The sequence below is a fragment of the Hypanus sabinus genome, chromosome 6, assembly GCF_030144855.1.
Source record: "Hypanus sabinus isolate sHypSab1 chromosome 6, sHypSab1.hap1, whole genome shotgun sequence".
Lineage (NCBI taxonomy): Eukaryota > Metazoa > Chordata > Chondrichthyes > Myliobatiformes > Dasyatidae > Hypanus > Hypanus sabinus.
In genome coordinates this window covers 101,426,707-101,570,885 of record NC_082711.1, presented here as the reverse complement: position 1 = coordinate 101,570,885, position 144,179 = coordinate 101,426,707, and the positions used below count along the sequence as shown (strand labels likewise).

The 144,179-nt window shown below is 41.0% G+C and overlaps 2 protein-coding genes across 2 annotated transcripts; both read right to left on the bottom strand.

Annotated features, from left to right (window-relative positions):
• Positions 1-8,313: 8,313 nt before the first annotated feature.
• LOC132395048 (uncharacterized) lies at positions 8,314-11,731 on the bottom strand. The gene is made up of 2 exons (XM_059971361.1): positions 8,682-11,731; positions 8,314-8,403 (listed from the first exon to the last, which is right to left on the bottom strand). Exon 1 carries the CDS (start codon positions 11,577-11,579, stop codon positions 9,006-9,008), a length of 2,574 nt encoding a protein of 857 aa, XP_059827344.1. The 5' UTR covers positions 11,580-11,731; the 3' UTR covers positions 8,314-8,403; positions 8,682-9,005.
• Positions 11,732-34,909: 23,178 nt separating this feature from the next.
• Positions 34,910-134,573, bottom strand: itgb8 (integrin, beta 8). Its single transcript, XM_059972674.1, has 14 exons — positions 133,922-134,573; positions 133,603-133,688; positions 128,693-128,858; positions 118,680-118,926; positions 118,383-118,548; positions 116,466-116,624; positions 113,815-113,910; positions 111,794-111,883; positions 85,834-85,968; positions 77,367-77,787; positions 52,408-52,630; positions 45,216-45,313; positions 44,589-44,708; positions 34,910-36,833 (listed from the first exon to the last, which is right to left on the bottom strand). The coding sequence occupies exons 1-14, from the start codon at positions 134,043-134,045 to the stop codon at positions 36,622-36,624; spliced, it is 2,343 nt and encodes a 780-aa protein (XP_059828657.1). The 5' UTR covers positions 134,046-134,573; the 3' UTR covers positions 34,910-36,621.
• Positions 134,574-144,179: the final 9,606 nt, after the last annotated feature.

Below are 144,179 nucleotides of genomic sequence, written 5' to 3'. Positions count from 1 at the left end.
CAGAGAAAAGCCACAATGGTCAGGTCTCTGACACTGAGTCTCTGTGAATCAGAAGTGAAGTTTGAGAAGAGGCGAGCTGTGGTGATAGGGGATTCATTATTTAGGGGAACAAAAATTAGATTCCCTGATGACATGTTGCCTCCTGGGTGCCAGGGTCTGGGATGTCTCAGATCAAGTCCTTAGCATTCTTAAGTGGGAGTGTGAACAGCCAGAGGTTGTAGTCCATGCAGGCAACAATAACATAGGTTGGAAGGATGACAAAATTATGCAAAATGAGTTCAGGGAGTTAGGTGCTAAGTTAAAGGGCAGGACCTCCACAGTTGTGATTTCAGGATTACTACTCATGCCAGGTACTAGTGATGCCAGAAATAGGAAGATTATACAGTTTAACAGGTGGCAAAGAAGTTGGTGTAGGAGGGAAGGCAGAAGAATTTTGGATCATTGGGTTCTCTTCCAGGGAAAGTGCAACCTGTACAGAAGAGATGGTTTGTACCTGATCTGGAAGGAGACTTGTATCATAGTGGGAAGATTTGCTAGTGCTGAACTGTGGAGTTTAAACTAGGGTTGTAATCTTTGTATATTTCAATGTAAGAAATAGCATAGGAAAGGCAGATGAGCTCAGGGCATGGATCAACACCTGGAACTATCATATTGTAGCCATTAGTGAGACTTGATTGCAGGAGGAGCAGGACTGACAGCTCAATATTCTGGGGATCCATTGTTTTAGACATGACAGAGAGGTAGGGATTAAAGAAGGAGGGTTGGTGTTACTAGTCAAGGAAAATGACATGACAGTACTCAGTAGGAACACACTGGAGAACTTGGAGAACTCGTCTACTGCAGCATTATGGAGGGAAGCTGAGAAACATGAAAAGTCTGACAATATTAATGGGACTACATATCTTATGGACCACCCAACAGTCCAATGGATTTAGAGGAACAAATATGTAGAGAGATCATAGACTCTTTCAAGAAACATAAGGTTGTTATAGTTGGTGATGTTACCTTTCCTCATATTGACTGGGACTCCCATTCTGTAAAAGGACTAGATAGGATAGAGTTTCCCAAATGTATTCAGGGTAGTTTGATTAATCTGTACACAGAAATCCCAATGCGGGAGTGTGCAATACGTGATCTCTTATTAGGGAATAAGATAGGGCAGGTTACAAAAGTTTGTTTAGGGGAGCACGTTGCATCTAGTGATTATAATGCCATTAGTTTCAAGGTAATAATGGAAAAGGACAGGACTGGTCATTGGGCTGAGATTCTGCATTGGAGAAAGGCCAATTTTAATGGTATCAGAGATGATCTGGCAAGTGTGGATTGGGCCAGCCTGTTTTCTGGCAAAGATGGATTTCAAAGTGAAACTTTGAGAGTGCAAACCCTATGCATCTGTCAGAATAAAAGTCAAGTATAACAGGCTTAGGGAACCTTGGTTTTCAAAAGGTACCTTGGTCTTGGAAAAGAAATAAAATATAGCAGGAGTAGGTAGGTAGGAACAAATGAAGTACTTGATGAGTATAAGAAATGCAAGAGAATATTTAAATAAATCAGGAGGGATAAAAGAAAATGTGAGTTTCTCTAGCAGATATGGTAAAGGAGAATCCTTAGGGCCTCTACAGATATGTTGAGAGCAAAAGGATTCCAAGGGGCAAAATTGGTCCACTGGCAGATTAGGATGGTAATCTATGTATGGAGCCAAAAGAGATGGGGGAGATCTTAAATGGATTTTTTTGCATCAGTATTTACTTGGGAGACAAACACGGGGTTTATAGAAGTCAGACAAAGTGGCAGCGAGTTCATGGACCCTATGCAGATTACAAAGGAAGAGGTGTTTGCTGTCTTGAGCAAAATAAAGTGGACAGATCTCAAGAGCCTGACAAGGTGTTCCCTTGAACTCAATGGGAGGCAAATGCGGAAATTGCAGGGGCCCTTAGCAGAGATATTTAAATCATCCTTAGCAACAGGTGAGGTACAAAAGGACTGGAGGATAACTAATGCTGTTCCATTGTTTAAGAAAGGCTCTAAGAATAAACCAAGAAATTATTGGCCGATGAGTCTGATATCAGTAGTGGGAAAGCTACTGGAAGATATTCTAAGTGACTGGATGTGTGATTATTTGGATAGACAGGGGCTGATTACGGGTAGTCAGCATGATTTCTGTTCATTGTAGGTTGTGTCAAACCATTCTTTTAGAGTTTTTCGAGCAAGTTACCAGGAAATTGATTAAAGCAAGGAAGTGGATGTTGTCTACATGGGCTTCTGCAAGGAATTTGACAAGGTCCCACATGGGAGGTTTGTCAGGGAGGTTCAGTCACTTGGCATTTAAGATGAGGTAGTAAATTGGATTAGACATTGGCTTTGTGGGAGAAACCAATGAGTGGTAGTAGAAGGTGTCCTCGCTGACTGGAGGCCTGTGACTAATGGAGTGCTGCAGGGACTGGGTGCTGGGTCCATTTTTTCTTGTCATCTATATCAATGAACTAAGAAGCATTAATTGAGAACACATTTTCTCTGACAAGTTCACATCGGACACATGGAGGGCACTTAAAGATCAATTGCACAGAGTACAGAAAAGGTATGCTTCTGTTAGAAGGAAGCACTGGGATGGAAAAATAAGAGAACTTTGGATGTCCGGAGAGGTGATGAATTTAGACGAGAAGAAAAAGGATAAGTATGTAAAGATTCTTAACTTAGGATCAAGAAAAACACAAGGGGAGCATAAAGAAGCCAGAAAAGAACAAAAGAAGGGAATTAGGAAATCCATGAGGTGCCATAAAAAGTCCTCGGCAAGTAGGCTTAAGGTGAATCTCAAGGCATTCTGTACATACATCAAGAGCAAGAGGATAACTGGGGAAAGGGTGGGTCCACTCAAGGATAAAGGGGGAAAGATTTCTTGGATGTTGTGAATATGAGTGAGGTACTTAATGAGTACTTTGCTTCAGTATTTACAAAGGAAAAGGATATGGAGGATCAGGAGATCAGTACTGAATGTATAACTATGTTAGAACTTTTAGAGTTGTAGGAGGAGGAAGTGTTGGGCTTCCTAATGAGAATTAAGGTAGATAAGTTACCAGGGCCTGATGGGATTTACCCCAGGTTATTGAACAAGGCAAGAGACGAGATTGTTGGGCCCTTGCAGTAGCTTCTAGCCACGGGTGAGGCCCTGGTGGAATGGCAAATGGCTAATGTTGTACCTCTACATAAGAAGGGAACGAGGGGATACTCTGGTAATCCCAATGAGTCTCACATCAGCTGTTTGGAAATTACTGGAGAAAATTCTTAGAGCTAGGATACATGAGCATTTGGAAACCCATGGCCTAATTAGGGAGAGCTTTGTGTGTGCCATGTCATGTCTTACCAACTTGTTTGAGTTTTTTGACAAGGTGAAGAGAGAGATTGATGACGGAAGGGCAGTGGATGTTGTCTACTTGATTTTAGTAAGGCATTTGAAGTTCCTCATTGGAGGCTAATCCATAAGATTAAGATGCACAGGATCTGCAGCAAATTGGATGTTGGATTCAGAACTGGCCTGTGTATAGAAGACAGAGTGTAGTGTTTGAAGGACTTATTTGAGCTGGAGGTCTGTAATTAGTGCTGTTCCACAGGAACATCATAGTTACCCATTAATGGGTAACAATCTAATCTTGTTGTTGTCACCAAGATTGGGGCATAGTGGAGAGTGAGGGAAGACTAACGAGGCTTGCTGCAGGGTCTGGACCAGCTGGAAAAATGGGCTGAAAAATGGCAGATGGAACTTAATGCAGACAAGGGTGAGGTTTTTCACATTGGAGGTTCAACACAGGGGAGGTCTTATACAGTGAGCATTTGGACAATGAGAAAAGTGTAGAACAAAGTGATCTGGGAATTCAATTTATCAATAAAATAAATAGGGTCACAGTTAGATAGTTTCATAAAGACTGCTTTTGGCACATTGGCCTTCAAAGATGAAAGTACTGAGTACCAGAATTGGGGTGTTACGTTGAAGTTGTATAAGACATTGGTGAGGCCTAATTTGGAACCTTATGTGCAGCTTTGGTCACCTACTTACAGAGAAGATATCGGTAAGATTGAAAGAGTACATAGAAAATTTACAAGGATGTTTCCAGGACTGGGGGACCTAAGTTATATGGAAAGAGTCAATAGGTTAGAATTTTATTCCTAGAGTGTAGAAGATTAAGGGGAGATTTGATAGAGATATGCAGGATTATGAGGGGCATTGTAAATGATAGGGTAAATGCAAGCGGGCATGATAGAATACAACTTGAGGTCATGAGTTAGGGGTGAAAAGTAAAATGTTTAAGGGGAAATTGATGGGAATCATCTTCAGTCAGAGGGTAGTGAATGTGTGGATCAACCTGCCAGTGCAAGTGGTGAATATGGGTTTGATTTCAACATTGAAAAGAAACTTGCATAGGTATATAGATGGGAGGCATAAGGAGGGCTTTGTGCAGGTCAATGGGAGTAGGCAGTTTAAATGGTTCAGCATGGACTAGATGGGCTGAAGGGCCTGTTACGCTGTAGTTTTCTATGACTCTGTTATTGCTGCTGTTGATGATTACACATTACAGAATAAAAGAAATTTACTTGCATGTTATCCATTCATACCTATCCAAAACTGAAATTAATGTAAAACTCTGACATACACTCAGTGGCTATGGTATTAGGTACACCAGTACACCTCATTAATGCAAATAACTAATCAGCCAATCACGTGGCAACAACTCAATGCATAAAAGTATGAAGATGTTGCAAAGAGCTTCAGTTGTTGTTCAGAACCAACTTTAGAAAAGGGAAGAAATGTGATCTATGTGATTTAGAAAATGGAATGATTGCTGGAGCTAGACAGGTTGGTTTGAGACTCCCAGAAACTGATGATCTGGGGTCTTCATACTTAAAGCTCTAGGGTTTGCAGAGGATGGTATGAAAAACAAATAAAAAAAATCCAGTGAGTGGCAGTTCTGTTGACAAAAGATGCCTTGTTAATCAAAGTGATCAGAGGACAATGGTCAGACTGGTTGAAGCTGACAGGAATGCAACAATATCTGAAATAATCATGTGCTAAAACAGTGGTGTGCAGAAAAACATCTCTGGCTGCACTACACAGCAAACCTTAAAGCAGGTAGGCAACAACAGTGGAAGACATTGTGTTCCACTTCTATACATACTGAAGTGGCCACTGATTGTGTAAAATTATATAAAACTGGTAATTATTTGTTTTAACTTTACTTATTAGTTGATTGATGATTTCAAAATTCAAAGATCGAAGTGAACTTATTATGTCACCATGTATTACCCTGATATTCATGTTCTTGCAGGCATTCACAGTAGAAAAAAATACAACAGAATTAAAAAAGATCTACATGCAAAGACTGACAACCAAAGTTCAAAAAGAGACAAATATTGCAAATATAAAAAAATAAGTAAATAATCGTGAAACCATGACTTGCAGATTCATTGAAAGTGTATGCAACAGATCCTAGTAACTGATTTTAGATGTAATGCCTACATAATGTTTTGACATAACATCTGATTTTAACATGATATGACACAGAGCTCAGATTGATGGTTATCCTTTCAATCTGCCAGAACAGGTGTATTCGATATTTGTAACTAATATCTTAAGGTACATTTTTCAACTTGAACAGCTTAGCCTGAAAACCTTGTGATAGTCTCCAATTACATAATTTTACACAACAGTATGTTGAAAATCTTCATTTCATTCAGGAGTAGGAAAATGCATTGCAAAAGTCTACTGTCAACCAAGAGTTATGCTTTGTCATATGATTGTCAAATCATTCGTGTGTAATTGCTGCTGTAGCTATGTTTCCCACTTACCTTTGCTAACATACCATATGTTCTGTTCTAGTTGTTGAAATGACAATATTTCCCTGCAATCAGTCAGTTCTATTCTTAGGGTTGTGAGTAATGATTCATTATGGGAACCAGTTCCTTCCATTTGCTGATATCATGAAAGTAATTGTAGGAATATTAAGAAACAAAACCATTGTTGATTGTATATGACTAGATTTTGTAAGAGGAATCAATCAAAAGGAAGGGGAATCCACTTCAGTGTACTAGACTGAATTGATGAGATTAAGAATTGCAAGTTCATTGATGGGCTTAATGATGCACTGAGAGATCCATTAGTTTCTGGAATCTGACGAGCAAACATTCAAAAATGCTCCTAACTGAAGCACAACTTACATTTTAAAGAGCAGTTGAAATAACTGTGTCAATGGAAACAGCAAACAGAGATGAAATTGAGTTGTGGCCAGGAAAGACAGTAAGTGTAAGCAAAATTGTTATGTCTGAGATGTCTCAGGGTCTGAGATATCTCAGATCGGGTGCAGGTTATTCTCCAGAGGGAGGGCAAGAATCCAGATGTTGTGGTCCATGTAGGGACCAATGACGTGGGTAGGATGAGTGAGGGGGTCCTGCATAGGGAGTTCAGGGAGTTAGGTGTGAAGCTGAAGAGCAGGACCTCCAGGGTAACAATCTCAGGATTGCTACCTGTGCCACGTGCGAGTGAGGCAAGGAACAGAAAGATTATACAGATTAATACGTGGCTGAGAGGATGGTGTGGGAGGGAGGGCTTCAGGTTTTTAGATAACTGGGCTTTTTTCCAGGGAAGGTGGAATCTGTTCCGAAGGGATGGTTTACACCTGAACTGGAGCGGTACTAACATTCTTGCAGGGAAGTTTGCTAGTGCTTCTTGGGAGAGTTTAAACTAAATTTGCAAGGGGCAGGGATCCAGAATGTGAGAGAGGATAGCGAGAAGAAGAATAAAGGACAGGTGGGGTCTACATGGTTCCGGAATATTAATATTAGTAGAGAAAGGTGATAAGGAGGACACATGTACAGTGGGATGGTCTGACGGAACATGGAGTTAAATGTGCAGAAAGAATAAGTAAATTTAGAAAAGACAACAAAATTCTAGGGGCGTATAGCCCGATGGGAGTTCAGGGAGCTGGGTTAAGCACAATAGGCAGAGATTCAAACAGAGAGAGGAGAAATGGGCTAAAAATTCTATATCTGAATGCACGGTGTCAGAAATAAGGCGGATGAGCTTGAAGCTCAGGTGTGAATGGGTAACTATGATGTTGTTGGGATAACGGAGACATGGCTGCAGGGAGATCAGACCTGGGAAATGAATATACAAGGGTATACGTGCTATCGTAGGGACAGAAATGTGGGCAGAGGTGGTGGGGTGACCCTATTGGTGAGGAATGAGATTCAGTCCTTTGCAAGGGGGGACATAGGATCAGGAGAAGTGGAGTCTGTGTGGATAGAATTGAGGAACAGTAAGGGCAAAAGGACCCTAATGGGTGTTGTCTACAGGCCACCAAACGATAGCATGGATATTGGGTGCAAGTTGAATAGGGAGTTAACATTGGCATGTGGCAAAGGTAATGTCGCAGTAGTTATGGGGGATTTCAACATGCAAGTGAACTGGGAGAATCAGGTTGGTGCTGGACCCCAGGATAGGGAGTTTGTAGAGTACCTAATGGATGCATTCTTGGAACAGCTTGTACGAGAGCCAACCAGGGACAAGACTACTCTGGATTTAGTGTTATGTAATGATCAGGATTTGATAAGCGATCTTGATGTAAAGGAGCCATTAGGAGGTAGTGATCATAATATGATAAGTTTTTATCTGCAATTTGAGAAGGATAAGGGCAGATCAGAGCTCTCGGTGTTGCAGTTGAACAAAGGAGAGTATGGAGCCAAGAGGGAGGAGCTGGCCAAAGTTAACTGGATGGATATCCTAGCAGAAAAGACAGTGGAACAGCAATGGCAGGTATTCTTGGGAATAATGCACAAGGTGCAAAATCAGTTCATCACCCGGAGAAGGAAGGATTTAAAGGGCAGAAAGGGGCCACAGTGGTTGACAAAGGAAGTCAGAGATTGCATAGCATTAAAAGAAAGGAAGTATGACAGAGCTAAGGTGAGTGGGAGGACAGATGATTGGGAAAATTTTAAGGAACAACAGAACTTAACTAAAAAGGCAATACGGGGAGAAAAAATGAGGTACGAATGCAAGCTAGCCAGGAATATAAAGGAGGATAGCAAAAGCTTTTTTAGGTATGTGAAGAGAAAGAAGATAGTTAAGAACAATGTTGGACCCTTGAAGAATGTATTGGGTGAAATTGTTATGGGAAACAGAGAAATGGCAGAAGAACTTAATAAGTACTTTAGATCTGTCTTCACTAAGGAAGACACAAGCAATCTCCCAGATGTATGGATGGGCCAAGGACATAGAGTAACAGAGGATGTAACGTTCTCCTTCGGGTGTAACGAAACGCCGAATTTAACGTCCGGATAAACCACAGTTAATAAGAACCAGATTGCAGTAAGATTAACCATTTACTGTTCACTCTTCACATTAACATATGGTGAAAACTGTTGATAAAACAATACAAGATTGATACAGTATTTGTTCCTTCCTTAATATCACATTTCAAGTGTAAATACTTGCAAAGGTGACTATAACTACATTACACTAAGGTGCAGTATACAGGGAGAGGTTACCTGCTCCATTGACTACTTTAAATACACTTCCATGCAAACTATCCGCGACTCTTTAACTAACGAAAGCATAAACATTATCTACCGTCGTTACCTCTAACAGGATCAGCATTAATATCTTAGTTCAATATATCGATTATCTATTAACTTACAGCGTTGCTCTCACTGTGATTTCTCATGCCTGCAAAACTGCTTGTGCTCAGGTGAGCCTCGTGGAAAGCCCCCACCCTCGCGCTAATTTCAAACCGGTGTTTTCCCACAAGACGCGGCGAAACCGGATGTGACGTCATCGCATGCCGATATATTTTACATGCAATGAATACACTTTAAACACTTATAATTCTAACTAGAAAATACTATTGAATGAATTACTAAGCGAAAATATTATAAACTAAATAACTGTCGTAAAGACAGCACACTCCCCGCTTGACCTTCGTAAGGTCACAATGAGCAGAGTACAAAACTTAGTCTCTTAATCAGTCATTGGGTAGAAGTAGAATAACTTCTGTAACTGGCCTTTGGTAAATTTTCACATCGCCTTGGTTGGTAGTCTTCAATTCGATCTTCCTGACATGTCCATCCCCGCTAGGGAATGTAGCAGTGATTCTGGCCGTTGGCCAGCTGTTGCGGGTGGCTTGCTTGTCCCTGAGCAGGACTAAGTCTCCAACTTGAAGATTCCTACGGGGTTCTGTCCACTTTCGTCTCTGTTGCAACGAGTGTAGATATTTCTGTCTCCAGCGGGACCAGAACTGATTTGCCAGAGCCTGGACTTGTCTCCATTGCTTTGTGTACAGATCCCTGTCTGAAAAGTCTCCTGGTGGAGGAGGTGCCCCTGCCTTCTGTGTAAGGAGCATTGATGGCGAAAGTATAAAGGGGTTTTCTGGGTCAGAAGACACAGGTAGGAATGATTGTGCGTTTATAATGGCTGTGACCTCTGCCATTAGGGTGCACAGTACCTCGTGGGCCAATCGGGTGCGTTGCTGTATCTCAGGTTTCCTTTTCCAGGTTTTCCGTAAGGACGTGAACCGTTTGACTGCCTGCTCTTTGTTATCTGGTGAGCGCTGGCATGGTTCTCTGATAGGCAATGGGGCAACCCCATTATTTGCTTCATCTCTGAAGACCTTGGTGTCTTTGGTTTTTAAAGAAATGGTATCTTGAGCTGATTGTGCAAGTTTGTTGTCATACTTCGTTAGAGCGAAGACTGACTGGCCCAGCGACTCGTCGCTTGCCTCGCGCTTGTTAACGCCTTGTTGTGCTTCCTTGATGCACGGGACACTCGGGCAGGGTTGAAAGATCGAATGGCGGCCACTCTCTAGCACATTGGTCTTGAGTGTGCCGACCGTCGGTTTGTGTACGTCACCGAGACACACCTCTCCTATCACCACCCAGCCCAGATCCAGACGTTGCGCGAAGGGGGCGTTGAGTGGTCCATTGATCTGCTGCCTAACCTTGTGTACCTGGATAACATCTCTTCCTAATAGCAGGAGTATTTCCGCTTTCGGATCCAGTTCTGGGATGTGTTTGGCGATGTGGTGGAGATGCGGCTGGTGTAGCACCGCACTTGGTGTCGGGATCCCAGCGCGGTTATTCATGATTTCATTGCACTCTAAGAGCGGAGGGAGACAGATGACGACTTTACCATCCAGGGACTCGATCTGGATGCCTTCTGCCTTCCTTCCTTGGGTTTTCATGTTGCCTGAGCAAGTTTTGAGGTAGTATGGGAACCGCTCACTCTCAATGTTGAACAATTTAAAGAACTCTGGACTGACTAGTGAACGATTGCTCTGATCGTCCAGAATCACATAGGCTTTGATGGCCTTGTCTTTGGCTCCTTTAGGGTACACCTTAGTGAGGCAGATCTTGGAGCAAGAACGACTTGACTGAGCTTGACCGCAAACTTCTGTACAGTTCGTGCTGACAGCTATTGACCTAGAGTGAGCCTCTCCCTCCCCGCCGTCCTGTTGTGGGGGTGAAGGAGCGCTCTCGGTTTGTGGTGACAGGTCGGGATGCATGGCCTCGACGTGATCTGGGCTGCCACATTCCGGACACTTCACGGCGATCGTACACTCTCTGGCGAGGTGAGAGGTTGAGGAACAGCATCTAAAACATATTCTTTCCTCCTTGAGAAGAGCCGTCCTCTCTTCAAGGGGTTTTTCCCTAAACATTCTGCACGCTTTCAGGGGGTGAGGTTTGTTATGCAATGGACAATACTTGCCAGGGTCGTTGTTAGTCGTAAGGGCTTCGGTCTTGAGCACTGACACGGGTTTATCAATGTTGAAAACATTCGAAACGGATCTGCCTGGCTTGGTGTAAATCGAACTGCTTCCTGGACCTACAAGGCTAGGGTCGTTTCGCCTCTTCGCCTCCTTGCACACAAACCTAGTGAGGAGCTCAAAGGGAGGAAATCGACCATCGTGGTCTTCCTTGTACTCTGAGGCAACAGTCAGCCACTTGTCCTGCAGCCCAAATGGAAGTTTGTCCACAATTGGTCTAATCCCGGATGGAGTATCTAGGAATACTAAACCAGCTGAATAGCCATCTTCTTTGGCGCCTCGGATCTCCATGAGTAAATCTCCGAATTCTCTTAACTTAAAGTGATCTTTGGCTGACACCTTAGGAAAGTTTTCCAGACGTCGATATAGCGCCCCTTCAATAATGTCGGGGGACCCATATCTCTCCCAAAGTCTCTCCCACGCTTCGCTTAAGGCTAGCTCAGGTTTGTTGATGTACACTGAACGCATGCGTCTCACCTGGTCGCGTGATTCTTTCCCCAGCCATTTCGCCATAAGGTCCAACCTTTGGGTTGCACTGAGCTGGACCCCGTCAATCACGTTGGTGAATGTGGAGAGCCAAGCACGGTAATTTTCGGGTTTATCGTCAAACTGGTACAGTCCCGAAGTGACGAGATCCCGTCGTGCTAAATACTGCAGCGTGGGATCGGCTGCAAGCGGCATGCGGGCTGGAGAAGTACGTTGGCGCCCATATGACTGAGAACGCACGTTTCTCATGGAATTTGCCATCCTGGATTCAACCTCCGCGTCTCTTCGCATCGAACTTTGTAACTTTGGTGTCAAAGTATATCGGTTGTCAGCTCTTTCATTCTTGACTTCATCGCGGGGCCGCGAGGGTAAATTCTCTTCCTCGTAGCTGGGGAAGTTATCGAATAGGTATGGAGAGGGGAAACGAGCCTGCCTGTCTGCTTGATATTGTACATAGTCGCTCGTGCGTTCCAGTCTGGTCCTTTCCAAAGCAGAGCTTGTTTCGGTCAGATCACGCGACCCTTCAGCTTCTTCTATGTACTCTGCTTTCACCCTGGCAGCTTCTCCTTCTCCTTCTAGCTGCAGCACATGCAACTCTGTCGATATTTTTGTCATTTCCAACTGGGTTTCGGCCTCTTCGGCTTCTCTGGCGGCCCTTTCTTTCTGGATTTCGGCTTCTCTGGCAGCCTCTTCTCTTTGTTTGGCGGCCCTTTCTTTCTGGATTTCGGCTTCTCTGGCAGCCTCTTCTCTTTGTCTGGCGGCCCTTTCGGCTTCTTTGGTGGCCAGTTTCATTTTCAAAACTGCCTCTTGTTTGGCGTAATGCAGTCGCACCTTGGCGGCTTCTGCCTTGGCTCTTGCCTGTGTGGACTTACTTGATGTCGTTCTACTGCCCTTGTCGCTGGGCGCCATCGACTTGATCCCGGATCGAGCTGACATTGCAGCACTTGGAACACCTGATAACGCCTGGGTGGGCTTACTTGATGTCGGTTTACTGCCCTTGTCGCTGGGCGGCGTCGACTTGATGCTGGATTGAGCTGACATTGCAGCACTTGAAACACCTGATAATGCCGCTTTTTCACTGTAACGTTCTCCTTCGGGTGTAACGAAACGCCGAATTTAACGTCCGGATAAACCACAGTTAATAAGAACCAGATCGCAGTAAGATTAACCATTTACTGTTCACTCTTCACATTAACATATGGTGAAAACTGTTGATAAAACAATACAAGATTGATACAGTATTTGTTCCTTCCTTAATATCACATTTCAAGTGTAAATACTTGCAAAGGTGACTATAACTACATTACACTAAGGTGCAGTATACAGGGAGAGGTTACCTGCTCCATTGACTACTTTAAATACACTTCCATGCAAACTATCCGCGACTCTTTAACTAACGAAAGCATAAACATTATCTACCGTCGTTACCTCTAACAGGATCAGCATTAATATCTTAGTTCAATATATCGATTATCTATTAACTTACAGCGTTGCTCTCACTGTGATTTCTCATGCCTGCAAAACTGCTTGTGCTCAGGTGAGCCTCGTGGAAAGCCCCCACCCTCGCGCTAATTTCAAACCGGTGTTTTCCCACAAGACGCGGCGAAACCGGATGTGACGTCATCACATGCCGATATATTTTACATGCAATGAATACACTTTAAACACTTATAATTCTAACTAGAAAATACTATTGAATGAATTACTAAGCGAAAATATTATAAACTAAATAACTGTCGTAAAGACAGCACAGAGGAAATGAAACAGATTGACATTAGGAAGGAAACGGTGATGAGTAGACTGATGGGACTGAAGGCTGACAAATCCCCAGGTCCAGATGGTCTGTATCCTAGGGTACTAAAGGAGGTGGCCCTGGAAATTGTGGATGCATTGGTAATCATTTTCCAATGTTCCTTAGATTCAGGATCATTTCCTGAGGATTGGAGAATGGCTAATGTTATACCACTTTTTAAGAAAGGATGGAGGGAGAAAACAAAGAACTATCGACCTGTCAGCCTGACATTGGTGGTGGGGAGTCCTTTATTAAAGATGAAATAGTGGCATATCTAGATAGCAGTGATAGGATTGGGCCGAGCCAGCATGGATTTACCAAGGGTAAATCATGCTTGACTAATCTATTGGAGTTTTTCGAGGATGTAACCAGGAAGTTAGACAAGGGAGATCCAGTGGATGTAGTGTACCTTGATTTTCAGAAGGCATTTGATAAGGTCCCACATCAGAGATTGGTGGGCAAAATCAGAGCTCATGGCATTGGGGGGAAGATATTGACATGGATAGAAAACTGGTTGGCAGATAGAAAGCAATGGGTAACGGTGAATGGGTGTTTCTCGGAATGGCAGGTGGTGACTAGTGGGGTGCCACAGGGCTAGGTATTGGGACCACGGCTGTTTACGATTTACGTCAATGACTTAGATGAAGGCATTGAGAATAACATCAGCAAGTTTGCTGATGATACTAAGCTGGGTGGCAGTGTGACATGTGATGAGGATGTTAGAATTCAGGGTGACTTGGATAGGCTGGGTGAGTGGGCAGATACTTGGCAGATGACATTTAATGTGAATAAGTGTGAGGTTATCCACTTTGGGAGTAAGAACAGGAAGGCAGATTATTATCTGAATGGTGTAGAGTTAGGTAAGGGAGAAATACAAAGAGTTTTGGGAGTCCTTGTTCATCAGTCACTGAAGGTGCAAGTGCAGCAGGCAGTGAAGAAGGCTAATGGAATGTTGGCCTTTATTACAAAGGGAATTGAGTACAAGAGCAAGGAAATCCTCTTGCATTTGTACAGGGCCCTGGTGAGACCACACCTGGAGTATTGTGTGCAGTTTTGGTCTCCAGGGTTAAGGAAGGACATCCTGGCTGTAGAGGAAGTGCAGCGTAGATTCACAAGGTTAATTCCTGGGATGTCCGGACTGTCTTACGCAGAGTGGTTAGAGAGACTGGGCTTGTACACACTGGAATTAAGGAGATTGAGAGGGGATCTGATTGCAACATATAAGATTATTAAGGGATTGGACTAGATAGAGGCAGGAAATATGTTCCAGATGCTGGGAGAGTCCAGTACCAAAGGGCATGGTTTGAGAATAAGGGGTATGTCATTTAGGACAGAGTTAAGGAAAAACTTCTTCTCCCTGAGAGTTGTGGGGGTCTGGAATGCACTGCCTTGGAAGGCAGTAGAGACCAATTCTCTGGATGCTTTCAAGAAGGAGCTAGATAGGTATCTTATGGATAGGTGAATCAAGGGATATGGGGACAAGGCAGGAACCAGGTATTGATAGTAGGTGATCAGCCATGATCTCTAAATGGCGGTGCAGGCTCGAAGGGCTGAATGGTCTACTTCTGTACCGATTGTCTATTGTCTATTGTCTATAGATGGAGGCAAGCTGGTTGGACAAATTGTGTTACTGTTGTAGCAAGGGCTCACATACACCAGGCCAATGCAGTTTTAAAGGCAAAACTAGCAGATAATGCAGCAAAGTAGAAGATATACCTACAAAGAGCATGGTGGACAGACAAAAATAAATGGATTACAGAGAGAAGAGAAAAAGATAAGAAGTCCAGTTGCAGTTTCAAAAAGAGCACTAATCTGCATGCTGTTGATGAAAAATCTAATAATATTCAAAGTGATACAGGACTGAATAGCCTTAAGATTTACAATGTGAAACCTAACAAAAGACAAGCAATCAGGCTTACACTAGAAGTGAATAGCAAATTAATAGAAATGGAATTGAAGACTTGCTCGACTATTTTGGTCATTCTACAAAATGAGTTTGAAAAGCATTTCAAAGATACTGAACTGAAGCCTGCAGATACCAGCTAAGAACTTATACTTTAAAAGATAACTCTTGTGGGAATGACATTTGTAACAGGGAAATACAACCAACAAGCCACATTGGATTTGTACATGGTAAAAACAGGACGGCCAGTATTGTGGGCCATGAGTGGCTGAGACAACTACAGCTTGATTGGAAATCTATCCACCATTTGTATGCCACATTCCCTGCAATAGTGTTAACTGGAAGTGAATTAAGAAAGATACTGGATGATGGTACAACTATCTCTATGCTGTATGTCAGGAACCATTGTCCAAATGATGTAAGTGCCATCCTCTGTGCCTCTGGTTGGAAAGCACTTCAAGGATTATTGAAAGTGACAAAAGCAACTTCAGTGAAGTAATAAGCATTCAACTTTTGAGAATATAAAGAACTAGAATCTACTCTGCTTGCATTAGTGTTATTACATAGGCTTAATGTGTGAGGCAAAAAGCTGCTTGCAAAAGTACATGTTAAAGACCAAAGCCCAGTTGGATAAATGGATGGCCAAAAAGAAAGGAGTCAAGGGAGATATGAAAACGGAAGATTCATCAAATAATATTATGGATGAGGAAGTCAACAGGAGGGATCTGATCATAAAGGGAGCAATAGAAGGATTAATAAGAGAATACTCCAGTTTTTTAAATGCACCTTCCCGAGATCACGATGCACAAACTAGAAAGAAGAAAGATGAAAAAAAAGAGGAGGATGACATAAGTACTATAGAAGTGGAAGAGGATAAACAAGACCTGATTTCTCAAGATATTTGCAAATTCAGGTACTCACAAGGAACTCAAAGACAAAGGAAGATGAGAAAAAAAGACAATTTGAAAAGAAGAGATGAAGAGAAAGAATGTGAGTGAGAAAGAGAAAGGCATGAAGGAGAGAAGCAAGGTGAGAAGGAAAAAGAGTCAGATAAAGGGAGAGAAAGAAGGTAGAGCTGGGAGAGAAGCAAAGATCAAAGTAAATCCAAAGAGAAAAGATGAAAAATGGAGATTAAAGGTGGCCACAGCTGTCAGAATCACTTCCTACAGTCTCAGAGTCAATTCCTACAACCACCACAGAGGAGGCCCCAGAATCTGAGACTGTTTCACAGCCACGTCCCTCCTACCAAGCAGAGTGACTAACCCACCCCTCTGTCCCCATCAAGAAAGACATTATCCCATAAGATTAAGAAATCCTTCTTGGTGATTAAATTTTTTGCCCTGAATGGGACAACTTAAAATTTACTATGCTGTAGATGCCTATACAGAAATTGTATTATATTGTTTACTGTGTACTTAAGTTGAGATGCATTCTATACTGAATTGGAGTTTCTAGCAAAGCAGGGAAGAGTGTTGTGCATTTACTATTTCAGTAGTATTTAAGTAATATTGTAAATATCTTGTGGACTAAGCATTCTTTATTTGTTGAAATAATTCTTTACAGCAGTTATATGTAAAAATACATGAACTGCATACATCATGATGCTACTATGTGATATGTACTGTTACATACCCTGTGAGTATCTTGGACTGTCTTATGACCATGATGTAACTGAGTATCTGGTGAGCATGATGTAATGGTCTTGTGATGGTGGGGTGATTTAATTTCCCACCAGTTTGAGGTCACGTGATGACCTGTTCCAACAGGTATAAATGGGAAAGCCTGCTGTGACACAGGAGGTTTTTTGTGTTGAGACATCATATAAGTTGTCAGTTACTCCATTGTGTTGCGTATTTGGTTTCATGACGTAGTTTCATTTTAAAGCAGAGTTTTACTTTTTACTGTAAGTTGTGCTGGTAGTTTTGAAAATCACTGCCAGTTATGTTTGATGTATCTTCAATTTAATTTTAAAGTCTAAGTATTGGAGAATGAAGATTTACCGAAGTACGAAAAACCCAAAGGATCAAGAAAAGTTGGTGTCGTCTGCGGATTACCACAGGATCAATCTTATTGAATCTTCATTCAAGGAATTAGTACCCTGCATCCGAGATAGCCCCTGCATTATGAAAGCAGAAAGGGTAGGTTGCAGTGTTATTCGCCAAAGAAAAAGGTCAGTTCATTTAAGCCATTTTAATTTCTTTTGTCATAAATCCTTCGGGCAAGGCATATTTCGGCTGAGATCAGCAGTAACATCATATCGTTGAGGAATTCATTACTTCAGGAAAGTCTCTCCTAATTGACCGTGTAAATCATTTGGACTTTCGCATTTACCATTTTTAAGAACTGTGTTTGCATTTATCACTTTAAGAACTGTTTGTGTTGCCGTATAGCAGTTAACTTCCGGTTAAGTTAGTTGTTTGTTTACTTTTCATTTGTGTTGAGCTGAGTTTAAATAAATGTCTCTTTGTTTATAAAAACCTGTCTCAATTCTCTATTCATTGTCGCCGGATCATAACAATTAGGGGCTCTCCGGATCTGTTCTGTTTTTGTGCTTAAATGCTTGTTTAATTATTAGTCCGTTTTGGAAAAGGGGACTACCGGATTCTTTTGTTTGATTGGTTTGTGAGTGGTATTCAGCAACAATGAATATTGACAACTTTCTGGCATCACCAGACGTGGAGGTATTAGTGAAGGCGAAGAAGAGTGATGTATCTGAGGTTGCTTGCATGTTGGGATTTAAAGCTATTTCGATGGCTACAACAAAGCCTGCAATTCAGAGGAAAATCATGGAATACTACATAGAATCGTGTGTTTTTGATGAAACAGTGTTAGATAGATTCCCTGTAAGTAAAGCAGCGATCCAGTTACACCTGGAACAGGAAGCGTTAGAAAAGCTTAGAATAGAAGCTGAGTTAAGACAGTAACAATTGGAAGCTAACTTGGAGCTATGTCGGTTAGAAGTTGAAAATAAAAAGAGGGAATTTGAACTTGTGATGGTGGAATTAAAGTCCAAGAATCAGTCCTCTGGTTCTAGAAAAATGTTTGTTGTCAGTCAGGAAATTAAATTGGTCCCTCCATTTAGTGAAACAGAAGTAGAGAAATATTTTCAACATTTTGAAACTGTTGCTCTGATTTCTGAGTGGCCAGTGATGTTACAGTGTGTGATTAAAGGCAAGGCACAAGTTTATACAGCTTTAACTGCTGAACAAGCACTTGATTATGATATTATGAAGCAGCATATACTGAAGGTGTATGAACTGGTTCCAGAAGCTTGCAAAGAAAGATTCAGAAATTTGAAGAAATCTGTGGAAAAGGCTTACGTGGAATTAGCCTACGATAAAGCTGTGTGTTTTGAGAGATGAGTTTACTCTCAAAATATGAAAGAGGAGTATAATAAATTGAAAGAGTTGATTTTAATGGAGGAATCTAAGAGGAGCATTCCTGTTGAAGTAAGGGCATACTTAAATGAGAGGGATACTGCTAAATTGCAGGAGTCTGCTAAATTAGCTGATGAGTTGCTTTAATCCACAAAGAATAAATTTCCTCAGGGCAGATCTTTTAAGAGGAAAAATAGCACAGAGAGTCAAAGTAAACCAGAAATTAAATCAGAAGTTTGTGAGAAAGGTAAGGATGAAGGAAAACCTGTGAAGGAAAGACAGTTTTGTCCCATTTGTAATTATTGTAAGAACCCCGGTCACGTAATAGCTAACTGTTTCCGATTGAAGAAGAAGAAGGAAGCTGTCCCAGATGCTTGCGTGCAATGCATTGAAACACCTGTAAATCCACAGGGTTCGATAAATACAAATGAAGATTTGTTGGAGTCTGACCAAGTTAAGAGGGGATATGATCATTTTATCACTGAAGGATTTGTATTCTTGAAAGAGGGATCCGCTTCAGTGCCAATCAAAATCCTTAGGGATACTGGAGCTTCTCAATCACTGATGTTAGACAGTGTGTTAAAGTTTAATGATGAGTCTGACACTGGTGTGGTAAACTATATATGAGGTGTTGGGAGTGCCCTTATGCCTGCACATTTGCATAGAGTAAGTTTAAGGTCAGGGTTAGTTACAGGACTGGTTAAAGTAGGACTACAATCTAGCTTACCCGTAAATGATGTTTTTCTATTGTTAGGCAATGACTTATCAGACGGACAAGTTTTTCCTAAAGTGAATTTGAAAATAAAGTCAGGGGAACCACGGATGAATTCTAACACAGATTCCTCCTGTGTTGTAACTCGAGCTATGGCTAAAAAGCTTGATGTGCAGAATGAGGTTGTTACCCACGACTGTTCAACTCAGGATTCGAATTTTGAAGATGTGTCAGAAACTTTCTTACCTTCATTGTTTGAACAAGATTCTTGGAGTAAGTCTGACCCTGAAGATTTGTCTCTGTCTCAGAAGGAGATGATAGCAGAGCAGAGTAGAGAGCCTGCGATTATCGAATTAAAGGAACAAGCTCTTCCAGATAGTGAAATTTATAAGGTGACAGTAGGAAATTATTTTGAGAAAGGAGTATTAATGAGGAAGTGGAGACCATCTACAATTCCTGCAAGTGATGAATGGAAGGTTGTTCACCAGGTAGTAGTTCCTAAAGTTTATCGAAACAAGATTTTAAATTTAGCCCATAGTGTGCCCTTGGGTGTACATCAGCGGGTGAAGAAAACTGTGAACAAGGTTTTTAAGCATTTCTACTGGCCTGGTTTGAGAAAAGATGTGGCAACGTTTTGTAGAATGTGTCATTCTTGCCAAATTGTGGGTAAACCTAATTAAGTTACTCCAGTGGCCCCACTGCAACCTATTCCCGCATTCGATGAACCATTTTCTAAAATTATTATAGATTGTGTAGGCCCATTACCAAAAACAAAAACTGGCCATCAATACCTGCTGACCATCATGTGCATTGCATCTAAGTTTCCAAAGGCAGTACCACTTAGGAATATAATGACTAAAACTGTAATAGAAGCCCTTATAAAATTCTTTACTTATTTTGGTTTGCCTAAGGAAATACAATTTGACCAAGGTAGTAATTTTATGTCTGGATTGTTTCAACAGATAGTTTATAAACTGGGAGCTAAGCAGATTACTTCATCTGAATCGCAAGGAGTCTTGGAGAGGTTTCATTCTACCTTCAAGACTATGATTAGGACATATTGTATGGAAAAAGAAAATGATTGTGATGAGGGCATACTCTTACTTCTATTTGCAGTATGGGAGTCAGTACAGGAATTATTAGGTTTTAGTCCATTTGTACTTGTATTTGGACATAAAGTTAGAGGACCTTTGGCTTTATTAAAAGAACAATGGAGTAATAAAGAGGTACACACTAATTTACTGGATTATGTTCTAAAATTTAAGGACAGATTACATAAAGCTTGTAGCTTAGCCAGGGAAAAAATAAAATTGGCTCAGGAGAAAATGAAAACCTGGTATGATAAAGAAGCTAGGATGAGGACATTTAAACCTGGAGATAAGGTGTTGGTTCTTTTCCCAGTGCAAATGAATCCTTTACAAGCTAAATTTCGTGGTCCTTATGAAATTATGTCTAAAGTTAATGATGTGGATTATGTGATTAAAAACTCCAGAGAGAAGAAGGCCAACACAACTTTGCAATATGAATATGATAAAACCATACTATGAGAAACAGTCTGCTACTATGACTATTGTGGTCAATAATAATGAGTCTGATCTCACTAGGAACTTAATGGATGATTCATCTGGAATTCATTCTAAACCCAGCATTGTTTCTGCCAGATTACTAAACTCAACAATTCTGGAAAATATTGATGATAAATTAGCTCATTTACAGCCAGACTAGAAGCAGCAGATGAAGCAATTAATTTTTAAGTATAAGGATTTATTTCCAGACATTCCTAAAAGAACTACAGCAGCTTCACATGAGGTAGATGTTGGAGATGCCAAGACCATAAAGCAAATCCATATAAGACGAACATGGAAAAATGTGAACTTGCTGAGAAAGAAATTAAGTATATGTTAGAGAATAATATTATTAAGCCTTCTAATTTGAATTGGAGTTCACCTTGTGTTTTGGTGCCCAAGTCAAATGGTAGTATTCAGTTTTGTACTGACTACAGGAAGGTGAACGCTGTAATGAAAGCAGATGCATATCCAATCCCTAGAGTGGATGATGGTGTGGATAAAGTCGGAAAATCAAAGTTCCTTACAAAGATTGATTCTTTAAAAGGGTATTGGTGTGTTCCATTGATGGATAGAGGTAGAGAGAGTTCTGCATTTGTAACCTCATATGGGCTATATGAATATAATGTTCTTCTATTTGGGATGAAGAATGCCCAAGGTACTTTCCAGTAAATGATTAATTCTGTGATTCAGGGGTTAAAAGATACCTAAGCTTATATGAACAATCTAGTTACAGCAAATGATACTTGGGAAGCACATATTGCTGTAATGGAGAAACTATTTAAAAGGTTTTCAAAAGCCAACCTAACTATTAACTTAGCTGAAAGTGAATTTGGTCATGCAACTGTGACTTACCTTAGTTATGTTGTAGGTCCAGGCTTGGTTAAAGAAAACGGTTAAGGAAATAAATCAGACTGCATTTTAGCAGTGGAAGTTTGATGTTACAGGAGTACAATATTTTGATAACTCACATTAAAGGCAAAGATAATGTGATTGCTGATTGTCTATCTAGATGTTCAATGTACAATGTAATTTTTTATGGAGTGATATTTTAACATTAGTAACACTCCTACTGTATAGTAATTTGTAAGTTACTGTATATTGTGTATGTTGTGTTTTTTTTTTGTAAATAGTTAATTGTTAAAATTTTGCTCATGACAGACCAATTTTTTTTTTGGAGGGAGGTGTTACGTACCCCGTAGGTATCTTGTGACTGTCTTATGACCATGATGTAATTGAGTATCTGGTGAGCATGATGCAATGGTCTTGTGATGGTGGGGTGATGTAATTTCCCGCCAGTTTGAGGTCATGTGATGTCCTGTTCCAACAGGTATAAATGGGAAAGCCTGCTGTGACACAGGAGGTTTTTTGTGTTGAGACATCATGTAAGTTGTCAGTTACTCCATTATGTTGCGTATTTGGTTTCATAACGCAGTTTCGTTTTAAAGCGGAGTTTTACTTTCTACAGTAAGTTGTGCCAGTAGTTTTGAAAATCACTGCCAGTTATGTTTGATATTTCAGCTGGAATCAGCAGTAATGCCACGTCATCGAGGAATTCATTACTTCAGGAAATTCTCTCCTAATTGACTGTGTAAATCATTTCAACGTTTGCATTTATTGCTTTAAGAACTGTTTAAGTTGCCGTATAGCAGTTAACTTCTGGTTATGTTAGTCATTTGTTTGCTTTTCATTTGTTGTTGAGCTGAGTTTAAATCAATGTATCTTTGTTTATAAAAACCTGCCTCAATTCTATATTCATTGTTGCCAGAGCACAACAGTACGTGCCTTGCTTAAAGTAATCATGGAATTAGACTCACATTTTAGACCCCCATCTTTTTCTTTCAATTAGTTTAATGTTTTGGGTTACAAAACACAGCAGTTCCCATTCAATGCTTATTGATAGAAAAGCCTAAACACAATATATAGGAATATGGAGAGAGGTCCATATTAGTAATGTGCTTTATGAAGACCATGGACTTTATCCTCCTCAGTATGAAGCCGGCGGTCATCTTCATTTACACTCAGGGAATACATTGTGTTGAAATATCTGGTAGTTGATTTTACCAAATCGATTACTACACCAATAGATTTCAAACCATCTATTTTGACAAATCAATTAAAAGTCTAGAAGCCCACAGCTACCACAGCTAAACATTCTCCCATCTGCCTTCTGGAAGTCCTACATTTCATTCCTCTGTCATATCTTCTGCAAAAATGAGGTTTTCAATACACTTTCCTCTAAGGTCTTCCTTTTTTTCTGAATTGCAGCTTCTCCTTGATCTCCTTGATACAATTAAGAGTGACCTTAATTGTATCCTTCTTCTCTCATTGTCAGAGCAAAGGTAATGTGCCTGGGTTTCACTTTTCACCCCATCAATCTCCACATTCAATCGATCATCTGTACAAACAATTCATTTGTTACCCCCTCATCAGGGGTTTCATTTCCACCAAATGTTCTTACAGCACGTTCCCATGCAAAACACTCAAACAATTCTCAGGTGTCACATTTCTGATTTATTATCTTTCCTTCGATGCTCACAATGAAGTCTCCTCTGCCCTAGAGAAACCAAATGCACATAAAGTGAGTGACTGCTCTACTGATCTACAGGGGCACTATGAGCTTCCCATTACCTGCCATGTTAATTTTCCATCACACTTCCACTTCGACATACAGTATCTATCTGATGCCTCCTGCACTGTGCAATGAGACCCAAAGCAAGCTTCAGCAACAGCATCTTACATCAGACCCCACCGCAATTTTCCAATCTGCACACTGAATTCAACCAGTTCAGGTAACTTCCTTTCTGTTTTAGTGGAGCAGCTCCACTGTGGATCATCTGTCTGTAACATTAGCTCTGTCCACTCACATGGCTTGACATGTCTGACATTTCCTCAGCCCTGCATTTCACAGCTTTCACATTCCTTTCTTTAGCTTCCATCTAACCTCCCCTGTAAACTCTCCACCACGTACCCTCATCCACAACTTATCCCCATGGCATCACCTAATCAGGTAAATTTCCTTTTTCCCATCCAACACTATTCCCCCCACCCCACCTCCACCTCGTATTCTTTCTGCATTTTAAAATTAACATGCTTTCACTCTTCTGTCATTCTGATCACAGCTCCTCAATCTGAAATGATAACTCTGCCTTTCTTTCTGGGGATTCTGCTAAATTGCTGAGTGCATCCAGAATTTTCTGCTTTGGTTTCAGATTTCAAACATCTGTAGGTTTTCAGGCTTCAACAAAAATTTGTGTGGAAAGTTCTGACCACTTCCTTGCAATTATCACAATGATGCAATCATGGGATGCCAGTGGTCAAAGGAATTTCCAAGTTTTAATAGCAGTCTGTGAACATCTTTAGGATTGCAGAGATATTGCTCTGGGAAAATTGCAATCACTCCATGGAATACTAACCTGCTGAACTCTCACATATCTCCTTTATCAGTCAGTTATCCCTTGCAGCTATCTGTCAGCCAGTCAGTCTGAACTTATCGCCATGACACAATAGGTGAAACCTGCCGGCAGATCTTCTTTTTGATCTGCTGGAGTGTGTCCTCTTCGGTCATTTGTGTTCTTCCTCAAAAAAAAAGGATAGAGTGGATGCGGAGAGGATGCTTCCTAGGGTGGGAGAGTCTCAGACCAGAGGGCACAACCTCAGAATAGAGGGGTATCCTTTTATAATGGAGATGAGGAGGAATTTCTTTAGCCAGAGAGCGGTGAAACTGTGGAATTCTGTTGCTACAGGCAGCCGTGAGGGCCAAGCCTTTATATCTATAAATGGCAGAGATTGATAAGATTATTGATTGATCAGGGCATGAAGGATACAAAGGAAAGGCAAGAGAATGGGGCTGACAGGAAAACGGATCAGCTGTGATGAAATGGTGGACCAGACTCGATGGGCCAAATGGCCTAATTCTGCTCCTACTGAATATCTTATGGTCTAAGAGCCAGGAAATACCATCAGGCATGCCACAGTCTCTGAGGTATCTGTATAGCCTGAGGTTAATGTTAAAGTTTTCCAGGTTCACTCCTCTTAACTTTTTGTCAGTCCTCATCAACGGATCAGAGGTGGAGAAGTTCAGCAACTTTAAGTACCTCAGTGTTATCATTTCAGAGCATCTGCCCTGGGTCCAGCATGTAAGTGCCATGAAGAAAGAATAGCAGTGTCTTTACTACCTTGGAAATTTGCAGAGATTCGGCATGACAACCAAAAGTCTGACAAATTTCAACAGATGTGTAGTAGAGAATATATTGACTTGCTTGCACCATGGCCCAGTAGGAAAACACTAATGCCCATGAATGGAAAAACCTACAAAAAATAGTAGATCTGGCATAGTCTATCAGCCGTGATGAAATGGTGGAGCAGGCTCAATGGGCTAAATCGAGTCGATCATCAGTAAAGCACTCCACACCATTAAACACATTTACATTAAGCATTGTCACAGGAAATCATCAAGGACACTCACCAACCAGGCCATGACCTCTTCTTGCTGCTGTTATCAGGAGGTAGGGACAGGTTCCTCAGGAACTACAGCACCGGTTTCAGTAGCTGTACTACCTCCTGCACCATCAGGTTCTTGAACCAGAGGGGAATACTTGATTTGTTGTGCTTTTGTGTGGATTATATCCAATGTCCAATGGGCCTGCCGAATCTACTAGTGCAACATTTTTGTTTTCACTAAGTGGCTTGTTAGGTCATTTCATATAGCGACTAACAGTTGGCTCAATCTCTGTGGCTCCAGAGTCACATACAGCATAGGCTAGGCAGTTAAGGACATTGTGAACCCTTCCTTAAAAGGACATCAGAGAACTGAAGGGTTCTTGTGATAATCTTGCACTTTCATCAATGTACTTGTTCATAATGTTATTTCCTTTCATTCTGAATTAATTTAGCTTACTGTGTTCCAACTTTCTGAGTGGCTGTGGTTAGAGTTGGAACTCCCAGAGTGCAGTACCCTTCTGTGCTCCTGGTATTCTTTCCTGCATTATCAAAATGTTTCAAAGCATCAACTAGCAAATGGACGGCCAGCCAGCAGAAACAAACATCCCTCATACTTAATGATGTTTTGAGGTACTGATGACTACAAAGAGGTGGGTGGGTTCTCTCTTTTCGTCGATGAAAAATTAAGGCAGAGTGCTAACTAAAGAAAGCAGTTTAATACCTGGCTGTACCATGCCAACTGAAAGAATGGTAGCAATACCATCTATTTTTCACATACACACACTAGTACCAATGGTTTCTTTCCTGTTCTGGGATAGCATTCTGTGTATTTCCCATTGGAAATATGTTCACAGGATCCAAAAGGATGGTTGTACCTGAGTCCGAAGGGGACCAACATCCTTAAGGGCAGGTTTGCTAGAGCTGTTGGCGAAGGTTTAAACTAAGTTGACAGGGGGATGGGAACTGGAATGATAGGGCTGAGGTTGGGGCAGTTGGTATACAAGTCGAGGCAGTGTTTAGTGAGACTGTGAAGATAGACAAATAGATGATAGGGCAAAATTACAGTCAGTGGGATGAGGTGGTGTAGTTGGGGGGGGGGAGGGGTGAGGTAAGTTAAAAAACCATCCTGAAAGCAGAAGGAAACTGTTTTATTGGAGAGTACTCCGTCTAATGACTAAGGTAGAAAATCTTGTAACTCAATTAAAATCTAGCAAGTAAGACATCGTGGGCACTAGTAAGATGTGGCTGAAAGAAGATTAGAAGGGGACATTAGCAGGGATTATGGCTAGAGTTTCTGGGGGTCATACAGAAGGCACAGGATAGATATGAAGTAGAAATATTCTGAAGGGAAGATGAGGCAACCATGAATGAGAAGGGAGGTCAAAAACAGCATCAAAGCAAAAAAGAGGTAGACAATATAGCAAATGCTAGTGTGAAGTTAAAGGACTGGGTAGCTGTTAAAAACAAACAGAAGGCGACTAAAAAAATCAGAATAGAAAAGACAAATTATGAAGGCAAGCTAGCCAAAATGATCAAAGAGAATATTAAATGTTCTTTCAGATAAATGAAGAGTAAAGGAGGAGTGAGAGTGGATTTTGATCCTTGGAAAATGATGCTGGAGAGGTAGTAATGGGGACAAAGAAACAGCAGATGAACTTAATAAGTATGTTACATCAATCTTCACTGTGTTAGACACTAGCAGTATGCCTGAAATTTGAGAGTGTCAGAGGGTAGAAGTGCAGTTGCTGTTACTAAGGAGAAGGTGCTTGGGAAGCTGAGAGGTCTGAAGGTGGATAAGTCATCTGGACCAGATGGATTACATCCCAGGGTTCTGACAGCGTGGAATGATTCTGGAGCATTGAAAATTTCCAAATGTGACTCTTTGAGAAAGGAAGGAGGCAGAAGAAAGGAAATTATATCACCAATTTGGATGACAGAATCAATGGCTTTCTGCTGAAGTTTCCAGGCTATACAAAGATAGGTGGCAGGATAGGTAGAGTTGAGGAGGCAGTGAGTTTGTGGAAGGACCTGGACAGATTAGGAGAACGAGCAAAGAAGGGGCAGATGGAATATATTGTAGGGAAGTGTGTGGTCATGCACTTTGGTAAAAGGATTAAAGGTGGTGGAAAAGAAGGCAATGTAATGTTAGCATTCATTTTGAGGGGACTGGAACATAAATGCAAGGATGTGTCACTGAGGCACTCATCAGACCACACTTGGATATTGGGCCCAAAGATTTCCTGGCATTGGAGTGGTGGAGGGGGTGGGGGGTTGTCCAGAGGAGGTTTATGAGAATGAATCTGGAAATGGAACAATTAATGTATGAGGAGTGTTTGATGGCTTTGAGTAATTGCTTGAGTTTAGAAGAATGATGTGGGAGGGGGAGAAATCTCATTGAGTGAAACATTAAATATTCAAAGGCAGAGAGAGTAGATGTGGAGAGGATGTTTCCTATAACGGGTCAGTCTAGGACTAGAAGGCGCAACATCTGTCAGGGTCCAGTCCAGTCCTGAGTCTGCATTCCAGGTCTCGATCCGGTCCGAGGGCTCCAGACTCCGGCTCTTGCAGTTGTCCCTCCCATCACCCGTGAACTAGTTAGGACCCTCCTGGCTCAAGGAGGCACACCTGTGACTCATTGAGCTGCAGCTGCTTATAAGGGGCCTTGGGACTGGGACCAGGTGGGTGGTTGTTTTGTTCTGCTTCCTGTTTCTCCACTGAACTCTTCTCTGCATTCTGTGATCCTGTCCGGGCTCAGATCTACTCCTCATCATGCTTCTCTGCCCCGTACCAGTACAGCCAGGTTGGTCCTCTCCCCCACCTTTCTTCCCATGCGCTGGTCCCGCTTCTCCGCTCGTTTGTGTTGCTCGCGTGGTCGCGCTGTCTGCCGGCCTTTCCCAATTTTCCTGTTATCATGACTGTTGTGTTGGTCACCCTGGACCTATGCCCGTTCCTATCCCTTGCCTCCATCGGGCAGGCCCGGCTGGTCTGCCGCTGCCTGGCGGGGGCTCTGCCCCGTCCTCCTCTTCCGCCCGAACCCTGGGATTGTGCCCCGCACTCACCTAGGGGTTTGCATCGTGCCTGGGCCTCCAGTGTTTCCGCCTGGGAGGCGGCCCTACCCAGGACATATGCGGCCCGCCCAGGGAGGGCTCTCTTCTGCCCTGTCCTGCCCGATCTCTGGGATTGTGCCCCGCACCCGCCTAGGGGTTTGTATCATGCCCAGGCCTCCAGTGTTTCCGCCTGGAGGCGGCCCTACCCGGGATATATGTGGCCTGCCCAGGGAGGGCTCTCTGCCAGCCTATCTAGCCACCTAGACCTGCCTGTCTGCCTGCCTGAACCCCGGGGACCTGTCTGCCTGCCTGAACCCCGGGGACCCGCTCCGCTCTGCCTGCCTGACACTCTATCGACCTGAACCCCAGCTCTACCCTTAAGTGCCATGGCATCCCCATCCTGTCCTTCCCCTAGTACTTCAGTGTCTGCGTCCTGTGTTTGGGTCCATCCGACCACGTTCCTGACAACATCAGAATAGAGGGAAGTGTTGCAATGAGTGGCTGGAGCAACTGGGGAAAGCAGGAGGTGGACACAAGCGCAGGACACGGGCATGGAGAATTGACACAGAGACAGATTTGGACATGACTTGGACTCGGAGCCTGGAACTTGCCTTGACTGAACTGGAACATGGAGCCTGGACCTGGACTCAACTGGAACATGGAGACGAAAACACCAAAGAAAGACAGACAATTCATATCATGGCTTGGAGGAGCAGCAAATGGCAGCAATCCTCAGCTAGAAGAGACAGAATTCACAACTCGGAGTAGCAGCAAATGGCCGGACCTACTTAGCTGGAAACGAGATGACAGAAACCAAACATTGACAGTCCATTTGTATCTAGACATGGAGAAGCTGATGAAGATGGTCCCTTATTCTTGGCGGCTTGGAGTGGCGACAATCAGCCAGCAAATCTCAGCCAAACATGAAAATGGCAGAATTCGCATTTTGGCTCTGAGTAGCGGCAAAGTGGTCGGCAACTCAGCTGGACACGAAAACAACTGAAGTCACTAAGCAGCCACAGGCACTGAAGCAACTTAGAGTCCACGATTCTCGGCTGCCCCAGGACGAGCATAGCCGCACTGGCTACGGTGATGAACCAGCACTGAGTAGATGTAAGCCGGAGTCTTTATGCTGCCAGTTCAAATGAGGGTCAGGTGCCCTAATCAAGGAGCCCAGTGGAACACGGAAATTAACTGAAATGAGTACCGGTAGTTAAAGGACTGGACCAGGACAGGAAGTCCATTTGAAACCACATGATAAGTAATTTCTTTAGCCGGATGTTGGTGAATCTATGGAATTCATTGCCACAGATGACTGTGGAAGCTAGGTTTTGAGTATATTTAAATCAGCAGTTGATAGTTGAGAATGGGACTGAGAGGGATAATAAATCAGTCATGATGGAATGGTGGAACAGGCTCAATGGGCTGAATGGCCTAATTCTGCAGCTATGTCTAATTATCTTGTGGTCTTATGCCCACATAAACAAAATAGCTATTAATGACTGGATTAAGTTTTCTGGTAACTAAACTTACTGATAATACAGAAAGGGAAGAAAAACAGTGATGAGGAGAACAGAATCTGCAAAAGCATATGATAAGTTGAGTGCTTGGGCAAAAATATGGCAGACGGAGTATAATATGAGGAAATGTAGAGACATGAGCTTATCCACTCTGCTAGGAAAAACAGAATATAGCTTTAAGTGGAAAACTGCAGATTCTTGCTTCAAATGAATGTATAAGTGAAATACATTATTAGAATGCAGACTTAAAAAGCAATTATGAAGACAAATGTAATGTTGGTCTTATTTGTAAAGGTGATAGAGATCAAAAGTAACAATGTCTTATCACAATCGTACAGGGCACTGATGAGACTATATGCAATGTACCACACATAGTTTGATTCTCTTCATTTAAATTTAAATATATTTGCATTGGAGGGAAATTGAAGAAAGTTCACCGACTTGATTTCTAGAATTGAAGTACTAAGTAGATATGCCCATATTTATTAGAAGATGAAATATGAAATCTATCAGCTTGCATAGAGTAATGTTTCTCCCCTCAGGAAAATCTGGAACTAGGAAGAAGCGGTTTTCCATTTAATGAAAGGATAAGGAGATTCCACTCGCCAGAGAATTATGGTGCAGAGAGTTCGAGTCTAAGACAGATTTCTAGAAGACAAGGTGTTATGAAGTATGGGGAGCAGATGTAGATTGGAATAAAGAGCAAAATCAGATTGATAGAATTGTATACAGAAAGGTAGTCTTACCTTTTCCTATTACTCTGTTCTCATGGCGTAGCCCAATTTAGCACATCAAGTATTTTTGAGTAATCTTTATGAGCTAAGTTAAACTCTGTAATGTCAGAACAATGATTACAAAGGCGAGGGTGCCAGGGTAATGTAGTGGTAGTGCAACAAGATTACAGCTTGGGGCATTCCATAGTTCGGAGTTCAATTCCAAAGATGTCTGTAAGGAGTTTGGACATTCTCCCCATGAACCATGTGCGTTTCCTTTCGGTGTTCCTGTCTCGCCCCAGAATCCAAAGAAGTATCGGTTAGTAGGTTAATTGGTCATTGTACATTGTCCTGTGATTAGGCCAGGGTTACATAGGTGGATTAAAGGTGGTGCACCGTGTAGGGCTAGCAGGGCCTGTTCTGTGCTTTATCTTTAAATAAATAAACAATATTTTCTGTATATTAAAAGGAAGCATATTTAAAGACATAATTATAATCATGGAAGGTGACTGCCTACTGTTAATTAATAATGTCTCTGATAGTTAGCATGTGTTCTGATAAAGCAGTGAGGTAAGTATTCATCAGGCATTTCATAACTCTGACAGAGATCCTAGGAGTAAAATGGCATAGCAGATCATCATGCGGAAGTTCAATGACCTCAAACAAATGGGAAGCTCCCAGTGTGATTTTTGTCATATGCACAGAGGCAAAGTGCACCAGGATCCTGCTCATACCATACTTCATAAACCATCATAGAAATCCGCCGTATATAAATGGATGACTCGGGCTGTCAAGCTATCATATCTCCTGATAGGCAAATAGAAACATAGACATAGAAAACCTCCAGCACAATAGGCCCTTCGGCCCACAATGCTGTGCCGAACATGTCCTTATCTTAGAAATTACCTAGGGTTACCCATAGCCCTCTATTTTTTCTGAGCCCCATGTACCTGTGCAGGAGTCTCTTAAAAGACCCTATCATATCCGCCTCCACCACCGTCGCCAGCAGCCCATGCCGTGCACTCACCACTCTCTGTGTAAAAAATCTACTTCTGACAGCTCCTCTGCATCTACTCCCCAGCACTTTAAAACAGTGTCCTCTCATGCTAGCCACGTCAGCTCTGGCAAATGGTTAAAACACTTTGGTTTGCTGTGCATGCAACAAATTAAGTTTTACTCAACAGAACATTTGAAGACGTTTACAAAAACCATAATTTTGACAAGTAATAAATATTTTGAAAGAAAAACAATGTTACAGTCTTAATAGTTATTCAGTTTTTATTGTAAAAGTAGTCTCAACTATTTAGTATTGTAAGATATAACAACAGTAATCAAAGAAAATATAAAAAATAACACTACAAATATAATTTTAAAATGCTACAAATTTGTCAATATTCAGTGCTAGGTTTGTTGATTAAGCAACCAGACTGGTTTATTCGAAGTCTGCAATTTGTTGCAATGTTCCAGTTGAGTATAGGTCTACAATGTTATTAAATGAAGTCCTCAACTTCCAATTTTCTCAGCCCCGGTGGCATCACCAGGTATAAATGAACCTGTAACTTTCCTGTGAATTTAGCCTCAAAACTTCAGTAACAAAATAAGCATACAGCATTTTGCTTAGGGCCAGAGTGTTTGGTATTGTGCTCATTTAGTAGAAAAAGGTAGAGGATATGACCTTTAGGGTAGGGAAGGCTAGGGTTAACGAGGAAGAACAGTCATAAGGATGACTTTTCTTAACCCAAAATTTCTGTTGGCAATATGCTTTTAACTTGAGAACTGACCTGAAGTCCTTCAAGAGGATCATGACCTCGTTACAGAGTTTGGAGGCTTGCATACTTCAGTGAGCTGGGGAGCTATTATGGCTGGAGTTAGCACTTTATTCTTTGGCTCTTGGTAGATTCACCCACACCAAACAGGTCAAAGGGCAGAGGCCAGACTAAGAGAGGTCCACCAGTCCTCCAGGATTGGGTTCAGCTCAGGGCTAACAACCCTGACTGGTAAAACAAAACTATTAAGGAAACAGCAATGAATAACCCTTCTACATCTGAGTTTGACAGTGTCCCTGAGTCTCCACCCGGAACTTGCATGATTGACAGTAGTGAAAAATGAGCTACTGACACAATGAAGGAAGCCCTGAACATTGCCAAAGATTGAGGACCTTCATTACTGCTCTAAGCAAGCACCACTGGTGTAACAGGTAGTAGAATTACCTGGAGTAAGCAACCAGTGTTGAACTCGATAATCTATGACTGTATTTGGCAAGAACCTCTTAAGTAATGCCAAAGTAGGCCTCACATGTATTGAAATGCTTAACTAGTTCTGTCAATGAGCAATGTATGAATAATTAAAAGTCACAGATGCTACCATTGCACATGTTGCAGCATTGACAGCATATCAAACACAATGTTCTCAGAAGGGAAATTATGAACTTGGTGATTCTATTAGGAAATCCTTGATTTGCTTCACTCAACTTTAACTACAGAGGCTCTAGGATCACTCTAGAATTGAATTTCTAGGCAAAATCATTCATTTTATGACAGCAAAATGTTTCTAATTGATGTGGTGTGAACGTCTAAGATAATTGGATAGTCTGTTTAAGTAATTGGATTGCATTTGTGCTTTGTAGCTTGGACATGAAAAAGCAGATTACTTCTGTTTTAGAAATAATTTATGACAATGTTGCAAGGTGTTTATTTAGCCCTTATTAACTGATCATACTTCATCCATTTTAGACATTCGATTTCTCTATCAGAGGCTTGCAGGGAATCAATTAAATAGCCATTTGCAGCATTCAATAACTAGTTAGCAGCAATTTTGAAGACAAATGTGTCGTCATTAGGTTAGACCAAGAATAAACCACTTTGATAATAATATGCTTAAACAACATATTAACACACAGTATGTTAACTGTTGTCTTAGATTCCTTAAGAATATAACATTTTACAGACACCAAGTGTAAACCTAAAATAATCTCCTACATAAAGAAATCAAAATAATTTACTAAAACTCAGACATTATATAATCGTTTATTCTACGGATCAGAATTCATAATAAATAAGAAAAGTTTAGTTAATTGTTAGTGCAAGTTTTTGAGTTGGGGATTGACATTCTATTGCTATTTAATCATTTCAGTAATTAATGAGAAATTGTACCAGTTGCTGATTATGTTGTTTTCTAAAGTGCATAGTGTTAACCAATGACTCTAGTAAGCTAAGGAATTACTGTTATGAAATAATTGGTTAAGTGTTATTGCAGGACAAGCTATATCATTCAAATAAAAGTTGACCAGCAGTTCTTTTCAGTTGCTGTTGTACTATTTCAAATATATCAGTGGTATCATTGCACCTTTTAGAAATGTGCAAGCTGGCTAAGAAAATGAAAAGCTTGGGATATTTTTCATCGTTGGAATGGGTTGTGTTGATAGTAGGAAACACCAATATGAAAACTACAGAGCTATAACAAAATACTTTTAATTTAATGCTTTCCTCATTTTTGTTAATGAATGAAATATAATGTTAATGCTCAGGGATATAATTCCACTTGAGCCAACAAATCTGGGGTAATTCTACCACATGCAAAATAAGAACTTACATGAGAATTCAACCTAGATAGTCTTTGAGATGTTTATGAATATTATGTTAATTCAGATTCTAAATGGCTAATTTTTAAAAATGCCCCTTTAATTTAATATGGTAGGAAATGCAACTTGGCTCAAATGCTCCTCTACCATTATGCTCCAGGGTTATAATTAAAAACAATGTAAAAAACAATAACGTGCTAACAATATGCACAGTAATGCTGGAAATAAGTGGTCAGATAGGACAACTCACTTCGGGCAACCCAACAGCGGATATAAACAATTACGCAGTTTCATCTTTAAAAAATCTGCCCTTGCTTTTGACCCTGTAAAACTTGGTTAACCTCACATAAATTATAAAGCTGAATGTTAATTCTACGACTGTCTCACAAAGAGAACATCTCCAGTGCATTAAAAAGTACTTCACAGTTCTACAGCAAAAAACATTACACAAATAAACATGGTTTGTTTATACGTACACACTTGTACATATATCTACATGTAAATCAACAACACTTTTGGTTATTAAATAAATATATTATTCGACTTAAGGCTAATACATTATGTGAGATTCTGCTTATAAGTGGATGATGAAGACAATACAATATGAAATTTTATTTTAAGAGCAATTGTATGGTTTTTTGACTAAAAAGCAGAATCAAATAGGGTGCTTAATCCTCTGCAAACATTCTTCTGCTACTGTCAATAATTAAAATCAGCCCTTCTTTCGATTAAGTTGATGTAAATGGTGAAATATTGGTGACTTTAGGAAGAGATTGGTTACCCATAAAAATTGCACAAGAATAGAGAAACAGATGGTGAACAGGGAACGCACACAAAATGCCTGTGGAACGCAGCAGACCAGGCAGCATCTACAGGGAAAAGCACTGTTGACGTTCCGGGCCGAGACCCTTCGTCAGCAGTCCTGACAAAGGTTCTTGGCCCGAAATGTCGACGGTACCTCTCCCTATAGATGCTGCCTGTCCTGTTGCGTTCCACCAACATTTTGTGTCTGTTGCTTGAATTTCCAGCATCTGCAGATTTCCTCGTGTTTGCCTTGGTGAACAGGGGATGTTTTGATTACAATGAAGAACTTGTGACAGGAAGTAATAATTAGTGCATATCCTAGAAAACCTTGGATCATGCTTAGTTTCAAGGGTTGAGAGAGATTGTTGACTATAATTTTAAGGAACTTCTAAGAAAACATGGGCTTTGAAATCTGAAGTAAAGATGTAAAGAGTAACCTCACCAGTGTTGTGAAGGGTTGCATGGCTAATTTTAGAGCAACCAGCTTATAAATAGGGTCCTACCGTGGAAATTCATTCCCACTTTATTTCAGATAATCAGTATATACTTACTATACTTACTAAAGATACATTAGCAATTTCAAGATATTTAAAAACATAAATAGCAATTGAAAGTAAGTATAGATATTGATGATCGGAAATATAACACTGAGAGTAAATGAAGGTGAAATTGTTAATTAATGATCACAGTATTTACCTTCTTGAGAATTAATTTCACAGATTGTATTTAGAACCAATTCAATATTGGTAATCATTTTGTAAATGTGTACTTTGTAGAAATCACAATAATATTTCTATTATTTCCAGGGATTTGCTTAAAAATATATTGCACAAAAACTGGTTCTAGGAGCCATAGTTCACATAAATTACAGCACATTATCAAATAAAATGTTTTGAAGAAATGCTGCTTTTTTCAGAATTATATGATAGCTCTCTAGTGATCATTACTTAAAATTTAATTCACATTTAATTTCTATTAGTTTGATTCTGAATGAGAGATAATTCATCTGAGGTTGCAGTAAAGGCAGAATATCAATTCATCACATGAATTCTTGAAAATTAAATGCAATTTCATGTCATATCTAGTATTCAGATACATAGAAGCAGATCTTTCAGAAAAAAATCTATTTCACAGCACTGAATTATAACAGAAAACAGAAGCAAGTGAAAGTATTCATTTTTAATGGGAGGTGACTGAGACAGTATTTGTAAATGGTATAAAAAAGGAAAATGAAGAACGTGACTTAAAGTTAAGCTGTAATACTAGAATAAATGAGTATAGGTTGTAAATATAAAGATAGATTGATGCTAGGAAGTTTTGATTATGGGGAGCAATCAAAATCTATGGCTGAAATTTGGCCTAGAGCAGAAAGCAACTGATAATGAATTGGCAACCCACTTTATATCTTTCAAATAGATTTTCCAATTCTGCTGCCTTAATTGCATTAGTAGCCAAGAATAATTTCACTCTATGGCACAGATTTCCTCATTCAATAAAATTGGCAGAAATATTCAAATCTGAATCCAATAAGCAATTAATATTGTAGGTAGTTGAAAATGCTGCCTTTCTGAATGGGTCAGATCAGAGAGAATGTTCATTGTCTTCCACATTCTGATTATTTGAAATCTATTAACCAGTTTGGGATCCTACACTATTCTTTCAAAGTTTCTATTGTAATTTACTGTTCTGAATTACCTGTCATTTGTCAACGTATGCATGAAACTCCTTTGGTTTGTCATGCTTGAAAGATACAGTATTTGAACTAACTATAGATAATGAAGTTCCTTCCTTATAAAGGGAAGTAAATTTACACCTTCAGTAGTTTATATCAGCATATTTTCATCACAATAATTTACCAGAAATTATCTAAACACCTTTTAAACTTTCTGGCTATTTGTACATCTGTAACCTATCAGTTCTACTTTTTGTGGAGGAGATACTTTGCAATTATTTCCAGGGTGAGTTGATTCATTCGAATTCCAGTGCATCATTATCTGCCTAATTACGATCACAATGATTAATCCTGTGATGAATGTACCAGCAGAAAAGATAAGAAATGTTGCAAGAACCTTGTGTCTAGAATAGTATTCTGGAAAACAATAATATTAATCAGAGTCTGGAGACAAATATAAAAACAGAAATGCTTCACATTTAAATTTCACTTCAAATGTTGAGTAATTGCTGAGCGTGGATGTTCAAAAATATTTGAAATGATCAAAATTAATTTACTCTGAACTTGAAATAAGTAATTAATTTTACAGGTAACAGCTTATAAATAAAATGAACTCAGTTTTCAGAACTGTTGTGTTTATAAATTACTATTGTTGTAAATTCCACTCTGAATTCAAAACTATATAATTCAAATAATCTGTTAATTAAAATAAGTTGATAATAAAATTCAGATAACTCAATCTTTTTTGAGCAAACTGTGACATATAGTTAACAGCAGTAGTCAGTACTTCCCTTTCAGTTTGTTAAAGTTGCTTTTATATTCACTAGCATTCATGTAGATGGTGTTGTGTTCGTTATTGAGGGATAGTGCAGAGCACACCAGGATGCCAGCATGCAGGACACTCAGCTGAACTGTATTGATCCCTCCTTGTGCAGAATGTGGGAGTGGTTAACTGAGTGGTATGGGAATTACGCTATCACTACATCTGCTAGGTATGCACTTCTTGTCTATAGAACTGTATTGAAACTATAGTCACTGAAATTGAACGATTCAGTTCACTTCACCTATAGCATGTAACTTATGCTCCTTAAACATAAACAAGAGTTGCCAACATTATAACTACCTATTTTTTTCTTCATTCTTAACAGTCTCTCTCACTTTGTTTTCCTCCTTTTCTCACCAGTTCATTTTTTTAAAGAATGGTCTCCTTTTGTGAAATGCTTTCAACATTAGAACTCTTTAAAAAAAACACTAAATCTAATAGAGTCAGGGTAGACTGCCTTTGCACTCCTCCAAAGTGAGAGGAGTGCCTCTTTAGTCACTTCTCCTAAGCTATTAGGCATTGGTGGGACAGATAGACGACTCGATCCATTATGGGTTCCTGGAAGAGGATGGAGATTCTTGAACAGGTGCATCCACCTCAGGTAAGTGTGTTCCTTTTCATGATGCTCAGGCCACTCTATTTCTTTCACTAACTTTCGTGGACTTTGAAGGCGCACAAGTGCTTGTCTGTTCTGTCTGATTTCACCTTGTGATGTTCTGATCACAAACAGACATGGAGCATGCTGTTGGACTATTGTTTCTTCAGCGGATTGCTTTGAACCCCAACCAGATTCCCCACTCCTGAGCAGTGAGGAAAGATTTTGCTCTGCGTCTGAGATCATGCATGCTCTTCATTTTCTCACACTGTGTTGTCGCAAAAATTTCTCAATTTGTCTAAGTCCAGTCAGTGAGGTTGGAGAAGGGAAGGAACAATAGGCAGGCTTGTTCAGTTCCTGGCCCATTGACAGCTCTGATAGACTGTAGCTATTCACAAGAGGTGTGGAGTGATAAGCTAGCAGTGCCTTGTAGGGGTCTTTTGCCTTCAGTAGGAGACTCTGGACAGTTTTCCCTGCTTTTTCCACTCCTCCATTTGTCTGTGGGAACTGTGGACTGCTTGTCTGGTGTTTGGGCTCACAGTCTCCAGCAGAGGTTTTGAATTTTGTGCAGCTGAATTGTTGACCGTTCTCTGACAAAAGTGTCTCTGGTATTACATGGTGAGTGAATACACCTTTCAGGTGCTGTATAACTGCTGCTGAGGGTGAGGACAGCTTGGACACCTCTACGTTCTGTGAATGGTAATCCACAGTGAGAAGATAATTACATCTTTCCAGTTCAAATATGTCTGAGACTGCAATTTGCAATGGAAAGGCTGGGAATTCTGTGGGACAGAAAGGATCAGCATGGCTTTTGTGCAATTTCTTGTATGCTTCACATTGCTTTACATAATCTCCCAGGTGACCATATGGAATGTCTTGCTCTTAGGCAAAATTGTTTGATGCCTTGATGTCCTTGGTGGATTTGACTGATGAGTTCTCTGTGCATAGAAGCAGGAATGATGTCTGGAACCCTTTAGCAACAGACCATCAGGAAAGGTGAGTGTGTCTACTTCAAACCGGTAAGGTCTGAGTTTGGGAACTCCTTTTGGAACAGCTGGCCATCCATGCTCACGGTATTGCATGACCTTGCTGCAGATTTGGTCCTTTTCTAGCTCAGTGAGAATTTCATCCAGTTCACTCTGTAATGCAGGGAAGTTTTCAAGCACCTGAGCTAAGTAGATATCGGTATCTTCCATGAGGGCGGAATGAGCTACCATCCACTCACTTTTGCATGTCCTCTTTGACAGTGTCTGGTGTTGCGAAAGATTTGCAGGGGGCATGCTCAATGTCATAAAAGTATCACATGAGCCTCATTCTGCAGACATGGAGGTAAGATATCCCAGTGTTTCGAGCTGAGGAGGCTGACAAGTGGCCGGTCTGTTTGGAATAGGAATTTAGTGACTATTAAGTAGCAGGTGAAGCAGTCACAAGCCCACGTGAGAGCTGGCATCAGTGTGCCTTTTTTGATTTGTGTGTAAGAGTAGGCACTGGAGCCAGTGCTTTTGATGCATGTGCCACCAGTTTCCACACAACACTGCAGTATTGCATGAGCACTCCCCCAAGCCCAAAGGATGAGGCAGTTGCTGAGATCTTGGTTGCTTTGTTTGGATCAAACAATGCCAATATTCACAGAGAGATGAGCTCTGCTTTAAGGGATGAAAATTACTTCTCCTCGAGTGCATACTAGGTCTAAATGCTCTCTGAGAGAGGAGGTCTCATTGTGGATTTGTTCTTTCCGTGAAATCTGGAATTAACTTTCCGAGCTGGTATACCATGCCAAGGAAACTGCAGATCTCTGATACATTCGTAGGTTGTTCCGTGTTCCAAACTCCTGCCAATTTGCTGAATCTGGTTGCACTCCTTATGGTGACAGTTGGTGGCCTAAGAACTTCACCTCCAACTTTGAAAGTTTGCTTTTATTTTTGATCAGGGTGATTCCAGCCTGCTTCAGTTTCTCCAAGACAGATTTGTCATGTTCCTCACCTGAGCCTCCAAAGATAAATATATCATCCATGTGACAGACTACTCCTTCCAGTCCCTTCAAAATTTGGTCCATCCTCATCTGAAGGAGTTCATGGGGTGCCAAGAGTGAGTATTGTGCATTATCACGGCATTATTCAATTGTATTAGATCAACGCGGATCCTCACTCTGCCACCTGGCTTGGGAACATGAACAATGCTAACAGAGCAGCCAGTAGGTCCATTCACTCTAGTTACGATGTCAAGTGCTTCCATTCTCTCAATTTCAGCTTTGACTTTGTTTATCGATGGGACTGGTATACACGTTGCTGTGATCAGAGAGTAACGTGTCACTCCTGGCCTCAGTGGGATAAGGTACTCCTCTTTCAGTACACCCAGGCCTGTGAACAACTCCAGATAATTCTCCTGCCACTGAACACTGTTTAGCAAATCCAGCTTTGCAATTCTCAGTGGCATGTCATCCCAGTAGTGGTGAGAAGATATTCTGAACAACATAGGCATCCTCTTTTAAATGTTTCTCATTTTTATGGATGGAAGTAGTAAACATTCCTTTCACACTGAGCTTATGTTTCCCTGGCCCCATGAGCACTTTCTTTGTTGACTTAGCATAATGCCTGTTTCCTTCACCAGTTTTGTGAACAGACATTTGCCCCATGTCCACTTTGAAAGTCACTGCTTCATTCTGCAACTGAAACATGGTACACCAGTCTTGCCTATTTGAATCTATTTGATTCCAAGGGAATCTCCCTCTTGGTCTTTGACCTGAAGAAATATTTCTGAGTGATACTGGCTTTTATAATGGCCAACTCTATGACACTGGTGGGATTTCACTTCTTTTTTCTGGACCGAGCTCTTTGACATGGAATGCAGACTTGCTGCATCTCCTGGAGTTGGACATTTTACCTGCTTCTCTTGTCTGTTTGAGCTGAGCTCTACTGTCACCTCTTTCTGCTCATTTGGACTGCACCATGTGGTACCTTCTTTTTATATAGTTTCTAGCTTTACCTAAGCATCATTTTTGTGCCTGAGTTCTGCCTGACACTGACAGACTTCCTTACTCTGCTTGGACCATAGTCATAGCTTTCTCTACGGTGAGATTTACTTGCAAGTAAAGTCAGTCTGACAATTTGATATTGAATAGCCCAAAAACAATCCTGTCTCGAATGAGATTATCTCAGATTTTCATACAAATAGTTGTCTGACAGGGCATGCAATCCTGTGATTAAGCCACTTACAATTTCATTTGGTTCCAGTTCTCTGGAGTTGAATGTTCGCCTCTCATATAGCACATTTCACTGTCCTGTGAAATATTCTTTGAATTTGTCCTGGACTTTTTTTTTTACTCCTGTTTCTGAGCATCTGTCAGTCCTAAGCTACCCATGATGGCATCTGCTTTGTCAGCCATGTAGCATATCAGTCTGCTTACTTGATGCTCTTTTGAAGCCAGAGTGAGATTGATTGCAACCCTAAATCTCTCAAAGCATCTGGGCCATCTTTCAAAGTCCCCTGGTTTAAGAAATCAAATACATCAGTTGGTGGAGGCGGGGGGGGGGGGGGGAGGGGGAAGAGAACTTTATTGGATAAGTAAATGTAGGTACTGCAGGTATTTGCACCATTTTCCTGTTTACTTGCTTATTTAGTATTTTATTTATTTGGACTACAAAAGTCTTCTTTTCTCTCTCTTAGAGTATGACTGACTTCTCTGCTGTGTCTGTGTCTCTGTGTACACCCCCAGGCTAGTGGCACACAGAGTATGACAATGTATCCACTTTTGTGTGTAGCTTGAAAGTGTTGCCTAGCAACCCTGGCCCTTTCGCAGCTCATGCCCCATGGTGCATAGCATACAGTTAGCGAACTAGCATTGGCAGTTTAGGTTGACAAGTCTCTGGATATTTTTCATAGATACATGCAAACAAGAATAGTCATACTGTAAATTCTTTTTTTGTTGGGGATCTTACTTGATCTGTGGCACCAATTCTGACACCATGTTTCGTTTATGGTTAAATTTTGCCTGCTGGCGCTCCACACATGTTGCAATCATTTCATGCACACCCTCTCTGAAGTCATGCCGAATAAACTTTATTGCAACCAGTTTCTGTGAGGCCTTCCAGCCCGGATACGAGAGGCCAGGTATGGGACCAAAAACAGTCCGCCTCTACTTTACAGGCACAATGGGGCGAGGGTGACTGGTTAAGACATCATACAGGAGAGAAAGCCAGCTTTCCTGAACTTAAAGTCAGCCAACCGCAGTCCATGACTGCTGTTCGCTAAGTCTAGACCTCTGGGTCAGTAACTTGGTCAGCTGCCATGCCGACATAGTCAACGCGTTTGGGTGTGGACTCAATGCCTGGCCATGAGAAGCAATGGGCCACAACAGTACTTTTCCCCGTGATGTGTTGTATATCGGTTTTGAACTTGGATATGTAGGCCACATGGTGTTTTTGCCAGGCAGACCAAGGGTCTGATATTTTGGCCATCACATTCACGAGGGGTTTGTGGTCAATGAACGTTGTGAAATGGTGAACCCTCTGGAAGAAAATGAAAATGGCGGACAGCCAGATAGAAACTGAGAAGCTCACAGTCAAACCTGCTGTACTTCCTTTTGGGGGAACGGGGCTGCTGGCTAAAGAAGGCGAGCGGCTGCCACACAGCTCCAACCAACTGTTCATGCACAGCATCCACAGCATAGTCCAAGGCATCAATGCTAATGGGTTCACCCAGTGCACTGGGGAGTGGGTGCACCAGTAGGGACACATTGGAAAGTGCTTGTTTGGTATCAACAAATGTCCAAATGGGATGATCATGTCCACTGACCAGTCAAGCACCTGACCAGGGGCATTGCCTTTAATCACACTATATAAGGGGGACATGAGTTCAGTAGCTCATGGAATGACATGATGATAGAAATTCACCATGCCTATAAACTCTTGGAGTTTTTTAGTATTATGGGGCAGTGGGAAGCCCATAATAGCAGCTACCTTTGATGGAAGGGGTTTCGTACCTTCTGTGGAGATGTGAAGGCAGAGATCAACGATCGACTACCCAAGCTGGCACTTAGCAGGGTTAATAATCAACCCATGTTGGCCTAAACATTCAAAAAGTGTGCAGAGATGACATACGGGTTTGGATTTGGATGCACTGGTGACAAGTATGTCATCCAGCTAAACAGAAAGAAATCCAAAACCTAAACACAAAAGTGCGCTAAAAATCTTTATGTAACAATGTCATCATGTCAGACCAGCCTCGTAAAGCGAAACTCCAACTCAATGTCGGTGGTTGAGAATTATATACATTTCTCCCAATTGTGTTACCCTACAATACATCCTCTCACCCTGCTTCCTGCAGGGTATCATTTCACTCTTTTGAGTATTATTCATCTCAACTTAATTTGTTCCAGTGATGGAACCTTCCTCTTTGATACCATTCAAATGTCCTCTTTCCTCCTGAAATGGGGCCTCCCCTCCACAATAGCAGATGGAGATCTCAACCACATTTCCTCAATCTCCTACATGACTGTTCACATCCCCTCTGTACGGGGATAGAACAAAGAGTTTCCTGTCTATTCCCATTCCACTTCACCTGCTGTTGCTTTGAAAGCATTATCCTTCACAATTTCTGCTCTCTCCAACATGGTTGCCACCCCTATCCCCTTCTGCATCCCACGCAGGCCGCTCACTTCATGATTTTTCAACCACACCTTCCACTCCTTGTCTTGTGGCACATTGTCAAGCAACCCAAGATGCAATACTATCCATTCACTTTTTCCTATCCCAGGATCCAAGGGCCAGACAATCATTCTTGATGAAGCAGTGACTAACTTGCACGTCTTCAAACCCACTTGGTGTTCACAAGGTGGTTTCCTCTACACCAGAGAGGCTCCAGGTTGAATGATTACTTTTCAGAGCACCAATTCTCGATCAATGGGATGATCCTTAGCTTCCCATTGCAAGTCACTTCAGACTCAATCCCATTTCCATTCCAACATGGCTGCTTGCAACCTCTTCCACTGCCTTAGTGGAGTCACAATTAAATTAGAGGAACAATGTCTTATCTGCATATTTTCAAACTTCCAAAATGAACATGGAATTTCCAGCATTAGGTAAGTTGCTCTCTCATTATTTTCCCTATCATACTTATGCTTCTTTCTTCTCACGTTTCTTACTAATGATCAGTCCTCATGTTCCTTATCACTGGATCTGCCTTAACCGATTGCCATATGCTTTATTTGCCAAACACCTCATGCTTCTCCCAGCTTTGCCTTGAAAACTGTAAACCCTCCCCTCTTCCTCCAGCTTTGTGAAAGGGTCACTGACCAAAACGTTGACTAATTTCCCTTGCCACAGATGGTGGCTGCTTGAATGGTTCAGTCCTTCCAACAATTTTGTTTTTGTTTGAATTGTTGCAAGTTTGATTCCCTGACCTTTGAATATTAAGGAGGACTTAGCCCACTTGAAAATAAGTTGAGTGTGTGCAAGTGGTTCTGTGAGGTGACACATCACAGATATCATAATCCTCCATATATTCCATTATTCTTCGGCTGTGATAGATGGTCATTCCTTTTTTTTTTGCTAACATTGTTTTCTAATCACAGCATCTGCCGTTTGATATTGGTATTGATACAGACATGCTAAGTAATATGCACTGTTTCTGTGCTGTATGATTCTATGACTTGAAATAATTCAAGAATCTAAACAAAAGATTATTGAATCTGTGAAAACTGACTAAAAATTCAAGTTTTGAGTAATGCCCTTGCACAGTTATATTAGAGACTCACCTGGGCTTTTCAGTACATAAAGAAGTTCTTTTTCAGTGTTCGTTGTGACCATTTTAAATTTGTATAACAATTTATCATTTTCTTGAAAGACACAGTATTGTGATTTTTCTTCCTCAGATTCTGATAATGGAATATCAAATAATAACATAATTAGCAAAACAGGGTTTTGATAGTCTTTCACTGAAGGTTCTTCATATTACTTAACTGAAGACAAAAGCACTGAGATTAATGGCATGGAACTCTTGATGTGTTTTTCCAAGTTTTCATTAGGTAATTCAAAAAATGTCTACTTTTTTGGTGTACTGTGAGGCAGAATTTTGCCCTCAGCTGCATGTCGAATCACGTTATTACGTAATTATGTGTACATCTGAAATTCAGTTCCAGTGAAGTCAACAGTCAGAATTATTCATAGGATGAACCAGACGAGATTGAATGATTGACCATTATAAAACTTACCTGGCCACGAATCAATGGAGATTCATTGTATAATTTAAGAAGACGAATGGTGAGTGATCTAATATTGTCAATTTTTCATCTTTATTAAGAATGAAAGTCTTGCTCATTGCTTCCTCGCTTTTCATTGCTACATACATTACAAAATACCAAAATACAAAAAGCAACAAGTACCTGAAATCTTGTCCACTACCATCATTTGAGAACATGAGGTGCTGCAATTGGCAGGATATACTGTCCAGTAGTTTAATACATGACACTGAACACACTTCCTAGAAAGGAAAAGTTAAAAAAGAATACAAATGTAAATATACATAGTTAGACAGTATATTTATGACTATTTGCAAGCTCTTCAGCTATAGCAAGAATCAAACAATATTGTTCACTAACTATATGGAGTGCATTAGACACTTTATATGATTTAAACAGCAATCTTGACTCTCATTTCAGGGCAACAAAGGCAGTAAGGACCCATTGGGGATTTCACCTAATATATGAGGGGTGATTGATAAGTTCATGGCCTAAGTTAGAAGGAGTCTATTTTAGAAAACCTAGCACATTTATTTTTCAACACAGTGCCCTCCTACATGTACACACTTTGTCCAGCGGTTGTGGAGCATACAGCTATCATTACACGCACGTGCAGTTCAACTGTTTGAGTGAAAATGCAGAAAGTTAATACCTCATCTCCTTCTACCTTAGGCCACGAACTTATCAATCTCCCTGTGCTGTGGCCCGTTTCTGTAGGTCCAAGACGCCGACTTCTGCAAAGAAGGGATACGTATGCTCTATGACTGCTGGACTAAGTGTGTAAATGTAGGAAAAATACATCTATAAATCTGGGTTTAGAGTCTGCTTTCTGGCTCTTTTCTGAAATTGTTTTGCAATGAATCTGTTTTGCTTGGGATTCTTCAGCTGATGCTGCAGTGACACCATCTCAGAATGGAACTATTGAAAAGAAATCTGGAATTGCCTTCCCTGAAGCTGCAGGTGTGGCATCAACCGAAATTTACAAAACAAAGTTTGCTATCTTACATTTTTGTGCAAAGTAATAAAAAGATATGGAACAATGGTGAATAATTAGGTGTTCAGCCATGACCACAAAAAATGATTAATAGAAAAAGGTTTGAGTTTTATATTTATTTGGAAATATAGCATGGGACAGGCCCTTCTGGCTCAATGAGCTGCGTCACCAGCAACCCACCTATTTAACACTAATCACACTAATCACAGGACAATTTACAATTGACCAATTAACCTATGAACCAGTAAATTTTCGGACTGTAGGAGGAAACTGGAGCAGCCAGGGGAAACCCATGTATCACACACAGAGGACATCCGAATTCTGAGCTGTAATAGCAGTGCGCTAACCACGGCACCCCAAGTTGGTAGAAGTCTATTCTGGGTCTAATGCTCTTACCTACAAAAGTATAACAGTTTTATTCCTCAGGGTTCACAACAATTTTGCTGATACAAAATGAAACTTGCATCCATTAAGGAAACTCCCATACATAACTAATTTACCATAATAAACATTCCACTACACTCCTTGGGGTAGAAACAAGATACAAGATACAAAATCAAGCAAAACAAGATACATACCAAACCTTAGGTAGAAATTTGACATGAATTTTGGAAAATAGTTGCAGATAGCATTTTGAAGATGAAACCAGTTGATTTTTACACATTCTTCTGGTGCACTGAGTATGTTTGAATTTAGTGCTAAAGCGGGTAAATTTATGCAAAAGGAATTGGTGCATTTTTTTGCACATAGATTTATGCATGTGAAAGGAATCTATGTGGTTCTCATTTAATGTTGTACGTAGAACATGCAGATGCTGTATAATTGCTGGGATGGCAGTTAGGACGTGAATAACACTCCAACATGGAAGCCACAGGTCTACTGCAAGAAAGGCTGCTCTGGAGGTGAGTTAAAACACATGGAAGGCATTAGGAGAAATCAGGCAATCTCAGTTTTATTAGAAAATCTTCCTTTCTTGACTATGTCTGATCATTCCCTGGGCCCAACTGCAGTGACTACACACTGATTGAGAGGCCAGTGAGCACAACAGGTAGGCAACAACTTTCTTTTTTAAAAGAAAGGGCTGATTAGTTGAGGGTACTGAATCATTTTTCAAGTTGTTTAAAAAGTGAGGTTAGAGATGTATGCAAAACATCAATGACATGGTACAGACTTTTTTGGTATTTTATTCTTCAATGCACTATGTTTAAAACAAAGTTTTTATCCAAGTTAACAATAAAGGTTTAAGTTCAGGACTGTTTGAGGAGCATTTGAAGGCTTTGGACTTGTATTTTTCTGACGTTTAGGAGAATGAGGCGATCTCATTGAAACCTAACTAGTATTGAAAGATCTAGATAGTGTGGACATTGAGTGGATGTTTCATATAGTGGGAGAATCTAGGACCAGAGGATAGAAGGATGTCCCTTTAGAACAGGTTGCGAATCCCAGCTATAGAACAAAGACGAGGAAGAATTTCTTTTGAATTCAACCATTGTGAATTCAATGGTTGAATTGTGACCCCAGGCCTGTCCTGCCCCACAATTACCTCCTGCACAACCTCCAAATCTCAGCACCTAGTCCCTACAAGAAAACCCCAAATATAAATCCAAAGCACTGTCCATAAACAATAACCCCGCCATTTTAACTTAAGCTCTAGAATGAAGGTTAACGAGAAGGAAGATCCCAATAAAGGCAAGTCGGGGACCGAGATGATGACAACGTGGGCCAAAACAAAGTGGCAGGGTAAAGTGAACAGCATCTCCAGTACGAGATCCAAAAACACTAGAGGGTTATTTTGCCCACTGCCCGCATACTCGTTGACGCATACACAATGCCCACATTGTGAATGGTTGAATTTATTGCCACAGATGGCTGTGAAAGTCAAGTTATTGGGTATATTTAAAGCGGAGGTCAATAGTTTCTCGATTAGAAAGGGTGTCAAAGGTTATGGGGAGAAGTTGGGAGATTGGGATTGAGAGGGATAATAAATAAGACATGATTGAATGGTAAAACAGACTGGATGAGTTGAGTAATCTAATCCTGCTCCAGTGTCTAATGGTCTTATGACCTTTAGGTTTCCTGTAAAAGTTGAGATTTCCATCAGCAGTGGAGGATATGCATGCTGTGTGAGCTGTGATATCATTATGTGTACATCTGATGCTGATTAAACTTCAGCCACAGGCAGTTTTTATTTGCTCTGATGACCCAGATTGCTGCTGATATACCCAAATCTGCAGAAAATATTTTCATGCATACAAGTATGTGTGCAACTGAGTTCCAATTCTAGGGCAGAAAAGATCTTGAGGTACTGAAGAGATTGGTGCAGGAAAAGGTATGGAGTAATTGGTGAGGACTGAAGATGATGACGACAGCATTTATGATGTTTAACATGAGCATTAACGATGATATCAACTGATAGGGCAAGAGGAAGGGTAAGTGTTAGTGAGTGGCCAAGTGGCTAAGGCATTGGTTTAGTGATCTGAAGGTTGCTAGTTCGAGCCTCAGCGGAGGCAGTGTGTTGTGTCCTTGAGCAAGGCACATAACCACACATTGGTGTGTCATCTGCGACAACACTGGTGCCAAGCTGTATCAGCCCTTGCCCTTCTCTTGGACAACATTGGTGGCGTGGAGAGGGGAGACTTGCAGCATGGGCAACTGCCGGTCTTCCATACAACCTTGCCCAGGCCTCAGTCAACATCGAAAATCGATGGGCAGCCAAAGAGAGAGGGAAAGGGTGGTGATCAAGGAGTGAGACTGAAGAATGGACATGGGCTGCGAGGGACCTCAAGCATGAGGCTTTGGGAGAAAGATTAGGTGTGGTGCAGGGGGTTATTGATTGAAAAGACGGAAAACCGAAATTGGCACGTGAATAGGGACCAACAGCAAGGCCCTGACGGGCACCGCACCAACCAACTGGCTGAGGTGCTCAAGGACATCTCAACCTCTCACTGTTGCAGTCAGAATTTGAAACAGGCAGCAGTCATTCCAGTGCCCAAGATGATCAGAGTGAGCTGCCTCATTGACTATTAACCAGTAGCACTCACATCCACTGTGCATTGAGAGGTTGGTCATAGCAAATATTAACTCCCGTCTTAGCAAGGCCGTAAAGCCATTGCAATTTGCCTACTGTCACAACTTGTCTATAGCAGACACTATCTCACTGGCTCTCCACTCAACAGGAGCACCTATACAACTAAACATATATCAGGCTGCTGTTTCTTGAAGACAGTACAGCATTCAAAACCATACTAAACAACAAACTCCTACACCCGAGCTTCTATACATTGCTCTGCATCTGGATCCTGACTTCCATAGTTGGAGCAGATTGGTGATAACATCTTGCCCATGCTGACAATTAACACAGGCATACCTCAATGGTGCTTAGTCCACTGCTCTACTCTCTCTACACTCATAACTGTGTAGCTAGATATAGCTGAAATGCCATTATTAATTCACCATTGACACAGTTGGGAGAATCTAAGATGGCAATTTGGGACAGTACTCGCTGGAGTTTAGAAGAATATGAGGAGATCTTGTAGAAACTTATAAAATTATGAAAGGGATAGATAAGATAGAGGCAGGATTGTTTCCACTGGTAGGTGAGACTCGAACTAGGGTACATAGCCTCAAGATTCGGGGGAGTGGATTTAGGATGGAGATAAAGAGGAACTGTTTTTCCAAAGAGTGGTGAATCTGTGGAATTCTCTGCCCAGTGAAGCAATGGAGGCTACCTCAGTAAATATATTTAATACAAGGCTGGATAGATTTTTGCACAGTAGGGGAATTAAAGGTTATGGAGAAAAGGCAGGTAGGTGGAGATAAGTCCATGGCCAGGTCAGCCATGATCTTACTGAATGGCAGAGCAGACTTAATGGGCCAGATAGCCTACTCTTGCTCCTATTTCTTATGTTTCTATGTTCAATGAGAGGTGTACAAGGATATAAATCAGCTGGTTGAGCACTCAGTGTCAACAAGAGCAAGCAACTGTTTGTGAGAATTTGGGAGAATGTGCACCAGTCGTTATTGAGGGTTCAACTGTGCAAAGGGTGAGCAATTTTGAGTTCCTGGGCATCAACGTTTCAGGTATTGGGCCCAACACATTGATGCAATCAGGAAGAAGGCTCTACTTCATTAGGAGTCTGTAGAGACTTGGTACATAACCAAAGGACCTAGCAAACTATGTATGGTGTATGGTGACGAGCATTCTGACTGGTTGCATCACCACCTGGAATGGACGCTCCATTGTGGAGGGTCAAAAGGGACTGCAGAGGGTTATAAACTCCACCAATTCCATCACAGGCACAACTCTCCCCACCACTGAGGACACCTTCAAGAGGCTGTGCAAGAAAATAACCTCCATCACTAAGCACCTCACCATCCAGTACGTGATCTCTACTGATTACTACCATCAGGGAGGAGATGTAATAGCCTGAGGATACACACTCAATGGTTTAGGAAAATCTTCTTCCCCTCCACCATTAGATTTCTGAACAGTCCATGAGCACTACCTCATTATTCCTTTTTCCGACTATTTGTATATTTTTCAACTTTTGGTAAATTTTATAACTTGTGCCATACTGCTGTTGCAAAACAACCAATTTCATGACATATGATAGTAAACCCGATTCTGTTTTCAGCCATTCTGGAAGCAGCATTGGGGACATGATAAATGAGAGCTGCAATGTTGAAGGTGCACTGGTTTAGAAGTTACAGCAATGGATTGGGAGAAATTCAAAGGAAATTCATAAGAGTACACAATCATGCATAGAGATAGACCGTGCTTGACATTGGGAATGATATGTCAAAGGCTCAAATTTCAAAGTTCAAAGTAAGATTTATTATCAGAGTACATACATGTCACCACATACAACCGTGAGATTATTTTTCAGTGAGCATACTTAGCAAATCTATAGAACAGTAACTGTAAACAGGATCAGTGGACACCAAACTGTGCAAATGCAGATATAAATAAATAGCAATAAGTAATGAGCATGAAATAACAAGGTAAAAGAGTCCTTAAATAAGTGTAGTCTTCCCCTTTTGTTCAAAAGCCTGATGATTGAGGGGTCATAAGAGTTCTTGAATCGGGTGGTGTGAGTCCTGAGGAATCTGTACCTTCTATCTGATGCCAGCAGCGAGAAGAGAGCATGGCCTGGGGTGGTGAGGATCTTGGAGGATAGATGCTGCTTTTCTGCAACAATGTTTCATGTAGACATGCTCAACGGTTGGGAGGGTTTTATCTGTGATGTAGTGGGCTGGTTCCACTACCTTTTGAATGATTTCGTGCTCATTGGTGTTCCCATAACAAGCTGTAATTCAGCCAGACAGCACACTTTCCACCACACTTCTATAGAAGTTTGCTAATACTTTAGATGATATGCCAAATCTCCGCAGATTCCTGAGGAAGTAGAGGTGATGTCGTGCTTTCTTTGCAATTATATTACAATTATATGTCTCTTCTGTCTCGCTATCTGCAAGATCTCACAAATAAATTGGTGCACTTATTCATTATCCTGGAATTGATGTGGAGACTAAATTATAAACTCTGTTTAATATAGTTTAAATACTTGAGAGTTCAACAGTTAAGAGTTCTTGCTATGGTAAGGAACGTAGTTACTTTTATTCACGTAGTATGCTCACTGTTGATGTAAATTTATAGTCATTACTGATTTAGTGGAAAGTATCTTGACTAGTTGCATCACGGCCAGATATGGAAACACCAATACCCGGGAAAGGAAATGTCTACAAAAAGTGAATGATACAGCCCAGTCCATCACAGGCAAATCCCTCGCCATCAGTGAGCACATTTACATGGAGAAAGCAACATTCATCACCCAAAAACACCGATCATCCAGGCTATGCTCTCTTCTTGCTACAACCATCGGGTAAGATGTACAGGAGCCTTAGGATCCACACCAACAGGTTCAGGGACAGTTATTACTGAACAACCTCAGGCTCCTGAAGCAGTGTGGATAACTTCACTCACCTCAGCATTGAACTGATTCCACAACCTAGAGACTCTCTTTCAAGAGCTCTGAGTGAGTATTATTGGTTTATTTTTTATTATTTGCACTCTGGTCATTCGTCAGTCTTTGTTTTTATAGTTTCCATAAATTTGATTGTATTTCCTAATTTTCCTGTAAATGCCTGCAAGAAAACTGATCTCAAGATAGTGTATAGTGCTTTGATAACAGATTTACTTTGAACTTTGACTTAGTTGATGTGCCTGAGCTGATAAGAAGAGTAAGGTACTCATCAGCTATGAAATGTGCCGCATGAATCGAATTCAGTTAATATTGCAGTTAAAAGTGTGAAACTGAACAGATGAGAATTGCACAAGCGTACCGGCTATGTTCACAGGAACTTTCACACGTTGGGCAAAGCTCGCACAAAGGGCCAGAGGCTCTGGAGTCAATGCAATGACAACTGCCGCAGACACACACTCCTCTTCCGCTGCAGATCTGACCCTGCTCTGTTTTGCAGGACATCAGAGATGAAGAACAGTTACAGCTTTCACCTTGCCAGCCCAAGTGGCACTGGCATTTCCCTCCTTTACATTCACCATTCCCTGCAACAAGAGACATAACAAAGAGGCAGGATGCTGAGTAACAGGGCATCCATGTCTTCATTTGCTTTCTATGGTGGAAACCACTATTTGATCATAATTAACTTCAAACACAGAGCACCTCACAGACTTGCTAAAAATGGTAGGTCTCATATTGCATTATATTTTACTTTATTAATTTTTTTCAACAGATGTGCACATTTGCATTATATTACAATACTTTAAAATCATAGCTTTTTAAAATTAACACGGAAGGCAAACTGCACGCTTGACAAAAATGGTCACCATTACACCTCCAAGTAGATGAATAAATAAACATTAGACCTAGGGTGAACAGTCATTCGGTCTCCTCAACAATCTCAGATGAATCTCAATTGCATAGTATAGTGAGATGCTTGATACTATTTTACAACCATATAGAGTTTTGGAGCTTTTGAGGTAAGACAGGCAAGACCCTGTGGGTAGAGTTAAGAAACTGCAAGGGTAATAAACCCTGATGGGACTTATATAAAGGGCCCTGAACAGTAGCCAGGACATGGGATATTAATTCCAATGGGAAATACAAAAAGGCATGTAATAAGTGCAATGTTATGATAGTCATGGGGGATTTCAATATGCAGATAGATTGGGAAAAGAAGGTCGGTGCTGGAGAGAGAGAATGTGTAAGAATATCTATGAGATGGCTTTTTAGAGTAGCTTGAGGGTGAGCCCACTAGGGGAATGGCTATTCTGGATTGGGTGTTGTGTAATGAAATGGAGCTTAAGTTAAGGAAACCCTAAGGAGATAGAGATCAGAATATGATGGAATTCATTCTGCAATTTGGAAGGAGAAGCTGAAGTTAGTTGTATCGGTATTACAGTGGAGTAAAGGGAATTACAGAGGCATCAGAGAGGAGAGCTGGCCAAAGTTGATTAAAAGGGGACATTAACAGGGATGACAACAGAACAGCTAAGTCTGGAGTTTCTGGGAGCAATTCGGAAGGCACAGGATAGACACATCATATAGAAGAAAAAGGTATTCTAAAGGCAGGATGATGCAACTGTAGCTAATGAGGGGAAACAAAAACAACATAAAAGTTAATGAAAGGGCATATAACAGGGCAAAAATCAGTTGGGATTTAAGAAAATGGGGAAGTTTTAAAACCTAACAGAAGGCAACTAAAAAGTCATAACGGGGAAAAGATGAAATATGAAGTTAAGATAGCCAATAATATCAAAGGTGATACCAAATGTTTTTTCTGGATATATAAAGAGTGAAAGAGGATGAGAGTTGGACTGCTGGAGAGACAGTAATGAAGGACAAGGAAATAGAGGATGAAGTGAGTATTTTATATCAGCCTAATGAGGAAGGCACGAGCAGTATGCTGAAAGTTTGAGAGTGTCAAGGGGCAGGAGTGACTGCAATTACTATTATTAGGGAAAAGGTGTTTGGTAAGGTGGAAGATCTAAAGGTAGATAAGTCACTTGGACCAGATAGACTACATCCCAGGGTTTTGGAGGAGGTAGCTGAACAGACTGTTGAGGCATTAGTAATGATCTTTCAAGAATCACTCAATGCTGGCACGCGCACAGAGGACTGGAAAATTGCAAGTGTCACTCCATTCTTCAAGGAGGGGTAGAGGCAAAAGGAAATTAAAGACTGATTAGCCTGACTTCAGTGGCTGGGAAAACGTTGGGGTTGACTGTTAAGGATGAGGTCTCAGGGTACTTGGGGGCACATGATAAAATAGGGCAGAGTCAGCATAGTTTCCTCAAGGGGAAATCTTGCCTGATAAATCTTTTGGAATTTTTTGAAGAAATAACAAGCAGGATAGACAAAGGAAATTTGGATGTTGTGCAGTTGGATTTTCAGAAAGCCTTTGATGAGGTGCATACATGAGACTGCTGAACAAGATAAGAGATCGTGGCATTACAGGAAAGAGACTACTAGGGACACAGGATTTCCTGGTTGTCAGGTGGCAAAGACTGGGAATAGAGAGAGCTGTTTCTGGTTGGCTGCCCTTGACAACTGATGTTCCAGAGGGGTTGGTGTTGGGATTGCTTCTTCATATGTTATATGTCTATGATTCAATTGATGGAATTGATGGTTGTGTGGCCAAGTTTGTGGATGATAGGAAGGTAGGTGGGGTAGCAGCTGGTGTTGAGGAAGCAGGAATGTTGCAAAAGGTCTGTGCCTGTACTTGGTGGAATTTTGAAGAATGAAGGAGTGTCTCATTGAAATTTATCAGATGTTGAATGCCTAGATAGAGTGGATGTGGAGAAGATGTTTCCAATAGTGGGGGAGTCTAGGACCAGAGGGAGTAACCTCACTATTGAGGGGCATCCATTTAGAGTGGAGATGCAGAGGAACCTCTTTAGACTGTGGGTGGTGAATCTGTGGAATTCATTGCCACCGATATCTGTGGAGGCATGGTCATTGAGAGTATCTAAGGCAAAGGTTGATGGATCCTTGATAAGTCTGGATTTGAAAGACTATGGGGAGAAGGCAAGGGAATGCAGTTGAGAGGAAAATGGATCAGATCGAATGGCAGAGCAGACTTGATGGGCTAAATGGTCTAATTCTGCCCCAACATTTTATGGTCTTATGGTCATTCATTTTGACAGGACTAGAATATAAAGGCAAGGATGTAATACTAAGGTTTTTTGAATGCACTGGTAAGGTCTCACTTCAAGTATAATGAACAGTGTTGAGGCTCTTATCTAAGAAAGGATGCCGTGGCATTGGAGAGGGTTCAGAGGAGGTTCGCGAGAATGTTTCCAGGAATGAAGGGGTTTGGAAGGTATGATGGCCCTGGGCCTGTACTCATTGGATTTTAGGAAAATGAGGGGGATATCATTGAAATCTATAGAATGTTGAAAGGCCTAGATACAATGGATATGGAGAGGATGATTCCTACATTGGGGGAATCTAGGACCAGAGGGCAAAGACTCAAATAGAGGGATGTCCATTAATAACAGAGATGAGGAAGAAATTATTTAGCCAGACAGCGGTGAATCTGTGGAATTAATTGCCATGGGCAGCTGTGGAGGCTAGTTCATTGGGTCTTCACAGGGGAAGTGAAACACAGCATAAGATCAGAAGAGAGAATGTATAATAGGGCAAAAAATAGTGAGAGGTTTGAAGGTTTGGAAGCTTTTAAAAACCAACAGAAAAGAACTAAATAAAACCATAAGGAGATAAAAGAAGAATTATGAAGGTAAATCAGCCAAAAGTATCAAAGAGGATACCAAAAGTTTTATAAGATATAGAAAGAGTAAAAAGGAAGCAAAAGTGGATATTGGACCATGAAAACTCATACTGGAGAGGTAGTAATGGGGGACAAAGAAATAGCAGACAAACTTAAGTATTCTGGGGCAAAAATGAGAGTAGTTGCTGTTACTGAGGAGAAGGTGCAAGGTCTGAAGGCAGGTTAGTTACATGGTCCAGATGGACTACAGCCCATGGTTCTAAAGAGCTAGCTGAAGAAATTGTGGAGGCATTAGTAATGATTTTTCAAGGATCACTAGATTCTGGAATGGTTCCGGAGGACTGAAAAAATTGCAAATGTCTCTCCACTCTTCAAGAGGGAAAGAAGGTTTCTGCTGTCATGCCAAAGGTTTCAGCCCGAAATGTCGACTGTACTTTTTTCCATAGATGCTGCCTGACCGGCTGAGTTCATGCAGCATTTTGGATGTTGTTTACTTGGATTTTCAGAAGGCCTTTGAGAAGGAAGGTGCCACAGATAAGGCTATTAAACAAGATTAGAGCCCATGGCATTACAGGAAGGATACTAGCATGATTAGAAGATTGGCTGATTGGCAAGAGACAAAGAATAAATGTGGCCTATTCTGGTTGGCTGCCAGTTAAAAGTGGTGTTCTGCAAGGGTCAGTATTGGGACTGCTTCTTTTTAATTAGATGTCAGTGATTTGGATGACAGAATTAAAGGTTTTGTAGCCAAAGTTACAGGTAGGGCAGGTAGTGTTAAGGAAGCAGGGAGTCTACTGAAGGACTTGGACAGATTGGGAGAACGAGCGAAGAAGTGGCAGATGGAATATAGCGCAGGGAAGTGTATGGTCATGCACTTTGGTAGAGGGAATAAAGTTCTAGATTGTTTCTAAACAGGGAGAGAATTCAAAAATCAGAGGAGCAAATGGACTTGAGAGACCTTGTGCAGTATTCCCTAAAGGTTGATTTGCAGGTTGAGTCAGTGATAAGGGAGGCAAATACACTGTTAGCATTCATTTTGAAAAGACTAGAATATAAGAGCAAGGATGTGATGCAGAAGCTTCATAAGACATTGGTCAGGTCACACTTGAAGTATTGCGAGCAGTTTTGGGCCACTTCTCTGAGAAAAGATGTGCTGGCATTGGAGAGGTTCCAGAGGAGGTTCACAAGGATGATTTCAGCAATGAAAAGGTTAATGTATGAAGTCCATTTGCTGGCTCTGGACCTGTACCCTCTGGCACTTAGAATGACCGCGATTTTCATTGAATTCTATCAAATATTGAATATTGTAAGGTCTGGATAGAGTGGGTGTGAAGAGGATGTTTCTTTCAGTGGGTGAGGTTAGGACCAGAGGGCACAAACTCAGAATAAAGGGCATTGAGAACAGAGATGAAAAGGAATTTCTTTAGCCAGAGGGTGGTAAACTGTGGAATTCATTGTCAAGGATGGTTGTGAAGGGCACATCGTAGGGTATATTTAAAGCAGAGGTTGATCAGCTCTTTTATTCAGGGCATCAAAGATTATGGAAGAAGGAAGATGAATGGGGTTAAGAGGGATGATAAATCAGCCATGATGGAATGGCAGAGCAGACACGATGGGCTGAGTGGCCTAATTCTGCTTCTATGTCTTGTGGGAATGGAAGATGCTGGGCCGGGAATCTTTTATGCCAGGCTTAAAGAAGAATTGCGAAATAGCTTGAATCACAAGGGTTTCTTTTGAAATTTCCATCCTCAGTGAAATTAAAACAAATATAGTTCAATGGAATTTTAAAAAGTTCCAGTAATCTCCCAAGATCTAAAGTATATAATACTGTACTCTCAAAGCAAAACTCTCCTTAAACAGATTATGAAGTTTATGCTGCTTACTGCAGCCAGTTGCAAAGAAACTTTTGTGGAAAGGTGGAAAGGGCTATCTTGTGCTTATTACTTTTGTGAGCAGTATTTCCTGACCGCAAATGTTATGCTTGGTTAATTAGAATCACTTCCAGTTTCATCAGGCACCACCTCACTTCAAAGCGTCTGAAACTAAAAAAATTACACAGGTTTCATGCCAGCTGCTCACATTATTGTTATTCCAGAAGTTCAGGTTATTCAGGTTATTAGACATATCTCAATATATTTAGTTATAGTGAACCTGATTTTTAATAGATGATATAAATTATGAAACAGGTGATATATATGATGTAAATGAACTGGAGTAATTATATGTATAATACTTTATATTGATTCTTTATCCATGATGATTATTACACAAAACTCAAACTCTTGGTTCATATATACAACATATATTATTCACAGGTATGAGGTACCAGTAAGAATGCTTTATCCGGACTTGGATGATACCTGTAAATAATCCCTATTCGATATTTGAGTACAGGTTTCAGCAATGTCAGAAAGGCCGAAGGAATTGTACAGGTGAGCGTGTTAATTGGATAGAGAGGAGGGCAGGATATTTATTGTAGCATAAATAGTCTCCTTCAGTGCAGTATTGTTGCAGATAATGAGACCGTGATCCTGATGCAAAGTCCTAGGTCCACCGAAGAACTTCACCCTCGGTCAATTTTAAAGTTGCACTCGCACACCTGAGGTTTTCTACTAAGTCTCAGTGATAAGCAGAATTCCCTGCTCTTGATGGAAACTTTGAGGCAAAAGCTATGCCAGGAAACTACATTAACTTTAAAGGTTTACTTTAATTCCACAACTGATTACTGATTATAATGCTATTACGTGCATGGCGAAGAGAATTATTTCCAAGCATAACAGATGAAGAAGTATCCTTTCCAATATATGCTTTCAGGGTTTAATCAGCTGGATAGAGCAATGCAATTATTTTATCTTTGAGAGAGAGAGATAATTGAAGAGTGCATTTAATCCACTAGACACACAGCACAAAGTAAGTGATGAGCAAGTAATGCCCACAGCCCGTAGTTAAGGTAGAACATGCACAAGCTCCTCAATTTGGAAACAAAAGTATGAGTTAGAATGTTTCAGAAGATACCAGATCTTGCATCAATATTAATGTAAATAAAACATTGTAATACATAACTTGTGACTGTTCTAGACAATGGCAAATGGAAATGTCATCAACATTATTGTCTTAATTGCTGTGATTAAGATATCTGTATTTTATGCATTATAGTGCCTAAGAAATTAAGAGAAATATTTTGCATGCATGCACTGAATGCTATAAATATTTATAGATAACCACAAGAATACAGAAATTAGGAGCATCAGAAAGACTAGCTGGCTCTTCAAACCTGCTCAGTCATTCTTCAAAATTGTGGCTTGTCTTCAATCGTTTTCCTGCGCTAATCTCACATCCCTCAATTCCCTTACTGCCCAGAAACCTATTGCTTCTTGTTCTGAGGGAAATCAATGACTGAACCTCTACAACCCTCCGGGGAATAGAAAAGGGGAGAAACTATCGGGCAGGAGTAATCCCTGCCTGTTTATGTCTTTTTGCAACAGGGATCACCTAAAGCAGACATCTCATGGTACTGAAAAGACATCACCAACCTTTCTTTTACCAAAGTGAAGGCTGTGAACCACACAATCTGTGAAAGCAGTAAATCACTCAAAAACAAATACCACATTAAACTTTACTGCTTGTTTAATGACCAAATTACTTGGCGACTCCTTTGCTCACATCTTCAGAAACAGTTCTACTTCCATCTTTAATATCTCTATTTTTCTCTTTCAGGGTCCTTTTGAAGACCCTGACCTGGAGTTACACACTGACTATGGTTCTTTGCGGGAATGGGACCCGCTCTCGCGTTTCATGAATGGCCGTTGTTTGTCACGCCAAGGGCTCAGCCCAAGAGCTTCTCTCGCCTTCGGAGGACCGAGATTTCATGGCTCTGGAGTTGGGGGGATAGGAGGTCGGTGCCTCTGCAGGAGAACAGTGTGTCATTGGAGATGGAAGATCTCTGGCTATGTGCCCAGAGACTCGAGATCTTTGGGCACAGAGCTCAGAAAAAGCAACACAATGGACTTTTAACGCAGTAAACCAGTGAGTTGTTCGTTATATCGCCCCTTTCAATGTGAAATGGAGACACCTCTTTCTCACTTATTAGGGAGAGAGGGAGCCTGTGGTATGTCAAATACCAGGTGAACAAGCAGTCTTTGAAGTACTGCAAGTCTGTGTCTTTGCTGTTGTCTTGCTCTTGCGGGTGTCAATGCTTTTTTTCTGCTGGTGGGGGATGGGGGATGTCGCTTTGCCGCCGCTTATGTGCGGGAGGGAGGGGAGCTGCGGGGGGGGGGGGGACGGACATTGGGGTTCTAATATTTAACTGTCATTCACTCTTTGGGGGCACTCCACTGTTTTGTGGATGGTTGCAAAGAAAAAGCATTTCAGGATAATGTTGTATAAATTTCTCTGGCATTAAATGTACCTTTGAAACCTTCATAGGAAAATGATGCTTGTTTTATGACTGCAGAAACTGAACTTAAATATTTGACCATATGAACAAAATACCTTAATTAATAAAATTAATCACTGTCCTTTAAAATTTCAATCACCCTTAGATTCATGGGACATGAGAAAGTCAAAACTACTACTAATGAGATTAAAAATGTTAATCCTGGCAATTCTGAAATTCCACCATAGGAACCTGGAACAATGGCTTCTTTCTATGGTAGAAAAGGAACCTGTGTTGATTTATCACAGCTAATATCCACATTACCACTTTAAATCAAGTGATGGCGCTATAGCAATTCTGTCAACAGCTGCTGTGAGCTGTATTATTGTGAAAGGAACTGGTATAATCCAGAAAAATTGATTATATGAGCTAATCAAAAATCTACCAACATAAAAGAGTCTGCTGAATGATTCTGTCAAAATTAAAATGGGGTATCAGCAATCAGGACTGAATCTGCAGTTCCCTGGTCTCTATTCCTCTTAAATGCGAATAGCTTCACCTTTCTAATCGCTATTTTGATCCAAATCTATTCACCAGGATTCATGGCGTGTTGGGGAGCCAGCCCTCCTGATCTTGAATGTTTTATTTCTTGAGCTGTTTTACAGGCAACTTCTTGAAACTTTAACCAAATGCTCTCAGTTAGATTAACAGGATCTACATCTGCTTTATCCTTTAAACTGGAAATGCAATAGTGAAGGAAAAAGACAAATAGTATCTAATTGCCATTGCCAATAGGGCTCCAAATCTGAGGCTTGCTTTACAATTCCTCATCTCTCAATCTGAGAGCATCAAGGTTACTTAGTGCGAAGCAAAGTCTCTATCTCTATTACATATATGAACACTTACCCAGCAACTTAAATGACAAAATTTCACACATTTGGAACAAGGTTATGGCAATAATGTTCAGCCTCTGTACCACTGCTCTTACGGAAATTCCAAGCTTATGCTTTTCTTCCACTTTACAAAGAAAACTTCCCAGCCAATAGTTCAAAACCATTAGATTGAATGCATTGAAAGGGAGACTAACAAAAGCTCTGCTTTCGACTGCTCCTGTCATTATGGCAGATATATTAAATTTGAATATTATTAATGCAAACAGAAATATGTCGTGGATGGGGATAAATCAATAGGAATTGGGTCATTGAATATTGGAGTATGGGATCAGACCTTTTGGCCCAGCTTGCCCAAGGTGCCTTCATGAGCTGGGCCCATTTGCCTGCATTTTGCCCTTAGAGCACTAAACCTTTCCCTCCCAAAAACCGCACAAGAAGTTTTTTTTTAAATATTATCATTGTACCACCTCCTACCCCTTTTTCTTATGATAACAGAAAATTACCATTTTCCTGTTAATAGTATATTTTGGTAAGGATTTTTCCCCCTTTAGAAATTTGTAAAAGACGGGACTGTATGCTGTTAGTAACCAACAAATATCAGCCATGTAGTTTCTCATAAAACTAGTTTTTCATCTGGTTTTAGTTAGAACACATACATTCCTGAATTTTGTCATAAGTGTTTTTTTCCTAACCAGCAGGGGGAAGTCAGTTATCACAGCAGAAGAGTAAAAAGCTGTGTAATGTTGTAGATAACTATATTTAAGCTGTAGGATTAGTTTTATGGACTTGTACACCCTATGTGGAATTTTGCCCATAAATAATGAGTAACGATAATTCAAGCATGTGGATTTTCCATTCAGTAAAAATCTCCAATTTGTTTTGACAGGATAACTGATGAGCATTTGTTCTCCTCAGTGATATGATCATTCTGATGAAAAATACACACTATTAGAAAAAGCAGAGTAAGAAACTCACTACTGTGGGGTGTCATGGTAGAACAGTAGTTAGTGTCATGCTACTACAACACGGGGCACTGGAATCCTGGCGACCTCTGTAAGGAGTTTGCACATCCTCCCCATGGAACGTGTGGGTTTCTTCTGGCTGCTCTGAATTCCTCCCACAGTCCAAAGACGTAGGGGTTGGTAGGTTAATTGGTCATTGTAAATTGATCCCTGACTAGGCTGGGCTTAAATCGGGGGTTGTTGATGGCACAGCTCGAAGGGCTGGAAGGGCTTATTCTGCTCTGCATTTCACTGAACAAAAATAAATAAACTTGGGAATTAGTACTGCAGAATAAAGAGCAAGGGGCTTGAATAGTTTGTTCAGCAATAAGATGATTCAGAAAATAGCTTATCTGCTAAATTTTCTGAAATTAATAAGCTGAGTGAGACATTTCATCACATTCTCTCAGCTCTCTTTGCAACCAACTGACATTGTAAATGCTGGAAACACTTAGCAGGTCAGTCTGCTTCTGTGTAGATGCTTGAGTTCTGGGACCCTTCAATTTTCAGTATTGATGAAGGACCCCGGACTTGAAACAAGTTTGCCCTTTGATGTATGAGGTCTGACCTCTGTATATTTCTAATACTTTCTGAGTTTATTTTGTATTTCCAGCTTTTGCAATTTTCATTTTCACTCCAAAATCACAGATGGTCTGCATCTGGTTTCTCTATGGCTGGCAAGCAACCTGGGCAATTGTAATTACCTACACGCTCAGTTTATATTGGCTGAAACAGTTGAAAATCAACACCACGGAAAAGATGGTCTTTAATGCTGTATAAAAAAGAATAAATGTATAGATGAAGGAACACTGCAATCCATAGGCTCTCTCTAAATCCTCCCAACAGTAACACTCAATATCCATTTCACATCTATTTTGAAAGTATAAGCTACACTGCTGTAGTCAAGCCAGAACAAACTTAATTTTCATAGACAGCCCTGGCACAACTGGCTTTCAAATGTGTCATTTTAAAATATAATTTTTTAAAAAAAAATAAAACTCCCAAAGCATAACTACTAACACAATTAAAATGTTTAAATCAAGTAAAACAATTAGAACAAAATAAATTAACTAAAATGTACTTTTGTCCTTTGAGACCTCCCTGTTCTCATTTCATAATGAATGAGCCAGTTGATAAGATTCCTGAACAGTCCAATATTGGATAATTCAGCATTACTATACCTTGTTAGTCTAGTAACGTTTCTGGGCAATAGTATCACCGAGAATATTAATGGTGTGGGATTCAGTGCTAACAAAATTGCTGAATTTAAATGGGCAGGTTGGCAAACCTCTCACCAGATGAGAAGTCAATGCCTGTACACAGAGGGCATCAGATGCACAGATAAACCCTGACCACTGGATCTGTGAGGCAGCAACTCTACCAACTGTATCCTCTCAGTCAATCATTTCCATTCAAATAAACAGCCATAGCTTCAATATAAGTATAAACCAGCACAGATTCCGTAATGTAAAGGCTAATGAACTGTAGTAACTTTGCACTTCAACCCTGAACTCCACAAAGAGGCTAGTATTAAAGTGGAGACAGGGACAGAAGAACAGCTAGCAAATTTGGGACTTCCACATTCCTGAACTTGGCTGAACAAAGACTTGCTAGCTGACTATGTCAGGAGCTGAGAAAAAAGATCACTTCTAGCCAACTAAACTAAATATCAAATATTGCCTACAGAGCATAGCTAATTAGCTGATAGTTATTTATGGGATGAAATACCCCAGGCCCACAAAAGGATTTATTATGAGGAAATTAAACCACAAATTCTGATGTTTAAAATACATACATATATTTCCAGTATTCACAAATTCTGTTCCATCCTAGACAATTTCTTGCTCATATTTTGTACAGCCATAATATTGATAAGTTAAATGATAGATATGACAAATTCTGAGCCGTTTTGAAGCAAGGAATAACATGTTTTCAGATGTACGAGCAGGCAACAACCACAACTTATATTTCAATTGTCCTGAAAGAAGGCTGATTTGTTTGTATAGTTTTGTCTTGCTGAATTGTCAAATCCACCTCAAAGGAAAACAGGAGATTACATCCCAGAAATGTCAGACTCCCACCAGACCTGGATTTGCAACTGATGAATTAAAGGTGCCTCATAAATGGAAGCTGTATTACCACTGTAGCTGGAGTCTTTAGCCAAAGGGTCACAGGGTTATCCAATTAAAAAAAAAATTTAGGTCTGCCTACTGAGTTTGATCAAACCTACACTCATTAATTTATTTTTTTAAAAATCTGTGTAAGTAACTCACACAATCTTTTCAATCCTTTCACTATAACTTTGAGCCACTGACGAAGTTCTGTTCTGTTTGTCTATTTTGATAAGCCAATTTCAGTATTATGGCCACGGTTAAAACAAATGTGCTAACTTTCACCGCGGATCACTCCTGCACAGCTGTGTTATGACAAGATTTGATGTACTATGGTGTTTGTTAAGTTCTAACTGCTATCTTGTTCTTTCCTTTTTTTAATTTAAATAAATAATGAAATAATGTTAGGAACTCACTGTTAGTTCAACAGTTACAATAGCCTTTATGTATTTGAAATGTAGGAAATTGTACGAGGATCTTAGATTTACAATCAGAGAATTAAAGAGATGCCTCCACTGGCAGATCAAAACTCCAGCATAAGAAATTTGTAAAGGCAAAGTTTATAAAAATAACCAGAGGTATTTAGAAATGAATGAAAAAAAATAATGTTAGAATGCACGATGTTAAAGCTAGGAATTCTTACTCCTGATAATAACAAAAAGTTGAGATAGGATCAAGTTTTGTCTCATATTCTGCTAACTGCCAACTGATCTCTCCACTCGCCACCTGTGATACGCATTGGGGTTAAGAGACAATTTTTGGTTCCCTTGTGGTTTTGTGTTTATTTAAGTCATCAAGTATTATTCAAACAGAAAAGTCATTGTTATTGAACGTTAGTACAGACTGTCCACTGTTGCCTGAAAAAACTTTCTTCTTTTTTGTGCATGCATGAAGAATTGTTCAATACAAATTTTATCTGAATAAAATTTGAAATTTCTACTCAAGCTTTTTCTTTGAAAACAATTAAAGTTGACCAAACCTATTTTCATTAGTAATTTTGACATTGAATACCCCAACTGTGTTCTGGGGAATAGCCACTAGGATCTGCCTTCACCTGGAATGGAGGCACAGGCCTGAGCACAAAACAACAATTCAAATACCAGTTTTGGGAAGAGGCTAACGTTTTCACAAACTTTAATGATTCAAGAAATTGTACAAAAGAATTTAAATTCAAAGACAATATTGCAATTCAAAAAGTAGCTTAACAACCTTATCAGATCAGAAATGTCAGTTATCGTGGGACATTCACCTTATTCTTACATGCATTTCATTACAGTTACTTGTGTTCCATCTATTCTGTAAGCTTACTCCAGCAGACCTTTTCCCAGACTGAAAGTCACACTGCATTAATACCCCTTTCTCTTGTCTATGCATCTTAATATATCCTCGTCTGTCCAGACACGACAGATGTTCACTTCATTTTTATATAACATAATGTTTTTCTTCATTAATACTTTTAAAAAAACTTCCCATTCACTTGATCATTCAACATTTGTTTCTGTTTTTCCATCCTTCCAGGCAAAACCAGATACAGAAACAAGGAGAGGCAGGGCAACTTATCCTCCAGATGATACAGCAGTAGAGATGCACAAAATGTCTGAATACACAGCTATGTAATGTGGGGCTTTCACGTCTATTTGGAGTCAGAATTCAATCACATCCAGCCACAAGGAATCGAACACTCATCAGTGCTGACCTTGAGTCACCAGCACATAATAATCATCTGGAAATTTATTAACGTCATCGTACTAATTCAAATTTTGAATCTCCCTAACACCCTTCATGCACCCTGCAAGATGTGATGCAGAATCTTCTGCTGGGGCACACTATTACAAAATCCAGGACTTGTACGATAATTTTTCAAGCAGATTTCCAAGTGGCGCTTGACATCACAAGGGAGGAAAAGCAGATGATCAGCAGTCCCTGCCAGTGGGTACTGGTGCCTAAAGCTCTACACAGATGAATGTGAATGCTACATATTTGGGCCTTCAGTGAACAGGAGACTTCCAGCGCTGCAGCAAACAACAGACAATGTACTGGTAGGTATCCTTGCTGCAGTGGGTAAGCTTGGAGATTGAAGGAAGCCTTCTTGAATATGAAAGGCAAGATGCCACAGGTCTTTCTGATGATGTCTTCAGCCATCAAAAGAGCCGTCACCTGCAGGAAGCAACATATGTGGCAGTCTTTAATGGCGGTCTGCAATTGAGGTCTGCCATCCGAGTGTTAGTCTATAACAAAGGGAAAGTGGAGGTAAGCTCTGAGAAGGATGAGAGAATTAACGGCCACAGGAGTGTTAGCTCAAACACCTCCACTTTCTGTCTGTTCTGTCTGAAAAAGCCCTTCCAGCCCCACACAATCCAAGTCTGCTTTAAACTATTTCATAGGTGAATCCAACCCTCAACAGCTGGACAGGCAGCAGACACTCAAAAGCTTCAAAGCGAAGAAGACATCAGCAGTTTGAACAACCTCCTTCTAACTTTGAAGATGCCCGAAGGGATGCCTCACATTTGAATTCTTGTAAAAGTAAATGCACATGGACAACATACATAATTTTAAATAACTGGTTTTTGGCTGTAATTTTGACTAATGCATATATTACTTATCTCTAAAACTTGCTTGCCTTGATCATTTTTGTTCTCTGTGGATTGATGGCAAAACAGGAACTGATGCATTGCCAAGTGGGAGCAGTGATACAGTTTCAGTGGCCGACTAATTTGTAAGTGAGGATGAGCACCGTTCTGTGCCTTTTGCATGTCCAAGCCTCACTGCTGCAAAGCACCACACAGAGGGCAATATCCTGCACAATCCGCACTGCACGGATCCTAGGCCTGTATAGGAATTTATTCAGGCTCCTCGAGTATACAGTTAAATGACACAAGTGCTTGTCACTGGACTTTCCTTGAGCTGTTGGATCCCTGATAGTTATCATTAGGCATATACAACCTGAAGGAGATATCCTTTGGTTCCAGAAAGAGTGGGTTGCCAGAGCAAGAAGACAATGTGATAGATAGGTTTAGTATCACTGGCATACCTGTATATGATGAAATTTGTTATTTTATGGCAGAAGTACATTGCAATACATAATAATAAAGATGTGAATTACAATAATTATTACCCCTTATTTCTTAATTGTGGCCAGAAGAACCTACTTTGTGCTGTACTAAATGAATAAATAGATTAATAAACTAATTAAATTAGTGCAAAAAGAAAGGGAAAAGTACTGAGGAAGTGTTCATGTGTTCCTTGTCCATTCAGAAATCACATCGTGGATGGGAAGATGCTGTTTATGAAACAATGAGTGTGTGTCTTCAGATTCCTGAACCTCCTTAATGATAACACAGAGAAGAGGGCATGTCCTGGGTGATGGAGGTCCTTACTGATGGATGCCATCTTTCTGAGGCTCCACCTTTCGTAGGTGTCCTCAATGATGGGGAGGTTACAATTTTTGCACCTTGTTTTGATCCTATACCGAGGCCCGTCCATACCAGACAGTGATGCAATCAGTTAGGTTGCTCTCTACAGTACATCTGTAGAAACTTGTGAGGGCCTTTGGTGACATACAAATTCTTCTCGAAATCCTAATAAAATATAGCTGCTGTTGTCCCTTTTTTTTTGCAATTGCATCTATGGGTTGGGCTCAGGATAGGCCCTCAGAAATATTGACAACCAAGAACTTGCAACTGTTCCCTGGAGTCCATTCCTTACCCTTACCCACAATCAATTCCTTGCTCTTATGACACTGAGTGCAAGGTTCTTGCTGCGACACCACTCCACCAACTGATCCATCTTGTTCATGTTCACCTTCTCATCTCCGTCTGAAATTCTGCCAACATTAGTTGTATCGTTGGCAAATTTATAAAGTGCATAAGCTGTGCCTAGCCACACGATCATGGTTGTAAGGAGATTAGAGCAGTGGGCTAAGCAAATATCCTTGAGGTGTGCCAGTACTGATTGTCAGCAATGAGATGTTACTTTTGATCCGCACAGACTGTGGTCCCACGGTGAGGAAGTCAAGGATTCCGTTACAGAAGGAGATACAGAGGCCCAGGTTTTGGAACTTCCTGATTAGAACTGACGACATGATTGTGTTGAACGCTGACTGTAGTCAGTAAACAGCAGCGTGAAATAAATATTACTATTGTCAAGGTGATCCACAGCTGAGTGGAGAGCCAATGAGATTGCATCTGCTGTAGATCTATTATGGCGATAGGCAAATTGCAGAGGGTCCAGGTTCTTGCTAGGGTAGGAGTTGATTCTGGCCATGACCATCCTTGCAAAGCACTTCATCACCAAAGATGTGAGTGCTACTGGATGAGTCATTGAGACCGCTTACCCTGTACTTCTTGTGTATGATTGTCACTCTTTTAAAGTAGGTGAGAAAGTCCAGCTGCAGCAGTGAGAGATTGAAGTTTCCTTGAACATTCCTGCCAGTTGGTTGGCATGTTTTTTCACAGATCTACAGGGTACACCATCAGGGTTGGATGCCTTATGAGAGTTCACCCTCCTAAAAGATGTTCTGGCATCAGCCTCTGAGACAGAAATCAAATGGTCACTGGATGCTGCAGGAATTCACAAAGATGTAATTTTTTCTCCCTTTCAAAGTGAACATAAAAGGTGTTGAACATCACTGCCGTTCATGAACAAGAGAAAATCTGTAGACGCTGGAAATCAAAGTAATTCACATGGAGGAACTCGGCAGGCCAGGCAGCATCTACATAAAAGAGTAAACAGTCGACATATTGGGCCGAGACTCTTCACCAGGACTGTGAGAATCAACTGTTCGCTCTTTTCCATAGATGCTGCCAGGCCTGTTGAGTTCCTCCAGCATTTTCATGATGTTAGGTTTCCCTGTGCAGGAAGTAGTGGCCTGCATATACTGTCAGAGCTGTTAGCCGTCTGTAGATTATACCAGGACATTTTGCATATTCCTGGATTACTGGTCTAGAATGCCTCGGATCTAGCCCTCATCAAGCTATGAATCTCCTGGTTCTTCCATGGCTTTTGATTTGGGAATGTCTTGTATATTCTCAAAGGCACAAACTCATGCAATCAGGTTTTGATAAAGATGGTTACAACCGAATTGAATTGAATTGAATTGACTTTATTATTTACATCCTTCATATACATGAGTAGAAATCTTTGTTACGTCTCTGACTAAATGTGCAATGTGCAATTTATAGTAATTTATAATAAATATTATAAATATTGTACAACACGATAGTCAATATAACATAGAAATACAATTACGTCAGCATGAATTAAGCAGTCTGATGGCCTGGTGGAAGAAGTTGTCCCAGAGCTTTTATGCTGTGGTACTGGGTGTATTCATTCAGACTTGAAGATGAATCCCTGAATCTTGTCCAGCCCAACAACTCAAAGCAGCTCTGTAAGCACTCTTCCACCTCCTTTGAGCATAAACCATAAGACTAGGCCATTAGGCCCATTGACTCTGTGCTGCCATTTCATCATGGCTGATCAATTTCCACCTTAATCCCAATCTTCTGCCTTCTCTCCATAACTTCTTACGTCCTGACTAATCAAATACTAATTAACCTCTGCTTTAAATGCACCTTCACAGTCGCCTGTGGCAACAAATACCACAGATTCACTGCTCTCTGGCTAAAGAAATTCCTCCTCATCTGTGTTCTAAATCTGTGTTCTCTATATTGCGGCTGTGTCCTATGGTCTTAGACTCCACCACCGAAAGCAACATTCTCTTCACATCAACATTATCGAGGTGTTTCAACATTCTCAATGAGGTCCCCTCTCATTCTTCTAAATTCCATTGAGTACAAGCCCAGAGCCATCAAATGCTCCTCACATGATAACTCTTTCATTCCCGGAATCTTCTCCAGAACCTTCTCTGAACCCGTTCCAAAGTCAGCACATCCTTTCTTAAATAAGAGGCCCAAAACAGCTCACAATACTCCAAGTGAAGCATCACCATTGCCTTATATAGCCTCAGCATCACTTCCTTGCTTTTATATTTTAGTCCTCTTGAAATGAATGCATTTGCCTTCTTCACCACCGACTCAACATGCAAATTAACTGTTAGGGAATCTTGTACAAGGTCTCCAAATCCCTTTGGATCTTCGATTTTTCAAGTTTCTCCCCATTTAGAAAATAGTCTATGCTTCTACCAAAGTGCATGGGTATATACTTCACAACACTTTATATATACCACCTGCTACCTCTTGCCCATTCTCCTAATCTGTCTAAGTTCTTCTGTAGCCTTTCTGCTTCCTCAACACAATCTACCCCTCCATCTACCTTCATATTGTTCACAAACTTGGCCACAAAACCATCAAAATTTCACAATCCAAATTATTGACATACAACGCAAAGAGAAGTGTTCCCAACATAGAACCCTATGGAACACCACTAGTCAACAGCAGCCAATCTGTAAAGATACCTTTATTCCCAATCTTTGTCTCCTGTCAATCACCAATAGTAATATTACCATTAGTAATAGTATTACTAATAGTATCCTGGGCTCTTAACTTGTCTAGCAACCTCATGTGCAGCACCTTGTCAAAGGCCTTCTGAAAATCTAAATATGCAACATTCAATTCTCCTTTTTCTACCCTGCTTGTTATTTCGTCAACGATGTCCAGACAGGCAGACAGACATACTTTATTGATCCTGAGGGAAATTGGGTTTCGTTACAGCCGCCTCAACCAAGAATAGTGTAGAAATATAGCAATATAAAACCATAAATAATTAAATAATAATAAGTTAAGTATGCCAAGTGGAAATAAGTCCAGGACCAGCCTATTGGCTCAGGGTATCTGACACTTGGAGGGAGGAGTTGTAAAGTTTGATGGCCATAGGTAGGAATGACTTCCTATGCCGCTCAGTGTTACATCTCAGTGGAATGAGTCTCTGGCTGAATGTACTCCTGTGCTTAACCAGTACATTATGAAGTGGATGGGAGACATTATCCAAGATGGCATGCAACTTGGACAGCATCCTCTTTTCAGACACCACTGTTAGAACATCCAGTTCCACCCCCACATCACTGGCCTTATGAATGAGTTTGTTGATTCTATTGGTGTCTGCTACCCTCAGCCTGCTGCCCCAGCACACAACAGCAAACATAATAGCACTGGCCACCACAGCCTTGTAGAATGTCCTCAGCATCATCCGGCAGATGTTAAAGGACCTCAGTCTCCTCAGGAAATAGAGATGGCTCTGACCCTTCTTGTAGATAGTCTCAGTGTTCTTTGACCAGTCCAGTTTATTGTCAATTCGTATCCCCAAGTGTATGTAATCCTCCACCATGTCCACACCGACCACTTGGGTGGAAACAGTGGTCACCGGTGCCTTAGCCCTCCTCAGGTCCACCACCAGCTCCTTAGTCTTTTTCACATTAAGCTGCAGATGATTCTGCTCGCACCATGTGACAAAATTTCCCACCGTAGCCCTGTACTCAGCCCCATCTCCCTTGCTGATGCATCCAACTAGGCAGAGTCATCAGAAAACTTCTGAAGATGGCAAGACTCTGTGTTGTAGTTGAAGTCCGAGGTGTAGATGGTGAAGAGAAAAGGAAACAGGATAAATCCAACAGATTTATCAGGAAGATTTCCCCTTAAGGATGCCATGCTTACTTTGGCCGATTTTGGCACGTGCCTTCAAGTATCCTGAAGCCACATGCTTAACAATTGACTCCAACATCTCCCCAACCACTGAGGTCAGGCTGACTGCCCTATTATTTCCTTTCTTCTGTTTCCCTTCCTTGTTGAGAAGGGGAGCGAGATTTGCAATTTTCTAGTGCTTTGGAACCAAGCCAGACTGATTGATTCTTGAAAGCTCATTACTAATGCCTCCATGATCTGCTCAGCTATGTCTTTAAGAATGCTGTGGTTTAGTCAATCTGGTTCAGGTGACTTATCTACTTTCAGACTTTACAGTATGAACATCCGAACACCATCTGCCTAGTGACAGCAAGTGCACTTACTTTGGCCCCTTGACACTCTCGAATGTCCAGCATACTACTAGTACGTCAAACATGAAAAAATCTTTATGCTGGAAATCCAAAGCAACACACTGAGGATGCTGGAGAAAGTCAGCAGACCGCGCAACATCCATGGACAAGAGTAAACAGTCGATATTTCAGGCTGAGAACATTCATCAGGACTGGAAATGAAGGGGAGAAATCAGGGTAAGAAGGTGGGGGGAGGGGAGGATGAATTACACAGGGGCAGATGATAGGTGAAACTGGGAGAGGTGGAGGTTGTGAAGTAAAAGGCTGGAAAATTCACAGGTGAAAGAGATAAAGGGCTGAAGAATGGGGTAATCTGATAGGAGATGACGGAAGACCATAGGAAGGGAGAGGAGCATTTTACTAGTGTTTTCCATGGTGAAGACTGATGGAAAATTTGTATTCAGTTCATTTGCCATTTCCTTGTCCCCCATTACTATCTCTCCAACATCATTTTCCAACCATCTAATATCTACTCTCGCCTCTCTTTTACTCTTCATATATCTGAAAAAACTTCTGGTACCATTTTTGATATTATTGGCTAGCTTACCTTCATATTTCATCTTTTCACCCCTTTAAGTTGTTTTTAATTGCCTTCTGTTGGTTTTTTAAAATTTCCCAATCCTGTAACATGCCACTATTTTTTGTATATATTACATACCCAGTCTTTTGCTTTTATGTTGGCTTTGACTTGCCTTGTGATCCTGCCTTTAGAGTAGTTCTGCTTCTTTGGGATGTATCTATCCTCTGCATTTGTATTGCTCCTAGAAACTCCAGCCATTGCTGCTCTGCCATCATCTCGGCTAGTGTTCCCTTCCAAACAATTTTGGTCAGAGCCTCTCTCATGCTGCTATATTTCCCTTTATCAACTCTGGTACCAATATACCTGATTTTAGTTTGTCCTTCTCAAATTGCAGGGTGAATTCTATATTATGATCACTGGACTTAAGGGTTCCTTTACTCCAAGCTCTCTAATAATTTCTGGTTCATTGCAGTAAAATCCAATCCAGAATAGCTGATCCTATAGTGGGCTCAACCAGAAGCTGCTCTAAAAAGCCACCTCAGAGGCATTCCACAAATTCTCTCTCCTGGGATCCAGCATCAATTTGATTTTCCCAATCCATCTACATATTGAAATCCCCCATGACTAATGTAACATTGCATTTTCCATCTCCAGTTGTAATTTGTAGTCCACATCCTGTCTACTTTTTGGAGGCCTGTAAATAACTCCCGTCAGGTCTTCTTACCCTTGCAGTTACTTAACTCTACCCACAAGGATGCTACATCATCCAGTCACCTCTTTCTAAAGATTTGATTTCAATTTTTCCAGCACAGCCAGTCCTCCTCCTCCTCCTCTGCCTACCTACCTGCCCTTTCAATAGAATGTGTATCCCTGGCTGTTAAGCTCATAACTACCATTGTCTTTCAGCCAGACTCCTCGTCCTCACCACTGGTGCTGCTGTCTTTAGTCTCTGCTAATAGGCTGTGAGTACTGCCAGGTGATCAATTTTTCTAAAGTGTGGGCGTGGGATGGTACATAAACATTCTTGGTGGTGGTATAACAGTATTCATTCCTGGTGTGTATTTAATGTTCAAGTAATCTTGAACTAACATGAATTGCAAAATTCACACAGCTGTGTGATATGGTGTGCACCTCGCTTAAAGTAAAGAACGAAGTTAGACCCAAATTCCTGGGCTCTAGTGTCTTCCTCTGAATTTGCTTAATGTGTTGAAGTTACAAAACATAATACTGGTGGCGAGGTATTTTTAAAACAAAACTGATAGCGTTACAGAAATGAGCTTTGCAGGTATTGTCAAGGTAATGCAGGAACCCTGAGAACTGAAGCCATTGTTGCTTTAGATTTCACAATGGAATCAAAAAAGTGAGTCCATTTCAGCATACATGGCTGAATTGCAGGGTTTGGCTGAGCGTTATCAATTTGGTAATAGGCTTAATGATACACTGAAGGATCATTTCTTTTGTGGACAATAAAGCATTCAAAAGCGGCTCCTAACTGAAGCACAACTTACATTTTAAAAAGCAGTGGAAATTGTTGTTTTACAGGAAACCACAGACAGAAACGCAATTGAGTAACAGTCAGGAATGAAAGTGAACAAAATTGTAAAGTCTAAACAGAAACTGGCCAGGCTGAACAAATTTTGTTGCTGTTGTGGCAGGGGTTCACATACAACAGACCAATGTAGATTTAAAGGTGAAACTTATAGCAAATGCAACAAAGTAGAACACATACAAAGAGCATGCCAGGCAGAAAGAAATAAACAGACCACACAAGAAAGAGGAAAAGATTAAAAGTCGAGATGCAGTTTCATAAAGAGGACAAATCTACACACATTTGATGAAAAATCTGATAATGATGAGAGCAACACAAGACTGTGTCACTTGAGATATCCAGCATGAAAATTAACAATAGTCAAGCAATATGGCTTATGCTAGAAGAAAATGACAAACTAATTAAAATGGATTTGGACACACTGGTTCAGCTATTTCAATCATTCCACAAGTTTGAAAGGCATTTCAAAGATACTAAACTAAAGCCTGCAGATATCCAACTGAGAAGTTCTGTTGGTAAAAAGATAACTACGGTGGGAATGACATTTGTAACAGTGAAATACAAAAACCAGCAAGGCACTTTGAGCTTTTATGTGGTAAAACCAGGAGGACCAGCATTGTGGGGGCGTGATTGCTGAGACAACTACACCTTGATTGGAGTTCCATACTCTATTTGCATGCCACATCCCCTGCAATGAGGTCAACTGAAAGCAAATTAATAAAGGTACTGGATGATGCCAAATCTGTCTCCATGATAAACACCATGAAAATTTGCCCAACAGAGGACCAAACAGGTGTTGGAATCAACCTCTGTGCCTCCGGTTGGAAAGCATATTGGACCAAGAAATGACGATCCTGCTCAGAGGAAGCATGAAAGTGACGTAAGCACTGATCTGACTAGAACAGTTATTGTAGGAGCATATCTGAGAAAGCTTCTGATATGTTAATCGGACAGTTACTTGTGAAACGTTGCGTGGTTTTAAGCTGGAGGAGAGTTCAAGGAGCTTCAGGACAGTTGCAAGCATTTGGCTTTTGTGAGTATAAAGAACCAGAATTTAATCTCCGTGCATTCAGGTTATTACATGAACTTCAAGTGGGAGACAAAGAGCTGCTTGTAAAAGTAGATGCAAAGACCAAAACCCAGCTGGATGAATGGAAGGCCAAAAAGAAAGAAGTCAATGGAGATACAAAAACAGAAGTTTTGTCAGATAATACTGTGGAAGCGAAAACCAAAGGGAGAGATCAGATCATAAAGGGAGCAATAAAAGGATTAATAGGAGAATACACCTGTGAACTAAATGCACCTTCCCAAGATCAAGATGCACAAACTAGAAGAAGAAATATGTTCAGAGCTGTCAGAACAACTTCCTGCTGTTTCAGTGTCAATTCACGTAATCACCACAGAGGGGATCCCAGAACCTGAGATTGCTTCACAGCAACGAGTCTCACCTGCCAAGCAGAGTGATCCTCCTTGTCAGGTAAGACATTATCCCACAAGAGTAAGAAATCATCCACACTGATTAAATCTTAAAGCCTAAATGGGACAATTGAAAACTTAATATGCTGTGGATCTCTGTATATAGTAGTTGTATTATATAATATACTGTGTATATTATTGAGACGCATTCTCTATTGAGTTGGAGTTTATAGCCAAGCAGGGAGGAGTGTTGTGTATTTAATATTTGAGTAACCTTGTGTATATTGGCTCTTTAAACATTCTGCTTCATTTAAATAATTCATTATGAGTTATATGTATAAATACGTGAATTGCATACATCATCAAGATGCCACATGATATGTGTGTGCCTCGCTTCAAGTACACTCGGAGTTACACCCCCCATTCCTGGACTCCCGTGTCTTCCTTTGAATTAGTTTAATGTTTTGAAGTTACAAAACAGCTTTTCCGGTTCCACAGGGGATATGCTGATGGTAGTTGTTCAGAGATTCCTTCAAGCTGGCCCCAGCTGAACTCTCCCGCAATGACAGGCAGGGCATCATGGTGCGCAGCTTCGTGCCTGCTGATCACAGTGCTCAGCTCCTCCAGTGCTTCACCTGAGGTGGAATGCACACAGCTTCACTCAAATGATTTTATCTTCTGCTCGGACGTGCCGGGGTGGACTTTTGCGATCCGCATCTCTCCACTGAAGCCCGCCATTTGGTGCCGCAGATATCCACGTTCAATTTTGTCCTGACTACAAGTTACAAGCTGAGGCTGCACTGTCAGCATTTATGGCTGACGCAGATAGTCTGAGCTCCTCAGTGCAGCTCGCTTGTCATAATTAACATACTTCAATGTTGCAGCTGTCACAAATTCAGTGAAGGAAGCCTTTCACATAACAATCCAAGTAAACAGCTGTGGCAATGCTTACTAATCTCCCTGTCAACTGCTTGGCCCCAACATACCACTGTACGCCCATCTGGTTTCCACTGACCAAGTTTAGTTAGTCCATAGAAGTATATGAAATCACAGATGAGATTCGTGACTGCAGAAACATGCCACTCCTGAGGGATGAAGTGGGGGGGGGGGAGGTGAAAGGACAGTAATGGGTAATGGTCACTCACCTGAAGCTTGCTGCATTGAGATTTAAAAGGGAGAGATAGTGGGTTGGTGGGTAGTGGGTGCTTTCCAGAAATCCCAGTCACTTTCCGCACATTTAACCTGCACGATTTATATTTGAACTTGGCTCAAGCTTGACCCTAAAATGCTGCTGATACAGAAGTGGCATGTGAGATTAATGCTCAAATTTCTTAGTTAGCTCACAGGTTTTCAGTTACTAGTCTCCAGAGTTGCAGTAATGGCCGCCATTTTCCCTGAATTTTGATTGGAAGGTTGCTTGAGAGCAGTTTTTATTTCTCAGTATGCTTATCTGATGTGGAACCTTGATGGACTGTTGCTGAGAGAGATCCACATACTCTGTTATTTGCAATAAAGTACGAAAGATAGCATTTAAATGTATGCATGGATATTAACAATGCAAAAAGGATTAAAATTCACATCCTCATTATAAAGTTCCATATCAAGGTTTAATTTACTAACATTGAAAGAAATAGTGTAACAATCTAGTGAATGGTTAGCTTTCTACAGGAGGTTAATGAATGTCATGAATTCATCAGCTTACCAGCACACAGCTGCCCTTGGTGATAAGGACAAGAAAAGTCATCGAGTTCACAATATTTTCCATAAACTCTACCTAGTTTCGTTTGGTAGCATAAACACTTCCCACAGTTGCAAATCCCTCGATTACTGCAAACAGGTTGGTGTTTATATTGCCGGCAGCTTTCAGTGAGACATTGTTCTTGGGACAATCCTCTGCAGGAAGAATTAGTAGCATTGTCTTCACACTGGCAAAGTCTACAATCTGGGTCAATCTCTTTATTGAAGCATCTTCCAGGCTCATGACCTTTAGGTCCTTTGCACTGACAAGTACAAGTGCTGCTTATAGAAATAACAGTTGTTTCATTGTATCCAACGGGTTTTAAAATAATAGACTTGATGCCTTCGAAACACTCTGTCACTCCAATTGTCACATTAAATGAGGCCTAAATCGAAAGAAAAACCCGAGAATTAGCATTGGGAGAACCACGCTCAGCTATAAGTATATTTTACCAAAATGTAAGTAAAATACAAGATAATAATTAAAAACTATGTTTCTTTTTGTTTGAAACCTACTTGGTCAACAACTGGATTTCCCCTGTCCTGGTGTATTAATGAAAAACAGAATGCTAAATGTCTTCTTGCTCTTTTGTGATAAAATCTTGAAGCAATTTTAAAAAAAACCTTGTAAAAGTAATGGAAGGGGATTTTGCACACAGGTTCCTGTATTAAAAGGAGACCTTTATAGTTTTCAGGCAAAGTCATTTGATTCCAAGCAATTGAATAATTGATAATTACAGAATGTCCCTCTGTTGTTTCCTGCTCCCCTCTCTTCCCACGCTCAGTTCACAATACAGACCCAATCAGAATAGGGTTTATTATCACTCACATATGTCATGAAACATGTCTTGTTTGTGTGACAATAGTACAGTGAAATACATAAAAGTACTAAAGTACTGTGCCAACGCCCTTGAATGGAAAATCCTACAAGTAGTTGATGCGGCCCAGTCCATCAGAGGTAAAGCCCTCCACACCATTGAGCACATCTGCATGAAGCATGTCACAGGAGAGCAGCATCATCACCACATCATGGTCATACTCTCTTCTCACTGCAGCCAAGGGAAGAAGGTAGAGTCTCAGGACTCAGACCACCAGGTTCAGGAAGTTATCACGCCTCAGTCATCAGGCTCTTGAACCAAAGGGGATAACTTCACTCAACACCACTTGCCACATCATGAAATATTCCTGCACCTAAGGACTCACTTTCACAGACTCCGTTTCATGTTCCCAATATTTATTGCTTATTTATTTATTATTGTTGTTTCTTTTTGCTTTGCACAGTTTGTTGTCTTCTGCACTCTGTCCAAACACCCTAGCTGGGTGTTATAGTTATTATCTGCAGATTCAATGAGTATGCCCACAAGAAAACAAATCTCAGTATATGGTAACATATATGTACTATCAATATAAATTTACTTTGACCTTGAGGTATACACGTGTGCCTAAGACATTTGCACAATACTCTGCTGCCTCACTGCTGCTAGCCTGACTACTTGAAGGACAGTCAATGCTTAAAAAACTCTCCCCATCACAACTGCTCATCAGTGGCAGAATAAGCTGCTTGGGAGTTAAGGAAGGCACATGGGAGGGAAATCACAATTCTAATGTGCCTGGACAACTCCAAGTAAGGGTTTGGCCTGATTGCCTTCCATACTGTGAGTAGCAGCACAATGCTATGCAGTCTGATCCAATAACCACTGAACACAGCACTGGTAGTCATTAAGAGAGGCTGTGATCAGTGAAGGGAACTCCATAAATTCATTAATATGCAAGCCATTAAAAACTGAGGATAGGGATGAAACAGAATACAAATGTGACAAGACTCACAATTTAATTGCTATTCCACTCCAAAGCCTGTGTGATGTTCTCCAGTTTTGTTTAAAGAATTAACAATGATTAACAAGAATGAACATAGGTTTTCCCCAGAACATAAATTTCTCTTTGCCATGGGGAAAAATGTGCAGCGTATGATCTTTGATGCCAGAGTGATTGACATGAAGCAAATGTCACACCCAGAATTCCCTGACTTCCCAGCACTTGCTAATCAACCAGGAAATGATCATTGACATGATTGCATTTACTCAGAATGAATTTTATACATGACTAATTTCTAGGCAATATCGTTTTTCTTAACATTCTACATTCTTTCGCTCTCAATTCCAACTCAACTGTTTAACATCCATTAAAATCTATCTAAAATATTCTGTATTTCTTTGCACTTAGGGGCTTCTTCACATTCCCTCAGAATAACATTATCCATAAACCTACATCCAGCCTCTCTCACTGTTAACTGGCTGTATAAATGTTGATCTCTGGAGACAAAGACAAACAATCTGCCTTTTATCCCTGACCTTTAACCCTGAAAACAACATCATTTGTCGTTTTCACTGTGACTCTGTTATTGGATACTGATAACAACACACAAAGGAACATGCCTCGCTCTGTGCTGGGTAGATATGTTATTCATGTGGAAAGGCCTTATTCTGCAACGGTATCGGATCGCTTATTTTCACATTCCATGGAAGCAGACTGAACTTGATTCACATTGGCCCTTCATTTCAGCTAACAGTTGGGTTTTGATTTATTTAAAAGATTTCTGCTCCTTCCTCTAACTCTGACAATCTCTGGAGATAAGTGCAATGATCTTTAGATCTACAATTGCTAAATTGACAGAAACACGAAACCAAACAAAATACAGAGCCGTTATAACTTTCCCCTTCAATTTTACATGCTTCAACTATTTATGAGAATAAAATGCCCTATCAATGCAATAAAATAAAGAAAAGGATATCAAAAAAGGTTTCTTGAGGTGCTTCTGTGCTATATTCTGTCACTTAAATTTTGATTATTTCAAATCAATTACTGGTAAAATGGCCAGAAGAGTAATCAATGCAATTTTTTGATTGTACAAAATTATTCTTAATTGACATATGGTGCAAAGTCACATGCATGGGGTTTATTTCCATATGACTATGACTCTGTTGGAGTTTATTTCCATCCTACTTCCACCCTGACTGGAGTGAGAAGTGAGGGTGAATTTCTATAAACAACATAGAAATTGCAGAGGAACATGCCAGGAATATTTAAACTTCACATGAGGCAGCTTCCAACCTTAACGGTATAATTTTCTACTCCTTTCTACCTCAGCTGCATCCATCTTTCTCTCAAATACCATTCAGTTCTTCTCGTGGGCATTATTCCATAAACAACTTGAAATGGATTTCACCATGTTGTTTGTTCAACAGATGTTTGTCATCTATAACAGCATAATTTCTATTTATTTATTTAGAGATTCAGTGCAGAACACGTCTTCCAGCCCAGTGAGCCACTCCACCCACCAATCCATCTATTTAACCCTAGCCTAGTCACAGGACAGTTTACAATGACCAATTAACCTACTAACCAGTACGTTTTTGGAATGTGGGAGGAAACCAGAGCACTTGGAGGAAACTCACAAGTTCATGGAAAAGATGTAGACACTCCTTACAGACAGCATCAGAATTAAACCCCAAACTCCAACGCACTGAGCTGTGACAGTATCGTGCTAACTGCTATGCCATCATGGTGCCCGTATCTGATGGCATTTCACCAAATATCTTGGAAATCTGAAAAGTGCTCGTGTGAAACTGACTAACTTTTATGCTCTATTTATACCACCACATGAGGAGAAAATGTGATCTTAATGTGATCTTGCATTCATAAAGTAGATGAACAATCAACTGTCAAACACGAGGAAATCTGCAGATGCTGGAAATTCAAGCAACACACACAAAATGCTGGTGGAATACAGCAGGTCAGGCAGCATCTATAGGGAAAAGCGCTGTCGACGTTTCGGGCCGAGACCCTTCATCAGGACGAAGTCAGGTCTCCGTCCGAAATGTTGACAGCACTTCTCCCTATAGATGCTGCCTGACCTGCTGTGAACAATCAACTGTATTGACATTAGGTAGAACAGTGGGAAACCCCTTTTTTCCTGAATGGTGTCAAATTATATTTTAGATTCTTCTGAATGGAAATTAACATCTTAGTTTGATATTGCACCTCAATTTGAAACCTCATCCAGTATGTGAGAAATTGGTTCAAGTATCACCTGATTTTGATTGCAAATATTACAATAGACCTACTTGGCAACCAGGAATGTCCATAGGTTTCTAGTCAGGAGAGTGTTGCCAGCTATATTGAGCAAGGACAGGCAAGAAGCATCTCTTACAGGTGTCTGATGCATGTGCTAGGTCCTTTGAACAAACAACTATATTACTTAATGCCTTTTTTGTGTGGTCTTTTCTCCAAGAATCTTCCTTATAGTCTTCCATTGCAACATATGCTGTAATCAGAGCATGCAACTCAAAGATAAAATTAGAAGAAAATGCTGAATATTCAACGGGTCAGGCAACATCTATGGAAACAAAGCAGCTGACATTGTAAGTCCAGTATCCTTCATCACAACTGGGATAGAGAGAATCAAATTCATTTGCAGGAACAGAGAAAATGGAGGAGGGAACAGGTAGATGAAGGAGAGCATCTCCGATAGACTGAGACCAAATGGGTCAAAAGGGGTACATGCAGTAGCAGTCATGAACATATTGCTTTCTTTCTTTGTGTCTGTTGTAAATAGCGAGGTTGTGGAAAACACCCAGCAAGCCCAAAAAGTAAAAGGAAAACTGAGCCGAAATGATGAGTGGCAGCAATGGGGGAGCTCCGATACAGAACGAAAAGTGTGAGTAGAAGATCTCCACACTGAGTCCTGAAAATCAGAGTGGAAGTGAGTTGGTGAATTAAACTGACAAACAGAACCTCAGGTTCTCTCCTACCAACTGAGTACAGATGCTTAAGATGCCAATTCTTCTTTGTTTTTTCTTACAATATATTGTAAATATCAAATACAGTACATTAGATTAGAAGAAGTGCATGTGAATCACCATTTCGTTTGGGACTGTTTGGTAGAAGGTGACCGCTACCTCACTATTTCTTTGCACTTCTTTTGCACTGCTTACTTAATTTATATTTTTATACATATTTCTTATTGTAATTTATTGTTGTTTATTATTATGTACCGCAATGTACTGCTGCCATAAAACAACACATTTCACGAGATACGCCAGTGGTATTAAACCTGATTCTGATACTGGGAAGGGAAGAGATGAACGAACGGGCCTTGCATCTTCCTCAGCAGTACAGGACGTGCAGTATGACAGTAAGTGGTAGACGACAGCCTTGCGACCCTCCTCTCCCCATTTTCTTGTGTACCAGCTTGTTCTGCTGTGCCTGTCCTTTGCTCATTCTCTCAGTCTTGCTGAAAAGAAAAGGGAAGGCCTGATAATCACTGATCTGTAATAGCAGGATTTTTAATGTGAAGGCGAAGTTTTTCAGCACCTGCCATACCCTTCTCTGCGGCTTCCAACCAAATCTGAAGAACTCCAGAGAGTACAAAGCTTTTAAATAATTGAGTGACAAACCAATTCCTATAAACAATGCCAGTGACTTACTTCTTCATGCTTGTTGAACTGTGTGACATTAAGGTAATAAGCAGAAGAATGTATTCAAAACTAACAGCTGCAGTAGAAAAATGCTATCATATCCAAATTTATCTCCCAGGTTTCCCAAGTTCATTCAGTGTCAAAGCTCTCACCACGCTGTTATCTGGGATTACTTGTGCCTTCAATAACGCCATTAATGAAGTCACCGATGACACCACTGTGACTGGCAGAATCTCGGCGGTAATAAGGACGTGTCCAGCAGTGACCTGGATCATCTGGCCAAGTGGTAACGCAACAACCACCTTGCCCTCAACATTAGCAAGAGCAAGGAATTCATTGTGGACTTCAGGCAGGCAAGTTGGGAAAGCACACACCAGTCTTGATTGAGGAGTCAGCGGTGGAAAGGGTGAGCAGTAAGTTTCCTGGGCATCATCAACTCAAAAGATCTGTCCTGGGCCCAACAACACATTGATGCTGTCATGAGGATGCACACCCAGTGGCTATACTTCATTAGGAGCTTGAGGAGATTTGGTATGTCACCGAAGACTCCAGCAAACTTCTACAGATGTATTGTGGAGAGCATTCCGACTGGTTGCATCATCATCTGGTACAGAGACTTCAATGTACGGATCGAAAGAAGTTGCAGAGGATTGTGGGCTCAGCCAACACAACCCTCCCACTATCGAGTACAACTTCAGAAGCTGAAGCCTCAATAATATGTAAGGCTCCTCACCATCTCTTCTTATTACTACCATTAGGGAGGAAGTACAGGAGCCAGAAAACCCACACTCAACTTTTTAGGCACAGTTGCTTCCCCTCTGCCATCAGGTTTTTAAATGGTCAATGAAGCGTTCTTCTGCAATTGGATCCTTGATTTCCTCACTTGCAGATGTCAGTCAGTTCAGATTGGCAACAATATTTCCTCCACAATCTCCATTAGCCCAGCTGCAGACAAGTGGTGACGTAACAAAAAACTTCTTCTTCAATGTCAGCAAGATCAAGGAGCTGATTATTGACGTCAGGAGAAGGAAATCAGGGGTCCATTAGCCAGTCCTCATGAGGATCAGCAACTTCAAATTCCTCAATGTGTCCTGGGCCCAGCACATAAATGCAACTATGTAGAAAGTATGGCAGCGCCTCTACTTTGTTAGGTGTTTGTGAAGATTTGGCATGACATCTAAAATTTTGACAGACTTCTATAGGATGTTTAGTCGAGAATATGTTCACTGGCTGCATCACAGCCTGGTGTCGAAACATCAATGTCCTTTAATGGAAAATCCTACAAAAGAGTAATGGATACAGCCACTATTGAGCACATCTACATGAAAGTTGTCGCAGGAACGCAGCATTCATCATCAGGGACCCCAAACACCTAGGAACATCACACACAAAATGCTGGTAGAGCACAGCAGGCCAGGCAGCATCTATAGAGAGAAGCGCTGTCGACGTTTCGGGCCGAGACCCTTCGTCAGGACCTAGGAACATGCTCTCTTCTCATACCACCAGGTTCAGGAACAGTTATAACCCCTCAACCATCTGGCTCTTGAAGCAAAGGGGTTAACTTCATTCAATTTTACTTGCCCCATCATTGAAATGTTCTCACTATCTATGGACTCTCTCTCAAGGGCTCTTCATCTCATGTTCTTGATATTTATTATTATAATTATTTCTTTATTTTTGTATTTGCACAGTTTGTTGTCTTTTGAACACTGGTTGAACATCGAATGGTCTTTCATTGATTCTGTTATGGTTATTATTCTATTATGGATTTATTAAGTATACCCACAAGAAAATGAATTTCAGGGTTTTATATGGTGACATATATATATATACTTTGAGAGTACATTTACCTTGAACTTGAATTAAATTGAATTGACTTTTATTTCTTACATCCTTCGCATACATGAGGAGTAAAAATCTTTACGTTATGTCTCTGTCTAAATGTGCAATCATAGTAATTTATAATAAATTATAATAAATAGAACAGTCAATGTAACATAGAAATACTCTCAAATCAGCGTGAGTTAGTCAGTCTGATGGCCTGGTGGAAGAAGCTGTCCCGGAGCCTGTTGGTCCTGGCTTTTTTGCTGCGGTACTGCTTCCCGGATGGTAGAAGCTGGAATAGTTTGTGGTTGTGGTGACTCGGCTCCCCAATGATCCTACGGGCCCTTTTTACACACCTGTTTTTGTAAATGTCCTGAATGGTGGGAAGTTCACATCTACAGATGCGCTGGGCTGTCCGCAGCACTCTCTGTAGAATCCTGTGAATAAGGGAAGTACAGTTCCCATACCAGGCAGTGATGCAGCCAGTCAGGATGCTCTCAATTGTGCCCCTGTAGAAAGTTCTTAAAAAATTGGGGACTCATACCAAACTTCCTCAGCCGTCTGAGGTGAAAGAGGCACTGTTTTGCCTTTTTCACCACACAGCTGGTGTGTACAGACCACCGGAAGTCCTCAGTGATGTGGATGCCAAGGAACTTAAAGCTGTTTGCTCTCTGAACCACAGACCCACTGATGTCAACAGGGGTTAACCCGCCTCCATTCCTCGTGTAAAGTCTCGAACATTCCCTTGCTATTCCTCTTTTGCACTAATTATATCTATTTCTTTCTTTATCTTTATGTTTTTCATGTTGTGCACACAAAATAACAAATTTCATGACATAAATCTGATGATAATTCTGATAAATGTGTATTTACTGGAAACAATTTTGGAACTTACACACACTTTCAACCACTGCCAGGAAGAATATAAAGTGATCCAACAATAGTAAGTGTGCTCTTTCTGTGAAAAACATGGTATAGATTATGTAATCCAAGGAATCTCAACGATCTAAATTTACATAATGTAGAGTAGGGGTTCCCAACCTGGGGTCCATGGATCCCTTGCTTAATGGTTTTCACCCATGGCATAACAAAATTGGGAACCCCTGACATAGAGATTCTTTTTAAACTTACTGTTTCATTAGGTTTCACATTTCTGCACTTATTTTGCCCCGTAACTGTGCTTCCATCAGGACAAATTGCAGTAATGTTCACGTAAACCCCTCTGATGTGGTTGTCCACCTGCAGTTCTACTTCAGAAAGCAGTGCCTGTATAAAAGGAGAACACATACATAAAAACAAATCATGCAATCAACTACTAACTCTAATTCTATGGCTTTAATATTGCAAGAAATCAAATTTGAATTATTTAACAGCCAGAGCTTAACAGTACAATCAAATCGCTTTTACTTCACATAAGCAACAGAGGTGACTTACATATCTGCAGTAATTGTTTATTATTTTCAGGAAATCCACCCAAAGTATTAAAATTCAATGCCTCTTTATACTTGAAATGTGAAATGAACGCAGTATTGTGTTCAGGTTTTTCCAAAGATCAGTTCAGAAAAGATTTTCAGTATAATTCAGGGATAATTCTGGTCCAGAGCTTCAAATGCTAAAGGTCCATGTTGGAAATCAAGCAAGTAACCAAACAACTAATAAGCTTTCCAAGCATCACAGATGTAAACATAACACTTCGGTTCCCAGACAAATCTAATACAGCAAGTAGGTAAAATCATATGAAAGGAAAAGCCCGAATAATATTTCAGCTCATCAAGAACACTCTGTCTATATGTAAACCTTCCAATCTGAGTTTCCTGAAAGAAATAGATTTTAAAATGTAAATGCTGGCAAATAAAGAAATTTAACCATTTATTCTTTAAGCTTCAACGTTAATTAAGCTGAGCTCAAGGAGATGGCAAAACATCTTAATTCCTCATTATTAGAAATAAATAACAACTTCATTTCTCATTATTAGACTAAATAGCAAAAAAGATTAGTTCTGAGGTTATATACTCAAAACTCATAGGTTTATGTGTCATTCTGATCATTGTCCACCTACCTACTAATCTAAAATGTTGATCAGAGACATAAGAAATTCTGCAGATGCTGGACATCCTGAATGCCACACAAAATGCTGGAGGAACTTGACAAGTCAGGCAGCATCTATGGAGGGGAATAAAGTCCTGGTGAATGATCTCAGTCCGAAATGTTGACTGTTGATTTCCCTCCATAGTTGCTGCCTGACGTGTCGAGTTCCTCCAGCACTTTGTGTACATTGCTGATCCCAGCTATCTAAAATACAGGCTTACCCAGCTGCAAGCCTGCTTTGTTTTAGCCAGTCTTACATGTAACTGCAGCAAAGTACCTGTTCATCTTCCCACTGCTTGCCGTCCTGATATAAGTGAAGCTGCACCTCAAACCGAAGCCTCTAATCTGGCATACATGACAACAGCAGCAAAATGTACGTATCCTCATGAAGCCAGAACATCATATCTGGGGGCACAGTTCGCTTGCAGCATGATTATTCAGCACCACAGCTAGATCCAATGCTTTTTGCTGCATTTCTAGTGGACAGTCACATTTGGTATTGCAGAGGCCCTTGCAGAGATATTTGCATTCTTGCTAGCCACTGAAAAGTTGCTGAAGACTGGAAGGTAGCTTCAATTGATCCACTTTTAAGAAAGGCAGAAAGTTAAGCTGGGGAATTATAGGCCAGTCAACCAGATATCAGTGAGGGGAAGTTACTGGAGGGGATTCTGAGGGTCAGTATCTACCAGCTATTGGATTGGCAGAATCTGACTAGGAGTAAACAAGCTGGTGACCGGCGGTGTGCTGCAGGTCGTCTATTGGGACCTTTGTTATTTCCTATTAATGTAAATTATTTGGATGCAAATGCACGAAGCTTGATCAGTAAGTATGCAGAGGTTACAAAGTTGGGAGGTGTTGCTGATAATGAAGAAGGCTATTATAGATTACAGACGGACCTTAGTCAGTTAGGGAAGTGAGTAGAGAAGTGACAAACAAGTTACAATATAGATAAATTGAGGTGAATCAAGCCAGAGTTGGACTTATATGATGAATGGTAGGCCACTAGGAAGTGTAATGGGACATGGAGACCTAGGAGTCCAAGTGTATAGTTCACTGAAGACAGCATTATAGGTGGACAGCGCAGTGAAAAAGGCATTTAGCACTCCAGTCTTCATCAGACTGGGCACTGAGTATAGGAGCTGGGACATTTGGTGACAACTACAGAAGTCATTGGTGAAGCTGCACATGTATAATTCTGGTCATCCTGGTATAGGAAAGATGCAGTTAAACTGGAGACAGCGCAGGAAACATATCCGAAGATGTTTCCAGGATTAGATGGCCTGGGTTACACAGTAGGACAATGACAGGCCACCTTCAAGAAGGTGGAAGGCAGCTGCCTTTTCCCCAGGATAGAGGAGTCCAAAACTAGGGGGCATAATGTTCTGACTCTGGAGGTGCTGCTTGCTTTGTACGCAGTTCATTTTGTACAAACATCGCTCCATGTTCGTAAGGTGCTTTTCCTTTACATCGCTTCCTGCAGGGGCTAATTCGGATTTTGACTTGAAGCACACAAAGTAGAAAGGCATCCATCCCTATCCTTCTTTACTTGCCCTTGGAATGGCAAAGTCTGTGAGCCTTAATATTTCTTAATATTGGTAAACATTTCGTAGATGTACTTTGACGGAAGTATTATTTTCATCATTTATCATTATTAAGTCAGCGTCACGCCACGAGTTCGCTCTAATCCACGGCATAGCTATAGAACATAGCACATTTGTATTACCTTGTTTAACACTGATTGTGAGAATAATCAATAATATTAGTGTATTCGGGCGCGAGATAACTGGATTGAATCTAATACATGTTTTGCTTAATTTTCTGCAGTTTCACAAAGTTTTCTCATTAAAAATCCTGATGAAACCTTCTGGCTTGGGTGATCTTTGAGAATGTGTTGAACTCCCTGCCCAACTTTGTACGCAATGCAATGTGAGGGCAGTAGGCAAACAGTGGATTTAGGGTGAGAGGGCAATGATTTAAAATAGATAGGACGGGCAACCTTTCACACTGAGACTGGTGAGTGTATGGAATGGACTGCCAGAGGAGGCAGGTACAATAAAAATTTCTTAAAATCCATGGACGGGCAGGGATTAGAAGGATATGGGCCACGTGCAGGAAATTAGGACTAGTTGAGTAAGCACTGTGGACTCAATGATCTCTAACCCTGCTACATTGCTCTACGACTCAAAACGTTAACCATTCATTTTTCCACTGATGCCATCTAAGCTACTGTAATTATTTCCTTAATTTTGCTTTTAGTTATCATTCCCTTTATAAGTTTAATGACAAAACAATCAAAAGGAGCATGCGTATAAAAAGAACGCATTTATATATACAGCTTCCAAGAGTCCTGGAAGCAGATTCAATCTAAATCTTCAAAAGAATAAATTAGATAAAGAGGCGAGAGGGAAAGATGGAACAGGCATAATGGATTGAACAGCTTCCTTCAGTGATTCATGAATTTATGTGCTCAAGAATACTTAAAAAGTGAAAGTAATTTTCCTCCACAAAATCCATTGCATTCTAACCACAGTAGATGATGAGGGAAATGGTGGCCATTCAGCAATTTGTTCAATTGAAGTAAGGTCAAATTTAAAAGCACCAAAGGTTTCTTTTTCCAAAATCTTTGCTATTCAATGCTTGTTGCAATGATGAAATCAGTAAATAAAGAATATCCTGTTTCGACTCAGAAAAATAGAGGGAGAGTGCCCTTAATTTCTTCCAATTGCTTCATAAAATTAAGAGTATTTTTCCAACTTTAACATGGCATTTCAAAGTACAAAACATAATCAATTGTACATTCATTTTTAATAGAAAATGTGCTAAAAAGAAATGGTGATGTAACTAGTTAGGGAGCATGACCATCCTAGATGTGTCCTTAGATCTCATCATAGCCTAAATAGTAATCTGAGTATGTGTGTAATCTAAATATAGATCTGATTCTGGCTGAGGCACAGGCCTGAAGGAGGGTTGTGCAAATATAAATGGAAATGAGAGTAACACCCACTAAAAACAACTTGCCTATCGACTACTTCTAAGCCTGTGCTGATAAGACCACGTTGAAACTAGAAAAATGCTTTAACCTTTTGAAAATACAAGCATTTTGAGAATTTTCTAAAAGTTGTTGTAATTTGACCAGAAGTCAGTGCAATAGCCTACATTGAGGTGACCACTAAGCTTAGTTACTAAATTTAGCATGTAAGTTTTGAGTTTACACTTACTAACTGTTGTATTTACCATTATTATGCCTAATTACACATAATACTTTGGTGCAACTAGTTGAACTATACTGAATTGAGATCCCTTAACTGAAGAGACACCTACACAGAAGGTAATATTTATTTGACTTCAATATTAATTTGCAATGGTTCTTACACAAACCTTAAAAATTGCACCAAATGTATCACAGCATTGCCAAAACCCAACTATTTGCTTCCTTAATCTAATTAGATCAAAATCAAAATAGTCAGATTGAACGTAATGGAAGTAATTGAAATATTTTCTGACAATCCTATTGTATTCCTTACAAAATATCCCACAGAAATAGATAGCCAATGAAGTGCTTTGTTTTTTAAGGTGCAATGCAGGAAAGGTGATGTTAATTTTGCGCAGCCAGCTTCCATAGACAATAATGTGATGAACACTGAATAATCCGTTTACAGCCAATTGATTGAGAAGGAGTTAGGAGAAATGTAGATGCCTACCCTATACTTCTTCAAAATAAAGCTCTGGTCCTTTGCAGCAACCAGCTTAATAAAAATAAACACAGAACTTTCAACAGTGTAATGTCAGCCCAGATTTTTGAGCATCCATATCTATAATAGACCTTTAGACAAAAACTTCTTAATAATCTGCAATTAATGTCTTAAATGGAGAGAAGAATTTAGTATCTTCTCTGCATTATTTTAAGCTTTCAAAAGAAAAAACAAATTTTGCTTTCCATTTCATGACAAATTGGCAACAAATCAACCCATAGCCAAGTTCCAGAAACAGAAAATTTGATAATTTATCTATATTACTGCTTTGATCAATACAAACTGTCAGAACACAGAGTTCCGTGGAGATCCCACCAATAGAGTAAACATGAACTTACTTTTCAAACTTTGGAAGATACTTTTTCTTTGAACGTCACAGTAAATTGCACTGTGTAACTCGAGTTCCTACAACAATTATTAGAACCCTTATTACATTCTTAATTTCCAGTTTGATTCTGTAATGATAACTCATTCCTTAAAGTGAAAGGATTTTGACTATTTGCTTTGGTTCATGAGCTTAGCATGAGAACTGTTTTATGCTGTAAAGGATCATAAAATCAGCTCTGGGGCAAAACATATAAATTGTTATTTGTGGACAGAGAAATGAAATGCCTCATTAAGTATTAAATGGTAGTAGAGATCTACCAGATGTGTTTAAGTAGATTTGTTTGGATGAATAGGAGCAGTCATTGGAGCTGTCAGCTTTAAATCCTGACCAAGACCAAGATAAATATTGGTGAGGATATCTCCTGATGATTAAAAGCCACATCCTCTAAGCTGATTAAATGTCACTGCCCGAAGTTGAACACAGCACAGAACAGAGGGCACCAAAGGCAGAGGAGCTACAAAGAGTACTGTTCCACTAAAGGAGCTGCCATAGCCCTGAGGGACATACCTCCAAGGCAGGAGAAAAAGAAGATACAAACTTACGGGAAACATACTGTAGAACACAGAGCAGTTTAGCACAGTACAGGGAATTCAGCCCACAATGTTGTGCCAAACTCTTAACCTAATCCAACAGTAAACTAATTTTTCCATTCTGTGTAGCGCTCCATTGTTTTTTCATCCATGTGCCCATCTAAAAGTCTCTTAAATGTCTCAAATGTATTTGCCTCCAACATAACTCCTGGCAGTGCAAACCATGCAATGTGAAAAACCCTACTTCTGACATCCTCACTACAGGTGGCCCCCATTTTTCCAACATTCGCTTTATGACAGCTCGCTGTTACGAAAGACCTACATTAGAACCTGCTTTCGCTAACCAAAGAGGATTTTCGCTTTTACCAAAAAGAGACACCCGGTTTATTCGTGTGTTTTCCCCAAGAAAGACTACCATGACTGTGAAGCCTTGTGTGGGCAGTTGCGTGCGCATGCATGTACGTGCATACGCATGTACGTACATTTGCATGTACATGCACATGCATCTACATGCTGATTTTTTTTCTTCCAAATCCATTTTGGCTCGCTGTCTTTCTGACTTTGATAAGTGAAACTAGACTGTACATACAATATTTCTACTTTATTTAGGCTGTATATTTACCATATCATTCCTGCTTTTACTATATGCTAGTGTTATTTTAGGTTTTATGTGTTGTTTGGTATGATTTGGTAGTTTAATTTTTGGGTCTGGGAAAGCTCAAAAATTTTTCCCATATAAATTAATGGTAATCACTTCTTCGCTTTGCAACATTTCGGCTTACAAATGGTTTCATTGGAACGTTCTACCTTCGGATAACAGGGAAAACCTGTATATCTTTTTCCAATCATTTAAAATTGGGGTTGGGATGGGAACCAGGACTGAGGATGGGGCAGCTGGTATACGTGTCAAATGCAATGTGTAGTGAAATTGTAAGGATGAACAGACATATGATAGGGCAAATTTTCAGTCAGTGTGATGAGTTCACGTGTAACATAGAGGCAAAATTAAAGTCTGTGAAGAATAGAGGAATTAAGGTGTTATATTTAAATGCACACAGTATACAGAATAAGGTAAATGATCTTATAGTGCATCACTGAGTTGTGACTGAACAAAGATCAAATTTGGGAACTTAAGATCCAAGCATACACTCTGCACTCAAAGGACAAGGAGATAGGTAGATGGGTGGGGGTGTCTCTGCTGGCAAACAGATGAAATCCAATCCTTGGAAAGAGGTCACAGGATCAGAAGATGCAGAATCCTTGTAGGTATAGTTAAGAAATGGCAAAACTAAAAAGAACCTGATGCGAGTTATTTACAGGCCCTCAAACAGTAGCCAGGATGTGGCTTGCAAATTTCAAAGGGAAATAGAAAGGCATGCAAAAATGCCAATGTTACCGTAGTCATGAAGGATTTCAGTATGCAGGTAGATTGGAACAATCAGGCTGGTGCTGCATCCCAAGAGAGGGAATTTCTAGAATGCCTACGAGATATACATTTTGAGAGGAAGAAGGTAAAGTCAGATGGAGTTAAGGGAATGACAGAGGCGTGAGAGATGAGCTGGCCAAATTGATTGGAATGAAAACACTAGCAGGGATAGTGGCAGAACAGCAATGGCTGGATTTTCTGGGGGCAAGTTGGGAGTTGCAGGATAGATACATCCCAGAGGTAAAGAAATATTCTCAAAGGAGGATGACACAACCATGGCTGACAAGGGGTCAAATACAACATAAATAGAAAAGACAGCATTAAAGAAAAAGAGAGGACATGTAATATAGCAAAAATTTGTGGGAAGTCAGAGGAATGGGAAGCTTTTAAAAACCAGCAGAAGGTAACCCAAAAAAACATACGTGGAGAAAAGATGCAATATGAATAATATCAAAGAGTATACCAAAGTTTTTTTTTCGGGTTTTACGTAAAGAGTTAAAGAGAGGTAAGAGTGGGTTTTGGACCCCTGGAAAATAACACCAGTGCTTCCAGTGTGGCCTCCTGTATATTGGTGAGACCTGAGGTAGATTGAGAGACCGCTTCACCGAGCACCACCAGAAAAAGCAGGATCTCCCAATGGCCAACCATTTTCATTCCACTTCCCATTCCCGTTCCAACATGTCAGTCTATGCCCTCCTCTACTGTTCTGTCGAGGCCACACTCTGTTTGAAAGAGCAACACCCTGTATTCCATCTCCTGACTTTCTGAACGAGCCTTCTATGGGGAACCTTCTGGAATGCCTCACTAAATATAGATACATCTCATTGATTGCTCTGCCTAGATCAATTTGTTCATCACTTCCTTAAAGAATTCAAACAGGCTTGTGAGGCACAAGCCACACCTCACAATTGTAATCAGATTATGCTTCCACTATAGTTCATAAAACCTTCCACTAAATTCTGTAAGACTTCTCTCCAATTGTTTCCCCACCAGTGACATGGCTCATTGGTCTATACTGGCCAGAAATATCTCTATAATCTTTCTTGAACAAAGGAATAACTTTTGCCAATTTTCAATCTTCTGGTGGTACCTCTATGCCAGGTGAAGACACAATAATTATCATCAAAGGTGCAGTCTCTTTTCATAGTAACCAGAAGTATATTCTATCCAGCTCCATCTATCCTAATGTTTTTCAGAAGTCCCAGCACATCCACTTTCTTAATGTTAAAATATTGCAGCATATCAACCCTTGTCAAGTCCATCTCACTGATGAACACCAAAGTATACATAAAGGACCTCCCCTACCTCCTCTGACTCCAGTCACGTTTCATATTTTCTCCCTCATCAGTCATACCATTACTCCAGTCGCCCTCCTGTTCTTCACATATGTGCAGAGTGCCTTGGAGTTTTCTCTCAATCCTACTCATCAAAACCTTTTCATGAGCCTTCCTAATTCTTCGAAGTCCCCCTTGAGCTCCTTCCTGGCTAACTTATAAACACTCATGTGCCCTGACTGATCTTTGCTTCCTAAACCTTACGTATGCTTCTTTTTCCCCCTTGATTCAAATATTCCATGTTTCGTCAAACATGGTTCCTTCACTTTACCATCTTTTCCTTGCCTCAGTGGGACAAACCTATTCAGAACACCATGCAAGTGTTCTTTAAACAACTTCCACATTTCCCATGTGCATTACCCTGAGTGTATCTTTTCCAAATTTGTGCTCCTAAGTTCCCACATAACAGTATCATAATACACTCTCTCCCCAATTAAATACTATTTATAGATAGCAGTATACTATAAATATCCGCATCAATCTCCTCCTATCCCTGTCCAAGGTTATGGTAAAGGTCAAGGAGTTATGGTCAATGTCTCCGAGTTCCTCATCCAATGACAGATCAGTCACCTTTCCTGGTTCATTGCCTAGTACCAGATCCAGTTTGGCCTCTCCTCCAGTTGCCCTGTCAACACATTGAGTCAGAAAACCTTCCTGGATACACTTAACAAATAATGCCTCAGCTAAACCTTTTGCATTAAGGAGACGCCAATCAATACTGGGAAAGTTGAAGTCACCCATGACAATACCCCGGTTATTTTTGCACCATTCCAAAATTTGCATCCTAATCTAATCTACAGTGTCTCCATTGCTGTTGGACAGGTCTATATAATTCTCCCACACAAGGATTGCTCCCTTCCTGTTTCTGACTTCCACCCACACTGACCCAGAGGACAATCCCTTCAAGATATCCTCCCTTTCTGCAGCTGTGATACTGTCCCTGATTAATCTCTGCTACTCCTCCACTTCCCTTCCTGTCCTTTTTGAAATATCTGAACTATGGAACATCCAGCAGATATTGCTGCCCTTCTGACAGCCAAGTCTCAGATGGCCACAACTTCACAGTCCCATGTACTCATCCATGCTCTAATTTCATTATGCTTGCTCCTGGTACTTTTCACATTAGACATATTTCAACCCATCAAGTGAATGCAATTACACCCTATCCAATGCCTATCCTTCCTCGCAGTCTTTCTATATGCTGCATCTAACTTTCCAACAACTACTCCATCCTCTGAGTTGTGCTCCTGTCCACTGTGTACATACTTTGAATCCTTCTGAGCAGCTCTAGAAAACCAACCTGCAAGGAGATTGGTCCCTCTCAAGTTCAGATGTAAACCATCACTTTTGTACAGGTCATAAGCTTCCCCAGAAGAGATGCCAATGATCCACAAATCTGAAATCCTGCTCCCAGCACCAGTTCTTCAGCCACACATTCACCTGGCACATCATCCTAATTTTATCATCACTGACCATGGCACAAGCATATCCTGCTTTTCAGTTTCTTACCTAGACCCCTATGTTCGCTCTTTAGGACCTCAAAACTGTTAGATAGGTTGATGGATGATAGGAAAACGGAGGGCTATGAGGGAGGAAAGGGTCAGATTGGTTTTAGAGTAGGTTAAAAGACTGGCAAAACATCAAGGTGTGAAGCACCAGTACTGCGTTATAATCTTCTCCCCACTTAGAATATAGTCTATATATTTATACTTACTACAAAACTGCATGATCATACACTTCCCTACATTATATTACATTTGCCACTTAGTTGCCTATTTTCCCAAACTGTCCAAGTCCTTCATCAGTCTCCCCTGCTTCCTCAACACTTCTTGCCCCTCTACCTATCTTTCCACCATATGTAAACTTGGTCAAAAAGCTGTTAATTCTGTCATCCAACTCACAGAAGTGTAACCTGAGAAGAAATGGTCCCAATAACAATCCCTACAGAACACCTTGTTACCAGTGGCCAACCAGAATAAGCCCCCTTCAACAATGGACTCCAACATCATCCCAACCACTGAAGTTAGGCTAACAAGCCTATAATTTCCTTTCTTCTGCCTCTCACTTTTCTTAAAGAGTATAGTGACATTTAACGTTGGCGCATGGCCAAATGGTTAAGGCATTCGTCTAGTGATCTGAAGGTAGCTAGTTCGAGCCTTGGCTGAGGCTTGAGTGTGTGTCCTTGAGCAAGGCACTTAACCACACATTGCTCTGTGACAACACCGCTGCCAAGCTGTATGGGTCCTAATGCCCCTCCCTTGGACAACTTTGGTGGCGTGGAGAGAGGAGACTTGCAGCTTGGGCAACCGCCGGTCTTACATTAAAAAAATATTTCCAAGGTGCAACTCCATGGTCTATCAAGACTAACTGAGGCCTACACACACTACACAGTGACATTTGCAATTTTCCAGTCCTCCAGGACCATTTGGGAATCTAGTGATACTGGAAAGATCATTCTTAATGCCTCCACATCAGAACCCTAAGGTGTAGTTCCTCTGGTCCAGGTGACATATCTACCCTCAGATTTTTCAGCTTCCCAAGCACCTTCTCCTGGTTCATATCAACTAAATTCATAGCTGCCCCGTCACTCTCAAATTTCTGGCATATTGCTAGTCTCTCCCACAGTGATGATTGGTAAAAAATACTTCAGTTCATCCCCAATTTCTTTGCCCCCATTACTACGTCAATTTCCAACTGTCCAATATCCACTCTCACCTCTCCTTCACTCTTCATTTATCTGAAACAAACTTATTATTATTCAATTATCCAATATTATTCACTAACTTTCCTTCATAGTTCATCTTTCCTATCTGTATGTTTTTTTACTTGCCTTCTGTTGATTTTTTAAAAATTTCCAATCCTCTAACTTACCATATGCTCTTTATTTTGCTTTGATGCTGTCATTGTTTTCTCTTGTCAACCTCAGTTGCCTCATCCTCCCTTTATAGTATGCTTTAATCTTTGGGATATATCTTTGCTGTGCCTTCTGATTTGCTCCCAGAAACTCCAGCCATTGCTGTTCTGCCATCATTTCTGCTAGCATCTCCCTCCCATCAACTTTGACCAGCTCCTCTTTCGAGCCTCTGTAATTCCCTTTACTTCACCTGAATACTGTTAGATCTGTCTTTAGCCTTTCCCTGTCAAACTGCAGGGTGAATTTTATAACATTACGATCACTCCTCCTAAGGGTTCCTTTCCCTTAAGCTCCCTAATCAGATATGGTTCATTACACAACACCAAATTCAGAATTGCCTTTCCCCCGGGGGACTCAACCACAAGCTGCTCTAAAAAGCCATCTTATTAGCATTCTATAAATTCTCATTCTTGGGATCCAGCACAAACAAGATTTTTCCAATGCAACACATACAAAATGCTAGAGAAACTCAGTATATCAGGCAGTGTCTATGGAAATGAATAAACAGTCAACGTTTCAGGCTGAGACCCTTCTCCATTTTGTGTGTGCTGCTTAGGATTTTCAGCATCTGCAGAATTTCATGCATTTCTGATTTTCCCCAATGTGCATACATTTTGAACTCCCTCATGACAGTCGTAACATTCCCCTTATTACATAACTTTTCTATTTCCCAATGAAATTCATGTCCCACATCTTGTCTACTGTTTGGATGCCTATAGACAACGCTCATCAGAGTTGCAGTTTCTTAACTCTACCCACAAGGATTCTACATCTTCAAATCCTGTGTCACCTCTTTCTAAGCATTTGATTTTTTTTCACCAAGAGCTACCCTACCCTGTCTGCCTTAGATGTTAAGCTCCCAACTATGATCTTTCAACCACAATGTCATACATGCCAATCTCAAACTGTGCTACAAGATCATCTACTTTATTCAGAATCAGAATCAGATTTATTATCAACAGTACATGACGTGGAATTTGTTAACTTAGCAGCAGCAGTTCAATGCAATACATAATATAGAAAACAAAATAGCATAAAAATAATAATAAATAAGTAAATCAATTACAGTATAGGTATATTGAATAGATTTAAAAACGTGCAAAAAAAACCCAGAAATACTGTATACTAAAAAAAGAAAGGTAATGTCCAAGGGTTCAATGTCCATTTAGGAATCGGATGACAAAGGGGAAGAAGCTGTTCCTGAGTTGCTGAGTTTGTGTCTTCAGGCTTCTGTACCTCCTATCTGATGGTAAGAGTGACAGGAGGTCCTTAATAATGGATGCTGCCTTTCTGAGACACCATTCCCTAAACATGTCCTGAGTACATTGTAGGCTAGTACCCAAGATGGAGCTGACTAAATTTACAACCCTCTGCAGCTTCTTTTGGTCCTGTGCAGTAGCCCCCACCCCCTATTCCAAACAGCAATGCAAACTGTCAAAACACTCTCCATGGTACATCTATAGAAGTTTTTGAGTGTACTTGTTAACATTGCAAATCTCTTCAAACTCCTAATGAAGTATAACCGCTGTCTTATCTTCTTTATAAATACATCAATATGTTGGGAACAGGTTAGATCCTCAGAGATCTTGCCACCCAAGAACTTGAAATTGCTCACTCTCACCACTTCTGATCCCTCTATGAGGATTGGTATGTGTTCCTTCATCTTACTCTTCCTAAAAGTCCATAATCAGCTCTTTGAACTTACTTACGTTAAGTACCAGGTTGTTGCTGCAGCCCCATTCCACTAGTTGGCATATCTCACTCCTGGACACCCTCACGTCACCACCTGAGATTCTACCAACAATGGTTGTATCATCAGCAAGTTTACAGATGGTATTTGAGCTATGCATAGCCACACAGTCATCTGTATAAAGAGAGTACAGCATTGGGCTAAGCACACCAGTGTTGATCTCAGCAAGGCAGAGATTTTGTCACCAATCCACACAGATTGTGGTTTTCCGGTTAGGAAGTTGAGGATCCAATTGCAGAGGGAAGTACAGAGGCCCAGGCTCTGCAACTTCCAAATCAGGATTGTGGGAATGATGGTACTAAATGCTGAGCTATAGTCGATGACCAGCATCCTGAGATAGATGTTTGTGTTGTCCAGGTAGTCCAAAGCCATGTGGAGAGCCACTGAGATTGTGTTTGCCATTGACCTACAGTGGCAATAGGCAAATTGCAATGCGTCCAGGTCCTTGTTGAGGCAGGAGTTCAGTCCAGTCATGACCAACCTCTCAAAGCATTTCATCACTGTGGATGTCACTGCTACCGGGTGATAGTCATTAAGGCAGCTCACGTTATTCTTCTTAGGCACTGGTATAATTGTTGCCTTTTTGAAACAAGTAGGAACATCTGCCCATAGCAGTGAGAGGTTGAAAATGTCCTTGAATACCCCTGCTTGTTGGTTGGCGCAGGTGTTCAGAGCCTTACCAGGTACGCCATCTAGACCTTCTGCCTTGCAAGGGTTCACTCTCTTTAAAGACAACCTAACATTGGCCTCTGAGACAGAGATCACAGGGCCATCTGGTCCAGCAGGGATCTTCACAGCTGTAGTTGTGTTCTCTCTTTCAAAGCAGGCATAGAAGGCATTGAGTTCATCTGGTAGCGAAGCATCACTGCCATTCATGTTATTGGGTTATGCTTTGAAGAAAGTAATGTCTTGCAAACCCTGTAAGAGTAACCGTGCATCCAATGTCGCCTCCAACCTTGTTCAAAATGGTCTCTTCGCCTTTGAAATAACACTCTGCAAATCAACCTTGTTTTCTGGTATCTGGGTCGCCAGACTTGAATGCCACAGATCTAGCCTTAAGCAGACGAATTTGAGAATGTACAGAAAGTCTTTGTAGGCACATACTCATCCACACAGGTTTTAATGAAGTCGGTAACAATTGCAGCATACTCATCCCGGTTCAAAGATGAATCCCTGAATACAGTCCAGTCCACTGATTCAAAGCAGTTCTGTAGGCGCTCCTGTGCTTCCCTTGTCCAAACCGTCTTGGTGCTCACTGCTGGTGCTGCAGTCTTCAGTCTCTGCCTATGCTCAGGGAGTAGAAGTTACAGCCAGGTGATCAGACTTCCCAAAGTGAGGGCATGAAACAGCATGGTAGGCATTCCTGATGGTACTGTAGCAACGCTCCAGTGTGTTATTTCCTCTGGTATTGCAAGTGATGGTATTGCAAGTTGATGGTAGTTGCTTAGTGCTTTTTTTCAGACTGGCCTGGTTAAAATCTCCCAAGACGATGGTGAAGGCATTAGAGTGAGCTGTTTTGTGCATGTTGGTCCCACTGCTCAGATCATCTAAAGCCTTACTGGCATTGGCCTGAGGGGAAATGTACACTGCAACCGAAATGATCCCGGAAATCTCCTGCGGTAGGTGAAAAGGATGGCACTTAACAGCTAGATATTCCAGGTCTGGTGAGCAGAATTGGGATATATTTGTGCACCAAGAAAGTTTGATCATGAGGCATACTCCTCCACCTCTGCTTTTGAGAGAGACTATAGATCTATCCTGATGGTGTATAGTAAACCCGTTGATCTGATTTACTGCATCCACTACAGAAGGGGTTAACCAGGATTCTGTGAAACGAAGGACACACACGGTGCTAATGTCCCTCTAATTCAGCACCCTGGCTCTGAGATCATCAATTTTATTCACCAGAGACTGCATGTTTGCCAGCCAGATAGTTGGTATAGGGAGTTTAAAACCCCATTACCTTAAATACACTTATAACCCCAGTCGGGACCCACGCTTCCTCCATGGTATCCTAAGTGAGCTCTTCTGACCACATTCAGTGTTGTTTCAGTCAGTTTTAAGCAGTAATGGTTCATTCAAATGCATTAAGACATCTTTGTTAACTGTACTGACCTTGGAAGCAGTTGTGCTTTTTAGCTGAATCAGGCTGAAATAGGGATATTTAATCATATCCATTGATAGTGCTACTGCTACTCGAGTCATGCCTAGGCATCCCATTCAAATATAATATCTTCAGTCCTGTATTCATCACTCTTTTTGATTTTGACCCATGTTACACCTTAATTCATCCCACTGACTGCAATTTTGCCCTATCATCTGCCAGTTCTTCCTCAGTTCCATTACACAATGCATCAGCTTGCATACAGTTTGTCCCATCATCAGCCCTGTCACTCCATTTCCCACCCCCAAGCCAAATTCGTCTAAACCTTCCCCAACAGATCTAACAAACCTGCCTACAAAGATTTTGCTGCCACTCACGTTGAGGTGTAACCCATACTTTTTGAATAGGTCAAACCTTCCCCAGAAGAGAGTCCAGTAACCCAGAAATACGAGACCCTGCCCCCTGCACCACTTCCTCAGTCTTTCTTTTATTTGTACTATCATCCTATTCCTGCCTTGACTAGCACGATTATTCCCTTGGAAGTCCTCATCTCCTGCATCTTCCCCAACTCCCTACACTGACTGCACAGGACTTCATCCCCCTTTCTACTTGTTATTGGTTCCAATGTGCATCACAACCTCTGCTGCTCACCTTCCCTTGAGGACACATAGAAGTCCTCAAACTGAAGCCTAGCACCTGGGAGGCAACACACCAGCCCAGCTTCTCATCTGCAGCCAGAGAATCTGCTGTCCTTCCCCCTAGCTATCAAGTCTCCTATCTCTCAGTCCTGGCTTTACCCTTCCCTGCTGAGCCTCAGGTATGGCCACAGTAACACTGGCCAGGCTGCTGCTGCTGCTGCGCACTAATTGGTCCTCTCCGCAGCAGTGTCCAAAGAAGTATACTTGTTGCTGAGGGGTATGGCCACAGGGGAGAGGGACCTGCACTGACTGCTCACTCCCTTTACTTCTCCTGGTAGTCACGCATCTACTATCTGAAGCCTCCGCTCTGGGTATGACCACCTCAGTAAAAGGTTCACTGATAAGGCTTTGAGCCTCTCAGCTCCAGATCCTTGACCTGGTTAGTCAGGAGCTGGAGTTGGGTGCAGTATCCAAATCAGCATGCTTGTTATTAAGGGGAATGTCCACAGGGGCACATAAACAATGATTTCATTATTCTACCTATAGCCAAGATTTGGTGGAAATGGCAGGACTGTCTACTGCACAGTGCTCGTAGAGGCAAAATAAATAGGGCAAGTTCAGAACACATAAACTCAGCACTAGGAATCCATGCTCCCTCAGTAGCAGCAAAAATACAAACACGTGACGCAGTGATAGACCCCACTTGACAATTTCCATCAAACTAGAGAGTCAAAATTAGCTGAATCAGGGCATGAGGGAATGTGCCAGAAGCCGCAATAGTTGGTAATGAAACATATCATCTCCTTCTGAGGAGCGAATTGGATCCACTCCAATTTGCCTACCATCACGGCAGATGCCAATTCATTGGCTCCTCACTCCTCCCTGGAACATCTGGACAGTGAAGATGCATACATCAGGATGCTCTTCATTCACTGAAGCTCTGCAATCAAAACCATCATGCTCTCAAAACTAATCAATAAGCTCCAGGGCCTAGGCCTTAATACCTCCTTGTGCAACTGGATTCTTGATTTCCTCACTTGCAGACTCCATTCAGCTCAAACTGGCAACGACATCTCCTCCACAATCTCCATCATCACGTTCACCACCTGGCTCTGTGCTGAGCCCCCTGCTCTGCTCATTTTACACTTATAACTCCGTGGCTACCTACTGCTCCTGCAGCATGCTTAAGTTTGCTGATGACATCACTGTTGTTGGCCGAATCAAAGGTGGCGATAAATCAGCATACAGGAGGAAGATTGAAAGTTTGGCTGAAAGGTGCCACAACAACAACAACCTCTCAATGTCAGCAAAACCAAAGAGCTGATTTTTGACTACAGGTGGAGGAAACTGTCGGTCCATGAACCAGGCAGAGGTAGACAAGGTTAGTAATCGGAGAGACTCAATGGGCCAAGTGGCCTAATTTACCTCCTAGCTTTTATGGTCTTATGATAATTTTAAATTCCTTGGTGTTATTGTTTCAAAGGATCTGTCCTGGGACCAGTACGTAAGGGTCATTAGAAAGAAGGTACAGTAGCACCTCCACTTTCTTAGAAGTTTGTGAAGATTTGGCATGTCATCTACAACTTTGTCTGTACTGGTTGCATCATGGCCTGGTATGGAAACACCAATGCCCTTGAATGTTGAATCCTACAAAAATAAGTGAATACAGCCCAGTGTATCGAAGGTAAAGCTCTCCCCACCACTGAGCACATCTTCAGGAAGTGCTGTCACAGGAGAACAGCATCCATCATCAAGGACCCCCACCATCCAGTCCACACTCTCTTCTTGCTGCCTTCATTAGGAAGGAGATACAGGACCCCACACCATCATGTTCAGAAACAGTATTAACCCTCAACCATCCGACTTCTGAACCAGAATGGATAAATTCACTCACCCCAACACTGAGCTGATTCCACAACCCATGGACTCACTTTCAATGACTCTAGAACATATGCTTTCAATATTATTTATTACTTATTCATCTATTATAATTATTTTGTTTTTCTTTTTGTTTTTGTACAACTTATTGTGTATTGTACATTAGGTGTTCATCCGTCTTTTTGTGCAGTTTTTTTTATTCAATAGTATTTCTTTGTATTTACTGTGAATGCCCATAAGAAAATGAATCTCAGACTATACAGTATGTACTTTGATAAATTTACTCTGGGACTTTGAAACTAATAGTAAATGTCAACGCGTTGTCAGACTTAGGAGATCGTAAGACATGCATGCACATCAGATACTGCTGACAGAGCAAAGTGATCCCACTACCTGCAGTGCAATCATAAATGCCAGTGGACCACTGAATAACTAACATAAAGAGCTGGTTACATGAACATCCCCATTTTTCAATTATGCTGGAGCATACAACCGGTAGAGATTTTACAACAACCTCCAGTGAGCTGTGCCAGATGGATGAACCATTTCAGCCCCTTCCCAAGGTGATAAATACCACTCAGACAAATTCAGTGGATTGTAAGTGATGTGAAGAAAGTATCAAATACCCAACTTCATAAGATCAGCCGTATTGATGAAAGGTTTGATAAGCCATTCCAAGTACAACACAGGCATCCCAGTGACAAACTATAAAATTGTCATGTACAACAATAACCTTTTCCAAAGTGCAATGCAGCCCATTACCCATTCAAATGGTTCGCAAACCATAAACAAATTGATCAGAGGATCGACAAGGACAAGTTAACAACCTCCTTGAAAACATGGCTGTCTTCGTTAGGTCTCAAGACCTCTCTCTGCATCTGGATGCTGGACTTCCTGACAGAAAGGCCACAGTCAGTCAGTGTCGGCAGAAACACCTTTACCTCCATCATGTTGGACAGCAGCAATCCCCCAGGACTGTGTGCTCAGCTCGCTGCTGTTCACACTGCTGACCTGCTGACACATGACTAGTCTACCTCCAGTTCAAACCAAATCACCAAGTTCGCTGATTACACAACAGTGGTTGGTCTAATCAACAACAAAGACAAAACAGCATACACAGCAAAGATAGAGTGTTGGTACAATGGTGCGAGCACACCAACTTGGATGTCCTGCTCACTTAAGGTCAAGTGGTCTTCCATAGCCTCACCTTTCCAAGTGTAATGATTGCCACAGGACCACTATTCGGCTTGCTAGACAGGAGGTCACTCACACCTGGCCTCTCCTACACTACTGTGTCCATAGCAACGCCTTCACGTGGCATCCCTGCTCTTACTGAGTTTGCTATGTCATGGCATGACCGAGTGTATTACTGGGTGGGCGGGCTGGGCTGATCAACCTTGGTTGGCAGCCAGCTTAGGAGAAGGACAACTCCGATTCCTAGCCAAGGTAGGTGGGACTCGTGAGCCTTGGTTGGCAGTCTGTCTAGGAGAAGGAAAACTCCAAAACTCAACTTACAGCCTTGCGTTCTCCACAGTCAGCATAGCTTGCTGTGCCATTGTGGAATGTCCCCCAGCCTAAAGAGTTTGAATTGGTCCTGATCCTCACTGTAAACCTACGCTGTGTGGGCAGGAAGAAAAGTTCTACAGCAATGGAGTTTTCCCTCCTAATCTTCACAAGCAAAGAACCAGCCATCATCATCAAATCTTAATCAAGAGAGCGTTCAAATACTATATATTAGTTGCCTAAAACTCTAGTCAGATGCTGAACTGAATGCAATGTTCACTTTTCAGACAAGCTGTAGGTAGCAATAGAAAGATTGTAGAAGAAATTCACCAGAATCTTTCCTGAAAAGGACAACTGAGAGTTTTATATAAAAAAAAAGAGGGACATTGATATGATAGTCTTTTCATAGGTCAGGAAATCAAGAATTAGGGTACATGTTGAAGGTAAGAGGGAGAAATTTAAAGGAGATCTGTGGATTACATTGTTTACATTTGGTGATGAATATCTGGAATGAGCTGCCCAAAGGAGTGGTGTAGGCAGATAAAATTACAATTTAAAGGTTGTTTGACCAAATACTTGGATATTAATGGTGCTGAGCAGGGGTTCCCAACCTTATTTATGCCATGGATCCTTACCATTAACCAAGGGGACTGTGGACACCAGGCGGGGAACAGCTAGGACAGAGAGATACAGACATAATGTGGTCAGTAGGCATGAAGTGGACTGAAAGGGCCAGTTTCTATGCAGTATGTTTCGTTGATTCTAATGATATATTAGCAGTGACCAGGAATGTACCTCAGATTCACCAGAATAACATACAAGCTTAAAAGGTTACAGAAGAACAAGTTACATAAACATTCTAAAGAGATTGAATGGATGAAAAATTACTTAATTAAAATGCCATGTTCAAGTTTGCTGACAACACCAAGGTCAAATCAAAGGTTCTGTTGAATCAGCATCTAGGAGGGAGATTGAAAATCTGGCCGAGTGGTGCCACAACAATGACTCACTCAGCGTCAGCAAAACCAAGGAGCTGATTATTGACTTCAGGAGAGGAGATCAGAGGTCCGTGAACCAGTCCTCCTGTTATCATTTCCAAGGACTTGTCCTGGGCCCAGCAATTATGAAGAAAGCACAGCTATGCCTCTACTTCCTTAGTAGCTTGTGAAGATCTGGCATGACGTCCAAAACTTTTAAAACTTAAGACATTTAAAACTTTGACAAGCTTCTATAGATGTGTGGTGGAGAGTATACCTACTCTCTGCATCACAGCCTGGTATGGCAAAACCAATGCCCTTGAATGGAAAATCCTGCAAAAAGTAGTGGATATGTCCCAATCCATCAAGGGTAAAGCCCTCCCCACCATTGAGCACATCTATAGAAAACGTCGCAGGAAAGCAGCATCCATCATCAGGAACACTCACCACCCAAGGTCGTGATCTCTTCTCACTGCAGGTGTAGGAACCTGAGGACTCACACCACAGTCACACTGCAGTCTGTCATTGATTCCATTACAGTTATTATTCTATTATGGATTTATTGATTATGCCTGCAAGAACATAAATCTCAGGGTTGTATATGGTGTCATATGTACTTTGAAGATGAGTTTACTTCAAACTTTGACTTAAAATTAAAAAAAGGAACAGGGTAGACATGGAAACAACACACACAAAATGCTGGTGTAACACAGCAGGCCAGGCAGCATCTATAAGGAGAAGCACTGTCGACATTTCGGGTCGAGACCCTTCATCATGCATACCTTTTTGCCCCTGGTGGTGAAAATTCAGAACAAGCTAGTATTACACAGGTCTGAACTGTGCTGACACCTCAGTATGACTTCCTGGCGCGTGCAGTCAAATGGAGGTGTGCTGCTAGACAAAGGCCGGTAAATGTGAATTATGCTCCATTACTGAAATGGCTGAAGATGGCCATTTCTGGATATATTCAGTATCCAAGCCAAAGCTTCTTGTTAGGATAAGGGTCAGCATACAAACAGTGAGCCCAGGACAGGGATACTGTCAATGGAAAACAGTAAATGCTTCACTTATTTCACTTTATTTTTATATGTTTTGATATTTACTATTATTTTAACATACTTATAATTCAGTATATATTTTAAAAAATTATTTCAAACTGTCTGAACAGGTTTTCCTCGGAGGAGACTGGATACAAAGCTGAGACCTTCTCTCAATAGGATTCATGCTTGCTGAAAGCCTCTGTGGTGAAGCGTGTGATCCACCTGACTGTAAACTGTACAGTCAGCCCTCCTTATCCATATGTGTGAATTCAACCAACCGCGAATCGCGAAAACCCAGAAGTGCTCTTCCAGCATTTGTTGTTTGAGCATGTGCACTTTTTTTCTTGTCATTATTCCCTACACAATGCAGTATAAAACCACTTTACATAGCATTTACATTGTATTAGGTATTATAAGTAATCTAGAGATGATTTAAAGTATACGGGAGGATGTGCGTGGGTTATTGTGCATCAGGATCAAAAAATATCTGAAGTTCTCTTACTACGTAAGTCGGAACAGGTACATCCAGTATTACTCAGCGTCAGTTAGTCAAACGTTTGTCTTAGTATATAGTATATATTTTACCTTTCTATGCATATAAAACATTTAAGAACGTATGTTTCAGTGCCGGGCTCGGGAACAGATCGCTCCCGAGTGCGCTCTCCACCGTGCCGGGTTGATGTGGAGGATCAAAAACCCAAAACCCCAAAACCCAATAATTAAACCACTGCGTTGCTTAGTAATAATTCTAGCTTTCATCGGGGCAGGGCCTTTCTCACTTCATCCTTTAAGATTGTTCCAATCGTTGACCGACGTAGCCTAACGCTTTTCCAATGACCGATGGCATTTCAACTCTTTCCAATCACTTTATTATTTCCACTTTATTTTTAATCATGTTCGTGATTATCTTCGCGAACAGAAACACTGCGGATTCAGATCTCTGCCACCGGGTCCTAATGTCCACCGCGCTGAGACAGGTTAAATAAGGTCTGGGGTTCCGCTGGGTCCTAAAATCCACCACATTGAGACAGGTTGAATAAGGGACTTGAGCATCCACGAATTTTGGTATCCGCGAGGGGTCCTGGAACCAACTGTACAGTCGAGGGGCCGACTGTATATTCAAAAATAATGGAGTCTGTAGGTATGTACAGATCTTGGGCAGTGAGTAAGAACAGCAGGAAATTGAACCCATTAAATTCAGAGAGAGGTCATTCAGAGATAAACTAGGGGAACATCAACACAAATGGTAAAGCTGGAGCCATTCCTAAAATGTTACAAATGCTGGAACCAATGGAATTTTCCCCACACGGAATAGTAGATGCATATTTGGTAAAGGTAACAAGGGGTACAGGGCACTGAGATATTCAGCTGACTGAATGTTCATCATAGCAAGCTCAGAAGGCTGTATGGCCCACTGTTCTTCCCTGCTGTGCCCCACTCTCTTTCCTGTCTTGCTACACATTTGGCTATCTGGGGGAATTCCATCATCAACAAATTTTATCGTTTCTCTCATCTGTGCTTGTTTCTGTACACATTCAAGTTTCTTTGTTAAATGGAGTTAGGCAGGTTAAATTTCAAGTTGCTCTACAATGCCACCAGGCTTCAGTGAAATATAGCAGCTGACTTAAATATATGCTTGTCTTCCCTTCTAAGCTTGTATGCAGCTTTTAAAAACTGCTGCACTCTGAATGCCCTGCCAACAGTTGTCTTGGAGCCCCTTGCATTTGTGGAAAATATCCAGTGAACATATGAATCAACTCAAACTCCTGAATTTTAGGAGTTTGGGAGCACAATCTTCAATAGGTGAATAACTGAATCTTTCCTGTGATCAGAAGCTGGCCCTGAAGGTTTGATGTGAATAAACAGCTTAGTGGAACAACAGAGTAGCTCTGCTCTTTCAAGTTAACAGGGTGACTACTTAACTGCAGTATTACTAGTTCTTTGTGACCTGATTATACAGCAGAAGTTGACACTGGGCAAAAAGCCAACAACTTAGGTCGGTAACAATTATAATGACATAATTTTGGCAAAATACCTTATTCTAAAGCGGTCAAATTTGACGTAGTTAGGATTCCAGAATAAAAGTTGCCCACCTGGACAAGGTATTCTCCTGGGATTACAGATCTGTTCTACCAAACAGTCAGGACCAGTAGGCAACAAAATTGTGTCAGTACAAAGATAACGGATGAAAGTGAAACAACAGCTCACCTCCACAACACCATCACCACCCCCACCTGAAACCACCACTCCATTTCGAAAGTGTCAATTTGACAATGCCCAAATCATCCAATCACAAACAAGAGAAAATCTGCAGGTGCAGGAAATCCAAGTTACACACACAAAATGCTGGAGGAACTCAGCAGGCCAGGCAGCGTCTATGGGAAAGAGTACAGCCGCCATTTTGGGCCAGGACCCTTCAGCAGCACAAGAGAGAGAAAAAAGTTGAGGAGTCGGAGTTGAAAGGTAGGGGGAAGGGAGGGAGAAGCACAAGGTGATAGGTGAATCTGGGAGGGAGAGGAGTGAAGAGAAGAGCTAGGAAGTGGATTGGTGAAAGAGATACAGGGCTGAAGATGGGGGAATCTGATAGGAGAGGACAGAAGGCCATGGAAGAAAGCAAAAGGGGAGAGGAGCACCAGGGAGAGGTGATGGGCAGGCAAGAAGATAAGGTGAGAGAGGGAAAAGGAGATGGGGAATGGTGAAGGAGAAGTGGGGGCCATTACTAGAAATCTAAGAAATCGATGTTCATGTCACCAGGTTGGAGGCTATCCAGATGGAATATAAGGTGCTGTTCCTGCAACCTGAGTATGGAATGGGAATGGGAAGTGGAACTAAAATGGGTGGCTACTGGGAGATCCCACTTTTTCTGCCAGATGGAGCTAATGTGCTCGGCAAAATGGTCTCCTTGTTTATGTTGTGCCTCACCGATACAGGAGGCCACACCGGGAGCACCAGACACAGTATATGACCCCAACAGGCTCACAGGTGAAGTCTCCCCTTTTTTTCCTTCCATGGCCTTCTGTCCTCTCCTATTAGATTCCCCCTTCTCCAGCATTGTATCTCTTTCACCAATCAGCTTCCAGGCACTTTACTTCAACCCTCCCTCTCCAAGTTTCATCCGTCACCTTGTATTTCTCCCTTCTCTCCCCCACCTTTTAAATCTATTCATTTTCTCCCCCACCAGTCCTGCCAAAGGGTCCCAGCCCAAAACATCAACTGTACTCTTTTCCATTGATGCTGAGTTCCTCCAGTAGGTTGTGTGTGTTCCAAATCATCCATTTGGGTCTCTGTTTTGCAAATCAATTGAATCTAGAATGAGCCAACTTGTTACTCGGAACTCCAGGATCACACCAACAGGAAACAACAGAAGATATATTCAGCAGAAATAAGTGCAAAGAACAAAACTATATCCCCACAAGTCCTCGGGCAATCTGCAGCAATAATTACATTTCACTTGAAATTCATAATCATCCCTTACTAATTAATGGTCTGAATTTCTTCCCTACTGCCATCACTGAGTCATGATATATTTTGGTGGCCATGGTTGGCCTTTAACTCTGGGCATCTACCTCTAGCACTTCTGACCCAGCAGTGCATCAATAGGGCTAGCTACTGAGAGACAAGAGTGGAAATATGATAAAGAGGGTGCATTTCCTGTATTTCCATGATTTCTTTTTATCCTGTGAACATACACTGTGTGCCCTTCCTGTACATAACAGCAGCTATACTGCTGGCTTGGTAATCATGTGGGCTAACCATTTGCTCTGCTGACAGTCATTTTGTTCTGTGTGTGCAACACTTGAAAACATAAACAGACTTTTGTTAACGTGCTAGCCAAAATCAATTCACTAACATACTAAGTTCTGTATTAGAAAAGCTCTGATATAAAATCAATTCTACCTAGTGTAATACACGTGCATTTTATAAAATGCATATCGGAGTAAAATGTTCAAGCCATTTGCTTACTCTTGGCTCCAAAAGCATTCAGGAGCTACCTGATTCAATGGGTTAATCAAGAAGCAATGAAAGGATTAACTCCTTTGTGCAGCAATCTGTTTTACTAACTTGAAGTAATACCTCCCAAAGGAATGAACAACAGATGTCTTGTATGATCTGTGATAAAACTGAATTAAAGGAGGAAAGCCTTATTTCAGATAAATGGGAATAAAGGGAAAGTACTTTGATAATTCTCAATACAACCTTGGGCATTTTACAGAGCATGACACTATCCTTCATCTGTCAAGCTAAATGAATTATATTTCATCCTATTTTTCACATCAATATCCAATTAACTCTAGACATTTACTTTTGCCTGGAGGATATCCAAGACAATATTTACCTAAACAGTGACACTTGGTAATAAATCTTTTTGCTGTTATTCAGGCGCATTGTCACAGTGAACGTCAATATTACAAATAGCATTAAATTGAAAACAGAATATATCAGAATACTCGCAACCAATTGTACAAATGAATAGTTGACCTAATGTTATATCAAGAATGCATAAAAAAACCTCCATATTTTTTGGTAAATATTTTGTGAATGTTAACAATCATTGTAAAACTTCAAGTAGCAGTTTGGAAGGCTCTGAAAACATTATTGTACAAGTGGATTAAAATTTATGTTATAAAAATAAAAATGATCTGTTAACATCTCAAAACAAAGCTGTAACAATCCTAGACTACAAATGTGATTGCTGAAGTGTTTAATCATTCATTAAGATATGCAAACTAACATGCTCACAGAGAGTGATATCAAGGGTAGCACATTACCTGATAGGCGCCTTCCACTAGTTCAGAGAGATTTGACAGTTCTGAATTTAGCTGCCTAGCAAATGCACCAGGCATCAGTGGAAGAAGATCCTTCAAGCAAAATACAGAATTGATTTATTTTTAAATTAATCTTTTTTTGAAAAAAGGGCTTCCAAGAAAAGTGAAATCATTAAAATCAATAACAATCACAAAAATATTTTAAATTCTATTATTTAATACTGTCATGAACTATCACTTCTTAAATTTTCTACATCTAATTGTTCATGTGAGCACAATAGACCCCTGAAAAGAATAACCTTAGAAAATTATTATAAATTTAATTTTGTTTGGAGTGATTTTATGCTGTAACAATACTGCCAACAATTATAATGTCCCTTCAACTGCTGTTAGCAAAAGATTGAAATCTTATTAGCTGCATTTAATGATAATTCACAAACTACAAAGCAATCAAAGTGCAGTCCTTTGTACCCTTCACCAATCAACTCCCAGCCTCTGTCACTATTTCCCCTCTTACTATCTGCCTGTGGCAACCCACTTTCTGCGCAGGTGAACCGGCACACAAATAGCCAGCACGCGGGGGGAGACTTTGGTAATGCACTTCTGACGTCATTTCCGCCCGGAGAGGGCGGGCGCTAGCGATTAAATGCCAGCACCGCAAAGTTTGAATAAACTAGTCTCGAAACGACTTACTGACTGTGTGTCGTTATTTCAGCGCTGTGTGTACCACATCGCTACATGCCTATGATTCCTATTTGCAGGATTTAACTATCACTTGCCAGTGTTCGTTCCACTTCTTCTTGATTCATTATACTGGATATCTCCCCTCTACATTTCAGTCCAGTTGAAAAAGTCTCAGCCCAAAATGCTGACTGTTCATTCTCCTTCACAGTTGCTGCCTGACTCATAATTTTTATAAAAACAGAAAACCTACAGCACAATACAGGCCCTTCAGCCCACAAAGCCGTGCCAAATATGTCTATACCTTAGAAATTACCTTGGGTTACCCATAGCCCTTTTTCTAAGCTTCAAGTGCCAAATGTTCCGGATTCAGTTCCACTATCTGCAGCCTCTTGTATCCCTGCCTTACATGTAATCTGATCAACTGAAAAATAATTCACTTTTCAGAGGAAGGTGAAATCAGGAAAGTTAGATCAGTTGCAGATATGGGTGGAGAAATGGCAGATTGAGATTAACCCGGGTAAATGTGAGGTGTTGTATCTTGGTAGGGCAAATGCAGGTAAACAGTGCACTGTTAAGGGCAAGACCCTTTAACAGTGATGCTAAGCATAGTGATCTTGGGATCCATGTTCATAGTTCTATGAAAGTGGCTATACAGGTTGATAGAGTGATTACAATGGCTTATGGAGTGGTTGCTTTACAAGTCAAGGCACTGAGGTCAAAAATCAAGAGGTTATGTTGCAACTTTATAAAATTCTGGTTAGGCCACAGCTGGGGTATTGCACACAGTTCTGCTCGCCCCACTATAAGAAGGATATTTAGGCTTTGGGGAGGGTGCAGAAGAGGTTTACCAGGAAACACGTGGTTAAGAGGGCATGTGCTATCATGAGAGGCTGGACACACTTGGTTTGTCTTCTCTGGAGGATCGGAGGCTGAGGGAATATCTACAGAGGTTTAAAAAATTATGAGAAGCATAGATAGAATGGCCAGAGAGTATCTTTGTCCCAGGGTGGAAACGTCTAACACCAGAAGGTATGCATTGGAGGTGAGACGGGGTAGGTTCAAAGGGGATGTGAAGGTTATGTTTTTTTATTCAGAGTGGTGGATGCCTGGAATGTGCTGCCTGGTATGGTGGTAGAAGGGCATACATTAGAGGCTTTTTAAGAGATGATTAGATAGACACATGAATGTGAGGAAGATGGAGGAATATGGATATTGTGTAGTTAGGAGGGATTCATTTTTGGGAGGGTTTTATTTACTTTTTAGTTGGTTTTGGGACAACATTGGGCTATGGGCTGAAGGCTGCATCATACTCTCCTTAATGTTAGCAATGTTGATCTCACCTTGTACCAGTTGATGCTTGATCCCTGAATTGCAAAAATTACATGGATACTATTTTCCAGCAACTTATCCACAAGCAATCCCAGAGATGGATGCTCCTGTTCGAAGAAAGGGTATATGTGTTATACGGAACATGGTGAGAGCATTTTGGAAAGACCTGTGTAGAGCATTTTGTGTTTAGCAAGACCATATAATTAAAGGATTTGTCCTTAACTGATTAGAGTAAATTGGGTATAATTCACATGTACTTTTCTGTGACCCTAGTTTTAAATATCAGCTGCTTAAACATGGCAATCTGAAATAAGTTAGCCATATCGAGACATCAGCAGCACCCAAAAACGTTTGCAAATGGATACAGCCACTTGTTCTCAACCTTAAGTCATTATTTAGGATTCTCACAATCATAAAATCTCCTCAACATCTATATTATAAAGTCCCTTAAGATCTTGTATGTTTGAATAAGGTCTTCCATTCCACTGTCTCATAAGCTCCTAGGTATAGAGACCTAGACCTTCTGGCCCCACTTGACAGGATAACACTTCCATCCAGAAATTAGCCTGGTGAAGCTCTTCTGGACAGTCTTCAACATTAATAAGCCTGTTTTTAGGCAAGGGGGCCAAAACTATGCACAGTCCTCTAGGAGTGGCCTCAACAATAATCCGTTCAACTGTAATAAACTTTCTTACTTGATTCCGAGTCTGGTTGCCATAGAGGCCAACATTATCATACCTTTCTAACCTGCCTGCTAACTTTCATGTACTGAAGCACCTAGATGCTTCTGAACTTCACTCACGTGCAGTATCTTTTCATGTAGATAACAATCCACCTTTTTTTCAGTGACTGGGGTGCATGACCTTGCATATTCCGTACATTAAAATACACTTGCAGAGTTTTCACCCAATCACTGTATCATAATCGCTATCAATATCCCATTGCCGAAGCACAATGTCTTCCTTACAACATTTTTATTTATTTTAGTACCAATAAAATTACATCTTCATTTGGCATTTTTGGAGCCTGATATTCACAATTTCGTGAGTTCACTGCCTGTTTGGGAGGGAAACCCTTCAACCAGCTCCTCAGAACAAGGTCAGTAAGATTGTGATATGGGAAGAGAAGCAGTGGGAACAAATCTCAAAGACTGCCGGTTTGATCTACCAGATGCCATCACCAGATGTCATTCTTTCAGCATATCAAGTAAAACTCAAAAAAAAAATTTTAATTGTCATTTAAAGTAAAATTGTATAGGTATATGGACAGAAAAGGAATGGAAGATTATGGGCTGAGTGCAGGTAGGTGGGACTAGGTGAAAGTAAGCATTCGGCACGGACTAGAAGGGCTGAGGTGGTCTGTTTCCGTGCTGTAATTGTTATGGTTATAAAATGTAAAAAAGCAGAATGCCTAGAGATACCGAAGATCTGAACTAATTTTTAAAAATTCAACGTGTGAAGCAGCATCTGAGCAAAGAGAAACATGGTTAACATTTTGTGCCCTGTAATTAATGGTGAAGATGCCAAATATGACCAGCAGGCCAGGCCGGACAGAGAGAAAGAGAAGAACTGAACTAAAACTACAACACACACATAATGCTGGAGGAGCTCGGCAGGTCAGGCAGCAATTACAGAAATGAATCAACAGCTGATGTTTCGGGCCGAGATCCTTCATCAGGACTGGAAAGGAAGATGGAAAATGCCAGAATAAGATGGAGGTGTGGGAGGGGAAGGAGGACAAGCTAGAAGGTGGACAAGTTAAGCCAAGTGGGTGGGGGAGGGAGGGGAAGAAGGAAGAAAGTGGGCGGTGATAAGAAATGTCAGAGAGCTGGGGAAGAAGGAATCTGATAGGAGAGAAGAATGTACTATGGGAGAAAGAGAAGGAGCTGTAAAGCAGCCAGCATAATCAAAGACACCACCCACCACTGATATACTCCCTTCTCTCCTCTCCCAGAAAACACAAAAGACTGAAAGCAGTTATAAACCAGGTTCAAGACTGCTGATATCTGACTCTAGAATGGGCCTCTTGTATGATAAGATGGACTCCTGACATCACAACCAACCTCACTATGATCCCGCAGCACTCTATTGTTTCCCTGCACTGAATTTTCCCTGCATTGTTATTGTTTTACTCTGTACCACTATGCAAGACAAGCTTTCCACTGTATCTTGGTACATTTGACAATAATCAACCAGCGCAATACACCAATATTCTCTCCGCTCCTGCCTCCCTCTGCGATGTAAAATATTGTTATTTCTAGAATCATTGACCTGAAACACCCTGGTCCCATCTCCACAGATGCTGCTTGACCTGCTGTTCCCAGCATTTTCCATTCAAAAAGGGAAAGAGAAGAGGAAAAGGGTAGAAAGGAATTTAAATTATAAGTTGAAAGTCATGGTGTGAAATCAATTCACTGTCTGATTTCCCCAGGTTAAGGCTTCAAGACAAGTAATTTTTGGAAATTTAAGTAAATGTATTCCCACCAGACAAAAGAATCTGGCCTCAATAACATTTATGATGTTATATTGGCAACAAAGTATGGCCGAAAGGGAGAAGGTGATGAGTAATGAAGAAGAGAATCTTCTATGTATATTAGTGAAATTATACTGCAATATATATTTTCCTAGGAATCGCAAAGAAATTAAGCATTGGGTTACCTTACCATAATAGTCGAATGAGTGTACATATTGTCCTTTAGGTGGCAGTTCCCATCGTTAGGCAGGACAATACCTCCCAATCTGCTGTCAAGTGCCAAGTGAGATAGCTGATCAGTTATTAGCAGCAGCAAACGCTTTGCTTCCTTACGCCATCCTATTTGGCTCTAAACCAAAAGAAAGAAAGTAGTTTTTGCTTTTAAGTACTCAATTATAACCAGTCAGTGAAGTCCCAGGGAGATATGGAATCTGATCCTTTTGGGCAAATGATGATAACAAAGCAACCACAAACAAAATGCTAGAGGGATTCAGCAGGTCAGGCAGCATCTCTGAAAATGAACAAGCAGCCGTCATTTTGAGCTGAGACCCCTCATCAGGACTCGAGCATCTTGTGTGTGCTGCTCTGGATTTCCAGCATCTGCAGAATCTCTTGTGTTTATGATAACAATAGTTGGCAACATTCCATGCTATAAATTATTTTTCTCATCATTTATTCAGTGCTTGGGAATCAAACATTTTTCTGTGCTGACTTAAGCTGAAACATTCCAAGAGTAGAGACAGCATAGTTTAGATATGGAATAAAGCTGAAGACTGCCGCAGGAGTGGGAATTTTCTTTTTGCTATCACTTGAAGATAACAATGATAAAGATTGGTCTAGTGGACAGCAATGATAATCCTCAGGCATTTTCCTTTGTGAAATCCAGCTTTTGAAAATATAGCTACCGCTTGTTCAGGCCTGCAAAAATGTTTTTGGAGAAGTATCTACAAACAATGAAAATTCAAAATAGATGTGAAATAGCTCACTCAATCTGGTGGAAGGAATTCAGCTCGATGGCAGAATATCTGCTCAGTAATTGCATAGCAATTATTACAATAATTAGTCTGGTGGGATAGGGAACTTATATATATAGTAAACTGTTGTGAAACTTAGCTGTATCCTTCACTTTTCCTCATGGGACATTGAAGCCCACAATCTTAAGTCATGAATTTCCTGCTTTTTGACTTTAAAACCCAGATGCTGATTATTCACAACAATAGGTTTCATTCTAACTGCATATTAGTCTTTCAAATTAAAATGTGACCATGTAGAGCATGTTACAAATGCATTGTGCTCAGCTAACCAGATGCTTGCTCACCAGCACACTCTTTACATTCTTGGCTACCTGAGGAAGAAATGACTGATGAGCCACTTAAAAGGCTCACAATATGTGAACTTGCAGGCAAGACCTGATTGGGTATAATAAGACTATTTGTGGTGAACAAACTCAACTCCTAGTGATAAATGAACTGACTAAGACCTTTAACTATTATAATTAAAACACAATAAAATTTACGTCCTAGTTTCTCCAAGTAGACAACATTCACAATACACACACACATAATAAACCCAAGACCAGTCATGCTGCATGTCAGTAAAAATGCTTTTGAAATATAAATATCCTTTACAACTTTTTATAAACATACCCTATTAGTATTGAACAATCATAAGAGTTAAAATGGTTCACAAATACATCAATGGCCATGAAGATGCTGACAGTTTAGATCAGGGGTTCCCAACCCGGGGTCCATGAACCCCCTTTTTAATGGTATTGGCCCATGACAAAGAAAAAGTTGGGTACCACTGGTTTAGATGGGGCAGGACTTCAAAGTCTGGCAAAGTCCTTCTGAGATTCTTGTCAGCCAGCTACATGGAAGTAGCCTCAGTGCTGAAGTGCTGGCCGCCAGTTGGACTGCCGAGGCTGGGAGAGGGGCAGAGAGCCAATAATCTTGAGGGAAGGGTATAGCAACTCTAATATCCCATTAGCTTTTAATAGATTTAGCCTAATTAATTTAAAGGAAACTCAATCCATATACCAACTACCTCGAACCGCTATGCCAAAACAAAGTGTTATAGTTTTTGAGTGGTGCCGTCAAGCAAAACTCACCTCACAAACTGCAACCTGGAGCAATGCATCCAAACCTCCTTCAGGTGTGTCCTCATTTCCAGAAATAGTTTGCTTCTCCACTGCTTCCTTGAATTCAGTTATATTGTCAGTCAGCGACAGCACATGCATAAACCCATGAGCAGGATGACAAGATGTTTCATAAACGCTACATTGAAAGAAAAAAAAATACATTTTGACACCAGATGCAAATGATGTCCTCCAGGAGGTTTTAATGAAACATTTCAAATGTCCCTGAAATGGGACTATTCATTTGATTTTGATCAAGTAAGTACTTACCTGCATGGATTAATAAGCTTGTCTGGATGAATGTTAATATATGGAGATACTGGCTTATCAACAAATGATCCAAACCCAAACTGAAAATCACTGGAATATTTTGCCATTCTTTGTGATACAGAATATCCCATGGAGTGTAGCCTTTCCAGATTGGTCACCATTGATGCCGATGTATCAACTAAATGATAGAGATCTACAGGGTAGTTTCTCAGTTGATGAACATCCACTATTAAACTTGTCTCACCACCTGTTTGGCAAAACGTAGGAAAAGCAGTGTGGTTGTTAAGTGACCACAGATAACACAAAACCAAAAGCAAATACAAAAATCTGAAATTGGATAACATTTCCGGAAAAGCATGAAAACAAAAAATTAAAAAAATTTCAATCAAATATTAAACTTGTAACACTTTAAGATATAGGAGCAGAATTAGGCCATTTGGCCCATCGAGTCTGTTCTGCCATTTCATCATGACTGATCCAATTTCCCTCTCAGCCCCAATCTCCTGCCTTCTCCCCATATCCCTTCATGCCTTGACCAATCAAGAATCAATAAACCTCGGCCTTCAATATACATAAAGACTTGGCCTCCACAGCTGCCTGTGGCTAAGAATTTCCACAGATTCACCACTTTCTGGCTAAAGAAATTCCCCCTGATCTCCATTTTAAAAGGATGCTCTTCTATTCAGAGGCTGTCTCCTTTGGTATTAGACTCTGTCACCATAAGAAACATCCTCTCCACATCCACTCAATTAAGGCCTTCCACAATTTGATAGGTTTCAATGAGGTTGCCCCTCATTCTTCTCAAGTCTAGTGAATATAGGCCTAGAGCCATCGAACTTTTCTCATGTGACAAGCCATTCAATCCTGGTATCATTTTTGTGAACCTCCTTTGATCTCTCTACAGCTTCAGCTCAACCTTTCTACAATAAGGGACCCAAAACCACTCACAATACTCCAAGTGAGGCTTTATAAAGTTTCAACATTACATCCTTGCTTTTATATTCTAGTTCTCTTGAAATGAATGCTAACATTACATTTGCCTTCCTCATCACAGACTCAACCTGCAAATTAACCTTTAAGGAATCCTGCACAAGGACACCCAAGTTCCTTTGCACCTCAATTTTTGTAACTTTCTCTCCATTTAGAAAACAGTCAATGCTTTCATTTCTTCTATCAAACTGCATGACTATATACTTCCCAACTCTGTATTCTATCTGTCATTTCTTTGTCGATTCTCTCTACTTCCTCAAAACAATCCACTCCCTATCTTCATATTGTCTGCAAAGTTTTCAACAAAGCTATCAATTCCATCATCTAAATCATTGACATAAGATGTAAGAAGAAATCAGTCCCAACATAGACCCCTGTGGAACATCACTACTCACTGGCAGCCAGTTAGAAAAGTCTCCTTTTGTTCCCACTCTTTACCTCTTGCCAATCAGTTACTGCTTTATCCATGCTGGATTCTTTCCTACAATATGATGGGCTCATAGCTTGTTAAGCAGCCTCATGTTTGGCACCTTGTCAAAGGTCTTCTGAAAATCCAAGTTCACAACGTCAACTGATTCTCTTTTCTCTGTCCTACTTGTTATTTTTTCAAAGAATTCAAACAGATTTGTCAGGCACATTTTCCCTTGAGGAAACCATGCTATGTCCTACTTCATCATGTGCCTCATCCTTAATAGTCAACTCCAACATCTTACTAACTATTAAATTCAAATTAACTGACCTATAATTTCCTTTCTTTTGGCTCTCTCTCTCTTCTTAAAGACTGGAGTGACATTTACAATTTTCCAGTCTTCTGGAACTATTCCAGAATCCAGTGATTCTTTGAAGATCATCACTAATGTCTCCATGATCTCTTCAGATCTGATCCAGGTGACTTATCAACCTTCAGTTCATCCACCATTTCACTGTACTCCATTACTACCTCTCCAGCATCGTTTTCCAGCTTTCCAATATCCACCCTCATTTTTCTTTTACGTTTTATGTATCTGAAAAAAACTGTTGGTATCCTCTTTAATATTATTGGCTTGATTACTTTCATATTCCATTCTTATTTTCTTAATTACTTTTTTAGTTGCCTTTTGTTGGTTTTTGAAATTCTCTAACTTCCCACTAATTTTTCTCTATTATTTATGTCCTCTCTTTGGCTTTTATGTTGCCTTTGACTTCTCTTGTTAACCACAGTTGTGTCATCTTTCCTTTAGAATACTTCTTCCTCTTTGGGATGCTTTTATCCTGTACTTTCCAAACTGCTTCCGGAAATTCTAGCCACTGTTGCACTGCCATCATCCCTGCCAGTGTTCTTTACCAATCAATCCTGGCCAATTCCTCTCTCTTGCCTCGGTAATTCCCTTTATTCCAATGCAATACTGATACATCTGACTTTACCTCACCTTCTCAAATGTCAGGGTGAATGCTATCAGATTATGATCACTTTCCCCTAAGGGTTCTTTTACCTTAAGTTCACTGATGAATTCTGGTTAATTGCACAACAGCCAACACAGAATAGCTGATTCTCTAGTGGGCTCAACCATGTGCTGCTAAAAGGCCATCTCATAGGCACTCTATAAATTCCCCCTCCTGAAATCCAGCGCCAACTTGATTTTCCCCAATCTAACTGAATATTGAAATCACCCATGCCTATTGTAACATTGCTCTTTCGGCATGCATTTTGTGCCTCCCATTGTTGTAATTTGTAGACCACATCCTTACTACTGTTTGGAAGTCTGTATACAACTCCCATCAGGGTCATTTTACCCTTTAGCTCTATTCATAATCTTTCAACACCTTCCTACCCTACATCACCTCTTTCTAGTGATTTTATTTTATTTTTTACCAACAGAGTAATGCCACCCCTCTGCCTTCCTGCCTATCCTTTTGATACAATGTGTATCCTTGGACAGTATATTGAGAACCTTTCAAAATTGAATACAAATTTTCCTATTTTCATTCAGCACTGCCACGGATATACGAATCAAAGAAACATACAACTATTTTGAATAGAAAATATTAATAAAAGCAAATTTCAGAGAATATAATTCCTACTAAATTAGCTTTTTATACATTGAATCAATGCTTTTTAGAGAAGTTACAGAAGGTGTTCCTTCATGAAGTTGTACTTTTGAGAATTTCACTCTCTATCTCTGTTTAGCTTCTGTCTATTTATTCCCTTCTGCATCTTGAGAAATTCTCTGTTTTCTTTCTTTCCTCCCTTTGAGATGGAAATTGTTGAATAATGCAGTAGAGGATTAAATGGGAATGAGACTCAGCAAGGAGATGCCATACGATCAGTCTCTTCCTCTGTCCTGTAATGATTCTCTGATTGATATGGCTGCTCATCAGTGATGTTTAGGATTTTTGCCTATGCTAGCAACTGTTTTGAAACTCCATCCTATCTCACCATAGCTGTGATCCCTTCTTTTTTTCTCACTTAAACCACAGGAGGCAATTCTGCTACTTAAAAAAAAATATCTCTCCATAAGGTTCTCATGGTTGTTTTGACTTCTTGAAGTTGCTATTTTATAGACGCTATTAACGCTTGTGCCTTCTGCTCGCCACAGTAATTGAAAGCATTTCAGTCTGGTGATTGAATCTTGTCCCATTGGAAGTTAAGTACAAGGGAACAAACTGCTGTCAGTCAGTAAAAGACAGCTGAAATCTTAGCATATTGCACAATGAAACTGTCCACGTAACAGAACTGGTGCTATTATGCTTGAAATTAACATGTTCTATATATCAAATGTCAATTAACATTGATAGTTTCCGAGTCATAAACTTGCTTTATTCTCTGCATTTTCGCAATTGCAATTATCTGCATATAAATCTCCGGAAAGTCACAGAAGAAAAAAATATATATTTCAGCCAGCATTCAGCTGTTGCAGATGTGCAGTGAGGAGGCAACACTTTGAAATAAGTGAGTCCTGCCAATTTGTTTCTGCAGCTTATCAGAAGTTAACTTCCATCTTCAAATGGAAGAAGAATGTGCAGCTGCTGTAGTGTAAAGAAAACACTAGCTCTGGTTATAAAAGGGCATGAAGCATTACACTTCTGAATATCTTAATTAATTAGTTAATACAAGTTTCTCTTCTTCAACATAAAACAGCTGGCAAAATAATGAACTAATTATAATCTTACTTCTATGGCACAGAAGTTGTGTAAAACATGCTCAAGTATTTTCCATTGCTGTTTTTAAAATATAGATCATTGGCACCATCCATTGGTGTCTAGAGCTCTGTGACATTTGTAGAGTTTATGTTATAAGGTATGCATTGGCCATAATTCAGAAAAGGAAATAAAGTGCAAATGCTTAGGAGTTTGTTTAACACTTGTGAAAAGAACAGCCAAGTTATCTATTTCAGATTGCCAACAATTCCAGTTTTAGGTTCCAATGGATTGCAATGTTGACTTCTGAGTATCAAATAATCCTATGGCAGCATGGTACAAAAGATCTTTTCATGAGTATTCTTTCTAAAGTTAGCTCCCAAGTTTATTTTTCTAAAACTTGCAAATTATTTGTTTTCCAATAGATGGTATAATTTTTGTTAAGCACCAAACAATAGTATCAATTGGATACAATAGAGACATTGTAAACTTTGCAATATTAGAGTTTTCATACTTGCTAGGGAATGAATTATATCTCATCTGGTTTTTTTTATACATTAAAATTCATTACTAAATAAAATACTCATTTTGTTATCTCCTGTTGGAAGCACTTTCCGATTTAGCACATTTACAGTCAGCAAATGACCTCAGCCACCAATTGCAAATCTGAATACAAATTGTAGATTTAATTTAAAATGCAACTCTGAACAAAAGGTTCCTGCAAACCTTGAATCACAGACTAGACCAGGCATGGGCAAACTACGGCCCGGGGGCCATATGCGGCCCGTCAAGCTTTTTAATCCGGCCTGCAGAACTTGATGAAATTATATTAATAAACCTTGTTAACGTTTTTTCCCCGCAATTCTGGCGTTTTCCCAATAGATGATGCACTCTATATACATTGAGGTGCAGCGTATTACTCCACATTTGCGCTTTACTCTTTGTTCGGCTCGACCTATTTGTGTGAACAGGCGTTCAGCGTCATGAACGTCAACAAAGCCAGCCACAGATCCAAGTTAACTGATCAACACCTCAGATCCATCCTGAGAATCGCCACAACAATACTAAATCCAGACTTTGATGCGCTGGCTAAAACGGGAGACCAACAACACTGTTCCCACTGAAATTAAAAACAAGTGTCTTTGTTGTGTTATGTAAAAAATGCATTTGAAAATATTTTTTTCAATAAGCCTTACATGTTACATGTCATTTCTGTTAAGTAATGGACATGAGTAGTGCGCAGGTGCACGTACGTTCTCAAAATAAAAAATGCGCTCCAGATCAAATAACGCGCTCCGCATACTGGCGCGCTGTCACTGTTCTGTCCTTGTGCTGGTCGATGTTGAGTTTTGGCACAGGGAACAATTGAATAAGTAGACCATCTCCTACCGTTTTTGAAATAAAGACAGTCAGGAGGAGAGTGATGATGATAATATCTTGAAGGATAACAGAATTTTCAGTGCTTTAAAATAATAACTGTTACTATTAAAAAAAGCTGTATTTTATTCATTTAATTTTCAGTGTTTTAAAAGTCATTTCAATAAATAGCTAAATACCATGGGACTTCAAAGACAGATATTTTGTTGTAATGCATTTGTTCATTTTCAATTGAAATTAAAGCACATGTTTTCTACATATCCCATGATATTTTATTTTCTCTTATGAGGTGTATTACCAAAACACTCCGTCCATCTGCTCCTGGTCTGGCCTCCCTGTCAAATTTTAGAACCGTTTGCCCACCCCGGACTAGACCATGCTGATTGAAATTGACTTAGATGCTTGAGTTGTGGGTGCGAATTGGGAGGTGTGAAGTTTGTGTGTACTTTCAAAGAAACATTGTGGATAAACTGTGAATATGGAATTGTCCTTTGATGTTTAGCATGTAAAATTCCTTTCCACTAAAAGCATTTCCAGATGATACCTAGCATATCTTGTTGTGTTGAATAAAGAAGGTGCTAAATATTTGCCAGTTCTTTTCTCTGATGACTTCATCACAGCTTTAGAATAGTAATTTAAACATAGAATAAACTTGGTATGATTGTCAACATGCCTCTGAATCATTACTTTAACAAAAGAAAGGTTACATTTTGCCCAACACGAGTGAAAATCTGCTGTTATTGATGAGTAACAGCAGAAGTTTAATGATATAAATTTAAAATTTAATCATTATAAATATGGAAATAACACAGCTTCGGAGACCGAGACTATTTATAGAGATGTACTACCAAATGTAACTCCATGAAGTCTCCAAATCTATTCATAAAATAAGCAAACTAATGTTAATGTCCTCTCCCAAACCAACAAATCGGTTATCAAAGACTTAATGACAACTGACTGCTTTGGACATACGTAAATACACAACTGCAAATTTTAATCACAGCAGGACAAGAGAGAAAATGTTTCAAGGATGTTCTCAAAACCTCCTCAATACATGTTTCATGTTCTAAAATGCTGAAAACAGTCAGCAACTTGGACAGTATTTGTTGAAAATTTAAGCATTTACCCAGATCAGACCCAGGACTCTTTTTTTCAGAATTGCATTGTAGAAGCTCTTTTTGAGCATGGTATTGGGGGCAGAGTACTGACATGGATTGAAAATTGGCTGGCTGACAGGAAACAAAGAGCAGTGATTAATGGGTCCCTTTCGGAATGGCAGGCTGTGACCAGTGGGGTACCGTAAGGTTCTGTGCTGGGACCGCAGCTGTTTACAATATACATTGATGATTTAGATGAAGGGATTAAAAGTAACATTAGCAAATTTGCCGATGACACAAAGCTGGGTGGCAGTGTGAAATATCAAGAGGATGTTATCAGAATGCAGGGTGACTTGGACAGGGTGGGTGAGTGGGCAAATGTATGGCAGATGCAGTTTAATGTGGATAAATGTGAGGTTATCCACTTTGATGGCAAGAACAGGGAGGCAGATTACTATCTAAATGGAGTCAAGTTAGGAAAAGGGGAAGTACAATGAGATCTAGGTGTTCTTGTACATCAGTCAATGAAAGCAAGCATGCAGGTACAGCAGGCAGTGAAGAAAGCTAATGGCATGCTGGCCTTTATAACAACAGGAATTGAGTACAGGAGTAAAGAGGTCCTTCTGCAGCTGTACAGGGCCCTGGTGAGACCCCACCTGGAGTATTGTGTGCAGTTTTGGTCTCCAAATTTGAGGAGGGACATTCTTGCTATTGAGGGAGTGCAGCGTAGGTTCACAAGGTTAATTCCCGGAATGGCCGGACTGTCATATGTTGAAAGATTGGAGCGACTGCGCTTGTATACACTGGAATTTAGAAGGATGAGAGGGGATCTGATTGAAAGATTATTAAGATTATTAAGGGATTGGACATTCTGGAGGCAGAAGCATGTTCCCGCTGACGGGTGAGTCCAGAACTAGAGGCCACAGTTTAAGAATAAGGGGTAGGCCATTTAGAACAGAGATGTGGAAAAACATTTTCACCCAGAGTGGTGGATATGTGGAATGCTCTGCCCCAGAAGGCAGTGGAGGCCAAGTCTCTGGATGCATTCAAGAGAGAGTTAGATAGAGCTCTTATAGATAGCGGGGTCAAGGGATATGGGGAGAGGGCAGGAACAGGGTACTGATTGTGTGTATGATCAGCCATGATCACAGTGAATGGCAGTGCTGGCTAGAAGGGCTGAACGGCCTACTCCTGCACCTACTGTCTATTGTCTATTGGTAGTACATGCTTTCAGGCTTTTGTACCTTAGGTCCAATGAGAAAGGGGAGAAAAAATGCCCAGGATGGGTGGGGTCTTTGATTATGTTGGCTGCTTCATTGAGGCTTGAAGAAGTATCAACAGAGTCCAGGGAAGGGAGGCCAGTTTCTCTGATGTGTTGAGCTGTGCCCACAATACTTCACAGTTTGTTTGCAGTCTCAGGCAAAGCAATTGCCTAACCAAGTTGTGATGCATCCAGGTAGGGGGCTTTCCATGGTGCATCAAAATTCCTTTATCCTTCGGAGGAAATAACAGTGTTGGTGAGCTTTCTTGGTAATTGTGTCTATGAGGTTAAACCAGGGTAAGCTATTGGTGATTTTCACCTCTAGGAACCTGAAGCTCTCAACTTCAGCATCACTGATCTAGACATGCACCATGACTTCCTGAAGTCAATGACCAGCTCTTTTGTTTTATTGACATTGGGGGAAATGTTCTTATGATACAATGTGACAAGCTCTCTAACTACCTCCTGAATTCCAAATCACAATTTTTCTTTGAGATACAGAGCACTACACCCGCAAACTCGTGGATGTAGCTAGAGCAGAATCTGCCCTTGTAATTGTGAGCGTATGGGGAGTAGAGTTGGGGGCTGAGCATGCAACCTTGCGGCATGCCAGTGTGTTGATCAGGAAGCTGAGGATCCGTTTGCAGATGGAGGTGCTGGCTCCAAAGTCTTTCCTTTTGGTGATGAGTGTGCTTCAAATTTTAGTCTTGAAGGTTGAACTGTAATTACTCAGCAATAGTCTGATATGCATGTCTTTACTGTCAAGATGCTCCAGAGAGGAGTGTAGGGCCAGGGAACTGGTTAGAACAATGGGAGTGTCTGTGATAGGACAAGTTGAAATGGCTTAATGGGGACACTGATCAGCAGATTAAGCTTCTTTATCCCTGTAATCTGTTGTAAATGGTGAGACAGCGTGAGCTACCTAGTAGGACAGACTACAGAGATATGAACTGAGTCAACATGATGACTGACAGAAATAGCCACGTCACCTGAATTGCATCTCACTGTAACTGCAGACAGGAAGGTCAGAATTGGACAGGGCTGGTGAATTAAACTGACAGACAAACAGAATCTTGCGATCAGTCCTGCAAGCAGAATACATCACCCCTAGCTCAAAACGAGCACCTATATCCTGTCCATCATAAATGATAACTACTTAGCCACTTAGAATGAGGTGAGTATCAACCAAAATAATAGTTATTTACTGCCCTGTTCCTTCCTCTGAGAACAGCCAGTTCATTTTCTCAAAGACTGTCAGCAGTGCAGCAGCTATGGTTCCTGTCTGCTTGCAATATGTTACTGCGTGAGAAGTACAAGTGTAGGATCCTAGTAGTTGAGGAATAGGCTGTGCCCACCTATACCCATTAGTAGTAGCAAATGAGTGATGTTAAAAGGAATGCATGGGACTCAAACAAAAGAGTAAGTTTTAAGGTAGTTACGTTTTTGACCAACAATGATTCCCCAGACTTCACAGCAATCTTCTTCCTGCTGTCTCCTCTTCACTGACAACAAGGAGAAAGGCTGTGAGTAGCTCCATACTCAAGCAGCTTTTGCACAGTACAGAGATCCAGGGGGTCTTCACCGTAATTTCAAAACTCCACCCACAGCATACTGGATTTATAAACTGAAACCCAGACCTCTTGATGGTTAAAGATACTCTGGAGGGAAGCCAGTTGAAGCCATCTTTAAATTTGTGAAAAGTTTGAGAATAGTTTATGAAAACCAGTCTGCTCAAGAGAAATATATTTGAAGCAACATAAAACGAGATTCTTTTGTTATTCAAAAATATTTTTTTTGTTTCTGAGCATGTTACTGTGGGTCTTTTTTTTACTGTTATTTATAGTCAAATAACTGTTCCACCAAAAAAGACAAGATATATTTTTTTAAAGTACAAGAAAAGACTATTGTTCAACAGGAACGTCATCTACAATTCAAACAGTAGCATTGGAAGTACCCATCATTGATAACAATTGCCATCACTTGCAGAGTATTATTTTAAAACATTAAAGTCATGAACAGCTATTCACATAGACCATAAATGTAATGAGTTTAATTTCACCACTTAAAGTTAAAGTCAAACAAAACTTAAAATTATCACTGTGATATTAAGCAATGCAAAAACATGTTCAAACACCACCAGCATTTTAAGACAAAGATAATCTGGTTCAAACCTGGTTGTAGTTGTAAAGAGACTTTTCCAGGGACCAGCTGAGAATATTTTTGTTCTTCCACTACTTTTTTGACATCATGAGATTCAATGTAATCGGAATCACAGCCTTTTTGAATCAGGTCGGTGATCAAGTCACACCTTCTTTGCAGTGTTCCCTCTGAAAATTCCTAACAAATTCAAAATTCAAGATTGCTTGATGTCACTTCCAGTATCCAAGCATAAAGGAGAAGAAAATCAGTTACTCCAGATCCCATGCAGCACAAACAAATAGGATAAAGTACATGTAATAGAGAACACAATAAATTCAAATACATAAGTCAGCATATATACATAGATAGATTGTATGTCCATAAAGTGATGCTAGGCACAGGAGTGTCTGTACATAAGGTGACTGACAGGAAATGATAAAGTACTGCTGGTGAGAGATGGGGGATGTGGAGATGTTGATCAACCTTAGGGAAACTAACTGCTTCTGAGGCTAGTGGCTCTGATGTGGATGCTTCATAGCCTCCTCCCTGTTGGGAGTAGGACAAACAGTCCTTGAGCAGGGTGGGTGGGATCCTTCATGATGTAACTGGCCCTTTTCCGGCACCCTTCTGTGTATATGTCCTTGATGGCTGGTAGACTGGAGTTGGTGATGTACCGGGCAGTTTTGGCTGCCTCTTGTAGAGCCCTCCTTCTGCCACAGTGTAGTTTGTGTATGATATAATGACTCAGCATGCTCGGATGCTCCCCACCGCCCATCTGAGGAATGACGTGAGTATAGATGTGCATAGACTCCTCAGAAGGCAGAGGCATTGGTGAGCTTTCCTGATTGTTTAGGATGTGTCCTGGGACCAAGAGAGTTTGTGCAAGATGTGCACTCCCAGGAGTTTAGAACTGCTCACAGTTTCCACTGCCGTGCTGCCAAAGAGGGGTACAAGTTCTCACTGGTACAGTCATAGAGCTAAACAGCATTGAAGTGTATTCTTCAGTCGAGCTCATCCATGTTGATCAAAGTAGCAACCTGAGTTAGTCTCATTTCCCTGCACGTGGCCCATATCCCAAATAACCTTCCCTGTCCATGAACCTGTCGAAATGTCTTGAAAAAACATTACATTGTACTATTGTACTCATCGCCACCATTTCTTCTGGCAGCCTGTTCCACATAGGTCCCTTTTAGATCTCTCCCCTTTCACCTTTAATGTCCCCTAGTTTTAACCCTACTGCCCCCTCCCCATCCACCTTATCTATGACCCTTGTGATTTCATAAATCTGTATTATATCAGTGCTGAGTCTCCTTTGCTCTGGGGAAAACACCTCCAGCCTATCCAATCTCTCCCTATCACTCAAGCCCTCCAGTCCAAGCAACATCCCCGTGAATCTTTTCTGCAACCACTCTCCAGCTTAATCACATCCGTCGTAGTTAGCAGTGAGCAGCAGACCCTATGGTTGCAAGCTGTCAGGCAGATACCCAACAGAATGAACACATCCATTAAGATTCAAAATTTAGCTAAGCACCAAAAACATGATACCAAGGTTATAAATGGTTAGGTTAAGACCTTAAGATCAAGGTGTAGGAGCAAATTAGGCTCTTTGGCCTATCGAGTCTGCTCCACCATTCCATCATGCCTGATATATTATCTCCCTGAATCCCATTCTCCTGTGTTCTCCCCATAACCTTAGAAGCCCTGACTAATCAAGAACCTATCAACCTCCGGTTTCAATATACGCAATGATTTGCCCATCACAGCTCTCCATTTTAATGAATTCCACAGATTCAACACCCTCTGGTTAAAGAAATTCCTCCCCATCTCTGTTCTACATGGACATCTCTATTCTGAGGCTGTGCCCCCGGTCCTAGACTCCTCCACAAGAGGAAACGACCTCTCCACATCCACTCTATCTGGGCCTTTCAATGTTCAATAGATTTCAATGAGATTCCCCCAATCCCCCCTCCCATCCTTCTAAACTTCAGTGACAACAGGCCCAGAACAATTAAACTCTCCTCATACATTAACCATTCCATTCCTGGAATCAACCTTGTGAAGCTTCTCTGGACCCTGAACAATGCCAGCATATATTTGCTTATAGAAGGGGCCCAAAACTGCTCACAATACTCCAAATGTGGTCTGACCAATGCCTTATATGTCCTTAGCATTACACCCTTGCTCTTAAATTCTAGTCCTCTCAAAATGAATGCTAACATTGCATTTGCCTTCCTTACTATCAACTAGCCTGCAAGATAACCTTTAGGGAATCCTGCACGATGACTCTAAAGTCCTTTGATACATCAAATTTTTGAATTTTTTCTCCATTTAGAAAACAGTCTACACTTTTATTTCTTCTGCCAAAGTGCATGATGATACACGTCCAAACACTGTATTCCTTCTGCCACTTCTTTGCCCATTCTCCTCATCTGCAGCATCACTCCTTACTCAGCAATACATGCCCCTCCACCTATCCATGTATCATCCACAAACTGGAGCATAACGTCATCAATTCCATCATCCAATGTGAAATAGTGGACATATAAAATGAATAGAAACAATCTAAACACCAGACACAACAGAAGACTACCAGTCACCAACCAGCCAACCAGAAAAAGCCCTCTTTATTCCCAGCAGCTTGTCAAAGGCCTTCATAAAATCCAAGTAAAAACATCCCCTGACCCTCCTTTTGTCTATCCTACCTGTTATTTCCTCAAAGAATTCAAACAGATTTGTTGGGCAAGATTTCCCTTAAGTAAACCATGCCAATCTTGGCCCATTTTATCATGTGTCTGCAAGTTCCCTGAAGCCTCATCTTAATAAAGGATTCCAGCATCTTTCCAACCACTGAAGTCAGGCTTGTAATGTGAGAGTTAAGGATGGTGGTGGACCCAAGTGTGGAGTAAGGTCTAGAACTGACTCAGACTGAGGCTCAAGCTGAACAAGGCAACACAAACAACATCCAAAGGCAAAATCATAAAAAGTAGAAGAAATGGAACTGAAATGATTGCATGCTCAGTGCAAGGCCTTTCCGCCCAGACTTTCCATGAACAAATATGGCAGGCAATAATTGGCAGTCTTGAGTCTTAAAGGAACAGAGGCATCTAACCATATTTGGGGGAATTGGAGCGACAAAACTTCAATGCCTGTCACTGTTCAGTTGGTATCATGTCTAGGCTAACTGGTGTATAATTTTCTTTCTTCTGCCTCCCTCCCATCTTAAAGTGTGGAGTGACATTTTCAATTTTCCAGTCCCCCAGAACCATTTCAGAATCTATGATTCTTGACAGATCATTATTAATGCATCCACAATCTCTTCAGCTACCTCCTTCAGTACTCTGTAGTGTAAGTCCGTCTGCTTAGGTGATTTATCTACCTTCAGACCTTTCAGTTTCCCAAGCACCTTCTCCTTAGTAAAAACAACTACACTCACTTCTGCCCCCAGATACAATTTCTGGCATACTGTTAGTGTCTTTCACAGCAGTATGATGCAAAATACTTATTACGTTTGTCCACTATTTCTTTGACCCCCACCCCCATTACTACCTCTCCAGAGTCATTTTCTAATGGTCCAATATCCACTCTTTTTTCTTTTACTCTTTATATATCTATAAAAAGACTTTTGTTACCCTCTTTTATATCATTAGCTAGTTTATCTTCATATTTCTTCTTTTCTCTCCTTACGACATTTTTAGTTGCCTTTAAATACCTTTATCGGTATTTAAAAGCTCCCCAATCCTTCCCATTATTTTTCGCTATATTATATGCACTCTCTTTTGCTTTTAAACCATCTTTGACTTCCCTTGTCATCCATGGTTGCCTCATCCTCCCTTTAGAATAATTCCTAGCTTTGGGATGCATCTATCCTGCACCTGCCAAGTTGCTCACAGAAACTCTACCCATTGCTGTTATGCCATCATCCCTGCTAGTGTCCACTTCCAATCAACATTGCCCAGCTCCTCTCTCATGCCTCTGGAACTCTCTTTACTCCACTGTAATACTGATACATCTGACTTTGCCTTCTCATGCTCGAAGTGCAGGGTAAATTCTATCATATTTTGAAAACAGTCTTCTCAGGATAGCTTTACCTTAAGCTCCATAATCAACTCTGATTCATTACACAACACTCAATCCAGAACTGCCTTTCTCCTAATGAGTTCAATCACAAGCTGCTCTAAAAAAAAAAGCCATCTCTTGGGTATTCTTCTAATTCCCCCTCTTGGGATCTAGCACCAGCATGATTTTCCCAATCGACCTGCATATTGAAATCCTCCATGACTCCTACAACTTTGCCTTTGTTACCCAGCCAGCAACCAGTCAGAAGTGAGAGCTACAGAGTAAGTTCATGGGAACAGCACAATTGCGATTCATCCTTTGTTGCTAGTGCCAAACAAGCAACAGAGTCACATTGTCCATTGCCACCAGATATGCCTCAGTGGAATATGATACCGCTACTACCTCCTTGTTTCCTTAGTGTCAGAAAATAAAAATTAGCTTAATACCTTTTGTTTCTGTCTTTCTGAAATCCAATCAGAAATGTACTATACTGAATAGTGAAATCAGACAAGCAGCAAAATAAATCAGAACCAGTGGAAGGAACAGCATTAGTAAGACAGCGATGACCTGGGTGGTGTTCACATCCATGGGAAACTCCATAGTGCAGTCAATATGAAGTACCTTTTCAGAACTCCAGGTTTCAACTGCTTCACCTAACTGCACTAACAAGGAATATTCGATTGTTTAATATCTTAAATCCTCCAAATAATAATAAACTGAATGTCAACTTTTCCTAGCCATGTAACTTCCAGCATCTGCAGAATCTCTTGTGTTAATGTCGTTTTGGGTCCTTTGTTTTATCACTCTCGGTCTGGGTTCCTGCTACTCGGGAACTCAAAAAGCCAGCAATTTTTCATCAAGAACAACAGATCACTGATCAAAGTACCTTTTGAAAGCACCATCCACATTCAGGACCAAGGAGCAGGCATTCGGAACAACGGTTCGTTTTTTCGGCAGTGCATTTGTTCTTAACTACAATATTGAAAACAAAGGAAAGAATTAAAACCTCATAGCTCATTTATTTTATGTTGTTCTTTCTCCGTAAGGTCTAATTATAAAGCACAATGTATCAATCATAGTTGTTTTGATGAACAAAAAAAAAGATTTAATGAAATATTCTCCCTTTCAAATTGCGGCACGGTTATTTACTATATAGTGGGGAGGGGTGGAGAAACTATCACGTATAATATCGTTTGCAAACTCACCACCTGTCCTGCTTGCTGTAACCGCGATAGCCAAAATGTGAACAACGCTTAAGACCGCCTTTGCTGGAAAGTGCCTGGCTTTTGGAAAGGAACCGGCTGCGATGACAAATATGCGCAGCTCCATAGCGTGGGGAAGCGATCGGACAAAGCGTACGAGACGAGTGCCGGAGCTACGAAGAGAATCGCACCAGCCCCAGAGCGAAGCATCCCCAGAACACCGGGCACTCGCTGACGGACCTCGCTCTTCCCTCCGCGACACACATTCACTCTATTGTGCACAAGCCTGGAAGTCCCTCGAATCACCCACTCATTCAGCGAGAAGCCTATCGCAAGGCGAGGGAAGTCCAAAGGAGAATAAACTACTCCCCCAGCAGTTTATACAACATTTAAAGACGTCCCTAAAGGCTTTTTTAGAGGGGGGGACAAAAAAATCAGTTCTTTGTTCCAAAGACGATTCAGTAAGCTTAACACATAAAGTCGTAACAACGCGGCAGTGTATAAAATGGACAGAGGGAGCTTCTCCGATTAGCTTCAGAAACTATGCAGTCAAAATCCTTGTTGCTCCGGCAATATGGGCGGAGACTGCGGAAACTGTGCCCCCCATCGGCGCATTTTAAAGGTGGAAAGGACATCTTTCCCTCCTAACTCGAAGATTCACTTCGATCACAGCGTTCCACCGTAATTGTTTTTTTAAAAAACAAACGTCACGTCATCTCGGATAAATTCCCGTCAAACACAATGAGGCTATCATTCTCTTAACTCGCCGATTATCGTGAATAAAAACAAAACTGTTGGAAACACCCGGAATATGGTGCAGTGCCTGGAGAGAGAAAATGAGAGGAACCCTTCCAGATCATGAAAGTTCTTTACAACAGGTTTGACGGCTCCTGCAGGGACAGAAGTGTGATGGAGATGGAACCTTTCTTTGTTATTCATCATCTCATTTTGTGTTTGCTCTCTCTCCAATCACTGAGACTTACAGGGCAATTAGAGACAGTTTCTAATTTCTTCGTCCCAAATAGCTCATCCTTACCACGGGCATAGCCCCCCGGAGACACACCTGTACCCCATCAGGATCACCTGAAAGATGCCGCCATTCTCTCCTCTGCTCCCGTGCACTTCCCAATCCCTATCCCATGCTCAACACGCCCATTCACCTGAGATGTTTAATAATCATTGGGGCATATCCGTCTCTTCTTCAAGTTCGCTGATTAATGCATTGGTACTGTTAACTGCAGATAAAATTTGAACAATTCTTCCACCCTGCTGTCACCATCATACCATCCATTTCGGATTGTTTCCTCCCCTTCCTGGATTTCTCTATCTCGCGTTCAGTCGATAGCTTAAGGGTTGAATCAAGGTACACAACTCTGAAATTCTTCTTCTCCAGATAGCCATGAAACCAGAAAAGAAAAGAATGGCAGCACGATCATCAACCCCAAGTCCTTCCTCCCCACACAAACTGAACAAAAGCAGTACAGGCACATCGACCCTCAAATCCCCCTCTCCCGCACCCAAAAATGAGAAAGATCGGGCGAAAAACACAGATTGTATTTTTAAAAAACTAGGGACTGAAAAGAAGTCTACGGTTCAAAATGCAGAAAAGCTGTGTAACATTCTGTGGCAGATCTTTCCCTCTCCTGCAGCAGAGCAATCAGAGGTCATTAACAAACAGTCATGGTCCAGTCCATGAAGTCCGCGTTCCGATTCACGGTCCAGTCCATGGTCCGGTCCGTGGACTCCAGACTCCGGGTCCTCCAGCTGTCCCTTGCTTCAATTGGGCTTAATCATAGGCACCTGATGCCTATATAAGTGGCCCTGGGTTCGAGTGTGGGTGCTGGTTCGTCTTGCCAGTTTCCGTCCTTGCCTCTGTGAGGTAAGTCAGACAGATAGATAGACAGACAGACATGCTTTATTGATCCCGAGGTAATTTGGGTTTTGTTATAGTCGCACCAACCAAGAATAGTGTAGAAATATAGCAATATAAAACTATAAATAATTAAATAATAGTAAGTAAAATATTCCAAGTGGAATAAGTCCAGGACCAGCCTATTGGCTCAGGGTGTCTGACACTCCGAGGGAGGAGTTGTAAATTTTGATGGCCACAGGCAGGAATGACTTCCTATGACTAAGTCAGGCTGACTTTGCTGTTACCCTGCGGTTAGATCTGTCCCTTCCTGTCCTTGCCTCTGTTGGGTAAGCCAGGCCGTCTTTACTGTTACCCTGAGGGTGGACTGTTCCCTTCCCTTCCCCTTTCTCCTGAAGCTTTGCCTGCAATCTTTGGCCTGAATCCTCGCCTGTGTCCTCGCCTATTCTCGCCATCAAGTTCTTCTGCCAGAGCAAGACCGGAGCCTTGCTGTGTCTAGATAAGGAACCGTCTTTTGTTGTTTGGAACTGTCTCTTTGTGTCCTCGCCTTTGCTAGGTAGGTCCGGCTGTTTGCCGCTACCTCGTGCTGGGAACTGTCTCATCGTGTTCAGCTTTCTGTGTATGAGTCCCAGCCCTACATCCTGTTCCCAAGGAGGGTTCCCAGCTCTGTGTTCTGCATTCCTGTCTGCCAAGACCAAGGCTCTGTGTCCCGTGTCCAGCCCAGGAGTCCCACATCCTGCCCCCACGTCCAGTCCTGTTGCCTTGCCATGTCTTGTCCTCGCCTGGATCTGGAGTCCGAGCCCGAGTCAAGACCCAGGTTCTGGGTCCCTGTCCAGTCTCTGGCTCGGAGTCCTTGTCCAGGTGCCAAGACCCAGGTTCCGGGTCCCTGTCCAGTCTCTGGCTCGGAGTCCTTGTCCAGGTGCCAAGTCCCAGGTTCCGGGTCCCTGTCCAGTCTCTGGCTGGGAGTCCTTGTCCAGGTGCCAAGTTCCTAGTTCCTCTTCCAGATCCTGCTTTCCTACTCTAGTCCTAGCCCAGGCCCTGTCTCCTAGTCTCGTCCAGGGCCTGTGTCTTGTCCAGTGTTGTTTCTTCCCCACTTCCCTTGCTTTCTTGATGCACCTAGTCCTGCTCCTAGTACTTCAGTGTCTGTGGCTTGCATTTGGGTCTGCTCTCAACGCCCACCTTATGACACAAACATCCATTACAAGCCCACATATTCCCACAGATATTAAAGTCAAAGTCAAGGTAAATTTATTGAAGTACATAAATGCTACCATATACTACCTTGAAAGTAATTTTCTTGCAGGCATTTACAGGAATATAAATGAAAGAATTTATGGAAACTATCCATAAATAAAGAATGACAAATAACCAATGTACAAAAAAAGATAACTTGTGCAAATTAAAAAAATAATGCTGAGACCATGAGTTGAAGAGTCCTTGAAATCTGTAGGTTATGGAATCAATTCAGAGTTGTGGTGAGTGAAGTTATCCACACCAGTTCAGGAGCCTGATGGTTGTATGATAATAACTGTTCTGAACCTAGTAGTGTGGGACCTGGGGTTCCTGTACCTCCTGTCCAAAGGCAGTAGCAAGAAGAGAGCATAATGTTGTTTTCTTGTGGCAGTGCTCCATGTAAATATGCTCAATGCTGGGGAAGATTTTGCCTGTGATGGACTGGGCTTTCTGTAGAGCTCATTTCAGTCTAACGAAAGCTAGTAAACCATATACCTTTTTACTCACCTTATTAACCTGTGTTGGTGCGTGGCCTAGTGGATAAAGGCACCGAACTGCTAACCTGAAGGTTACTGGTTCGAGCTTCAGCTGAGGCAGCGTGTTTGTGTCCTTGAGCAAGGCACTTAACAACACATTGCTCTGCGAAGACACCCGTGCCAAGCTGCATGGGTCCCTTGGACAACATCGGTGGCATGGAGAGGGGAAGGCTTGCAGCATGGGTAACTGCCAGTCTCCCATACAACCCTGCCCAGGCTTGCGCACTGGAAAAACCACCAGGGCTCAAATCCATGGTCTCATGTGACCGACAGTGGCCTATCATCATTAACCTATGCGACAGCTTTGAGAAATCTTGGATTTTGAGATCTCTCTATCCTCAACACTGCTAAAAGTCCCACTATTAATTTTGGACTCTGCTTCAACTTTGACCTTCCAAAGTGTATCACTTCACCTCTTGAGGCAAAGTTTTTAAAAAAATCCTTCTGCATAAGAGGTATTGAATAAAAGTGCAGAGCATGTAACAAAGTATTAAGGTATGAATTATTATACTTGTGAAAGTTATTTAAATAACAGCAGAAGTTTTAGTTTAGTGCGGTTCTGAACCACATAATCACTAATATCCTTTTAAAATAAACTCCCTAATTGTCTTTTTAAACCAATACATAATTATGCACTTCTGCAAAGTGCATTTTGGCACATTTATTGAAAACAAAAATTTAATTTCTACTTCTGCTTTAAGCTCAATAATACTGTATTCTTATTCTCCAGTTATGTGCTAACTCTGCTTAAACCAGTTATCTAGATTTTTTAGTTTAAGACATACTGTTATAAATAAGTGCAAATTTCTTCAAGGGCATAGGTATATATCAAAACAAGAGAAAAAAAATTGAAAAGAAACATGGTGTCATGGCTCATTTGTCATAACATATCTAGGTGTCACTACATGCAGAAGCAATCTGCTTTATCTTCTCAATAGAATTGTATATTGTGAGTCACTACCAAGCATTCCTTTTCTGGAGCAACAAACAATCCGCTGGAGGAACTTAGTGGGTGAAACTGCAGCCACAGAGTTACTCCAACAGACTGTTTGTTGTCCCAGTGATGCACCATCAGTAACTCACTCTGAGACGTAAAGGCGAGATATCGGCTTTTATTGACTGGAAGAAGGAACAAGCAGTGAGTGACCACCATACTACATCCTGGAGACAGAGAGGCCAGGCTCAGGCCTTGATCGCCTTTATATAGAGGTCTGTGGGAGGAGCCACAGGAGCAGTCAGCAGGGGACATGTCCAGCCAGGCACACGTAGTTCACCACACCCAGATTCCAGCATCTGCAGCCCCTTGTGTCTCCATTCCCGTTTCTGACTTTGCTAAAGAAGCTGCAGATGGTTGAGTCTAAGACACAGTCCAAGAATGCCCTGTGGAGATACACTCATATGGAAATCATTGACCTTTAACAAGCAGAGCTATCCAATGTACAACATGTGTTGCTGCTGACAAATTTCCTCTCAATTCCCAATGAATGAAACTTACCAGATCTATTTGATTCTATGTTATATCGAGGATAGGTATAATCATCTCATTTCTAGAATTTAACTCTCTTGTTCACATTTGGACCTAGGGTCTGAAGAACAGTAGTTGTTTATTGGCAGTCAAGAGACATTTCATTAGACCTTCCACCACAGGTGGAATTGTGTAGCCTAATTGGATTTTCTTGCTTCCTATGAATATGACACATGGATAATTCAACAATTTTGAGTAAGTTACAGTATTGAAACTATTAGGCTAATTTGAACAGCAAGTGCAACTATTTCCACAGTTCAAAACTTCATCATTTTAGCTGGGATGCCAGCTGTTCCAATGGGCTTTGCAGGAAACAATTCTCTCAGCTGGCTCTTGATATTACGTGAAATTAATGAATTGTCAAAAGACTTGCTTCTGAGATCGTGGAGTTCCAGGGAAGAGCTTTCCGCAGGGATTGCTCCCTACACGACTCCCTTGTCCATTCATCCCCCCCATCCCTTCCCACCGATCTTCCTCCTGGCACTTATCCTTGCAAGCGGAACAAGTGCTACACCTGCCCTTACACTTCCTCCCTCACCACAATTCAGGGCCCCAGACAGTCCTTCCAGGTGAGGTGACACTTCACCTGTGAGTCGGCTGGTGTGGTGTACTGCATCCGGTGCTCCTGGTGTGGCCTTTTATATATTGGTGAGACCCAAAGCAGACTGGGAGACCATTTCGCTGAACACCTACGCTCTGTCCGCCAGAGAAAGCAGGATCTCCCAGTGGCCACACATTTTAATTCCACGTTCCATTCCCATTCTGATATGTCTATCCATGGCCTCCTCTACTGTCAAGATGAAGCCACACTCAGGTTGGAGGAACAACGCCTTATATACCGGCTGGGTAGCCTCCAACCTGATGGCATGAACATTGACTTCTCTAACTTCCGTTAATGCCTCTCCTCCCCTTTTTACCCCATCCCTGATATATTTAGTTTTTTTTTTCTCTCTCTGCCCATCACTCTGCCTGTTCTCCATCTCCCTCTGGTGCTCCCTTGCCCCTTTCTTTCTCCCTAGGCCTCCAGTTCCTTCTCCTTTTCCTTCTCCAGCTCTGTATCCCTTTTGCCAATCACCTTTCTTGCTCTCAGTTTTCACCCCACCCCCTCCAGTCTTCTCCTATCATTTTGCATTTCCCCTCCCCCTCCTACTTTCAAATCTCTTAGTTTTTTTCCTTTCAGTTAGTCCTGACAAAGGGTCTTGGCCCAAAACATCAACAGTACTTCTCCCTATAGATGCTGCCTAGCCTGCTGCGTTCCACCAGCATTTTGTGTGTGTTACATTGTAATCAGCTTGGCCCCTCCAGCGAATGTCATTTGCCAGGAGTTCAGTCGTTCATTTGTTGGGATCTGTATTAGTTGAGAATGGTGACATTCTTGGAATGTCCTTCTCTTACTTAATTGTCCACCACATTAATGACAGGATATGTCCAGACTGCAGAGCTTTGCTTTTAGAAATGTTATACTTAGCTGTTCATTATGTAAGGCTTTTTTTTTTCCTTTTAAGAAGGCTTATAGCCTTGTGTTATATAGAACAGAACAGAATTGCAGTTCAAGCACTTCGGCCTACTGTGTTGTGCCAACATTTTAACCTACTCCATGATCAACTTAACGCTTCCCTCTCACATAGTCCCCATGTGCCAATCTAAAAGTCTCTTAATCTGTCTCTATCACACCCCTGGCAGAGCATTCCATGCACCCACCACTAAATTTAAAAAAAATCTACCTCAGACGTTCTTCCTATACATTTCTCCTATCACCTCAAAATGTTGCCCTCACATATTGGCCATTTCTGCCCTGGAGAAAAAGGTGTTGGCTATCCAATCTATGTATGCCTCTTATCATCTTATACACCTTCACCAAGCCACCTCTCATTTGTGACCCATTTGTTCAAAGAGAAAAGACCTAGCTTGCTTCACCTGTTCTCATAAGACACACTTCCCTAACCTCGGTAGCCCTGTGGTAAATCTCTGTGCCCTCTCTAAAGCTTCCATGTCTATAATTAAGTAAGCAGAACTGAACACAATATTCCAAGGAAACACATGTAAAATGCTGGGGGACCTCAGCAGGCCAGGCAGCATCTATAGAAAAGAGTAAACAGTTGACTTTTCGGGCAGAGACCCTTCTTCACGACTGAAAACGAAGAGCAGGTCAGAAAAGGAATGTTGGGGGAGGAGAGGAAGAAATACAAAGTGGCAGGTAATAGATGAAACGGGGAGAGGAGGAGGGGTGAAGTAAAGAGCTGTGAAGATGATTGGTGAAAGAGGTAAAGGGCTGCGGGTGGGGGAGAGAGTCTGATTACAGAGGATAGAAGACCATGGAAGAAAAGGAAGAGGGAGGAGTACCAGAGGGAGGTGATGGGCCGATAAGGAGATAAGGTGAAAGAGGGAAACAGGAATGGGGAATGGTGAAAGAGAGGTGCGGGGTGCGGGGGGGGGGGCAATTAACGGAACAGAAGTTCGAGCAATTGATGTTCATGCCATCAGGTTGGAGGCTACCCAGACAGAATATAAGGTGTTGCTCCTCCAACCTGAGAGTGGTTTCATCGTGGCAGTAGAGGAGGCCATGGACTCTCAGGTCGAAACGGGAATGGGAAGTGGAATTGAAATGGATGGCTACAGGGAGATATTGTTTTTTCCATCAGAATGAGCACTGGTGCTGGTTTAATCAGTCTCCCTATCTACATCAGGTCTCTCTAATATATAGGAGGCTACACCAGGAGCATCAGAAGATGACCCCAAAAGACTCGCAGGTGAAGTGTTGCTTCACCTGGAGGGACTGTTTGGGACCCTCAATAGTGGAGAGGGAGGTGGTGTAGGGACGAGTGTGTCAGTTGTTCTGGAATCCCTGCTCTTTGTGATTTTTATAAATGACTTGTATGAAGAAGTGGAAGGGTGGATTAGTAAGTTTGCAGATGACACACAGTTTGGTCATGTTGTGCATCGTGTAGGAGGTTGTAATGGGTTACAATGGGACATTGACAAGATGCAGAGCCTGGCTTAGAAGTGGTAATTGAAGTTCAAAAGTGTGAAGTGATTTACTTTGGAAGGTCAAATTTGAAGGCAGAATACATTGTTAATGTCAGGATTCTTAGCAGTGTGGAGGGACAGAGGGACCTTGGGGTCCATGTCCATAGACCCCTCAATGTTGTTGTACAAATTGATAGGATTGTTTGGAAGGTATATGGTCTTTTGGACTTCATTACTATGGAGACTAAGTTGCAGAACTGCGAGGTAATTTTGGCTTGACCATACATGGAATATTGTGTTCAGTTCTGGTTGCTTCATTACAGGAAGGATATAGAAGATTTAAAGAGGGTGCAGAAGAGATTTACGGGATTCTGCCTGGACTAGAAGGCATGTCTGATGAGGACAGCTTGATCGAGTCAAGGCTTTTCTATTTGGAGTGAAGGAGGAAGAGAGTTGTTAGAGCTGTACAAGATGATAAGACACAGAGCGAGTGGATAGGTGGAGACCTTTTTTTGGCAGGGCAGAAATAGCTAATTTGAGGGGGCATAATCTTATGATAATTAGAGGAACATATTGTGAGGATGTCACAGCTATGTTTTTTACTAAGAGAGTGGTGTGTGCGTTGAACACTCTGCCATCAGTGATGGTAGAGAGAGATACTTTGTGGATATTTAGATACATTATGGACGTTTAGGAGACTTTTAGATAGACACATGCATGACAGAAAAATGGTGGGCTATGTCGGAGGTTAGTGTTAGAATGGCTTTAGAATAGGTTAAAAGTTCAAAACAACATCGTGGGTCAAAGGGGCTGTACAGTTTTGTAGTGCTCCGTGTTCTATAATCTAAAATATTTATTTAATTTCCCTGTACTTCCATGGTACAATTCCACTTATCTTAATTTACTAGGGGTCAGCTATGTTTTTTCGCTTTCTTTTACTTTTGTGCCTTGAGCTGCCTTTTGCTGGTGATGTAGATCTCAGAAAGAAAGAGGATAGTAGCTGCCTAGTAGATGGTGAGCTCTCTGTCATCTCTGAGCTCTTGATCTTCAAACACTCTATTCCTCAAGTGTCCAGTGTCTGCCCTAATGCATTGAAAGCTTGGTGAGTGCCGTCGTTGGTCCACTTTCCTCAAAAGATCACTTTCCTGTGACCTGCTACTATCAGATGATACAGTGGCCGAGCAGGTTTATTAAATACCTTTATCTTGTGAATAGTGAGTATAAGGCTCATACTCTTACATCCTTCAATAAATAAATCAATGATGCCATTAAACTCTGTCATGAGTATACGTGAAAAAATAGCAATCATAGTTGTCGTACTGTGGCCATTCCACTGAGGTTTTGGGCCTGAATGTAGTCACCATAGGTTGTACAGTTCTCTGGTAATTATGAAGGTCAGGTTCTCATCTGCATGGAGTTTGTTGGAATTAATAATTTTGTAGCAAAATGATTTAAAGTGTTGTTGGGCTAATGAAGAATACTTTGTTTTAACATCTGTTTCCATTGTGATTTGTGGTCCATTGGTTGGTATCTTGATTTGCTGATTTACCAAGCTTGACAAGGGGGCAAATTCTTGTGGGCTGCTGAACTTTACAGGAGTATTCTACCAGTTCCTGTCAATCGCTGGAGCCAGATTCTTCAGTGAGGTCAAAGAAGGCTATACATAATAACCGTTGCCACACTGTCCTTGCAAAATCCCCCAGCCTCACTCAAAGAACAAATAAACAATGTGAGTATTCTTTCCAGGCCAACACCTCAATACAGAAACCATTCCTACGTTTGGTTTGCTATACTGGGCAAGTCCTGACGTTTGTACGCTCATCCACCGAACTCCCCAAATTGGCACTCCTCTGTGTGAAAGAGATTGCCACACGGGCAGAGAAAAGCATTCAAGGATGCTCTAAAAGCTTCCTTCAGAAAATACAGCATTCCTCTGATTTCTGGGGATGCCTGGTCCATGATTACTCAAAGTGACGAAAGAAGTGATGAGAACATTGAGTCCTCGAGCCAAGAATACACTTGGCTTAGAGTCTGTGGCTGAAGGGTCACGTGTACACACAACCTATTTATGTCCTACCCCATCAAATACCTTCAGCTCCGATTTAGCTTCTGCACTGGTCACATCAGTCA

Coding starts and splice junctions, on each gene's coding strand:
- itgb8 (XM_059972674.1), bottom strand. CDS start 134,045: ATGGAGCTGCGCATATTTGTCATCGCAGCCGGTTCCTTTCCAAAAGCC. Junction 45,314..52,407: donor AGTTCCTGTGAACATAGCCG/GTACGCTTGTGC, acceptor TTTCCTTTCTAG/GAAGTGTGTTCAGTGTCATG. Junction 44,709..45,215: donor GGTAGTGGACAAGATTTCAG/GTACTTGTTGCT, acceptor TTCCATTATCAG/AATCTGAGGAAGAAAAATCA.
- LOC132395048 (XM_059971361.1), bottom strand. CDS start 11,579: ATGCGAAGAGACGCGGAGGTTGAATCCAGGATGGCAAATTCCATGAGA.